This window comes from Pelmatolapia mariae, linkage group LG2 (genome assembly GCF_036321145.2).
Source record: "Pelmatolapia mariae isolate MD_Pm_ZW linkage group LG2, Pm_UMD_F_2, whole genome shotgun sequence".
NCBI classification, from domain to species: domain Eukaryota; kingdom Metazoa; phylum Chordata; class Actinopteri; order Cichliformes; family Cichlidae; genus Pelmatolapia; species Pelmatolapia mariae.
In genome coordinates this window covers 35,883,105-35,992,580 of record NC_086228.1, presented here as the reverse complement: position 1 = coordinate 35,992,580, position 109,476 = coordinate 35,883,105, and the positions used below count along the sequence as shown (strand labels likewise).

At 40.9% G+C, this 109,476-nt stretch overlaps 2 protein-coding genes and 1 long non-coding RNA gene across 10 annotated transcripts; 2 read left to right on the top strand and 1 right to left on the bottom strand.

Annotated features, from left to right (window-relative positions):
- Positions 1–815: 815 nt before the first annotated feature.
- On the bottom strand, positions 816–40,080 carry LOC134637629 (uncharacterized). 2 transcript variants are annotated; one of them, XR_010095148.1, is made up of 4 exons: positions 39,950–40,080; positions 5,229–5,343; positions 3,530–3,610; positions 816–3,395 (listed from the first exon to the last, which is right to left on the bottom strand). It is a non-coding gene; the product is annotated as an uncharacterized LOC134637629 (long non-coding RNA). The 2 variants fall into 2 exon arrangements; XR_010095147.1 differs by lacking the exon at positions 5,229–5,343.
- On the top strand, positions 6,008–21,667 carry LOC134637619 (beta-1,3-galactosyltransferase 2-like). Of its 2 annotated transcripts, XM_063488082.1 has the most exons (5): positions 6,008–6,122; positions 6,381–6,552; positions 18,502–18,679; positions 19,623–19,859; positions 20,209–21,667. In XM_063488082.1, the coding sequence occupies exons 2-5, from the start codon at positions 6,446–6,448 to the stop codon at positions 20,806–20,808; spliced, it is 1,122 nt and encodes a 373-aa protein (XP_063344152.1). In that variant the 5' UTR covers positions 6,008–6,122; positions 6,381–6,445; the 3' UTR covers positions 20,809–21,667. The 2 variants fall into 2 exon arrangements, with proteins under 2 accessions (XP_063344152.1, XP_063344160.1); XM_063488090.1 differs by lacking the exons at positions 6,008–6,122; positions 6,381–6,552 and adding an exon at positions 14,237–14,276.
- Positions 40,081–40,448: 368 nt separating the features above from the next.
- Positions 40,449–98,197, top strand: LOC134646166 (misshapen-like kinase 1). Of its 6 annotated transcripts, none has more exons than XM_063499923.1 (33): positions 40,449–40,597; positions 41,605–41,670; positions 53,301–53,357; positions 55,908–56,033; positions 56,168–56,278; positions 57,412–57,502; positions 57,689–57,819; positions 59,708–59,762; positions 59,898–59,976; positions 61,138–61,310; positions 64,351–64,423; positions 64,844–64,970; positions 65,204–65,320; positions 65,588–65,716; positions 69,915–69,980; positions 74,137–74,457; positions 75,840–75,974; positions 78,052–78,189; positions 79,658–79,728; positions 81,049–81,128; positions 83,099–83,178; positions 83,392–83,486; positions 84,081–84,165; positions 84,301–84,468; positions 85,294–85,399; positions 85,497–85,652; positions 85,767–85,910; positions 86,208–86,342; positions 86,522–86,622; positions 87,345–87,494; positions 92,688–92,847; positions 93,230–93,369; positions 93,463–98,197. In XM_063499923.1, exons 1-33 carry the CDS (start codon positions 40,541–40,543, stop codon positions 93,544–93,546), a joined length of 3,807 nt encoding a protein of 1,268 aa, XP_063355993.1. In that variant the 5' UTR covers positions 40,449–40,540; the 3' UTR covers positions 93,547–98,197. The 6 variants fall into 6 exon arrangements, with proteins under 6 accessions (XP_063355993.1, XP_063356002.1, XP_063355985.1 ...); XM_063499932.1 differs by having other exon boundaries at positions 65,585–65,716; positions 74,137–74,439; XM_063499915.1 differs by having other exon boundaries at positions 65,585–65,716.
- Positions 98,198–109,476: the final 11,279 nt, after the last annotated feature.

The window sequence follows — 109,476 nt, the reverse complement described above, 5'->3', positions numbered from 1 at the left end:
GCAGCGGGAATGAGAATCAGCACCTCCAAATCTGAGACCATGGTCCTCAGCCGGAAAAGGGTGGAGTGCCCACTCCGGGTCAGGGACGAGACCCTGACCCGGAGGGGAGGAGTTTAAGTATCTCGGGGTCTTGTTCACGAGTGATGGGAGACGGGAGCTGGAGATCGATAGACGGATTGGTGCAGCGGCTGCAGTGATGCAGACGCTGTACCGGTCTGTTGTGGTGAAGAGAGAGCTGAGTGTAAAAGCGAAGCTCTCAATTTACTGGTCGATCTATGCCCCTACCCTCACCTATGGTCACGAGCTGTGGGTAGTGACCGAACGAACGAGATTGTGAATACAAGTGGCGGAAATGAGCTTCCTCCGAAGGGTGGCTGGCCTCTCTCTTAGAGATAGGGTGAGAAGTTCGGCCATCCGGGAGGGGCTCAGAGTAGAGCCGCTGCTCCTCCACATCAAAAGGAGCCAGTTGAGGTGGTTCGGGCATCTGACAAGGATGCCTCCTGGGTGAGGTTTTCCAGACATGCCCCACCAGGAGGAGGCCCCGGGGCAGACCCAGGACACGCTGGAGAGATTATATCTCTCGACTGGCCTGGGAACGCCTTGGTGTTCCCCGGATAAGCTGGAGGAGAGGGAGGTCTGGGCTTCTCTGCTTGGGCTGCTGCCCCCGCGACCCGGCCCCGGATAAGCGGAAGAAAATGGATGGATGGATAAGCAACATTATAGCCCCTATTAAATAGTTACATCAGATACATGTGACATTTATACATTGATTTTTTTTATTTTTTTTTTACAAACAGCATTAAAAATGTTACAGGTTTTACTTGAGCTTGAATGTGAACACTTATTGCAAAACCATAAACAGCAAGGCTGAGTCATCAGCTGAGCCAGTGTGTTAGAAAATAAAAACACTTCAAATATACTGAATACATTCCCAGTTTTTAAGTGGCTTGGGAAACCTGTAAAGACAGTTTCATAAAAACTGATGACTTAGAATAGATCCCACGAGGCAAAACAAATGATAGTTTTCTAAGGCAGTTGTCAGTCTCGACTGTGGTTGACAAGTTTCCACTTCCTGTGTTATTAAATTTAGTTGAGTTTAAAGATGCAAGAACTTTTGCGTCTTTGCAATGTTCACACACTCGAATGGTAGGTTAAACACTTCTGCTAAAGACTGTGGTTACAGGGCAGACATTTAAAGAAAAAACAACTTTTAAAAAAAAAAAGTATGTGATGCTGTTAAAAATTATGTTAAAATCAATCGACCATAGGCCGTAACATTAATCTAGTGCACGCAAACTGATGTTGTAATAACAGAGCATTTTGTTTTATGTAGTTTACTTGCACTCAAGTTTCTGCAAAAATAAAAATAAAGGTAAAAGCACAGTTCAAAGTACAGTTTCTCTCCAAACAGCTGACACTACTCATCTCAAAATGCAACTGAAACCAGTAGCAGTAACAGTGAGGTCAGTATGACAGTTAAACATGACATTTTCTGGTAACATCATTAGATCTTTAGATAAAGCCCAAATGCTACAAAACAAGTTTAGTCTGCCAAGTTGGCTCTTCCCTTTAGAGGTCATCACCGCCTCTATCACACCCACCCCCAGCATATTCCCCTTCACTACATGAACATGAACCTTCTCTGTGGTCTTCCTCTGTTCCTCTTGCCTGAAATTTCAATTTTCAACATACTTTGTTAAATACATCCACTATCCCTCATCTGCACATGCCCAAACAATCTCAGCCTTGCCTCAGCTCGATCTGAACTGTCCCTCTAATATACATGTTTCTAATTCTGTCTGTTCTGGTCACTCTCAGTGAAAATCTTAGCATCTTCAGCTCAGCCTTCTGCCATTTTGCTTGTGCCACCATCTCCAAACCATGCACCACAGCACGTCTCACTACCATCTTGTACACTTTCACTTTTCATTCTATCTGTCTGTACCAAGTCACCCCTAACGCCAGCCTTCACTCATTCGCCTTGCCTGCACTCTCTTCTTTACCTCTCTTTTGCACTGTGCAAGCCTATCTCTATTCATTGCATGTTCAACTTTCTGTCTCTCTCACCCTCATTCTATCTTGCATCTACTGACTTTCATCCCTCTTCTGTTCAGTTTCAGGCGTCCATCCACCTGCTATCTGCTCTCAGTATAGATCACAGTGTTATCTGCAAACATAGTGTGTCAGCACCTCTAGCACCATCACAAACAAGAAGGGGTTCAGAGCAAATTCCTTATGTAACCCCATCATCATTTTGAACCCAGAATAAATGTATATGTATTTTACAGACCATCTACTAAAATAGCTTAAAAATGATCTCAGGATCGAGGTGGAGATATGGGAACAGCTTCATCTGTGGACAGTAAGCACCCCCAAAGACCCAGGCTTCCTCAATCTCAGAGGTTTGTTTACTGTTCACAGTAATATTGTTTACACAAAAATATATACAAACTTTAGCAGAGGGCGTTGTTAATCAGTTTCAGATGCTTTGCTGTTAATAAATTAAAAACAGTGCACTAGACAATCAGTCACTACTAGAAGCATGAGGTAATACCTGGACTCTACAGAGGTTGCACAGGAAGGCCAGCTCTTCCAGAAGATTTGTAATAAGCCCATGTAGTTGCCAGAAGGTTTGCTGTGTTTCAAGAGCATGGAGGAGATTCCAGGAGACAGGCAGTCGACGGGGCTGTAGAAGGTCCTTAAGCTATCAGCAGGACTGATATCTGCTACTTTGTGGAAGAAGAAACAGGAGGAGCACTGCCAGAGCTATAAAATGACCTTCTGCAGGACACCAGTGGGAATGTGTCTAACCAAACAATCGGTATCCAGAGGGTCCGATGTCCTGTGCTCGCCCGATTGGCATTTGCAGGTCCACCACTGGTGCCCTGTGCTTTTCACAGATGACAGCAGGCTTACCTTGAGCACATGTGACAGATGTAAAGAGGCCTGGAGAAACCTTGGAGCTGCATGCAACATCATTCATTCTGACCGAATTGGTGGTAGGTCGGTGATGGTTTTGGGAGGCATATCCATGGAAGGACCCACAGACCTCTACAGGCTAGGCAACAACACTCTGACTGCCATTAGGTGTTAGGATGAGATCCTTGAACTCATTGTCAGACCCTGTACGCTGGAGCAGTGGGTCCTCCTCAATCAAGACAATGCCTTTATAGCGAGAGTATGCAGGCAGTTCCTGGAGGATGAAAGAATTGATTCCACTGACTTGCCCCCATGCTCTGCCCTGAATCCAACAGAACACCTCTCAGGTGCTATGTTTTGCTCCATCAGTGCGACCAGGTTGCACTTCAGACTGTCCAGAAGCTCAGTGATGCACTGTTTCAGATCTGGTAGGAAATCCCCCAGGACACCATCCTTCATCTCATTAGGAGCATGCCCTGAAGTTGTCAGGCATACATACAATCACTTGGGGCCAAGAGGTATCATAATTGGAAATGAATAAAACCCGCAAATCAAAAGGAAATTTCACCACAACTCTGTTCCCCTTTGAAATGCAACAGTAAAAACGTACCAGTGTTGGAGACATTATGGAGGTCATCACTACGAAGAACAAGGAGGCCTCCCAGAACAAGGATGCACATTCCTGTCACATCTGGAACAATGCAAACAAAATAAAATGCAATATTAAGAGACAAAGACAATAAAAATACTACCTTGTTTGACATGACAACTAACAGTAAGAAGTCACAGTTATTATTTATTATCAACAGCAATAAAGTCCAACACAGAAATTGTTTCAGAAGTCAAGCACCAATAGAATCAGCGATACTAATGATATTTTGAGTCAGGATTCAAACCTTAGTTTCAAATATGATACTTTATTTATCATACTTGACTTTATTTAGATACTTTATTTACAGTTTCTGCTGGAGTGCGGAGGAGTTATATGCATGGAGTAATAGGATTCAAATGTATTGACTTTTCACTCAAAATGGCACAAACAATATGTTTCACAGCTCTCTCTGAGCATCTGTAGCTAGTCTTTACTGTCAAGCCAGACTCAAAACATTGATCTAGGTGAGCATTCGAATTTGATTCAAGTTTGAGGTGGGCTACAGTGCACGCTCACACACAAGTGGCTACTTCTTTCAGCAAACTCAGCACAATTTAGTGCACTGTTCTTCATACTGGTGACATTCCATTGTTTCCTTTGTTGTTATTCACCTGCTTTCACTCTGACAATAACTAAGCTTTTATTTTCTCCATGTAGTAACCAACAGTAAAAGCTAGCAAATGCTAGCAAACAAAGCTAGTAAAAAGTATATATTCTTAATTTCTACCTAAAGTTAACTTACTTATGTAAGTCAGAAAGCAGCACCGTAAACTGCTGGAATTCAATGTACATAAGAGCAGTAATGTATCAGCTTTATTTAGTATACGCAGGAACTTATCTGACAAATCTACATACTCTCACTTCCTTATTTTTCAAGCTGACTGAGTTACAAATCTATTTCTCAAACATGGCAGATAACCACAGACATCATCACTGTTAAAGGAAATGCATGTTGGCCAAGCTTTAGCATATCAGTAAAACTGCTTCTGAATTTTGGCTTCATTTCTGTCTGATAAATGACAGCGTATAAACTCTATGCTGTTGTTCAGCTAAGGTTCAGTTTTTAATAACTGCCAAGAAACAGGCGACATTATTATTTATATGTCCTGATACATAAAAACTTAGAACTGAAAGAGGTTGCACTTTTTTTATTATGACTGCACACATCACTGAAACTGTAATTGTCATGATCCTGGGTCATTTTGACCCAGCGTTTTGTGTTTCCTTTTGGTTTCACCTTGTGTTTTGTGTTTATTCTGATTTTGGTATTAGTTCTTAGGATTTGGTTCTTGTGTTTAGTGCTTGAGTGTTGTATCAGCCCTACCTGTGTCTGTCCTCTGTGCTCTGTTCGGGTCCTCGAGTGTTGTGTTGTAAAACAGTCTGTGTGTTTCCTGTTTTACCTTGTAGGTCTGTGTCTCGTTATGCCCATTAGTTCCAGCTGTGTGCCCTCCTGTGTGCCATTTCCTGATTGCCTGGTGTGTGTATTTATAGTGTGTGTCTGCCTGTGCTCCTCGTTGCGTCGTCTGTGTTTCTCTGTGAAGCTTCTGCGTTACTCTGCATTATTTTGGTGTTTTTCCATGTCTCTCTGCTCCTCGTCTCGTGTCCTCCCTTTGGGTTAGTTTTCCCAGTTTAGGTTTATGCTCTGTTCTGCCCTCACCTTGGTTTTCTCTCTGTAAATAAATCTCCACTTGCATCTCCACTGCCATCTGCATCTTGGGTCCTCATTCATTTCACCACACGGCTGCTGCCCCAGCCGTGACAGTAATGTGTGACTGCAGAATTAGAAAGGATGACAATTCTCTTTTAATAATGCCGCTAAAATCACAGGCAGTATTAAATATGTGACCCTCCTTCATACTCGTACTTAAAAAGAATTACAGTCTAAAACTTGAAGCTGCTATCAGCTTCTAATCAATAGAAATGTGAGCATCAGTTCTTCTCACGCATTAGTTCCTTTCATGTACTGAAGCTGAAACCCAGCTGTGGCCTTTCTGTGTGTACTTTACACTAATCGTTGTGCCTGTGTGGCTTTCTTCAGGTGTTCAGCTTCCTCCCCAGATGCACAGAATGGCACGTTAGATTAAATTGTTGTTCTAAATCAGTCATGAGCACGAGCCAATTTTATGTGCATAGAATACAGTGCTGCATGAAAGTATAGCTAAATATGGATTCTATAGTGAAGCACTTTGAGTTTTTTTATCTTTTAGTTTAATTACTGATTTAAATGGAGGGGTGGGGGTGGGGGGTGCACTTAATCTTATGAGCTAGCTAGCTTTTTCTTTTGTTTGCAATAAAGTTTTTTTCACATTAAAAGTCTCATCTAGTCTACTCAGTGGGACAAACTCTTATTGTGAAACACTGCTCTATTCACAGAAAGATGATTCTGTTCATTTGTTCAGTCTCACCAGAAAACAGAAGAAGTCACTACTACTGAAATGCAACAGCCAGATGAACAGAATCAGCTTTCTGGGATTTCCTTCCTTGGATTTATCTGATTGAACTTACTTCAATTCAGCAATTGCAGAACAAAAAAAAGTCGGAGGGTTGGGAGGTAGGTATTCCACTGATTCCACTGTTTATTTAATTAAGAGCTTTTATTTGTGACTGTTTATGAAGCAATTTTAAAGGTTTTATTTTTTTTTTCTTCACGATGTATCTGCCATATTTGCTTTAGATAGCAATGAGTCAAAATTTAAAAAAAGACAAGGTGTCTGTAAATCTATGTTAAAAAAAATGCTCCAGCTCGTATCCAGACATATCTAAGTTGATCTTTACGACTCATTAGAATGCCCCTGATATTTCTTCACAGCGGTCTGTGGCTGGTCTGAGCCTCTGGTCTCAATGAGGAAGTATGTCTGAGCCTCTACAAACGCAATGCTACAGAATAAAAAGAAATCATTCCGATCTTGTCTTGTACCAAAGCTTATACCAGAAATCATTCTTCACCTGCTGAAAATGCCGGAGAACACAGTTTCCAAAGGGTAGGTCTAATTTTTCCTTTAATTTCAAACATGCTAATGTGAAAGTATAACGCAGGCTGAAGGCTCACTGTGGTTTTTAAATGGAAAGCTTGTCTGGATGATTCACTCCATAGCAGGGCATATTACAGCCAGTTAATGGGTTGCGTAGCAGTGCACAAATATATCACCCCCTTATATAGTGACCGTAATATTTACTCGGATATGCTATGATACCTACAAACCCTTCATTTTACACCAAAGTAATAATATTAGTAAAACTACTGACTTACGTGCCTTTATTTTTGACTTCAAATAGATCTACTTCATGTTTTTTTCTTGTTGTGAATTATTTGTGTAATAACATTTCTTTTAAAAGTATTTTAATGTAATGTTTGTATGTAAATGTATGTAATACTGTGTAAGTATCTGACATTAAGTGACAACAACTTATGGACCTAAGGGTATAAATAATGTGTATCGGTTCCCATTCTGGGCTAAGTGCGAAGAGTAGTTTGGGTTTCACTTTATTGAATAAGGCCACATATTCTGTCTCATTACAGTAATGCTTATTCAGTTTGTGGTAACATTCCTAACAGAAGCTTATTTTCTTGGTAATCCTATGACTGCATTATTACAAGTACGTCCACATTATCCTGAGATAGGAAGAGGCAAAATGTTTCTCAGTTGATCCAGCAGTGGACAGCTAAGTGCTATTTAGAAGATCAATAACACTTTAACTCATTTGCAGTAAAAAAATAAATAAATAAATAAAAAGACACTCAGTCTGAGTGTCTGACAATCAGTTAAGATTTTGCATGTGACGCCATGTGCAAATCCCTCAAGAGCTGTTCGCTATATTGAACAAGATAATCAGTAACAGTCACATCCAATAAATGATACATAGTTTACATCGAAATGATCACTGCTTTTTTTCCCCCACAACACCTATGCTGTGCTGCTGGGTGCTGCAATCATCAGGACTGAAAGATCATCTTTCTTTTTATCACTTCTCTGCTGATTTGGATAGAAGAAAGTGGGGAAAAAAAGATAAGCAGTAGTATCAGTTATCAGTTATATTTTTATTTTCTCTTTCAAGTTTTTTCCTTTCTTGTGTTCTCTATTTACCTCTTCCACCACTACTCTCCCCTGCTCATCTCCACCTCGTAAGGGTTTAAAAACTGAGCTTTAAAATGAACAATGGTGATAAAAACCGAGAGAGGCCGACAGTGATCACTGACTGTTTTTAGGGGCTTGTTCAGATTAAATAGAAAAAGAAACAAAGCATTAAAACATGTTAAAAACACAACAGCCTTAATAAACACAGAGTAGTTTGGATCCAGAAGCAGCATTCATACGCATCACTTAAAGACCGGACTGTTACATGTTCAAAATGGCCGACAAGTTAACATCACGTAAAGCGCATCGGAGCACTTTTGGATTTTTTATATTTTTGAGGCTCATTTTCTGTCTTAAAGAGCACAAAGGTAAGTAATCAATTTTGTTTCTCAGTAGAGCCAACATTATTTAATGTTTGTTAAAGTTAGCTTGCTAATGCTAATTAGCATAACTTAGCTAGTTGCTACACAAATATTAATGGATACATTTTCCCAAATAAATGTTTTAAAGCTTTCTTTTTCTAGTAAAGACCAGCTATCTTGCCATTAATCACAGAGTACTCTTCTAAATCAAAACAAACCCTCACTGACTGGCCTTTTCTCAATTCTCAAGTACGGAGTCGCCGAGAACGTGAGCACGGACTCGTGATTTGTACAATTGGAACACCAGCGTACTTGATGATGTCACAGGTCCGGAGTTTTTACTGCCGTCTCCTCTTAATTTAACTGTGAGTAATATGTTATGAAGCTTAACTTTAATCACAGCCAAACCGATTTACTCAGGAACAAATAAAACACTGAAATAACCCAAGCATTAACATTTAGAAGTGATCTAAGTGACTTATATATCATGTTTAACCTCAGTAGCGAAATCTCTATTAGTAAAAATAGTGTACATGTGTGCCTTAATAAAAACAAACAGGTGAGATGTTAGAATGCTTTTATTTTTATTTTAGTGGACACTCAATACAATAGATAGCTGCTGGGGTTTGTTTTACCTGAGTAGCAAAACTCAGTGGTGCAACTATGCCATAAGTGAATGGCAATTCTGAACACAAAACACTGATAACACAACAATCAAACTAACTTGTAACCCAGTCCGTTACAAAAAGTATACAAGAAAAAAATTGTTTAGCAGGATATGCAAACAATGTTTACACTGACTGTGTTAGCTGCAGTGGAAACTGTTAGCTGATTTAAAATATCCTTTGCATAGAAACATGGCTGCTATAGGTGCCTGATATCTCTCTGTAGGTTGTTTGCTGCTATGTGGAGCTTTTTATGTCTGTGTAGATGATAGTGTATAAATTTGGATATAGATTAACTGGTCCAAATACAACATCTAATAGTTTAATAATAGTTCAATGCTAGACAGTGTAAAAAAAAAAAAAAAAAAAAAACTAACTCCTGTCAAACTTAAATTGCTATTTTAAAATGTTTTTAGCTGTACTGTCACACATAGTGTGAATTTCTGTTACATGAATTTTGATTTTTTTTTCTTTATATTGTGCTCTATTTGTACATTGTTCCGTTCTACAAGCCAGATGTGGCAGAAATGTGCATCCTTGTGCTGTGACGCCTCCTTGTTCTTCATGGTGACGAGCTTCAGAATGTCTCCAACACTGGTAAGTTTTGGTTGTTGCATCTCAAAGGAGGACACAGAATTGTGGGGAAATTTCCTTTTGACTTGCAGGTTTTATCGAAGGGTAGGTTTTTGGCAGAAGAGATTAATCCTGAATGTATACATATTAGTCCAGTACGAAGGCGGACAGTGGCTCCATGCTAACTTTTACCCTCTTTTGTTTTTTTCCACAGTTTTTTGTAAAGTGCTTCCACTAGGAGGAAAAACAGGAGAAAAACTGCCAGAGGACTTTTCCTAAAGTAAAAGCACCAAATTACAATTGACTTCATATACAACCATGATACCTGAGTTCCTGTACACAAATAGAGTATAAGACCCGAACAGGTAAAAAACAGACCTGGGTCTGTTGGCATTGTGACTCCTGTAGATGAAACTGTGCTCATCTCTCGAAATCCTCTCCACTTTGATGATGAGTCTACTGTTATCATTTTTGAAGGAGGTATTTTAATGGATGGTCTCAAGATCCTGTCACAAGCAATGAGCCTATTGTTTGGGCTATTAATGCTTTAGGTTGCACCAATTGTCAGTTGGAACGGAGACGAATAAAATGTGTCTATTACTGAGTTGTGAACTGTGTTTTATCATATTACCATCCAATAGGACAATGATGAACACCAGTAAATCGACAGCAGAATGGCTTAAAATTGAAATAATCAAGTTGTTACATGTGTTGTGTTCTTCTTCCTCTTTGGTCATTGTTAGAAAAATTCTCTTATGAAGTGAGACACACACTAGCAAGTTCAAACGCATTTATTTTACTTGCAGGGAAGCAATGGCATAAACACTGAACGTCTGCACGAGTGCTCGCCGAGGCAATACTGCCAGTTTCGCTTTTTCCAACATTATCCTGGAAACAGATATGTGTGTGATACTCTTACTGAGAAACAGTTAACTACATGATGTACTAGTACATGATTTTTACTGTGCTTTGGATAACTGATCCCATAAGGAAAAGATATATATAAATCTTATAAAGTTTGTATCTGTCTTGTGTGAAACTTGTATGAAAAGCATACAAGAGTGAAAACAGATATAAGATCCCTAGAAAAATTATATAAATGAAACCTGTATGTTTTGGATACTTACTAAAACAATATATGAAAGTGGCCACTTTCATGAGTAAATCATATAAGCCTTATATGATTCACTATATGAAGTAGGCCACATCTGATGCAAGTCTTTTATAAGTTTTTTCTATTTCTTTTCCATATGGGATAGCAGAGGAGCCACAGCAAGGTCTGAGGACAGGTTAGAGTGAGAGAGAGAGATTTCTTCAGCTTACTGAAAAGAGTGTTGAATAGCTTCAGAATGTGTTTATTAATTCTTATTAATTCTTTCTATCATTTCCCTCCTGTTTATGCTACACTACCACATAGTAGTTTACAAAATGCTTTATTTTTCTGCTAATACATCAGGCTTATCTCTTATCTGTCTGGGTATTTCAATGAAGTGTTGTTAGGTATTATTCTACCACTCTACAGCTTGGGTCAACTGCTTAAAGTCTGAGAGGGTGAATAACTTAAGAGGCGTGATCAGAAAAGTTAGTGCACCGGTTCCTTTCCATTCAGAGGGGAATCTAGTTCTCAGCTAATGACAAGCAACCACACATAAGCATTTCCAGTGGTATGGTGAACAAAGCATTCCTGTGGTAAGAGGAAGTAGTGACACACACCAACAGACGTTAGCTTGGGAGGCGCTCAAAAACACATAATCTAACAATTGATATGTGTCAGTGTAACCTGTCTATTCCTAATACCTCATCAGCATTTGTTATGTTTAGGGGCATTACTCCTGTGTGGTGTGTGTGGTGCAGTGTTAGCTTGAGGTGTAGATAAAGTAACTGGCAGTGATTTCTATCTTAAACAATGCAAATGGACTCTTGCCTGACACCCAAATGCCTAATGCCTAACTCTGTATCCCTTATTTCAACAATTTTAAAGATACTATGACCTCCTGGCCTTTCTTTACAGTGGTGAGGTGACCCTTTACTCTGTCTTGTCTCTTATATGTATATCTATATATCTATCTATCTATCTATATATGTATGTATATATATATATATATATATATATATATATATATATATATTTACCACTACATATACACATATATATATAGTGGTAAATAGTGGTATGACTATAGCCTTTGGAATGGGAGTCGTGGATTCAACTTTAGACCGGGGCGTCTGTATCCAGTAAGGCTCCCTAGGCTAGACCTGGGAATCCCACAGGCAATTCGGAAACACGAAGATGCCGCTAGAAAAGCTACAACCACTAAGTATCTGCAGCGGGTCAGCCAAGTCCTGAGGAGTCAGCTGAACAAGATCCGGGCTATCAAACACTATGCCTGTGTTCAGGTACCCTGCTGGGATAATAAACTGGCCAAAGGAGGAGATAGAACCACTGACATCAAGACAAGGAAGCTCCTGACCATGCATGCAGGGTTTCACCCTAAGTCCAGCACCCTGAGACTGTGCGGTAAGAAGAAGGAAGGAGTCCGGGGACTGGTGAGTGTCAATACAGTCCAGGATGAGGGAAGAAAAATCCATGAGTACATCAGAAAGATGTATGGCCAACCCCCTTAGGGTTGTCGAGAATGACCGAGCTAAGGTCCTGTGGGACTTCCATATACAGACGGACAAACTGATGATGGCTAACCAGCCAGACATTGTAGTGGTGGACAAGCAGAGGAAGACGGTTGTGGTGAGAGATATAGCGATACTGAATGACAGCAATATCAGGAAGAAGGAACACGGGAAGTTAGAGAAATACCAAGGGCTCAGAGAAGAGAGGGTGAAGGTAACAGTGGTCCCAGTGGTAATCGGAGCACTCGGTGCAGTGGAGCACTCGGTGCAGTGGAGCACTCGGTGCAGTGACCCCCAAGCTAGGCGAGTGGCTCCAGCAGATCCCAGGAATAACACTCGAGATCTCTGTCCAGAAGAGCGCAGTCCTGGGAACAGCACATATACTGTGCAGGACCCTCAAGCTCCCAGGCCTCTGGTAGAGGACCTGAACTTGAAGGATAAAGACCAAGAGTGCGGATGTTATTTTATAGATATTATTTTGTTATTATCCATCTCAGTGTGTTTTCCTCTGAAAGTATTGTTGTCACAAGAGGATCCGAACTTAAAGACCGCTCCCAGGGGCGAGAGGGGAATTTCTTCTATACTAGCTTCTAGTCTTGCTTGACAGTGTGTAGAATAAACCTGATGGCACAAGCTCCTAGAAAACTTAATTAACCGAATGATTTTTAGGGCAGTGAGCAAAAACAAAGCTGGCTGAGCCCAAAGTAGCTGGAAACCTGTGTGCTTATTCCAATAAACATTAGCAGTATTTTCTCAGTATGTTTTACTTCATAAATTGATTTATTGCGAGCAACAGAACTGTTATCAGGGTTAGATAACAGAGATTTACAGAAAAATACTTTTGGTGACAAATCATTTATAAATGTGTGTTGGTTTGACACACGCTCAGGGAAGCACCGCCTTATTTACTGAGGATTTCTGGGATTTCAGCAAGTACCCTCTGCCCCGGTTAGCATAACTTTAAAAGGTTGTCAGTTTTGGTTTTGCCCCGTTAAGTGTGCTGCTTTTGTTGCCAGGGTTGTACAGTTTAGCAAAGACACATATGACCCCAGCAATGGTAAACACTGTATACCAGTGCAGCCTGGGAATGGCTCCCAGTCTGTGTCACACTTAACTGCAAATTGCCCAAAGGCCCCCATTTCCTTGTGTGTGGTTTAGCCACTGAAACGTGGGGTGACCAGTCCTTGGTAAAATGGTTTATCAGGGTTGCCGAGTTTGTAGCTTGCGACAGCATGGCCTGTTTTAACCCAATAAAAATTGTTTGAGCAGCAATGTTGTCGATTTTTTGGTCAAAATTTGCCTTTCATACATTGTGTCAGGCCCCAGTGAGTTTTATAATACATGGTGCATGCATTCCTGTCTCTGTAGGTACAGGAGCAATTTGCAATTTTGCCATTTAGTCCTGCCTGAGGAGATTTATGGCACACAAGTGCAAACACACCACCTTGTTTTTATTGGGTTTTGTTTTTTTTCCTTTCAGTGCAGTCTCATGCTCAGTGTGCATCCCTGCTGCAGTTGTATCAGTTTCCACCACTATCCTTGCTTTGTCCTGACCTGCCTCTGTCTCTGATTTTCCTGTTTGACATCTAAAAAAATGGACGGGGGAGGTGAAATTGTTGGCTTGGCAGAGCAGATGGCGTGTGTGTGGCTGTGTCAACAGAGAAATAGATGCAATGGGGGAGGAGCTGTTTGTTCTTCTGTTGTTAACAGGGGTGCTGCAGCTTTTTTAACCAGTTCTTCTCCCCCCTCATGTTTCAGGTTTCATGTTTCGGCTTTCATGTTCCATGTTCCTAGTGTTTAGTGTCTAGCATTTAGTTTTGCCTAACAGTTTCAAACAAACTGTGACACTTCTATGATGTAAGAAAGACTGCAGCTGCTGAAAACCACTTTCTCCAGTGCTTTAGATAGAAATTGAAGGGTAGAGATTAGTCAGAGCTTTGAAGCATCTGTCTTACTTGTGAACGGACATGCTATTGTATGTTTAAAGTAGGCTGGCACTGTCCCTGTGAATAATTTTTGTTTTTTAAATCAACTTTCATTTGCTTGAAAAACCTATTTAAAAATATGAGATCTCATTTGTTTTGCCTTTGCAGTGGGGCAATATGTACTCAAACTGGTAAGAATGCACAGCATGTTAAGTCATGTTGTGCCTAAACACGCACAAACACTCTCTAAAGTCATATCCACAGATAATCAAGAGTTGGCAGGACATGACATCAGAGCAGAATCTGTCTAAGGGTGCTCACAGCATATCATGACCCATTTGTGCAACACATAAACCACACAGGCAGATCAACACGAAGGGCTGATTTGTCAACTTCTGCATTTACATTAAGTTACTGAAGTTGATCAAATAATCCATTCTTCACCTCCCGAAAATGTCAGAGCTCCCCATTTCCAAAGGGTAAGTCTAATTCTTTATTTTACTTCAAATATATTGACATAAAAATGTGAAACAGTTAGACTGTAGGCACACTGTGGCCCTAAAATGGAAAATGTTTTACTTATAGGAAATTATGTCCAGCTATGAAATGGATTAGTTAGACTTATTACATCTTGAGTAGCAATGTATAAATATATCATTTTTAATTAGTGACTGTAATCTTTGCTGAGGCTTTTATAGCAAACAGCAGCAAAGGCAAATGTCATTCTGTAGCTGCTGTTGCTTCAATGCCTTGAAACTCTTTTTTTATAATAATATTCTAGTAATAATGTTACTTAAAACTACTGCATTATGTTTATTTACTTTTAACATTTATCGAATTTGTCTTTTTTTCATTTTGTTACCTTTTTTATTTTTATAAAAAAATATAAAATATGTTTTTTACCTGTTTTGTAAGGGATATATTTAAACATGTTTTTAAACATTTGCTCCCCAGTTAATTTTGTCATGCACAAGCTGTCCAAAGACTGTAATACAAACACTGTAAACCAAATATTGTAAAAGAACACTGTACCATGTCGCTGGTTGTCTTTATAATATGCAGATTAATGATTCGAATGGAAAGGCTAGAACGCGTTTCCAAACGATCCCTTCAAATTGTGTTCAGCTGTTATAATTTCTCATTTAAAGGAGCCACACCACATGTAACAGAAATGCTGTATTGTCTGTTGCTGTGTAGTTATTTGTTTGTTTTTGTTGCTATAGATTTATATGAAAAGACATAAGTGATAAAGATGATAAACGATATACAGTTGTTAACCTTTTCTGGATTTTAGCAAATACGTTTTCTTTAACTGATCAGTGGTTCTATGTAGGAATTAATTCTTTGTTTTCATAAATATGTACTCGTCCAGCACTTGTCAGCAATGAGGTGTGACAGTAAGACACTGCTAAACCACGTACACTTAGTTTCAGTTATGAACTAAAAATGACTAGCCTGAAAAGTCCAAAATACATCTGCAGATGACTTTTTGTTTCTATCCACTTCTATTCAGAGCTAAATGTGAGGAGTAGTCAGGGTGTCACATTAGTCATTTTACATTGCTTTCATCCTGCTGATTAACTACTGAATAAATGCCTTTAGGGACATTAGTAGGTGGCACATACCTAGATATTTTGTGCATTTACAGTAACTTCCTCAATTTGTGGTTGTACAAATTGAGGAAGCTGCTACTGAAAGCTTGTTGATGTTCCCCATACCCTAATTAGTACACTAAACCTGGTAGTTATCAGTCAGAAACACCAGAAAAAATTGTATCTTGTCACTGAAGATTTTATAGCCTAAGACTCATAAGACTGTTTGAGCTGCTGTTGATGACTTCTTGCAAACTCCCAAATAATTTAAGTTATTCTTGAGACACACTGGGGCTTCATATAACATTAAAGAATTATATTCAGAGATAGATAACTTTCAAATGAAAATATGTCGATGAATTATCTGGTTCTACTTTACAAACAGGAAACTTCAAAATAGTTGTGGTCACAAAACGCAAGTCTACAAGGAAGTTGCAAGTGTTGTGGGTACCTGACTGCTATACACAGAAAAGACTAACAAAAGACAAAGAGGACTTCACTCAGTGCTGAAAGGATAACTTTTAGTTATATCATGCAATTAAAGGAAGCATCCTAAAATTGATGTCCCAATAAATAAGACAGTTTTTTGTTTTTTAAATGTAATTACAATATTTCTTAACTTGCACAAAAGAAATTCATCTGAATCTAGACACATTTCAGCATGACACTCACAATATGACCTGTTGTGAGTGTAGGCTGTCAATCACCTGTTTACCTCAGCTGTCAATCTGCAGGGTGTCCAAGTCTATCTACTTTAGAGGAGGCTGTAAAACTACATCAAAGTCAATGAGTCTGTGAAACTGACTTGGACTCGGACACTTTGTGAATAAACTCTCATGAAGTGAGAATACAATTAAAATGTTTGTCGGAGGGGAAGTCTCATTTTTAGGACACTCGATACTGAAATTAGCTGCATTAATGTTAGCTTATGATCAGATATTATTTAGGTGGCTTATTGTCAGCAGTCTGGAGATGGGTTGGTCACATGTCTAATCTGCTGACAAAAAGTAACTGTGAGAATGACAATGGAGTTGTGATACTGGGGTTGCTGTTTTATAGGCTATAACATCAGAGAAAGTTTTGGTTCCTGCCTTAAAAAGTTGGGTTTCTTTGCTGTTCTGCCCTCAGCAATGTAGAAACCTCTGCTTTGTCAGTATTTGTGTGAATGCCTCGCAGGCATTCACACAATTGAGTTCCTGTTTCTCTTTATTCTTTATCCTTTCTTTATTCTTGTTGCTTCCGTACGTTTTCTGGCCCTTAACTAGTCCCACAGTTTTATCCAATTTTCGCCATTCAAACTTTAAAAAATTCTGCTCTTTCTGCTTATGCCGGCTATATGTTTGGTGCTCATAACTTCTATACTTTTTGAGATATTACATTTTTTATGCAATTTTTTATTGCCCATTGAAATGAATGGACCACATTATCAGTGTGGTCACTGATTTTGCTTGCTGGGGTTAGCTGTGTTTTAGGTCAGTGAGATGAGTAGCCGTTCTCAGAGCGGGAGGCCCGGGTTCAAATCCTGCTTATGGCAACATTTTTTTCAGTTAACAGTTAAACTTCTCTCAAACTCTTTTCAACACAATTTTCAGCTTTTTCAGTTGTTTTAAGCAGAAACTTCAGCTTCGTTACCTCTTTTAAGCAGAAGTTCTGCTGATTCACCTCTTTTTTTATTGCAGAAAGTTCAACAATTTCACCTCTTTTCAGCAGAAAGTTCAGGGTTTTCACCAGTTTTCAGCTTAATGTTTTACTTTTTTCACCTCTTTTCAGCACAATTTTCAGCTTTTTCACATCTTATCAGCACAAATCTCTGGCTCTTCTGCTCATTCCAGCAAAAATTGTCAGTTTCTCCATCTCTTCTCCGTTTCCAAAGAACCAGTTTAGCTCAGTGACGTGAGTAGGCTCCTTGAGATCAGGAGGCCCGTGTTCAAATTCTGCTCATGGCAAATTTTCTTTTCAGCAGACAGTTCAACTTTTTCACCTCTTTTCATTACAAAATTCAGCTTCTTCAGCTCTTTTCAGCAGATAGTTCTCCTTCTTCTGCTGTTTTCAGATTCCACTACAAGGCATTCACACTGCATTTTCGCAGGAAATGCAACTTTTTCTAGTTATTGTTGTGTCTGGTTTTGGTTCTTCCTTTACAGGTCCTAATTAAAAGCTCCTCCCACCCAATAAAGTAAATGACTATGTATTATGTACATTTGGTACACCGATTTTCACAAACTGCATAAATACCCAAGTCAAATCTGCATGAGAAATGATTAACTTTTCTTTTTTTGTTGTTTTTTTTGTTTGTTTCTTTGTTTTTTTTAACACAAGTGAAAAATCACTAACAATATATGTATATCAATATTTTATCTCTAAATCTGAAGCTACAAAATTCAAGTAAAAAAAACAGTGTAATTAGTTTACATTGCTTGTTGTCAGCTGTGTGGTGACGGGTGGGTCACATGTGAATTGTGTACAACTGTGTCATTGTAACAATATCGGGAATAAATAAACATATATATGCATATTTTCATGTGTTAGAGCCCTGACTTAAAAACAGGAAGTGAGGTTTTTTTAAGTACCACACACTCTGTTAAATAACCTGAAAAAAAAATTAAGGTACTTTTAAGCTTTTTTCTCAATTCAGTTCAATTATTGTAATTTGTAGAATTTGATAGAATTTAGCAGAAATTCTTAGTTAACTCGTGTTAAGTCCACAATAAAGCGCACACAGCAGTGCCACAGAGTGAAAAACATTGTGACTATTAGAGTGGTGGCATGTGTCTGATGTGAAAGCAAAAGTCAAAGTGCTTTCTCATTTCAGCCCAGCAACAGTGAGCTACACCGCAGCCCTTCACTTGTTCCACATTGTGTCAGCCTTATTCCAAAATGGGTGGAATATATTTTTCACCTCAAAATTGTACAAACAGTACCCCATAATGGCAAAGGAAAAACAGGAATTCTTGCAAATTTATTAAAAAGTCTAAAACATAAATTCAATGAATTTAATCCATTTTGGAATACAGCTGTAACATGACAAAATGCAGAGCAAATGAAGTGCCCTGGATACTCTTAAGTGCTTCTGCAGTGCTGATAAATACTAATCACTTTAACTTCTTTGCAGTGAAAGGACTCTGTGGATAAAATCTAGAAGATGCTTGTGGTATGTGGCGACTTTGATCATGGTTGGGACTTTAGTGATCTACAGCTCCGTCTTCCAAGTATCATGGTCTTTAAACCCAAGGACATCCACCCCAAACTCAAGTAACTCTCACAACAGTGTACCACCTCCAGTTGACATAGTAAGTATATTCACTGGCCTCCATATAATCTGTGCAAAGGCAACACTAACAATATTATCTCTACAAATTAGTCACAAAAGTGATCAGTTGGTTGTTCGATGTCTTTCTGAACTGAAACTAGTTAACTAGTCATCATGATGTAGTCGTGTTACTGTGATGTTCTTCATCTCATTTTATCCATTTATATTTAAAATATGTAAAGAAATACATGTTCGTAATTATTATGACTGTGACGTATCAAAGATTTCTTTTTAGCTAATTAGACACATAGTATATGTTTTATTAGTGGCAGCTCAGGGTTCTCTAATTTTCTGAAATGGGGTGGTCAAACAAAATTTATAGCATGGAAGATGGAAGACCACCTGTCTGCTGGGAAAGGATCCTGCACTAGAGTTTGAGAAGTACAAGCTCTATGCTGAGGTCGGCCTCGCCTCAATCACAACTTCTTAGTTTCCTCGTCACTTCAGAAGAACTGAGGTGACAAAATTGAAGCTGAACAAGAGAACAGAGAAGAAATATGTGAGGTTTGTAATGAAGGGTTGTCATTTTATTCAGCTGTAAGATCAGAGACTTGGTTTCTGCATTTTCAACAGAGTGGGTTTTTGTTTGGTTTGTGGCTCTGGTTTGGTTTGATTTCCTGCTTTACATAACCTATTTTAACAGCTCCTCCCATCTAATAAAGAAAATGACTGTGTTATGTACATTTGCTATACTAGTTTTCACAGACGGCACAAACAGCCAAGTCAGATCTGGACAAGAGAAGATTAACTTTTCTTTTTTTCTTTCTTTTTTAAAAACATAAATATTTTATCACTCATTCTAAAGCTCATTTTAGAAAAGATACAAAATTCAAATAGAAAATATCAATCTAGTATTGTCAAGTACAATGCACAAAAATCCCCTTCTCTGCTTGCACAGATCTCAGTCTCATTATTCCTTGCAGTATACTGTGGCGTACCCACACGAGTACCATTTCATATTGGATGAACCGAACAGATGTCGGGAGGAAAGCCCATTCCTGGTTCTAATGATCCCGGTTGCACCCCACAACATAGAGGCTCGTCACATGATCCGCAGCACGTGGGGGAATGTAACAATGGTGCAGGGCAAAGTGGTCAGCCACTACTTCATACTGGGACAGTCCAAAGAGGAAAATGGAGCAGAGACCATTGAAGAACAAGTGAGTGGCTTCAGTCCATTGTAGTAAACTTTCCACACATTTCCCTTCTTGTTATTATCAGGAATACATAGTACAGGGTGAATGAGCTACACCAGATGATTTAGAAAAGTCACAAGAGAGTCGGAGCAGAGGAAGGAAAGAAGGATCAGATTCCAAGCAGCCAAAGAAAATCCAGTACAAACACAGCTTCCTTTACTTACAAGATTTCGATGTGGCTTGATCTGATTTTGGCTTTTCAGACCACTCTACCAAACATGTATCATGTTTGCTGTATCAATGAGTGAGTTAACTGAAGAATTATTACTAATTATTAATTTATTAAATGATGCTTTCAATTTCACTTTCTCAGCTGTTACGTGAAAGCCGGGACCATCGTGACATTCTCCAGAGTGACTTCTTGGACAGCTACCATAACCTCACCATCAAAACAATGCTTATGTTGGAATGGCTCAGCACCCATTGCCCCCAGACCTCCTATGCCATGAAGGTTGATACCGACACGTTCCTCAATGTGCACAACCTTGTAGGGATGCTTTTAAAGGCCCCTCAACATCTCTACATGACAGGAAACGTGATAAGGTTTGCTTCTGTTCTTCGAGATAAAAACTCTAAATGGTTTATGCCGTTTTCCACCTTCCCCGAGTCAGTCTATCCACCTTATGCCATCGGACTGGGCTACGTGTTCTCACTGGATTTAACCAGGAAAATACTGGAGGCTGCTCAGCATGTCAGAGCTCTTTACATTGAAGATGTGTATGTGGGACTGTGCATGAGACATCTGGGTATTCCAGTGACAGATCCTCCTCGTAATGATATGTTTAAGATTTGGATGCCATCAGACACGGGCAACTGTTACTGGACTTCTGTCATAACAACAATGCTGCACAGCTCTAACCAGCTTTTGGACGTATGGAGAGCTTATCAAACTCAAGCACAAAGTGGATGTTAAACACCTGCATCTTACTACACTGCGATAAGGAGTTTTTCTATTTTAATAATTTTAATGATTCGATCTGATCTTTATGTCCTCTGTTAGCTTACTGGTCCACAATGAAGAATGTAAATCTTACAAAAGCGGGGGGTGGGTTAAGATGTTTACACTGTCCCCATTCGATTACTCTGCACATTTTGAATGCATGCTGAGGTTGAATTCACCTCATAATTCTCTTTCCAAAAACGTTTACTGTGGTAGGATATACATTATTAGAACAATGCTGTTTGTGTTTCAGTGGATTAAACACCCTGAGACAATTTGTCATATGCAGGGCAACTCACACAGTATTAATAATGATAATGTTGCTGTGAGGCAGCAGCGCTAAACACCACATTAAATCTTTACAATTTGGCCTGTGCACACAACCACAGCAGACTCTAAATCAGAGAAACCTGATATGATTGAAGTACCAACTTCAACTTAAGTTAAAGCTGAAAGTTTGTGCTTCAATCTCACCTCAACTGATTTATTTAAAACGCACCGTGGTGCTGTACAGAGGCAGAATTACAAAAATACCGGACATGACTGTATCTGTGTTTCTGGAATGGGCACTTTATGGATCAAAATTACAGTCAGTCCGATTGGTACTAAACTTGGTATAGGCAGGTCCGTCCTGGTACTGAAGCCACTCCTGTAATATTTGATTGATTTTTACTCAGGTCACACATGCTAACCTCACTTTATAAAAAGAAAATGTTTTACATTGACGTGTCATCTGTTCCATGACTACGTAGTACTCAGTTGTCACCAACTGACAACTAAAGATAGAAACCTATTTAGGCGCACATCTGTAAATAAAGTCTTATTTATATAAAGCGGCAGTGACGATGATGCTGTTGCAGTTTGTTGCATTTGTATTTATTTTATTGTCGAGTTCGGGTCAAATCTGATTGATTTACAAACTAAACACTGATAAATATTGTGTTTTACATCTGATTGCCTCAAGGCCTTATGACATCCTCCACACCATGCACTTGAACATACAAAAGTGATGAGCACCTTTTTCGTTCAATTTTGAGTGTTTTAATCAGCTTTGTTACATCTGTGGTGTTCCCGGTCAAAAGTGACCCCCATAGAAAATGAATGGGATCGATCACCTGCTTCCACACTCATCCACAAACAACATCCTTTATTTCGACACATACGCACAGCACGATCACGCACAGTCATGCGCTCAACGGCAGCACATTTACATCACTCAGACAGCGCACACAGTTGTATAGGATACACACATTTAAGCCAAGCGTACTCATCTTAGTAAATATGCAAACACATAGTCAGACTCAGGGAGCATCTCGCCACACACTTTTTCTCTCTCTCCCTCTCTTTATTTATGAACAAGTGATGTATTCTCTCCACCTGTCTAAGCGACACACACAGCATACACCCCTAGTTATACACAGACATCTATGGGTGCACTGAGATTCGTTACATGGAATGTAAATGGAGCTGGCTCCAGAGAAAAGAGGTTAAAAATATTTAACCAACTCAAAAAACTACAGGCAGATGTTGTCCTTTTACAAGAGACCCACAGACCTCTTAGAGGTTCGAATGAACTTAAAACACCTGAGTTTCCTAATGTGTTCTCAGCTTGTTATAATTCTAGACAAAGGGGAGTAGCAATTTTAATACATAAAAATATTAATTTCACAGTACTCGATACAGTTATAGATCCAGAGGGCAGATTCTTAATCATTAAACTATCTATACTTGATAAAAAGCTATGTATTGTAAGTGTATATGGTCCAAATGTTGATGATCCCTCATTCTTTCACAGTTTTTTCAGTGCACTCTCTGAACACTTAGATGGCACACTTGTTCTTGGAGGCGACCTCAACCTTGGACTAAATGAAGAAATGGATAGGCTCAATACAGCAGGAACTCAGCGTAATTGGCAGTCCACAAATATAATCAAACAGTATATGAGCGACTTTGGTCTTTGCGATGCATGGCGCTCCCTTCACCCCACCAGTAAGGAATATACTTTTTTCTCACATGTTCATCACTCCTACTCTCGTCTGGATTATTTTTTGGTCAGCAGCTCACTGCTGAGTGACATTTCAGACACTGAGATTCACCCTATAGCTGTCAGCGATCATGCTCCTGTATCTTTAACACTAATGCACAAGAATAATACTACGCCAAGTAAAAACTGGAGATTTAATACATCACTGCTTAAAGATGAAGACTTTATTAAATATTTTAAAAAAGAGTGGACTTCATATTTAGACTTTAATGACACTCCCGGAACATCAGCTTCTGTTTTATGGGAAGCAGGGAAAGCCGTGATGAGAGGTAAAATAATTTCTTTCTCATCACATAAAAAGAAAAAAGAAAACAAAAATATTCAGGAATTAGAAAAAACCATCAAATCACTAGAAGAAGCCTACGCGTCCCACCAAGATCAGGAAACATTGAACAAAATACGCAAAACAAAACTAGAATTAAATGAGATAATTGATAAAAAAACAAAATTCTTAGTACAAAGACTACGCTTACAAAATTATGAACATAGTAATAAATCCGGTCAATTTCTAGCAAACCAGCTAAAAATAAATAGAGAAAAAACAACTATATGTGCTGTTCAAGATTCATCTGGGAACACAATATATGAACCGAAACAAATAAACAACATTTTCAGGGATTTCTATAAAACGTTGTATTCACCACAAATAAACCCATCCAAAAAGGAAATTGATCAGTTTTTAGACAACATAACTCTCCCAAAATTATTAGACACTCAAGCAATGGCACTGGATTCGCCACTGACGCCAGGTGAACTCCAGGAAGCCCTGATAAATATGCCCAATAATAAGGCTCCAGGCCCAGACGGCTTTCCTGCAGAATTCTACAAAGAATTCTGGACGATTCTAGCACCAGTTTTTTACAGAACGTTGTTGGAAATCAAAGAAAATGGCAGACTTCCACCAAATATGAATTCTGCAAACATTAATCTCCTGCTAAAACCAGGCAAAGACCCTGTATATCCCTCAAGCTATCGTCCAATATCCCTTATAAATGTAGACCTTAAAATAATTTGCAAAGCTCTCTCAAAGAGACTAGAGAAAATAACCCCCCTCTTAATTCATCCTGACCAAACTGGTTTCATAAAAGGTAGGCACTCATCAACAAATACACGTAGATTACTTAATTTGATAGACTACTCATACAGTAAAAACCTTGAAACTACAATATTTTCTCTAGATGCAGAAAAAGCGTTTGACAGAGTTAACTGGAAATTTCTATTTGCAACTTTACACAAATTTGGTTTTGGATCTTCTTTCATCAACTGGTTAAAAATATTATATAATTCCCCAACAGCTTGTGTCAGAACAAATGACCAGACATCCTCCAGCTTCTGTCTCCTGAGGGGCACCAGGCAGGGATGCCCACTCTCCCCTTCACTGTTTGCAATTTTTATCGAACCACTAGCAGCAGCAATTAGACAGAATTCAGTAATTAAGGGCATAAAATGCAAGAACGTGGAACATAAAATCAGCCTTTATGCGGATGATGTGTTACTCTTTCTCCAAAATTCACAAACCAATACCTCTGGGGTGATTGAACTGATAAACTCTTTTGCAAGAATATCAGATTACTCAATTAACTGGTCAAAATCTACAGTCCTTCCGATTAATTGCTCCTTCCATAATTCCTCTTCTACTCCACTGCAATCGGGAAATATAAAATATTTAGGTATTAATGTTTCTCCCAAGCTTGCAGATCTAACTAAATTAAACCATATCCCACTTTTAAAGAAAGTAGAAGGTGATCTGGCTAGGTGGAAATGTCTACCCATATCACTCATGGGAAGGGTTGCCGCTATAAAAATGATGGTATTACCAAAAATAAATTATTTATTCTCAATGATCCCAACTAAACCGCCGCAAGATTGGTTCAGATCTCTAGATTCATATATGTCCAAATTCCTTTGGAAAAATAAGCCCCCACGTATAAGCTTAAAAACACTACAAAAGACCAAGGATAAAGGAGGATTAGAACTACCTAACTTTCAGCACTACTTCTTGGCCAACAGGCTTCAGTTTATCTCAGGATGGCAAAAACATACCCTCTTAGATGAACCTTGGCTAGATGTAGAACAAGCACTTTGCAATAATCTAGAGATTTCAGATCTACCGTTTATCAGCTCAAACATCCAACGACATGAATGCTTCAAAAGCGTCAACATCAGCTCCTCTCTGACAGCGTGGTGGGAGTTTCTGAAGTTGACAGAGTCTCCATTAATCCCATGCAAACGTACACCTATCTGGAACAACCCTGACATATTACAAAACAATAATATGATAAACTTTTCAGATTGGAGTAGTAAAGGAATCAAATATTTAGAACATATACTAGAAGGAACAGAATTTATTTCATTTGACAGACTAGTTACACAATATGGGATCAACAAGAAAAGATTTTTAGAATATCAACAAATTAAATCCATAGTAAAAAAGAGATTTAAACCGGGTCAAGTTGAACTACAAACACCACCAAGTGTGGTTCAATTTCTTACTCTTAAAACCCCCAAATTACTATCCAAAATATACAGAATGCTTTCTAAAACAGATGAATCAATATCACTTCCTATTGCAAAATGGGAAGCGGATTTATCAGTTAACTTAGACCAAAACTTCTGGTCTCAGATTTGCTTAAAAACCTTTCATTTAATTAGAAATCCCAGTCTTCAATTAATTCAATACAAAATACTACATAGAGTGCACTATACAGGTCATCGGATGTTCAAGATGGGCTTTACGTCTACCAACAACTGCTCACACTGCCAAACCAATTCACCGGACAATTATATCCACGCTCTTTGGTTCTGTCCACCAGTTCAGAAGTTTTGGCGTGAGATATGTGAAGACTTATCAAAGTGTCTGAAATGTAACATTCCAACTTCTCCTTTAGTATGTTTGTTGGGCAGCTTAGATAATGTCACTACGGAAAAGAATATAGCCCATATGGTTTTCACTGCCCTATGCATAGCCAAGAAAACAGTCCTCATGAACTGGAAAAATAAAAATAATCTTAATTCTAACCAATATAGAAATTATCTATTAGATTACATTAGTCTTGATACAGCCTCTGCCACCACATCAGATCAATTGCTCTGGGCTCCTTTGATCAGCTCCATCACCTAGTGGGGGTGGGGGGCCATAGTTTGGTCCCACCTTCACTGTTGTGATTGGTGTGGGGGTAGGGACAGGCTTAGGGCGTCGGGGGGTTCCCCAGGAGCATCTTCCTTGGGGGGCTCAACCCGGGGTAGCGGTCATGGCCAATTAGGGGCTCTGTTGGCTCTTAGGTGACGGTTTCCTCGTGGCTGCGTGCAGCGGGGCTAGGGGAGGGTCTGTGCTGACGGACGTGGGTTACTGACCTGGTAGCCTGGCTGCCCCTGGGTGGGTCCGGGATGGGCGTGAGGTTCTGGGGGCGCTCCGTCTCTGGGCTGGGGCCCTGGCCGGGCCTCAGGGGCTTGGGTCCTGGTTGGTGTGTTGCCGAGGTTGTGGGCGGGTGGGTGTATGGGGGCCCGGCCCTGGCGCGGGGTGCCGCCGGTGCATCGAGCCACCTGGGGGGCTCTTCAACTGGTGGGGGAGGTTGTCACATCTTGCAGGAGCTTTCCTCTCTTCAGGAACTCTCTCTGCAGGAGGGGGAGATACAGGAGTGGTGGAGGAAGATCTCAGCCTGGGCGTCTATTGTCTTGTGTAGTCTGGAAGATGAGTGGATGATGGGGTGGGTGCAGTTTTCTCTGTGGTGGGGTCGGGTGAATTGTCCCGGGCTCTGTGGGGCCGGGGGGCGCTGCTGCACTGGGCCCCGGTCCGGATGGGCCTGGGCCCCCTTTCCCTGGCGGGTTGCACAGCATGGGGGTGCCTACTGGGGTCAGCGGGGGAGCTGGCCCCAGGGAGGGGTCACTTGCCCCTCCCTTCCTTCCCTCCCCATCTCCAGCGGCCTCCCTCTTCCCGCTCCACCACAATCACCCACACATGCAGGGCCTTGGGGTAGGGGTGTGTCACCAGGGTGCAGAGGAGACATCCCCCCCCCTCTGTCCCCTTCTGGCTGCCTCTGCCTCAATTTTATCCCACAACTTAGACATTCACATTACTCACACTCTCATTACACATACATATAGGATCTTGGAGGTGGGCACGCTACACGGATTCCAAACTACCATCAGGGTGTACACCTCACCCCTGGCGTCGTTGCCCACCTCTCAATTTTAAATACATGTAGACATTGAGGGCTAGCAGGAGGGGCTATATGCTTACCTGCTGCTCTGGCAGGTGGCTCCATGCCCTCCTGGGTTTTAAATGCACCTTAGAACACACATACATCAACAGTACATATGAGCGGGTGGAGGGAGGTTTGGAGTCTTCCTACACCCCCGTTCTCTGCGGCCTGCTGGAGCAGGGGGGCTAGGAGGAGGAGTTGGCCGTCCGACTGGGGTCTGGTGTATGGGGCCTCCCTGCTGCTGCGGAGTCGGGGCGATCTGCTTCTCCCCACCGCAGGGAAAAGGGTTACACCACCTGAGTCTGGGTGCAGTTTCCCCCTCCAGGGGCAAGGGTACCTAGACTCGGGGCTTAGAGTACGCTTGGGGAGTGTGATTGTGTGTACAGCGTCTCTCTATGTCTGTCTCCACGTTGGGTGAGTGTTGAGCAATTGTATATGAGAGCATGAGGGTGGGAATAGATGTTTGTATCTGTGTGTGCCTGTTTGTCTGTGTCTATATGTCAGGTTGGGTATCAGACGCCACCTCTCTGAGGACATCTCAGGCCCTCCAAGGTTTGGAGGCCCATCTCCCCCCACCACTTCCCCTGCCGGTGGCGGACGCCCTCAGACATCGGTGCGTTGGTGGTTCTCTGTCTCCGGGGGTGGGCGCCCAGGTACCCACCGGCTCACTCCTTGGCGGCTGCTTATTGGGGCCTATAGCCTGGGGCTCGCTCGGGCCACCTTGGGGATGGGGTGCCCTCGGCCTCACGGCCCAGGGCTCGGCCACTCAGGCACAGCTGGCTGCCGGCGGAGCTCACGGGCACGTCACTGCAACCCCCCCTGGCTTCTGCTCCGCGGCTGCTGAGTGACCCCTCATCTGGGACTCTCCTCAGCTCTTTCTGGGATAGTGGCGCGGCTGCCCCTCTGTTGGTCTTCCTTGGTCTCTTGTGTTCTGGGGGCCTCTGGATGTCTGGAGTCTTGATCTCCTCCATACCTGCTTCATGCCCTGGAGGTCGGGGCAGTGGCCCCCCACACCCTCTAGCAGATCATTACATGAAGGAACCTTTTAAAAACAAGCGCGTTCATGCTCACAGGTGTACACACGGGTGATCACACACACAAATTACACCCTTTTTGGCTCCTACCTCAAAGCACACTGTGCGCTGTCGATCTCACGTGCTGCACAATAATGTTTAATATTTAGTATTTACTGTCATATTCTCATATATCATTGTGATCTTGTTTATTACTCTCGTTTTCTTCTGCTTGCTTTCTTTTTTCTTTCTCAACAGGTGATCCAGGTGATCGATATATGTATTTTTTGTCTGCTTATTCTGTTGGTTTTTGTTTTTTGCCCTTTTTCCCCGTCCCTCTTCTCAGGTTTTTTTCTTTCCCTCTTTCTTTCTCCACATTCTCTCCTCCAGTCAAGTCTGTCCCGTATTCAGCAAGTGAAAATAAAATAAACAATAAAAAGTTGAATCAAATGGACCATTACGGCAAGGCTGGGATGGTCCATTTGGTAAAGTAAATCCGTTGGGCATCTTTCTTCGCCTTTAGACAATAATTCTGATGGCAAAAGAACCAAACGGGACAGGTTAAAAAAAAAAAAAAAAAAAAAAAAAAAAAAAAAAGAAAATGAATGGGAATCCACCCCACACCCCTCTTGGCCTCTGACCCCCTGAACAACCCACTGAATGACCACTGAACTGAATTTGGTAGTGAAAAATGTTTCTTATGTTAATTTAGGAGCTGTTAAAACTGACCAGAACACTAAAGTAAGGGGGTGGGGGTGAACACAACAGGAGGGTTATTTTCTCTTCAGTGGTCACCACAGCTGCTTCCATCTCAGTCTATCGCTAGCCTCCTCCACTGTCTCTGCATGTCCTTCTTCACTACATCCATGAACTACCTCTTGGATCTTCCTCTTTTCTTCCTGCCTGAAAGCTCCGTTTTCAGTATTCCTTGTCAGATAGGACCGCTATCCCTCCTCTGCACATGTCCAAACCATCTCAGCCTTGCCTCTCTAACTTTGTCTCCAAACATCTCAGCCTGAGCTAATCTAATCTTGCCAATAAAAAAATCTGTCTGTCGCCTGTCTTTTTGTTATTAATAATTAAATACTTATTAAAAGCTAAAAAGTATAAAAATGAAATGAAATATATCCATGGGGCAAACCCCCGAGCTACTGTCCTGGGGCCTTTGGGTTGGAGAGTGAATTTGTTTATTATTATTCATTCATTACTAACACCTACACCATCAGAGTGTCTGTTTTCTGCAGCAGGAAACATCGCGTCAAAGCTTAAAATCTGAGAAAGTTGATTCATTCAGGATTCTTGCATTTACCACATCCTCATCTAAAGGCTAACACACACACGCAGACCACTGTCACACCAAATCTAACTCATCCAGTAGATATAACGCTGTGGGAATTTGTTTAACCTCCTACTAATGTCAACTTAAGCTGCGCACTGAAAGCGATTGCTCGTCGCACGTCAGTGTCGCAGAGTAAGCGTCTGTAGGTGAGTACTGAAGTGACTACTCTGACCGACGACTGGCCGCTCCACCAGGTCACATGTCAATCACCGTTATTCCTCGCGCTCACAGTAGTCACTCACCTGGAAGCTGAAAAAAGTTTGACTCGGGTCCTTCCCACTTGCTGCTCCGACGTTATTTCGCCTGTAGTCTTTCTCTGGGCTCACTGCCGCGACCAGCGTGTACGCAGCTCTTTTTAAAGTTGTGTTTTCGACATTACATCTATTTAATAAATTCACTGAAACCGCTTATTTCTCTTAGACTAATGTATGCAGTTAAACAATTACAAATACTGCAGTCTCTAAAATAATAAACGACGAGCAGTTCATTTCAAAAGACTTGTATTTTCCCTTCTGTTGAACATTTACTGTTGCTCATGAATAAGAGCATTTAAAAAAATCCGATTATTCAATGATCTCATAGAATAATCGACAGACTACTGAAATACTAAAATAATTTAATTAGCAGATAGTTTTTGCAGGGGGCCTTATAACATATGTATTTGTAGCAGTTTACATTTCATAGTGCAACATTTCAGGAGGACAGTATTTAAATGAATCACTGACTCATGATTTAGGAAAGTCTGATTCATGCAGTGTACTCTAAATTTCCTGCAGAAAAAAAGCCTTATTATGCACCTGATGAATAGTTACCAGTAGGAGTGTTTAGTTCTTTGGAGTGACATAAAGATCTAAATTCTAAGAATGTGTAAAGTAGTGCCAAAAACGTTGTTGTTGGGTGGGGTAAAGAGTCTTTATCCCAACTGACAACATGGAGAAAAGGGTGCGTCTGGTTGAGTATTACAAGGAGCCAAGCTATGGTTATTATTATTATTTGGCAATATTACATACCATATGAGAAGTCAAAACACTGTTGTGTAAATGACTTTTAGACAAAAGTGAAGAGTGTTGCATCAGTGCCTGAATGTGACAGTAAGTCGTATTGACTTTAATAAATACATGCACCCTCACCCCATTCGATATGCAAAGCGTTTATGTGTATGTAAGTATATATGTGAAAGTTTGTTTTTAGTGAAACTTAAAGTTACCACTGAGCAACTGTGCACAAGAAAGTGAAGGACTTTCCTTCCATTCCATTAGAATTTCATTCAATCCTACGCTGGTGTGAGTGGTGAGTTTCCTCACTACAGGATTGAAATCAAGACTTTGATGTTGTCGTTCTAATACATTAATTTTATTTTTTCCTTAATCATTACAATACTTGAGTTAGTTTCAGCTTCCCCTCATATGCTTGGCAGTCTGCTGACTTCTTCATCTAGACATGTCTGTACAGGAAACCACAACCACATTCTGTCTGGTGTGTGTGTGTGTGTGTGAGAGAGAGAGAGAGAGAGAGAGAGAGAGAGAGAAAGAGAAAGAGAAAGAGAGTGTGTACACGTATCTATTTGCAAATAACACCATGACACCCAAAATGAAGACCAAAATGAATGACGGTCCAACTAAACACAAACTAGATGGGATGGTGTGTCGCTGCAGGATGCTGTGGTAGCCATGTAGGTTCAGTGTGCTTTCAATTTGGAGTAAATCTCCAACAGTGTCACCAGCAAAGCACGCCCACACCACCACACCTCCTCCTCCGTGCTTCATGGTGGCAACCATGCATGTAGAGACCATCTTCACCTTTTCTGTGTTGCACAAAGACACAGCAGGTGGAACCAAAGATCTCAAAATTTGGACTCATTGTTTATCTGGGCTCTAATCTGAGCTCATCATGGCGCCCTCGAGGCAGACGTGTTTGCTTGCTCGGCTCAATGCCAACTTCCCTAACCGGGCATTGGTGTGTGGCAGCAAAGAAAGAATTTCATTGCACAAAGAAATGCCTTTTTTTCCTTTGTGCATATGACAATAAACACTTTGAACTGAATTGAACTGAATTGAATTTTGAGTGTTTTAATCAACCTTGTTACATCTGTGGTGTTCCCGTCAAAAGGGACCGCCATTGGAAATGAATGGGAATCCATAAATTTATATTTATGTAATTATTATAAAGTATAGAACCAAATTACTTTGTAATGAACTGAAAACTTGTGTCTTGTATATTGTGTACTCAGTACAGAGTACTGGGTAGGGTTGTTTTCTTGGTTAGCCATGCTTCTTGAAGAAACAGCGCCCTCTTGTGGTAATTGAGTGAAAAAAATGTAGTTTGGAGTAAAAAATTTATTTGATTGGTTTAACTGATTAATTCCCTTTAATAAACACATGAAAACATACATTTTGAAGGGTTAAAAATGTAAACTATCCTATACACAAAGGCCTAAGATGCAAATAACATGTGTATCTGTGTGTGCTTGTATATTATTATAAGGCTGTGGTGGTCGAATGGTATATAGACTAAAAACCAGCACAGGTAGCTGCAATCAGGAAGATCCAGCAGGGAAAATAAGCATTGTTCCAAGTTAATACAGGGGCAAGCCAACCTGACTTGCAGGTCAGGAGTTACTTATCCTCACTTTCCAGGGCTACATGTCTCCACATGTCCACGTCCTCACACTCTGGCTAGAGTTCCCTCATTCCTCTCATCTTTTGACACAGCAACAACTGTTGACATTAATTTTGTGCTGGCTGACATGAAAAGCTCAAGACTTTACAGGTTAGTTCTTTTTTTACCATGAAAATGTATTTTCTTCATCCAAAGGGAAAATGGATAATGAGTAAAACAAAATAAACAAACAAAAAACTGATCTCAGTTACCAGGAAATTTGTTATTTAAAACACTTTTTAAAATAAGTATTGAACACGTTGCCAATTTTCCACGTGTTAAGATCATATTTCCATGAAATTCTCACCAGATGTCTGTAACAACCCATCCAATCATCTCAAATAGTGCACATAAATAATGAAAGGATGCCCTTAGTGGTATATAATGAGACTGAGCCTGTCTAAAGTTCCTCTCCTGGTCCTGATTCAACTGCTAAAACCTGATGTGTCAATCAAAAATGCATGTTTCCATGGGTGTTACTGTTATTTAGACCTTTATCTTCCTATTTATACTAATACACAAGTCCCTAAATCTGAGACACTGCATGTCCCAAAATCCGAGATGAACCGGTGGGTTGGTTGCGCCACAGATGGTAAACAAACCAGGTTTCATTTTTTCCCCTCACCAAATCATCCTCTGTTTGCCTGCAGCTTAACATATATCTAAGGGCTGGCAAATGGAAAGTAAGGCATTACTGTAATTGTATTGCATTTGTATCTAACAGACAACTGTAATCACATATTTTAACTGTCATGGACTGGTTTAATTAAGCATAAGCTTTAGGCATGCTTTAAAGTAGGGTATGTTTTAGGGAATGAGCCTAAAGCATATGCTCAGTATATAATTGGTAAATGAAGGAAGTGCCTTTTAAATAGCACAGATGTAGAGATAACGTCGTGTAAGTTATATTTGACAGAAATGTCGCTTCTGTAAAATGACACTTCTGTGAAAAGTTTGCACTCTTAATCTTCCTCATCCATGCTACAGTAATGATACTACACTGTACAAAGACTACTGTCTGAATGAAGTTTAATTTTTAAATGGAAAAGTTAATACACCTATTTTTGACTTTAGTGAAGAGGTAGGTTATTGCAGGTTGGTGTGCATTTGATTATGCACAGCTCTCTTATGGTCCCTCCACAGTATTTTAATAATTAGCTTTGACTGGTTCATTGCAACACATTGATTATATAATTTTTCTGCCATTCTGTTGGTGCTATGCTTGGGTTAATTGTCCTGACCCAATTTCAACCAAGCTCCAGGTTCTGGACAGACAGCCTCTTAGTTGACTCTAGAATATTTTTGTATACAGAGAAGTTCAGGGTCGACCGCAAGGCCTGCAGCTGCCGTACAAGCTCAAATTATCACAGCTCCACCATCATGTTTGACAGTTGATATGAGGTGTTAGTACTGATATGCTGTGTTTAGTTGTTGTCAGGTGGCGCTGTGCATTATGGTCAAACACCTTCACTTTGGTTCTGTCCACAGGACATTGTTCCAGATACCTTGTGTTTTGTTCAGATTCAACTTTGCAAAGCTAAGCTGTGCTGCCTGGGAAACCTTCCAAACATGTCATACTTGTTCATTCTTTGTCTAATTGTACCGTCGTGAACTTTAACATGTAACATGCTAACGGAGGTGTCTGAGATGTCACGTTTGAGTTTTCTGCAGTTTCTCTGAGCATTGCACCGTCTGTGTTATGAAAAATACCGGTGGACTCAGGGAGCAGAACTCACGGAGGCACAGAGTTGCGGTGAAACAATTTATTTACAGTGAAGGAGATGAATTTTCAAGGACCGTGTATATACAATAAAATGTGAATGGAGACGTGGAGCCGGGACATGCAGCTGAGGAGACGCACACTGGTAGCGCACTCGATCTAAGGGGAGAGGAGCAGGAGAATTAGGAGGGTCTTGCCCGAAACCGAGAAAAGCATAAAAGAGACTTTACCGAGAGTTGGAGAGCTTACTTGGTACTGTTTGCCAAAAACCTCCAGAAGGGAAACAAACCAAACAAGGCGACCCGGAGAAACCGAGAGATGAGAGTCCCGGGGAGGAAACAAAACTCAGTACAGTCACCAGCGAAAATAATCCACAGGCTCCAGTAGGCAGGCTGGCAGATTTTCAGGCACTCCAGAAAAGTCAATACTCCGACACTAGTCCTCTGTCGGGCAGCTCCTAAAGAACGCTTCAGAAGAAAGCGTTTGACAGGTAACAGGTGTGCCAGGTTCATTGAACAACTGCCCCGCCTACCTATGCCAAAAAAGGAAACACAAAACACACAAACAAAAACACCGGGCAGCCATAACCCAGCTCCTAACAGTCTGACCTTGGCGAATTTGCCGAGACATCCACTCCAGGGAAGACTGGGGAATGTCTTCATGTTTTCCACTTGCAAAATATTGCAAAATATTTGCAAAAAACAAAAACACACATTAATCACATATTTAAAGTCTGGATATTTATGTGTTAAAATTGTTCAGATTTCATATGTTCTGTTGTGTTTTTCTTTTGTTGTTGAAGTTTTCAGTGTTGTTGCTGTGTGCATAATAAATGTTCCCATTGATGAATCAGATGTTGATTAGAAAATTGTTTCTCACACACACACACATCCTTACAGATCACTCTTGGGGGTCCCTGATGATCACACAGCTCCATAATATAACTGACATAAATACAAGAATGTCATGCATTGGCCTACAATAACAAAATGGTCTGATCTGGTAGAATACAGTGAAACTGTCAAATATCACTACTTTTCTTCAAAATGAAATGCTGATATTACAAATTGCATGGTTTTATAGTGCAGTGGCAGAGAGATTAAAAAAATGTGGTCTCAATGGAAGTGAATGTGGCAATTTTGCCCACAAAGGTGTCGAGAGGCACTACACAAAAAATAATAATGCAATCAAATCAATTTTGTTGTCCAAGACTCTACCAGTGTCCCACTCCCATAGCATTTATTGTTATTGGGAAAATATTGAGGTTTTTGTGATTTATTTCAATAAATGCTTCAGATGTTTAATCTGGCATTTAAAGGGTTAAAATCCTGAAAACAATTTCAAAAATTGTTCAAAAATCTTTTTTACTCAGCCGTTTTTTTAAAAATCTAAAAATTTAAAAAATCTAAAAATTTAAAAAAGAAGATTTCCTGCAAAAATCCACACCACACATGCCTGAGGTGGGCATAAGGGTTAAAGAATCATTGTACATGTCCTGGGCAATATCAGACAAGTAGAAAAAAGCTGAGATGCATTAAAATAACATTAAGGATATTGGGCCGAGTTGCTGCTGTCCTCTCAACGCACCTTTCTGTCACCCACACTCACAGCGACTGCTCTGCCTGCTTTTGCCTGCAGATGTCACAACTGAGGCACCGAAATCTGAATTTCAATCAGGAACACTGTAACAAATGTCAGCGTCACTTAAACTCAAATTTCTGTTTTTCTTTGAAAATATTTGTTTAAAGTTTTTCTTTATATTTTAATAACACTCTTGTCTCTCGAGAGACAATCTGCTCTGCCTCAAAGGACCAGGCGACAGAAATCTCATGTCGTGTTCAGCAGTAACACATAAAGTAAAATAACAAGCAATGTAACATATTACATGCTTCAGGAAGTGCATTTAAATATTACAGCTGGTATTGTATTAAAGAAAAAGGTAAAAAATTAAATGATGTGTATCGCACTAATTTATCTGAATACATGCAAGGTAACTTATTGGCAATTGACAATGTTATCTTTTATATCATTCTCTACAGCTTCAGATCAGAATGTAATGTAAGAGAGAACATGAGCATTGATACAAAGTTAATCATATATTGCAGACTTTTGCTCCCAATGGCCAGGTCTTATAATGCCCATAAGTTCATATGATTGATTCCTTTGCTATGTTGCGTAGAGAACATTGCTCATCCAAATGTTGCAACAGAAACTAAAGAAGAAAAAAGCAATGAAACTATGTTTACTGGTTCTAAACAGAAATCCAAACATAATGCAACAGATGAGAGTTACATGTTTAAATTTGTACTTTCAGTTCTTACACTAGAGTCTTATGGAGGGGAGGAGTGGCTGTGATTTTACTGCTAGTGGAAAGAGAGAAAAATTGAATCTGGTGATTTTGGACTTCATTGATCTGTGTGTGTTCTCCGAGGGCAGGTGATGGCAGGGTGGGTGTGGTCCATGATTATACAGCTAGCTTTCCTGTGGAGTTCGTGTGTGGTCCAGGAGCGGTCAGTTGAGATGTGAACACCAAGTAACTTACAGCTCTCTACTTCCGACTATTATTTCCCAGTTTTTGTAATCTTTAAGTCCTGATCGTTGTCAAAGATCCCATCTTTGAGATGTCTGACCTCCTCCTTGCAGGCTGTTTCACCACAGTGCACGGAGCATGGAGTAGGGAATGGGACTGAGGACACAGTGGTGTGCCAGTATCTCCCATCCCGACATTCATTGATTATCCACGTGCACAGTGTACAGCCTGAACTGAACTGTCGTTTGGTTGAATAAGAAATTTTAATTTTAATCATTAACTGCATAAAATATCATTGTAATTACATGCCATTAAAAAATCTTACTTTTTTAAAGAAAACATTTTCTTACATGCAAAAATAAATAAATTATCACAAGTACAGTAATCTCAAATAAAAATAAGTCCTAGATACAGCCCAAACTAAAGCATAAAATAAACCTTTAATAAGCCTTTACTCTGTCTTCTTGGAATGTGTTCTTGCATGAGCAGGAGATAAGGAAAAAATCTGATAGTTTGTGTCTCCTAGATGATTTGATTTGTGTGTGTTTGTGTGTATGTGTTTTTGTGCATGTGTGTGTATATTTTATAATAACTAAACAGCCAGTACCCGTCTTTAGACTCACCTCTACTGCAATAGAAAGCCGCTGGTCACAGTATGTTGTGCCAGATTAAGATGCTTTTAACTTCTGTAGCTTTACTGTAGAATCTTTTCCTTTTTAAAACAAATGGCGGTGGATGGGAGCAGCTACAAAGTTTACAGCTTCTCTGCATATCTCTTATTTGAAGTTCAGCAGTTCTCCTCTGACCTCCACAGGCTCACTGGATTCACTATTCTTTGGACTGTTCTCTATAAACCCTAGAGATGATTATGTTGGAAAATCCAAGTAGATCAGCAGTAAATCTACTGGAATTTTGAACTTCAGAAGATTGTCTTGACCATGTCTACATATATGTATGTATGTAATATATCTTGCTGCCATGTGATTGTCTGATTAGATATTTTCATGAACAAGCAGGTGAACAGGTGTACTTAACAAAGTGGCCGTAATTATATGTTTGTGTGAATATTGTTTAGAAACAAAATGTTAAGAAATTAAAATGAAAAATAGCTTTGAGGTATCATTTAAAGTCACAAATGCTCTTCTCTTTGTCTCCGGGGAACTGAGAGCAACATGTGGCACGTATATCAACACAGCACACTGCTGTATCCACATATAGGTGTGTGTAGTCAAGCCAATAGGAAGTGAATGTCAACTTCCCCTTGACATATTATAGCAAATATGTTAACTGTTTTCAAATATGCAGCAACACAGACACACACAGAAGAGAGAGACAGACAATCAGCCTCTATCACTCTGGAATTTTCTTATTCAGTTGTTTCACAGAATGTCTTGTTTAAGTTGGATGCACGTCCAGAAATCTGTGTGTGTGTGTGTGTGTGTGTGTGTGTGTGTGTGTGCCCGTGCAGGCAGCTGACCCTGGCATGAAGAGGGCCACTGTGTGAAACCACAGAGAAACCATTCTTCACTGCGACACACACATTACACACTCGCAGCCATCCACTCCCTCCCCCTTCTCTAACTCCTTAATTTGTCACATTCACCAAGACACACAAGCGCACAGCACAGAGGGTGCAAGAGAGTCACTTGCCATCTCTCATTCTCTTACACAGAAGTCTAGCGTAGTCTTTCTGTTTCTGCCCAGCACATACAGTGACTGTGTCCCACCAAGTAATGACCCTTATTTCACCATCCTGACTCAATCGCTGCTTCAGTCAAGAGACTAAAATGTAAAGCACAATTCCTCCAATACATTTTACACTTAGAAAAACAATTATGTGTGCTAATTAACTAAATAAAGTTCAGGGATACATTTTTTGTGATGAATCATCCTCAGCACTCATATTTAAGCATATAGAACTGTGCACAAGTCTTGAGCCACCCCTAATTTCTTTATATTTGAAGCTAATGCTGTTTTATATTGTTACTGTTTTCTTGCCTCTTTTTTCCTCTTTGTTATGCCACTATTGTCACATTGTTACTAAGCTGTAATAAAAAGTGCAACAGCCATTTCTTTAGCTAAAGCTATGAAAAGTACCAAAGATGACACAGTTTGATATAAAGCAGTTATAGTAGTAATGTAGGCGATTCCAAAGAACTGCTGATAGCTGAGAGCTTAGCATCGTGATGTGTCATAAACTCTACCTTCACCAAAGCCTCATCAGAAAAGTAAGGTATGCCAAGTGACACAAGTAATGACTGAAAATATGTATCAACAGCTAACTAAGTGGTGGTTCCTAATTTGAAATATTTATGTAAAACTGTTGTTCTTATGTATGGAAGGAGATCAGGAGCCATCTGTAAACCACAGTGTTGGCTCTCATGGTTTGGGGTTGCATTTCAGTCAGTGGTTGTTGGGCATCTTGTCAAAACCGATGAAAACTACAAAAAATGTCGTTTTGATCCACCGTGCAACTCCATCTGGAAAGTGTCTGATTTGCAACAGCTTCATTTTTACTTTTTAAAGAAATGACAAGTTTGCATAAAGCTGAATCCACACTGGAAGCGATTCGCTCCTCACCCGTGGCTTTGAAGCTGACAGCTGCTTACCTGCACATGGTGAAGGTTTACCTGCCCACATTGCCTGGCAGCAGTTGCACGTAATTCCTTGAGGACGCTAGAGGTTTTTATTCACTGCCAGTGCTGAAGTAGCTTAAGAGAGTAATTATGGTTACTTGTTAGAGTTACTTATATCCTGTTTGTGCATTTTTTGCACACGTTTTAATAAAACACTACATTTATGGCTCATTTTCCAAAACAAAAATATAAAGAAATGAGGTTTGGGTCAAAAGGTTTGCGCGATACTGTATAATATTTTTACTGTGTAACAACAGCAGACAAATTGTTTTCACAATTTCTTTTAAGGCATATGCACCCATCACATATTTACCTCTTTTTTTTTAGTTTGTCATTAGTATTATTAAAGGGAAATTGAATCAAAAGCCCAAATTTGATTTTTGCCTTTCATACACTTATGTATGAATAGCAATGAACTAAAAAGAATATTTTATGATATATTATTTAATCCTATTTTATCTATACCAATTATGAACCTAGTTTTTTTTCACTAGAAACTTAAATTGGACAGTAGGTCTTGACATAGAAATGTGGATACATTACATTACACTACATGCTAATTTAGGCTTTATTATAACAGCATTTGTTAATCACAGGTTGAGTCTTTAGTCATGACACTGTGTGGTAAATCAGCCATTCAGGTGTATAAGGATCACCACCCTCATTCATTGAAAGCCTGCTGCATATACTTTAAAGACACATTCCTTACCAGTTTTCCCATTTCTGTAACCAACAAGTGCAATTAGCAGCATTAAGAGTGAAATTACTTGGTATTAATTAGAATTACTACTTACAAATGTGCTACTCTCATAATTACATCTTAAAGTATGTGCTATGAAAATGGTCTGTTGCTACTAGCAACAGAGCTACTGCTAGTTGTATCAAACTTTCAAGGTTCAAGGGTGAGTTAACCTACTAATACATTACATCCTAATGTATAGCAAAATGAATAATAATATGCAGCAAACTCACCGTGTCCCTTAGAGTAAAGAGTAGAGTAGTATAGAGTAGGTATGTATGTATTTATTTAAAAAGCGTGAGGGTAAGCAAAAGTTCCTTCTCACAGCCAAGGTCTTGTTGAGTGACTTTTTTACTCTGCCGTTCTTTAGATTAAAAAAAAAACAACAAAAAAACAAAAACCCTCCTCGGTAGAAAAACTAAATGGTGCTAGCAACATTGCGACAGTGTATAACCACAAAAACGTCATGGTTGTCAGAGTAAGGTTTATGCCAGATATTGAAATATAAATTGCTATAAATTTAGTATATTGTAAATAAGATATATTCATAACATATCTATGATATGTTTTATCTGTCTCAAAAAGTAACAATAAAGACTTTACACAAAGAAAAATCGCAGTCTTGAAAGACAGAATAAGAAAGACACTTATTCTGAAAGGTGCACCCGGATGTTGCGTGTTTTCGGTGACTAGCTTGGTGAAGCTAAACTTCAGAATGGACCCGACTAGAGAAAAGCCCGTTAGTGCGTAGCGTTGGGAGAGAAACTCTGACCGTCCATGTCTTGTTTACACATATCAGCACACTGACAAAGTTTCTGACAGCAATGTCGAGAGAAAACACCACCCGAAGTTTGGACAGCATAGACCTCGCTGCTTTGAGAGTAAGTAAAGAAACCGTGCTTCTTTTTTCTGTGTATACATATAAACAGTTAAACAGTGCGGGATGTGGTGGGTGTTGCTTGAAAACTTAACGGGACTTTCAAGCTGCAGCTGAGTAATCAAACAGTGATTGGTTTTTTGCGCCTCGTCTAACGGTCGGTACTCGCTACTATTCTTCACTGTTACACAAACTCAGTGTGCTTTAACTTGGCGTGTAAATATAGCGTGTCGTGTGCCACGGTGCCTCCTGTCTGCTCTGTGTCCTGTTTGGTGTTAACTTTACAAGCTGCACTGTTTACACAAGGTTTCCCCCGGTGCAGACTTGCCGAAAAGTTAGTGTGCAACAATGCAACAAGTGACCACTGAAATAAACAGAGTTTGTTCAATGTTTAAGATGCAGTCCAAGTAGCGCACGGTTTGTTTTTTCCCAACTGTAATGTTTAGTTGCTACTTTACTGTGGCTTCATGCTGCTTAGTCGTTTGCCTGTGTGACTACAAACATTTTATATCACATTAGGTGCGATGATGTTTCTGTAGCCACTCAGGCCGTGACCTAAACATAAGCCGTATTTAGCCAGTGTCACTGTTCTGTTTTTGTTCTGTATTTATTCCTCATTTTTGCGTAGGGAAACAAAGAAATGTAACTTAAGTGTTTTACAGCCTAAATCAAACTGTAAAATTAACGCACCATCCTCCACTAACAGCCAAACTGATTTTGTTCTGATACAAGTTGCTGCAGTCTCATCTTCAGCTCAAACTCTCATCTACATTTGCAGTCCCACTTCTTCAGTCCCCATCCAAGCATAACTTTGAGTTGTCCCCTCAGCTCTGTGCAATGAAACTGTTTGTCATAGTTTTGCTTGGCACACGCCTGTTGCATTTTGACTTTGCTGTAATGTCGCATTTCCTACACACTATGTTGCTTCACTCGAGAACAAACATGCTTGGATTTCTCAGCATATTGCTGTTATTTTTAATAATAATAATTTATTCATTTGTATTTTTTCAGGATCCAGCTGGGATCTTTGAGCTCGTTGAAGTAGTTGGCAATGGAACCTACGGTCAGGTGTACAAGGTGAGTACTGCCGTGATGCGTTGCTGCACTGCTGCACATTGTAACATCAACAGGCACATGAAAGTGTCATATGTAGTGCTTTAAATCTAAACATTGTTTAAATGGCAGCAATAGTAGCTTCCTGTTGTTGTCTTTACCTTACAAGCTAATGCAAAGCTAAACATGTAGCAGCTGTTGGCATATGCAGACTCATGGTGTTACGGTTGTAAAACGTCATTTCTGGTAAAAGTTGCAACAGCTACTTCCAGTTAATTAGGAGGAAAAAAAAGATACTTTTGTTTACTGAAATATCCTTTAGCACGCACACACACACACACACATGCGTGCAACTAGAGCATCTTTTAAAGGCCCTGGGTGGGGCTCACTTCCTTATCGCAGTATCTGTTTGTATATGTGTGAGTGAGTGGTTTGTGGTTGTAGAAGGTGTTTAGTCTTATTTAGGCTTCTGCAGCTGGTTGTGCCCTATTTTCACACGAGTTTGCTAAACCACTAAAGCTGATGCTTTACCAGCTGCACTGTTTGCTACACCTTTGTGGGTTAGTTTCATCTTTGAGCAACTGAGAGCTTCCTGGGTGAAAGATTATTGTGGTTGAGGCCGTTTAGGAGGGGTCAAGTCATGAATGCCTATCTACCTGCCCTATAACAAACAGAAATGTTTGCATAATTTCAGATTAGACGTAAGCAGTGTTTCCACTACTTAGACCTTGTGTGGTAGGAGCTGGGTAGATTTTTATTTTTTTGTTGTCATCAATCTAGGAGAATAACACCAGTCAGCTCACTCCAACTTCAGTCCTATGTCTTGTTTCCTCACCAGCGAGCTTAGCTGACAGATTATTGTGGAGGCTGTTCTCAGCATCATTCTGATGCTTCTCCAGAGTGATAAGATGAACTCCAGCTCCACTTACTTGCTCTAGAATAATAACTACAGTTGCCAGTTTTAAAGATCCACTGTGAGCTAGAAAACCTGTAGCAGGCGGCGACTACTACACAGAACTCACCAAGAACTAGCAGATGCCATCCAGAACCACTGGGTTGGTGTGTGGATATGGGACGAGAGACTGTGTGGACAGATGTTTGAAACAACAATTTTTTTTTATTCCACTGTGAATTATGGAAAAGGAACAATGTTGTACATGAAGGGCAGGATACATGTACAACAGGTGTAACTGTTTTGGAAGAAGCAGGCTTAAGGTTCTCCCAAAAGTTTTAAAGTAAGAGGTTTATTTAAGGAAGAGGTTAAAAGTTAAGGGCTGAAGGATGCACGTAGCCAATGATGCGTTCTCAGAGTTGTCCATGTCTGTGTGGGATTATGTGACACAGAAAGTAGGGTGTGTGTGCCATTTGATTTCCTGAAAGAGGATATGTTGCAAGCACAGGACAGTCAGGCCTTACAGGGTTCTTTCAAACAGGGGAGGAAAATCACAAATTTCATGCTTGGTAAAGATAAAAAAATTTATCAGGGCTAAAGCATTAACAAATGTGAGTAACATTTAGTAGAGCATTAACAAGGGAAGAATACCAAAAATTGATAAACTGTGAGCTGAATCACAGCAGTGACTCTAATGACTGAAGGCGGTACAATGTCTGATACCTTTTTCTTCCTGTGTACTGTATTCTCACATGATGCTTGACCCTGCTTGAAAAATTACTTGTGTAGAATAGTTTAAAAAGTTAATTGGCTGGCCCTCTGTGTTTTTAACTTTCTTAAAAAAAATGTTATTTGGGGCATTTTCCTGCCTGCATCAGTACACATAATGGAGCCGCAGTCTGCCAGCACTCTGCTGTGGTTTAAAAGCCTCGCTATGGGTAAAGTAATAATGATGGTGTGTAGGTCTAACAGGCAATCAATCAGACCTTAATGAGGCTGAGCAAATCTGGTTTCCCATGTACACTGTCTTATAATGAGAGTGAGCCTCAACCTGGGAAACCATGAATGCAGCATGGCCTGGAGAACAATAACTGGCACTGCGCACACGCTCTCCTCACCCCTTACAAAAACACTTGTGGATTAACGTGAGTGCTGACATTGCATCTGGGCTCTTCCTTTGTTTATTTCTTCATGCCTCTGCATTGAATGACAGGTGTGTAGTATTGTTGGATGAATAAGAAACCAAGCAACAGGCTGATTTTGAGCTCTTTGATTACCTAAAGGTGAGCACCACAGATAAAAATGCCACCATTATAATTTTAATTCACATCATTTAAGGTAGTATTAGAGGTATAAAACTAACAATCACACAATGCCGTATGAGCTGCACATGACAAGGGTGGGAAGGAAGGAATCCCCATTTAATAGGAAGAGACCTTCAGCACAACCAGCCTCAAGGATGAGTTGTCATCTTTGTTTTCCAATTGGTAGCATGAAAATCTGTGAGTACAATAATCATACAGCAGTTCCTGTTACCCACAGTGAACCTGCTATTGCAATACAGCGATTCTTACTTTGAAAAGACAAATGTCGTGCATTACTAATTTCACACATGAACACTGAGCAGTGGCAGGAGAATCCGCTGCAAGCATTGCCTGAAGTTGCCCTTTGTTACACGTAGCACACAGCAGGAGATGGTGCCTGCTTGCAACAGCAGATTCCCCATTTGAGGTGCTACCTGAGCATGCAGGAGGCATATTGCATCACCTCACCCAGTGTGAATATACCTCCTCAATCCTCATGTGGATTCAAGTCAAGAAATCTCATACTTACACTCACTGATTTACGTGTATTCACGTGATCTGAGAGACCATTCCTGTCTACCTGAAAGGAAACATTTTTGGGTAGACAGAAATGGAATCTGTGTTGGAACAAATGTAACTAGTGAAGCAGTTGATCTGCATAGAAGGAAAACTAAATGAGGGCATGTTAGCTGTGATAGGATGTGAAAAATCCTACAATAAGTACTGCCAAAGGGAGAGGCAGAAGAGGAAGGTGGAAAAGGATCCACCAGGATGGTGTTTTTTATGTGCAGTTTGCTGTTGCTGTCAGTCACAGTGATCCTCTGCTTGATGAAAATGTTTGTATTCCAACTTAGGTTATGTTCCCAATCAGTTCTGCTCTAAATTGAGGCCTCAGAGTTGATGTGCATCAGGAATTGATTGTGGTGATTACTAAATTTTCCCATGACTCATGTACACATTTGATTTTTGATCCAGCAATTGTCAGTTAGACATCTGATCCCGTGTCAGTCAAACCCCAGTGTCCACTGGAACAGACACCGGAGCAAAGTGTGCCCAAATTATCCTCATTTTCATCGTAATTGAGTGGAAGAGCCTCCTGGTCAGCAGATGGGATTTTCTGACATGCAAAGACAGACACAATTAGACGGCATAGAGAGCAGAGAGGCCTGGAGACAATCAGGCCTTTTCTTCCAAATTACCCCAGAAACAGAGGCCAGGAACTACTCAGGGACTCAAAGAAGCTTTAGTGCTTTTGTGTTCAACCTCATCTAAGGACATGTGACAATTAGAGAACTTAGTGATAACAGATTCAATGCATCAATATAAAAAAGTCCAGTGTGTTAACTCATAAGTGTAGATTTCGAGATGTTTGAAAATTAAAAGATGAAACCCATTTGCACGATACAAATAATAGTAAGAGTGGTTATACTATATAATTAAATCTGACACCGTGCTGCACAGTGCACCCCGACAGTTTTTGGCACATCAAAGAACAATACCTTGCAGCGACCCAAGTTCCCACAGTATAAATGCAGATACAGATTTAAACATTTTACTGTACATCTTTGATAATTTGCCCCGTCTTAAAGTATAAAAAAACAAAAGAAAATATAAAGAGACAGCAGAAGTTTATTTAGTGCTTAAAAGCAAGGAGGTGCTCGACAGAAGAAATGGGTGACACATGCATACACATAAATATATTAAAATGCTGTGTTGGACATTCCTAGTGCATGGTGCATGCTTGTCTTATTCACCATATACACATCATTCACACACACACGCACACACACAGACACACACGCACAGGGCGTTTCCCTGTTTGCAAAAGGAACTTCCCTTCTGCAAGCCACTGCTATAGAGTCATCTGTGTGTGTGTGTGGGTATGTGTGTGTGTGTGTGTGTGTGTGTGTGTGTGTGTGGGTGGGTATGTGTGTGTGTGTGTGTGTGTGTGTGTGTCACACTGTGAAAAAGCCAAACTCTACTAAAGCATAGACCTCTGAGCACTGCTGACGCAACACAATTTTCCTTAGTAACACTGACTAAAGTGACTGCTGTGTCTTAAGCTTAATATTGTAGCTTTATAATTTACAATGATTATTAGTGTGACTAACTAACAGGAGCTGGAATATTTTATTTATTTTTAACTATTTGTGTGTCACTGACCCGCATGGCTGAGTCGCAGTAATCACATGAATAACAAAAATCAAGAATATCAATGTAAAATGATCCGTAAATGAATGTGAATTACATTTGTGATGGGTCAAAGAAAGTTTCACTCGAGCATCTGTGCAAACTTTGACTCTATGTTGAAACCATAAAACAGCTGGCTGTAGTACCACTCTGACTGAATCACTTGCACTTCCTCAAATCTTTCGAGTTTCAGTTGCATTGCTTCCCTTTCTGTTATTCACATATCATCATTCCTGTGTTGCTCATGAGGAGATCTGCTGACCAAAATCATGTCCAAATGTGGACTTGGACATTCACAGACTGATCAACTGTCAGTCTGTGTTGACAGCACAGACTGACTCCTTCCCCCAGCTCAACACTTTCTGCTGCCACACAACTAAGAGCTTCCTTACATTAAAAATGTAGTCACCTAATGCTTCTTTATTAGATGTAACTGAAATGAGTAATAGCTTTCAAAGTTAAAGTTTTAGTTTCTTAGGTAAGTGTTTGTGGGGGAAGGTGTGAGCTGGAGCAGAGATGGGTAGTATTAGAAATACTGTGTTTGTTAACAGTGAAACAGAGAGAGCATAGAGAGAGAGAGCGAGACAAAGGGTAAAAATGGAGAGGAAAGTGAGTGAGGGCAAAGGAAGGAAGGCAGAGGTGAAAGCCAGAGAGACAGAGCGCAGGGGAGGAAGGAAGAGGGAGAGAGACCTATTAGAGAGAGAGAAGAGGAAAGCGGCCCCCCATGAGGGTTAGAGCTGCAGTTTGTGCTGATTACCCATGTGTCCCAGAGCTGTGAGTCCAATTGTTAGAACATTCACAAAAGTATCTGGCCTCCTTATTTTACTTTCTAAATGCCAAAACTATAATTAAAAGTACTCGAGTGATTCAGCGCTGAACTCGGTACAATGGTAGAACTTGTTAAAAAAAACCCAGAGAAATCAGTATTTGACACTCAGAGTCAGACAGTATGAAGCCAACCTCAGAGTTTCTCAATCTTAGAATTCCCATAATGCATTTGGCTTGCCTGGTCATTACCTTTCACCCACCTCCACAGTTTGTGATGCAGGCTTTGAGTATGTAATGACTATTGCTGTCAGTTAGGGCTGTTTTCTCAGACTGTAAAAAATTATTAGGATTCTTTTTCATTAGGTCTTTGTTTTTATTGTGCATTCCTTTTATTTCTTTTTGTGGTAATAAAATAAGAGTATGTGGTGAGAGCCCACAGATTGGCCAGGCTGCTATTCATCTGACTGCTTGTACATGTAACATGCATAGAAAGTAAAAAGGAACTGCTTGATTTTTCACAGTTCTCCTCTTATGACAGTGTGGTGAATTTACCTTTGTGGAGTTTACACCCATGTAATGAAACACTGCAGCTTTGAAACTGTAGTTCCAGCTAATGAAGGTTACATGTGAATGGAAAGTAAAAAAAAAAAAAGTTTTTAAAAAGCCTTAATGTGCAAAATAAACATAATTATGCAAGTCCAGCCCTCATCACTTCACAGGATATTACCTGGCCTGGTAATAGACATAGCCAAGCTCCTACCACAAACATTCCCACCAACACAGCTCATCGTTGAAACTGTGACATTTGATTGACTTTTTGACTTTGGTCAAAAACTCCCCACATCCCATTGTGATCAAACATGTGAAATGCATCTGAAGGTCCCACCCCAGCTAAAACCCAGTGGATGTGGGACTGATTTCCTCGTATGAGATACCACAACCATTTTCACTCGCAGGCCAAGCAAAGCCTTCAGATCTGAGCTGTCATATTTAATAGTTTTAGTAATTGTTCTCTGCTGCTGCTGTTTCTCATTTCTCAGTGAACGCTCACGTGTCCCGGGATTGAAACTGCCTCTCTGAATTTCATGTGGTGAACTTTAGTAATGCAGCCTCCACATGTGCAAGCACGGCTAAGCTGCTATTGATGTTGAAATAAAGTAAATCTTTTATTTGGGTGTACACTTTTTATCATGCACCTTATCAACATCACTGAATAAGAAATAACCATTCATGTAATGTTATCACTGGAGGTTCATGTTAATGATAATGTTACTTAACTGCGGCAACTTAAAATTGAATCGTATGAGGGGGAAAAAAGGACTTGGACTGTCGGTGTGGAAAGTTATCAGTGTGTGCCAGCAGTGCTCCAGACAAGTGAAAATCACAGGCCAAGTGTTCTGGTTCCTTGTGGTTCTGAGCGGTGGTTACTGATTACAGACTAACTATTAATGCTGAGACATGTTAACAAGCAAACAAAAAGCTAAATGAACTTCAAATGATAACTGATGGTTTCTAGAAACCTTTTCAGCAAGTTTGTTCTTATTCTCTCCGCCCAGAGTTTTCAGCTGCCTCAAACACGACTGGTCAGCACTGCAGTATCGTCACAAAAGACTTCAAACAAAAAACCCCACAGAGCCAGTATCAAAAATCTATTCTGCATATTCATGTGGAGATATCTGTCAATAGATATTACTCCTAGGGCAGGGCGATATGGCAAAAATATTTATCACGATATAGATTTGAAAATTTGCGATAACGATATAACTGACGATTATAATTGACGCAAAACAAAATACAACTCTACAACTTTTTTAGTGGAAAAAAACCCCATCAATTTGTTTTTGTTTAAACAAGCAGCTGTTTATTTTAACGTGCATTACAGCCACACAAAATTCAACAGTGGTTATCCTGTTATATACATGGTTATCCATAATCATGTATATCCACAAAACTTAAGAGGTGCTTTGCAACAAAAGTGCAGTGTGCAAAATCAATAAGTCAAATAATAATATTGCACAAACTCTTGAGTAAAAATAAAACAAACAAAAACAGAGATAAATTATGCTACTGCTCCTGGAAGTTTTTCTACATTTCAAGTTTTAAGATTCTTTGTCAGAAACACTATCATGTTCACAGATGCGGGCTTAAGGGAGGACCTTTGACAAGTTACAACATTTCCACCTGTGCTGAACAACCTTTCAGATGCAGAGCTAGTTGCTGGAATGCAGAGGTATTTCCTAGCTAATCTGCTGATGTGGGGAAAGTTTACTGTGTGAACTTTGCACCACGAAAGAGGATCACACTCACTGTCTGCTGGTGAACTATTCACATAACTGCTCAGTTCAGATGATAACCTCTCTGCAGTTACCTCTATCTTGCCACTAACTGGTCCCTTCAAAAAACTCCCGAGACTCTTCTTTTGCTTTTTAACAGCTCCCTGACTTGTTTGGTCACCAGTAGATGTATGAGGTGTTTCTGAAAAACCTGTGGCTGTGCTACCCTGGTGTGGAACAAGATGCTCTAGTTCACTCATGACTTGAACTTTGATGGCTTCGCTTTCGCTCTCACTGAAATATTCTGTATGAAACCGTGGATCAAGGAAAGAAGCCATGTTAACAAGCCTCTCTGTGACACTGTCTTTGTAGCTTTTGTTCATGTAGTCAAGTATTGCTGTTTTGATGTCTTTGGTCAGCTCAGTGTCACCTTCTTTTACTTTTAACATGTCATTGTTAAACATCTGAAGAACAGGCTTAACACATGAAATGGTTACATACTCTTCAGCAGAGAAAGCATCTGTAAACTCTAGGAGTGGACTCAATGCAGTGCCACCGAAGTTGCACCATTTTTACTGACCAATTCTGGTTCACCCGCTTCATTCAAAGATGCGCTTTCGTCCGTGTCATCCTCCATTGCCGCCATACTTTTTCTGCCATGTGCGTATGAGCGTATGAAAACAAAGGCACTGCGCATGCGCATTTTGCCCACATTCTATCGCGATATTTCATTTTCCTATCGTTGCCGAACTTTATACCGGTATTACCGTGAACGGTATAATATGGCCCAGCCCTAATTACTCCCATCCTAACTTCAACCATGACCCAAAGTCTTCAAAACTGAAGGTGAAGTGAAAAATGTCCTCATTAGGGCTGTGCCATATGAGGAAATGTATCGGATGATGAAATTAAAACATCTGTCGTTTCACTGTTGTTTGTTTTGTGGTGTCGCAAAATAAACAGTTTGCAGCAATATTTTTTTTCATCGTTTGGATGGTCAGAGCGAGGATGCAGGCACAGAGAATCCCAGCATGGCCAGTGAAGATGAGGCAGAACCAGGTAGCTCCAAACAGAAGGACCAGTCCAAACAAATCGAGGACCAGCATGGACATGGTTTGGTTCTGAAAAGTCTGACACTGGCCAGTTACACCTTCTGTCTAAAAATATATAGTTTCATGCATCGGTCAAAACACTCGACTCCAGGTACACGACGCCCAGCTGAAAACACTCCACACAAGTCAAGTTGCCCGAAATTCACAGAATTTACAGAAAATGTAAAATTTTGTGATGTATGTTGTTATCGGGATGAGAAATCTCTTATATGGATATGAGATTTTTTTCGTCACACCTTCCTTCATGCTCAGCCTATAAAACAATTAGAAAAGTGGCTGCTGAAGTTTCAGAGCAAGGAAGCTGAGGGCCGATTTCCCAGGCACCTGAAGCTAACCACGGGAGACGCCCCCTGCTGGCCGTGTGAAAGAATGCAGGTTAAAGGCACTTCAGCAACGGCTTCACTTTTATGTGAACTGGAAGCTACATCCATCTTTTATACTGACTAAGGTTACAACCGTATAGGCTTTAAGTGGCACAGTTTCCACACTCAGTTTCTTCAGGAGAATTAATCTTTCACATATCCACGAATGTAACCAACATATTAATCTTGAAGGGGACAGAGAGCGGGCGGCGAGACTGACACTGAAACAAGAGCAGGACAGAAAGAGACTCGCAGAGAGATGCAGTAAGAGTGTTTCTCTCGTTTGTCCCCGTGCTGTCTATGTTATAAATGTCTCGCTTGTATCTGATTAGCATATGCATGAATATATTATAGTAACCTTTTCACTGAAACGATATTTGTGGTGATCCCTTATTCTGTCACAGCGTGTGTGTGTGGTTGTCTGATGAAGGACAAGAGACACCAAAGACTGGATTTATTTGATCCCTATCACTTTACAGCATTGTAGTGTGTGCGTGCGTGCGTGCGTGCGTGCGCGGACAAGTTTATGTGTGTGATTCATGGACTTCAGGATGCAAAATAAGAGCAACATTTTTCTCCAATTAATTCTGATGGAGAGACCAGACCCCTGTTAGTGTGTGTATGCGCGTCAGTGCGGCATATTTTTAATGAGTAACTACATCAGCTGAGTGGAGAACATTTCACACTGGTTTGCTGTGGTGGCAGCAAGCAGACACCATCAAGTCTGATGGGACAGGAAGGCCATTTCCTTATTTATTATAGCCAGGCTAGTGGATGACTCCGTGCCACAATTCTTTGCAGTTATGGAGACACTGTCCTCTACGTCAGGACACAATCAAGGCCAGGATGAAGAGACAGCTTCACATCACAGCTCATACTCAGTGAAATGTGTGTGAAGAATGCCAGCTGAAAAGGGGTTTGGACTGGCTGAGGAACACTTCAACCAACTGTGAACCACGTCTGCATGCCACTGGTCAAGATGTTTAGTTTCACTGTAGTGACCAAAACACTGACATGCTTTATATCAAAGAACACATGGCGTAATAAATACAACTTTTCAAGGATTCAGGCTCCAGCTGTAGCTCACTCTCTGAGCAGTGTTCACTTTTGAGGGAAGATTATTTTATTTTTAATATCTTTTGATTTGTTTGTTCTTTTTAAGAGTTTGAAGTGCCATCAGTATCAGACCAGAGCTACATGACAGATGTTTACTTTGATGTTTTGTTGAATGATGTTTACATGAATAACTTGAGCTCATTGGATAATATTCTACTGCAGTATATTTCTAACTAACCAGGCAGCTCCTCTTCTTTCTCTTGACAACACTTTCTTTAAAGATGTCACATCTTCATGGATCTATTTCTAAAATAAATTGTCTGTGCTGAGTATCCCTGAAGCCTACAGCAGGTTTTGCCAGCACATTGTTAGTTGCTTCTCACCATCTTTCTGTTCTTGAACAGTACAGTCTATTTGCTGTGATAATAAATATTCTCCAAACTTCCCATTTGTTATTTCCCATAATCAGCCAAGAAATCCCGCCTCTTCCCATGATTGAATTCTGTTTTCTTGAGACATAATCAAAAAACATGTTGATGCAAAAGGATGGATGCTGGTTTTGTTAGCCAGTAAAAGTAAACTCGGTGCTCGTTGTAAAAAAAACACTCTTTCACATAAAAACTGCACATTTGTAAATAATCTTTAGTTCAGTTTAACTTGGTGACTTTCCATTCATACCACTGCAGTTGAATGACTTGTCTTCTATTCATAACGAGGAACAGGCTAACTATAACAGGACACGGAGCTACAAAATTTATCAATATGCCCCCCACCATTCAGCTGGATTATGACAGACGCGTTTATGCCATCAAGCTTGTTGCAAACTCCTGAAAACTCCTCAGATGTGGAAATGGTCGATTTAGACACACATGTTTCGACACTCTGCTGTCCTCCAAGTCCAAGCTGTATAGCTAAGGGACCAGTTGTTCATATCATCAATATTTCTTTGGAAATGGCCGCGAGCGTTTCTAAGAATTGGCTGCTGAGGGGGGAAAAAAGATGAATAGGCAGATATTTGTTACTTTTAAACTCGCCCCTTATTTCAGTGTCTGTGTTTGTCTGACTTTGTCTCTCTATATGAATCCTGACTGCTGACTGATTGAATAAAGGCGAGTTTGTCATGTCTGGTGGTCTGTTTCAGACACATACACTATACACTCCCACAGAACTGTCATACATCACAGCTTAAAGGCTTATAGAGTAGCTACTCTAGTATCTTGTCAGCTTTCTGAGTCATGACATGGTTTTCAATTTTCCCTTTTTCACCTGACTGCACTTTACAGCTCTGGTCCTCCATCCTGACTTAGTCTCTCGCGCTCGCTCTCTCTCTCTCGTGTCATGTCCTGTTCTTTCTCTCTGTGTCTCTCAAGAGAAAATGAAATTAGGTGGACTTGCCCGAGTCCATGAATATTGAGAATTATATCACAGTCCAAGTATTCACTCAGCAGAGTTACAGGGAGAGCGGGAACACTTTGTGAGCGTTCGTCTGTTTACAGACTCCAGCGTGGGACAGTTGTTGTAGTCTTGAGAACAAATCGTCAAACATTTAGAGGCTAATCTTTTATATTACGATCCAGTTGCTGCCTGTCTTTCCAAGATGCACAGCTGCACTTGCGATGTAAGAAATTTGAACTGGTGCAGAATATTTAACAGAATCTCTACAGTGATCGTATCTCATTCTGTGTGTTTTCCAACAGGGCCGTCATGTCAAGACAGGTCAGCTGGCAGCTATCAAAGTCATGGAGGTCACAGAGGTAAGGGTTCATTACCTCACTACTCTCAGAGTATACCTGTGTCATCATCTGTCGTGTTTGAGGCAACGCTGTCTCCTGCTCAAAAATAATCCTTATTTATCTCTATTTTATTTTGACATCCTTTTTATGCTCCACCTGTTCTTTACCTGGAATGTCAACTTCTCAAATGCATCCTTTCATGTTCAAACAGCCTGAGCAACATCATAAACACCAAACACTATTTGTGCCATCGCATGAACTACCTGACGTCAGTTTGATGGAGAAATGAGGGTAACTCTGCTAATGAGCCATTGAGAGCAGGCTGAAGCCTGACTGTTAGCTTGTACAAACATACTTACAGGAGTCTGCAGATGGATGGCAGACTGCGTTACACAGTATATAACTGACAGAACATCATAAGATGCGTAACGACCAAAGTGGAACGTTAGTGTAATTAAATTCAACACCACCGTGGATGATCATCCTGTTAACATAAATCATACATGACAGCCTTTAATATATGACTCCTGTTTGAGGGTTTTGCATCGAGATGACCTGTTTTTCTTCAGCTCCTGGATTAAATTTACACATACTGTAGTGCAAGAGTTGCTTGCAACTTATTACACGTACAGTTGTTTTCTCGGTACTAGGAATCGCTGAATATACAGCTGATAAAATAAGCATTGAACACGTCACCAATATATTTCCAGATTATCACCAGATGTTAGCAACAACCCATCCAATCCATGTGTTCGATATTTACTTTAACCGCTATGGTTGTACCCTCTAAAGAAAAACAATCCCTTGTACTATTATAGCATGATGTCCGGTAGACGTGTAATATGCAGGATTGAAAGAAAAGACGAGACAGTTTGTGGTGGTGTATTTCTCTCCAGAGACCCTGCTCTCGGCCTACATCCTAGTCCTGAGTCCCCATAGCAGTGTGTGTTGTGTGAACGTATGGCTCTGTAAAAACCTCCACACACTGACATCATAAACCATAAAAACAACCACCGGCTTCTAGATTCCTCACTTTGGAGTTTGCTCTTTAACTTCGTGGCCATCTTGATCTTAAGGTGTCAGCCGTGTAGGTTAGCCAGCTGCATTTCTAAACTGTGTGGGTATAACACACAGAGTTACCTACTTGGGGAGGCAAAGTACCAGACTAATGATCAGAATTTCACTAACCACAACTGTGAAAATGCTTCAAAGGGCACCAATATAACAAATACAGTCAAGAGGTGAAGCCTAGCGAGCAGCTAGAGCTTTTTTTGTAAACAGCTTATGTTTGCTGTTAGAATGAGTGAGTTATTATTCCTATGTTAGCATTTAGCTAGGTACAGCTCCACAGACAGGCTTGCATGGCTTTGGATTTATATTGGTGTGAAGTAAAATAAAATGTTAAAAGATCACTAAATCCAACACGCTCCGTCTTCTGTCTTGATAAGATTTGCTTTATGTGATAGGAGAGGGAATATCTTTGGGTTTTGGTTTCTTGTTCAGTAATGCAGCCAAACTGGAGAGTTTAGCACAGACTTTGTCATTTTTCTCCATTTCTTACATTTTATGTAGCAGATAATTACGTGATTAATGGAGAGAATAATCAGACAACTAGATGACATGTTAAGAACTCGTTAGAGCATCCCCCAGAAAAAGAAGTCAAATACAAATTATAGAGTGCCTGAATAAATTATATTACAGATTGTTCTGACATCTAAATGTCGTAGTTTCTTTGTGTGGATGTGACAGCAGGAAATGCTTGGCTATTATCTGCCTTCTCTCAGACACACACACGCACAGATATATATATATATATATATACACGCACACATAACCTCGTCGTAGGCAGAAGCCTTTGTGTTTCGGACGGAAGTGAAAGTTCAAACTGTGCCTTGTCATTTTTCTCCCGTCCTGTGAAGATTTAAGGGAGGGCAGCGACTGTGAGATTCTGTTGTTTCCACTTTCCTGATTAACAACCACATCCAGCTTCTCCAGCTCTCCTCTTTTCTTCTGCTCTCGTTTCCAGATCCAGAGTAGATTTAGGGGTCCAGTGAATTGGAGAAGTCACAAGTCATTTCCAGGATTTATACTAGGAAAACAAAAAGTGCCGCACGCACTTTCCTCTGCTTTCTTTTTGTCCTCTGTCACGTAAAGTCGATCAACCCCGGTGGTTTTGTTGTGGGATGGGAGTAGTTGAGTTAAGGTCCAGTAGCTGGGTGAGAGATCATCTGAGGGTTATGAAACAGAATGATTCAAGAGGCTATTTACCTGGGTGTGTTAGTTTGTGCAGATATTTTACATTTGGAGCGACACTTTAAAACTTTAAATAAACAGGTCACGTGTCTAAGGCAGAAGGGCCACTTTTGTAAAAGCCTCGAAATCTTTTTGAACCCAACACAGAAGCATCACAGCGCCGTAACACCTGCTCTTCAGACAAACACCAGGCAGCGCCATTTTCAATCACCTGTGAACGGTCACATGACCATGACTAATAATGAAATTCCAGTTAACACATGACAGTAATATTTTTGTCACTTGTTTGATTCCTTATGTTTTTGTTCTTGTGTTTAGGAGGAAGAAGAGGAGATAAAGCTGGAGATCAACATGTTAAAAAGTTATTCCCACCATAGAAACATTGCTACTTATTACGGTGCCTTTATTAAGAAAGGCCCTGCTGGACAGGACCACCAACTCTGGGTTTGTAAACTCGTCACATTTGTTTGTTCTTCAGCACAAACTGTGGATTATCTTAGTTTTTATTAAACAACTGCTGTTCTTTTGGGTTACCTGTGTCAAACACCACATGTTTCTACTATTTATTTCCCATATAGTTAGTGATGGAGTACTGTGGAGCTGGCTCTGTGACAGACTTGGTGAAGAAAACCAAAGGAAATTGTTTGAAAGAAGACTGGATTGCTTACATCTGCCGGGAGGTGCTCCGGGTAAGATCAAACACACAGCGTAAAAGGTTTTTTTTACCTTTATAAGTGACCATTTTAAATAAGTATAGAAGATGTGAGCTTTCTGGGTAATGCAACGATGCTGTTTATGTGTCAAACCCTCCATCGTCAGCTAACTCTGTGTGATCTAATAACACAGACAAACAAACACTCACCAGGGACCTCTCTCTGCCTGCGGTGCTGTTTTAGTGTTGGTTTAAAAAAACAGGTAGTAACTTGTTTGTGGATGTAAAGCGTGGTTCAGTGTCTGGTGTTGTAAAGAAACACGATGGCTGCTTTTAGTGATTCTTTGCCAAAACATCAAAGAGCAGCCAAACTGACACTGATACTTCCTCATGTTCAGGGATTTATTCTCTCTTATGTTTCCCACTGTGACTCGAGGGGATTTCTTCTTTTAGTTATATACTTAAAAGGCCAGTTTAAAGCACATCTCTGTAAAATGTTATGGTTATCATTATGAGAGATCACGAGGTCCTGAGAAAGGCTCCGGGATGTTTGCTTCGCTTTCTGTGCTGGTGTTTGTGGCTCGACTCAGAGACGTACACAGTAACATATCAGCTTATATCAGCCCCCGGTGTCCTTGATGTTGCCGTTATCTGCAACAAAAATGGAACTGAGCTGATTTTTTTTAAATTTTTTGTTTTTGTAGTTGTAAAAAAGCTTAAAAGACAAAGGGCTCTGGACTGTCGCCAGTGTTTTCTCCACTGCTGTCAGCCATGCTGTCTCCCCATTGTTTTAACATCACAACACACGCACGCACAAATACACACAGACACCATGGTGAAGTCATTGTCTGAAATAAGACTTACTTCCTCTGTTTATTTAACCCACTTTGAAGAAGCGAGAATGCAAATACACACACACACACACACACACACACGCATTAAAACTGTGCTTGAGTTACTCAGCCACTCAGTAACTGCCTAAAGTAAGGATGTCTACTGATGGACTTGAAGCTAAAAGCTAAATCCTGCTCTCCATTCAGTAATCCTTCAGAGCAGACACGTGGTCTAAATGCTCTCCGAGGGCAGCGTTTGCCCCTTCGTATTTATAGCGATGGTCATCTGACCGTGTGTGCACGGGAGTGTTTATATGTATTCATATTTGTCTTCCAGGGCCTTTCCCATCTTCACTCCCACCATGTGATTCACCGAGACATTAAGGGACAAAATGTTTTGCTCACAGAGAACGCCGAAGTCAAACTGGGTATGACACACTGACACATGCGCTGTGGTTCCTCAAGCATGCGTAAGCCCTGCGAGAACAACGGAACAATATTCATATTCAAACACATAAATCACACGACCACAAACACACTTCTGAAAGTAGCAAAGGTTGTGGCTGTTTTTCACACATGAAACCTTTTTTTTTTTTTTTTCTTTTTTTTTGCAGTTGACTTTGGCGTGTCAGCCCAGCTCGATAAGACGATCGGTCGGAGGAACACCTTCATCGGTACTCCCTATTGGATGGCCCCGGAGGTCATCGCCTGTGATGAGAACCCTGAGGCTACATATGACTACAGGGTACCTAATTTCAAAGAAACAGCCTTGTTTGTTTGTTTTTTTAAAGTGAGAATTAAGGCAGTTCCCAGCTGCTTAAGGTGGTTTATTTGTTATCTGTAGTCTAACATGGTGCAGACTATGCTGTGGACAAAGTGGAAGTGGTTATATTTTAATGTTGCAGTATTCAACCAGACTTAGATGGAAATGACCGATAAAGATGAACTACTTTACACTTTTACACTTCTACAGTTCACAGTTTCAGTCATCTCACAGCTCATGAAATCCAGATGCAGGGAAAGCAGCACTCGTGTAACTGTGGTTGTTTTATACTGTAATGCTGAGGCATTATGCTGAGTGTGGGTCACCAACCACAAGTCATATCTGTTGTGCCACACGCATGTTAGACACACAACCAAGATTCAAACATCTGCTCTTATTATTGCTTTTGCTTTGAGCTCACTGTAGTTTCACTTGGTTTCCAGAACTCATTGCAGTGTTTCACTTTAGTTTTTATTAGTTTCAGTCTTAGTTACTTTAATGCTTTTGGATTTATCCATTTATGATTGAGGAAGTTCAAAATAGGTAATACAAAATAAACACAAAGCTTCCTGTTATGTAGACACTGCAGCCATGAAAACCCTCCTGAGTTGACAAATTTGACCAACGTGACGAAGAGCAAGTCTGCAGACGTTTCCTGTGTGTTGTCTGTTTTAGTTATTTTTGAAAGTGCGCAATATTATTTTTTCTTCTTGTTTAGAAGTCTCAGAAGCCTTTAAAATTCTTATGTCAGTTACCTAAAACTAGTTTTAGATGTGAGTTTATGTTTCATTAACTCTATTTTACGTGAGGGTGTCAGTAAAGCACTTTAAGCTGTTTGTTGCTGTGTTAGGCAAAACTCACTTGGAGGTCACAGGTTTGCTTTAGTCCTGTTAGCTAAAACAACGTTGTGTTGACAGCCAGGATCAGGTTGTTGGGACAAAAAGTCCGGTTGTCATCCTCAGTTTGACTGGCTGCTGAGGAACACGTGGTTCTGGATGAAGTGCGTTTCATAATCTGATTTTATGTTATTGCTACAGTTTCTTTATCTTCAGGTGCCGTCGCGCTGCCTTCCTCATGTTTTCCAGCTGACACTGTTGAACCCTGTTAGTCTGCCATGGCTGTGTTTGGTCTTTGGTCCTGACAGCCTGACACTTTATTGTTCTGAAACACCGAAAAAATCATTCTTAGTCAGACTTTATCTTGCGTTTTCATCTGTAATGTCTGTCACTAACCAACACGTGTTGATTCACAATATAGAGCCAGTTCAACACATATCACCACATGCAAGAAGTTCATTGTCTGTAAGATGGCTTGCAAATCACGTCGACCATGATTTAATTCCATCGACGCCAACTTCTGTGACGTAAAGTCGTGTAGTGCTCGCTTCTCCTGCCTGTCAGATGTGGGCTGAGAAACAGCCCAGATCTCAAAGCAGCACTCAGAAACAAGTCTGCATAAACATTCAACCGACAGCTTCCATAAATATAAGAAATTCACCAGAGTGACAACATCTTTCAAACACAGTCCAAAATCTTTTTGCTGTGTTCTTTTTTTATGACATAAACCTCATCCAAAATCTTCACAATAAAGTTTGAGTTTACTGAGTGACTGATTAATTTTATCGTATTTCACAGAAACGTCCTGAGACTGTTTTTGAAGAAATCTTATATTGATCAGATTTCACACCCATGATTGAAAGAAATCTGCAGATCTGTTTGTGAAATTTTGGCGTGAACTCTGGAAACTGTTTCTGAGATTCCCAGACCTCTATGCACTACACCGCTTTTACTAATTACATACAGTCGTTTTAAAATGGTATCCAGAGTTATTAGCTACACTTTAACCTTTTACCCGCCTGTCTTGTTTTTAGAGTGACCTCTGGTCTTTAGGCATCACGGCCCTAGAGATGGCAGAAGGAGCCCCCCGTAAGTTAAAAACACATCTACACACAGTGTTTTACACTACATCGTATGTATTTCCCTTCTCATTTGTTCATTTATTTTTCTTTCTCTTTTTTCCACACCTGTGACTCTACTGCTCTCTCCCTGTACCCTCCATAGCTCTGTGTGACATGCATCCAATGAGAGCGCTGTTTCTGATTCCTCGAAACCCTCCACCAAAACTTAAGTCAAAGAAATGGTAAGCCCTAAACACACACACACACACACATGCAGCAGGATGCAAACAGCAGTGTTTGGGATTTCTCTTCTAAAAACAGGGCCTCTCAGGGGTCTTTGTTGTGGGTTTCATGCATCTGATAAAAGATCTTCCAGCACTCTCGTCTTGAGAAGAAAAGGTTCAAACTAATGGGCATGTCTAGATATATCAAGATAAATAAAGTTGTTTTTTTGTTTTTGTTTTTTAAAGAAGTCCAGTCGTCCAGATTAAAAACCCACTAGTGGGTGTGTGTTCTTGATTTAATCCTATTTAGGGTTTGATTATCAGCCTCTTTCCTTTCTTCCTCCATCTTTTCCGTGGATAATTGATAGGCACTTGTTGAACTCATGGTGGAACTCTCATGCTGTCTTTCATTCAGTATTAATGTCATCTGAAAAATGCTTTCTATTGGTGCTTTTAATAGCGTCAATGATTTGGGGGGAACTGCTTTCCCATTTCGCTCCAGGCCCCCTTGAGGCAGAAAAATAAAGCAGCCCCACATTTTCCTTCCCAGTTTTCTATGACTTTACACACGGCGCATGTCACTGGTTGTAGAGTGCTTCTGCAGGTAGATATCATCATAAAAGTTGGGCTCGTTATTTTGGATTTGCTTTTCCTCGGTAGAGTAGTGCTGGGAGAGGTGATTCTAGCTTTTATACTGTGGGTGAGTGGAAATACTTATTTAAGAATTATGTTGAGTGTTATGCAGTTCAGTGAATTAGATATTTATTTAATGCTGTTTATATTGGTTCACGTTGTCTTCTCTTCTGATTTGTTGAGTTTTATGGTTGGAACTACAATTTGTTGCTGTTTTTAACCCTATAATGCCATTTTTATTATATTTGCTTATTATATATTTTTTTTCTTTTTTTTTTGTCTAAAATTAACATTGTTGCTAATAAAAAGTTGCCAAAAGCGCCCAATGTATCAAATGTCAAACAAAAAATCTATCATCAACAACATGATATAGCAAAAAAAAAAGTGGATTTTGAAAAAATTAGTCTTTAAATTAGTGATTCGGTTTAGAGAATTTAGTGTATTCACAGAAATGTGGAGGAAGTTAAGTGATACTTTGTTACGTTAGTGTGTTTGTTGTTAAACCTGCTTGTAATGCTTTCACATTTGTCTGTATTTTGTCTGCAGGTCGAAGCGTTTCTTGTCGTTCGTTGATAGTTGCCTGATCAAGAACCATCTACATCGACCCACCACAGATGTCCTACTGAGACACGCCTTCATCAAAGACCTGGCTAACGAGAGACAAGTTCGCATCATGCTTAAAGATCATCTGGACCGAACCAGGAAGAAGCGAGAGAAAGGTCAGGGCAAATAAACGCAGTAAATTTAAACCATAAACAGGCTATTGGCTGTTTTCCTGCTGTCTGTATACAGGGCGGTTTACAGTGACAGAAGCTAGGGGTATTTTTCTGCTTATAGGCTGCTTCACATTTTCCAAAGTCATCCAGCGAGCCAGATCAGAGTCTTTGCTGGACCACTTGTGGCCCCTGTGCCTTGGGTTTGACACCGCTTCTCTACGGGGTTCACAGTTTAATTCCACGTAAAACAAAGGCTGTCATATCTGCACTACACTGTTAGAATCTGAAAATCCTTTCAGTTGTGTCTAAGTGTCAGGGGTTTTTCAAAGTAAAATGTCAGATTGAATTTATCACCATGTTTTAAAAATTGACTGTATCTTCTGGCTTTGAGCCCAGTCGTGGTGGATAATGCCGCACACTTGAGCTGAGAGTGGACCAGCTGCTCTCACGGCAGCAGCAGCTGTTTCGCTCAGGCTGCGCAGACAAACACAGCATTTTGCCTCATTTCTTGCCTGCTGTTTATGGAAATGTTTCATTTGGTTGCCATTTGGTACTTTTGCATATATTCTGCTTTGTTGTATCTTCATTCATTTTGTCAAAGCTTATGAAAACATATTCTGATGCTAACAGCGCCGGCGAGGCAGACGAGGAGAGCGCAGCAGCGGGAGAATGTTAGGTCAGGCCGAAGGGAAGTCTCGGGCTGACCTTTGCTTTCCTTTTTCTGCTGCATTCTTTTATAACAATGTCTCGCTCACAAAGATGGACGAATGAAGTGAGGACGAAGGGAACAAAAGGCATAGAAACAGACAAAAGAACAACAAATTAGGAATGTGTAACACGAGGAAGCAAGCTGTGAGACGTATAATGTGAATGTAATTTATCCTCCTCTTACTCTGGATGAGCTGCATGTGCTGAATCACTGATGCCAAAATGTGCAGTCAGACAGTGAGAAAAACAGTCAGGACGGAGATATTTATGACTCGTCTCTTCGCTTTGTTCTCATGTCAGTATTCAGACAGTGTAAGTAATCCTCATAATGTCTATTAGCTTTATTTTTCTTCATTTGGAAAAGTGAGAGAGAGAGAGAGAGACGCTGAGGGGAAGTAAGGAGGAAACGAATCACCATCTGGTTCTAATCTTCTGTTGGCTTATAACAACACTCTAATGACTGGTAGGCTTTCTGCTGTATGCGCTCTGTGTGTATGCAGTGTGTATAAGGCCATATTTGTGATTTAGTGTGTGTTTCTGTTCCCCTGTGCCCCTCCACAGTAATGAAATTTTGGTAGTATTACTGTGAAGAAAAAAAAACTTTGCAAGTTCTGCAAGAAAAAAAAGAAAATCAGTACGTCCGGATGTGATGCAAAAACGGATGTGTCATTCATCATACCCAAGAGTGTAGTTTGGACAAAGATGTCTGTGTTTTGGAAGATGAGTCACTCCAAAAAGAAATGATTAAAGTTCCACTTTTCAGTCAGGAAAAACTAGGCCATCCCCTCCAGTCCTTCCCGTGTCTTTCAGCTCCTTTGGCTCACAAAGTCATAAATGAGCCCTTCAAGCATGACATCACCACCATATAAAATATGCTTTTACCCTGTTGGTTAACGAAAGTCAGTTTTGTCAGTCTTCCTCCTTCTTTTCTGCTTCGAGCAAATCCACCTGTGTTGCGTTACCTTTTTGGCTTCTTAATGGCAACATATGGTGTGTCAAGTTGATGTTCAACTTACCCCAAGCTCCTATCACACCATATGGTGGCCAAATGTTGTTATAGGAAGCTGACTGGACCCATCTTCATGTACCCCCTTGGAAGAGTGATTTATTTTAGTGCAGTGGACACAGTGTTCGTGAAGGCGGTCCTGGTTAAAAATAAATTACACTGGGATAGTCGCATTTTTAAACATTTCCTACCTGTGCTAACACATGCTTGCATGCATTGTGTTGCCGTGTCTCCCTTGATAAAAGGTGTATGTGGAAACGAGCGACACCTTTTAGGTGGGGGAGCACTGCTGTCCTGAAATCTACTACAGCATAAAACTCTGCTCCTTTAGGCTTCCACAAAAGAAGGCTCTTTCATTTTTTGCTGAATAACTTTGCCCACACTAGACTTTTGTGTGGCTTTGATAATGACAAAATTGCTACTGGCAGCAGACGATGAAGGGGGAAGAGGGTAGGGCATGGAGGAAATTTTAATGAAATAGCGGCTTGCTCACAAAGCCAGAAACACAGATGAGAATTCCCACCGCGGTGCTGACACATCAGAAGCGTTCACCCAAGACGCCACCCGTGAGCGCATCGCATTTCTAACGCGTCACTTTACAGTAGAGCGTGCAGTGCAGCGTGTGGATGGTGCGAAGATGGACTCGTCAGAGAGTCTTCACTTTCTCTGCATCTGGGGCCAGATGCATGAAGGCCTGGTGACGGACGTCATACAGTGGCTGTTTGTGCATCAAGTTATTTGAAATGTCAGTGAAAGGAAAGACAAAGAAGAAGCAAAAGTGAAAGTAATGCACTCGCTCGACGTAGAGAAAAGAAACTGTTTTATTTTGGAGTTTCAGTTCTGGAATCATAAAAAGAAGAATAATCTGTAGAAAAAGAGAACGAGAGCATCGGTGCTGCAAGGCAAAAAGGAGAAATGGTGTACCACTCGCAGCACAAACGGGCAGATTATTACTACAGCAATTTATTTAAACACCCACAATTACCAAAGAGAAGAAAAAGTTTCACGAGGTTCAGTACCCATTAAATTATGTGCCAGGTGACTTAAACTGGAGATATTCATACAGATGTGCGTCTGTGCGCTTCTGTAAACAGAACAAAATGTTCTGCGAGATCAGCTGTTTGCCTAAAGGTGAGATTGTGTCTCAGCTTATTTTTCATTGCCATCATTTTGGGTTTGACTCTGAAAAAGTGTGAAGTATCAGTACCAGTGTCCATGTGGGAAAAGGAGTACGTGTATTTAAATATCACCATGTTGGGTGCTGCATAGTAACATTTTACTGTATCCACGCCTCTCTTTCTCTCTTCTCTCTCCTTTTTACTCTCTCAGAGGGCCCAGAGTATGAATACAGTGGCAGTGAGGAAGAGGATGATGAGGTCACAGAAGAGGAAGGAGAACCCAGGTAAAGCTTTGTCACGCCAGGCAAGATATTATTCACCAGAAATTAAAGTGGGACTCAGTTACTGCATGATCCTTTGTGAAGTAATAATCACGCTAAGCAACAAGCTGTCGAGCACACATCATGCGTCTGCCATATAAACATGTAAACAATGATTTTTTAAATTGTTATTAGGTCTTAAGTGATCATTATATACATTGGTACTGAATCACTACAGGTTATGCTTTATTATAAGTCCACGGACAGATGTTGCTGTCCCTGGATGTCAAATAGCAGATGGTGCCGCGCACAGAGCACTCGCTCCTAGAGTGAGATTAATGTGTGTGTTTTTGTTCCTGTGACCACTTTCCCTTCGTCCTCACGTTAACTCGAGCACGTCACTCGCACTTGACTTAATGCCGCTCACGTGTCTCTCTCCATCAGCTCCATAGTGAATGTTCCCGGCGAATGGACGCTGAGACGGGAGTTCCTTCGACTGCAGACAGAAGATCACGAAGGCGGCAGAGATGTAGGGCGCGGAGGAGGTGGTGGAGGTCAGCGGGGACAACAGGTAGTTTGTTTTGTTCCGTGCAGTTTTGTCCACATGCATGTAAATTTTAGTAAGATGCAGAGAATTACATGTGATACATTTATTATGAACAGCAGATTATTTTACTGAACTATTTCACATTTAGCAGTTAGCTCAGGGTTAGACGGCACGCCGCTCAACGGTGGATGAAGTCAAACATGAATCGGTTTTCATAGTTGTATTTAAACTGTGGTCATGTTGTATTTGACATCCAGGCGTTGCAGCAGCAGAGGCAGCAGCTGGAAGAACAGGAGCGATACAAGCAGCAGATCCTGGCTGACAGACAGAGGAGGATCCAGCAGCAGCAAGAGCAACGGCAAAAGTTAGAGGATGTAAGTGCTGTATTTACTGTGGTTTCCATAGGATTCACTCAGCATTGACACATTAATAATAAAATGTTAAGAGCGAATATGATATTTTATTGTGTGTGCTTAACTTCCTCTTTCACCTTCCTCATATCGAGTCTTTAAACTGCGACGGTTGTGACTTTATGTAGTTTTACTGCAGGGAACAATGTCAGCATAAAGTCTTAATGTTTGTTTAATACTTAGGTTTGTTAGGTTGATTAAAACAGTTCTCTTTGTTGTTGCCTGCAGCAGAGGCGACAGCTGACAGACTGTGCCTTTCAGTGGGGAGAGCTGCAGGAGGTCTTCCTTGGGGAGGAGTCTGAGCTCCACGACAGCAGGATCTTAGTGGATGAGGGAAACAAGAGGAGCGACAGGAGACAGGTGAAGATGAACTTTTGACTTGGTAGCAGTTGGAGGATCTTTTTATACATGCATACTGAGTCCACTGTAGGTGTAGTGGTGAATTTCCAAAGCTTAGGTTTTACAGCAGTGTTATGATAACCTTACAGGAGACCTGTTGCGTTTATTTGCAACTTTACCTGAAGCGAGCCCTTTTTGTCACGTCCTGAGCTCAAGATGGTTCAGTTTTTTCTCTATGCACCGATAATATTAGCAAAGCTAATATGGTTGATAACCACAGCTTAATGAAACTGTTTGATATATTTATCTTAAATGGTTAAAACAGTTAGCATTGTTGTTGGTGCTTTCCAAAAAAGCTTGTTTGGTTTGTTAATACGATGTCGCTTGAGGAGAGGACAAAAGCTGAACTGCGTGAAGGCAAACAGTGATTGGTTTGAAAACGTCAGATGTAAGCACTGATTCTTAGCTGACCAAACAGCTGTTGGATGAGCTGTAACATGTGTCCCAGGCTCTCCCACCGTGTTCATGTCTTTACCACCTTCTTCACCTGACAAGTTTTCCACCTGTGTTGGTTTCAGATGAGTTTTAAAAAAATGATCAGAAGCAGCAAGCAGACACGCAGCAACTTTGTCACTTTGTTTCTTTCATATTCACGTGCTCGGTTGTCTGATTAATTAAAAAAGCTCCTGAGGGGAAGATCGGGCTCCATAGCTGCTTAATGCTCCGCTGTGTTCGTCACCTGGCTGCTAACTTTGTCAGCTGCCTGGTGCTGGATAAGTAGTCTACAGTGCATTAAACAGAGCCTTTTTTGCCAAAAACAGCTGCCTACTGAGATGGAAATGACGCTGATGAGGACTGTCGGGATGGAACAAAAGTGAAGAAGTGCATAGTGATAAGTTACTTCTTGCTGAAATGTCTTCCCAGTAGGCTGACTGCTGCACATGTCCTTAATAACCCCTGTGTTTGAGACATAAAAGCCAACACAACAGCTGAACGTGTATATGTGAGTGATAGGAGCTCCTGAGAGTCTGACCTGGGTACCAAAACTGCTCTGACCTCCAACAGCTAATCACTAAAACACCTCATGTCTTTAGATTATAGTTTGAGCAAAGTTATAGAAAGTCTGTGAAGTAGCTGTCAGAGGAGTTACCTTGTGACAGGTGACTGCATGAAACACTGTGTGTGTGTGTGTGTGTGTGTGTGTGTGTGTGTGTGTGTGTGTGTGTGTGTGTGTGTGTGTGTGCCATCTACATTTGGTTCAAGCTTTTTTCCTCAGAAACTAAAGCTGCGATGATGATGTGCACGGCACTGATAGCAGGTGCACCTGTCAGGCTTTGTCACCTGGGTGATAAAAACACACCTTCTTCAATGTAACAGAGTGATGAAGGACCTGGTGTAGTCTTCTCGGTTTTTGAGGACTTAACCGGTGCAGGTTAAGAATTAAAAGAGGTTAAAGAAAGATAAAAGAGGAGGTCTGTATTTGGACATTTTTTCACATTTCACAGTACCGCTGAAAGTTTTCTGAATTATTTGGAGTTTGAAGAAGGTTTTTTCTCATCAAGACTGTTTTTCTCCCCCACAAAGCTACAGCGTGAATATGTTTTACTTCATTAATCTCCATTTATTGCATCACAGAAACCTGAGACCATGAGAATGACCTTTTCTGTGAGGCAGTGTTACAAAGTAACTGTAGCTATGTGTGTCTGTATGCACACATTTAACAAAGTATGCTGAGACGGTGAACTGTCTTTATCAGTTTCAATCATTTTGAGCAAAGACACAAAGACACTCTTTTTACTGTTTTAGAAATTCATTTTTTACTCATTAATTTTGACACATGCTTAATGAATCTATTCCATACACCAGTGGGTTTCAATAGGTTTATATTAATACTGCAGAGCAGGTTAGTGACTGGGGTTTCTTCTTGTTGAAGATGCTGTATTTGAATGCTATTAATATCTGTCTTATTTTACTGTGTGTGTGTGTGTGTGTGTGTGTGTGTGTGTGTGTGTGTGTGTGTGTGTGTGTGTGTGTGTGTGTGTGTGTGTGTGTGTGTGTGTCAGGGAGGTATCTGTACGTGTTAGTCTGATTACACAGATTACCTCAAAGTCATTAAGGTCAGCATGTGTAATGGATCTATCTGATGCTTCATTACCTTTCACTGTATCTGTGTTTAATTATGCGACAGGTTCAGTGAGCACATGATGTGATCTTGTATTATGTCAGATGAATAACACGTCTGCTGCAGTGCTCCCGATCATCTCACACATCGATTGATTTAGCAAGTATTGCGTGATGTAGTTCAGTTCACTGTCAGCGGCTTCAGACTGTAGATGTTGCCTCTCCAACTGGACAGGGAATACTCATTACACAACCTTACGTGTTACAAAGCCAATCTAAATGCTTTATGATTTCAAAAAGTCTGATTTCCCTTTAAAGAGTTGCAGTGTGACATTTCTTACAGTACTGGTCAGGATGGGCTCCAGTTCTCACTGGGTTAGTGGTGACGGTCACTTAAAAGGAGCTACAGCTGCAGCATGGCTCTGCTTTAATTGCGATATCAGGCTTTGAATCCACCTGTATCGTCACCAAAAAATTGGCATAGTTGTTTTTGGCTTTTTTTTTTTACTTTTATTGACAGATACAGTGAAGAAATGACAGGAAAGCAGAGGGAGAGAGAGAGACAGGAGAAGGCATACGGCAAAGGGCCGTGGGCCGAATGCTCTTAGGCGTACGGCACGTGGTCGCCTGCTCAACGCACTGAGCTAAACTGGGCCTGTGTGTTTGACTGGATCTTAAATCATCATTCTGACTGGCACACATTAAATACTATTTATTTATTTTTTTATGAAAAAGACAATTTTCATGGCTTAAACCTGAGTATAAAATGGTTTTCTGGCAAAATGTAGAACAAATCAGCACAATATGCTTTATTTCTATTGATTGGTGTGATTGGTGACTTTCATCTAATACCACCAGAAGGTCATAAACCACACACGGTCCAGATGGCACATGTGAACAATACATTGAGTCGGTCACTTGAAGCTGGTTATAAAAGTGAGTCGGTGCCCACGCAGCTCTATCTTCTATCACTTTTACAGCAGTAAGCTTGTTTGTAGGCTGCTACAAAACTGTGTTGGACATGATTTTATTGTGCAAATTACCAGTAACTTACCAGTTTAAATCGGATTAAGGTTCAAAATGTGCGTGACTGTGGTTGTGACCACTTTGAGTGACAGCTGCGAGCTCTCTCTGAGGGTTCACCTCAGCCCTTTTCAGTCACAGAACTTAACCTCGTGATCATGTTTGTGGTTTTAGTTGCTTTGGAGGACTTTTAACACATCCTTTCAATCTAAATACAAACTCATTTGTAATGTCACTGTGGCTTTGTTCATGTTGCTCTGTTGTCACGTGTATCACTGTAGAGTTCAGTGTAGCGTGATTCCTGTCTCAGGTGTAATTGTTAGTGCATAGCTGTAATTAGTTTGTAGACTCAAGGCCTCGGTTCTCACCCTGCAACATTTTTGTCCTTGTGCGGCCTCACAGTGGCACCATCGATTGCTCGCAGATGAGGTGAGCTTCACCTTGGATCACTGCTCAGAGGGCGCTTACGTTTGTCGTGCAGACATTTGATTTGTAATCAGGTTAAGCTGCCGTTTCAGCTTAAACCCTGTTGAGTGTGACCCTTCACATCAAAGCCCAGTGAACACAATTTGAACCCAATGGTGCAATCACTGAAAATATTTACATAGATTAGATTTGATTAACCAGTGTAAATGCAAAAAAAAATCCAGTTTGTGCTTCTTAGTTTTTTCTCTTTTTTCAGAGAAATTCAAATGAGGTTATAATGAAATATTTAAAGTTGAGTGTGGCGGCTAAAAGCTTCGTGCCATCTTGCACATTCTGAATATTTTAGTTCCCACCTCCTCGAAACCTCAGAACATCTTAATTAAAGTGTGTGTGCGTGTGTGTGTGTGTGTGTGTGTGTGTATGTTTACTTTTCTATTCTTATCCAGATCTACAAGAATACAATAACAGAAAGAAAATGATGTCTGAGTTATCAGAAGTTTGATTTTGAGGGTTAAACAACAAATAATAGAGAAGATGAAATATGGTGGCTGTCTGTTCATATATGTGTGTGTGTGTGTGTGTGTGTGTGTGTGTGTGTGTGTGTGTGTGTGTGTGTGCGTGTGCGTGTGCGTGCGGGTGTCCTGAACAGGATCAGGCAGGCAGACAGTGGAGTGCCGATGTGTCAGTGAGGCCTCTGGACTCTGCAGCGGAGCAGGTAACAATCCTTCGCTTCATATTTGTTCATATATTTGCTTGTTTACCTGTCACTCTCATACGAGTGACAGCAGGTGAATTTTCTCTTGAAATATTCCAAATGTGAGCCGATCCTTCATGTGGTCGATGAAAGCAAACAGCGTGGGAGTGTCCAGACTGCACCTCATGTCTCTTTTTCTCTTGCTTTCTTTCACCGTCTCTGTATTTTCTTATGAATGTGTTGCATGTTATTAGATGTGTTATAAACCCGGATTCTCTTTGATTTTTAACACTTCATGAACAGCATCAGTGTAAACTGTTAACTTCTCTTATTTCTTATAGTTACAGCTTTTGTTGTTGTTGTTGTTGTTTTTTCTTGTAGCCTGACAGTAAAATTGAAACTATTCAAAGACTTTTGTATTTATACTTGTATTTGTTTAAATCTTAAGTAGAAATTTTCTGACATTTGAGAAAAAATGTGTTGCTGACAAGAGAATAAGGTTTAACCCAAAGACTGAAATGCAGAGAGGGACAGTAGCTGGCTGTTGTTTGTGTCTCGGGTGGATGGAAGATGAAAAGATGTGCGAGCGAAGGCAGATGAGGAGTCACAGAGGTGAAGCAGGGGACAGTGGTGGTAATTGATCGTCTGCGTCTCATGTTTGAAGTGAAGTTTACGGAGGGTGACAGAGCTGTTTGTTATGGTGAAGTTTATTATTTAAAGTTCTCAGTCAGAGATTAGAGGTTTTTCATTTTCAGTGTGAAACTACTGCAGGAATTCAGAGAAGTCTCTGAGAAATCACTGACTTACACTTTACTGTACCGATAGCATCAGTTCTCAGTTTAAAGCCAAACCTTATCACAGCTTGGCATCTCTTTTTGTTTTAAAAGGCTTTCCTCTCCATCTCTCTCTCCGCTGATCCCAGCACGCCTCCCATCCTCAGCTGGGTCCTCCTTCCATCCATCCCTCTGTTCGCAGCATGGGACCTCTTTCACTTCCAGCAGCTCTCTTTTAACTTGTCTTGGGATGATACTATCTAACCTCAGTAGATGTTTCAACATAAAAATTTGCAAAACATGGTTATTTTTCTAATACTCATACTCTTAATCTCCTTCTTTAGTTCTAAAGCCGCACATCTCAGTATTGTTATGATTTTGTGGTGTGATTAGACTTCTTCTTAATTTGTACTCCACCGCCTGCACTTAGCAAGACTGTTGGCATAATTACACTATACATGATCTTTTCTGATGTGAGAAGTACACATGTATTGTGTGTTTGAATCGATCATTTTTCCCTTCTTCAACAGTTCAGTCTGGTTTGGTGTTTGGTGAGTTTTTAGACTCCACAAACAGACAAACAGACCTTACCATGGCACTGAGTCAGGAAAGACTCCGTTTCGAGTGATCGTGGAGTCGGGTGTGGGTGGGATGGTTAAGTTGGCGAGGCAAGAGTGGACGATCTGTGCTTGTGGGCAGGCAGATAGAAACGCAGACTGATGGTGGAGGCAGAGTGAGAGCAGGCAGGTGAAGGCTGCTGCAGGAGAGTGGAGGCTGAGCTGGGCACACGAGAGAAGTGAAGAGCTGACAGTCAACTGAGTATAAGAGAGACTAGAAGCACTAAGGTGACTAAAGTGGGCAGCTACTAAGTTAAGTTAATTGCAGTTTTGAGCCCCAAATGTTCATCTGAGTGAAGAAATCTGATTATTTATTTATTATTTTATTTTATTTAGAAAGAGGGGCAATACATATTAATGACAAATGTAAATATGCCAGATTACAGCCTTGGGCTAATTTCCATCTGCAGACCCTCTGGCAGGTTGGTGTTAAACACAAGTTAGTAAAAACATACAGAGACAATATTTACAGGTCATGTGACAAGGACAAAAACAGTGATCACATTATATTAGAACAAACAATGACAAGAAGAGTGGACAACAGAGGACAATATAGAGAACAATAACGGAAACACATCAATTATATTGCACTAACCCCAGTATTACACATGCCCTGACTGTCCTGATATAGACCCTGTGCACGAGAAAATGCTAACTTCCTGTTTTAAGACCGGATGTAGGGTTGCACATTTCCGGTAGCTTTATTTTGCGGTGAATCGTTACTGCAAAGATGGACTCCTAAATCATGTCCAAAACACGAAAACGGAAAGATCGCGTTAAGTTACAAAGAGCAGAGGTGGGAACACTCACCATTACTGTCATAAACAAATCAAATGATCAATTTTGAAGTTTGACGAGTGTAGATCGATTGGTTGTTTACATCACTCAACACAAGCAGAACTGCATTACTGCATGCAGAAGACACATCGTCCACACTCAGAAGCACATCTCTGTATAGTGACAGTTCTTATGATTTAAACAGGCAAATGTTCAGCATTCAAACTACAGGTGAACAATAGTCAAAGGTTTCCCCGTTATGTCGATATGCACAGCGCAGCAGCAGAGTATGGCAGTCTGTCTGAGTGTTACTCATTTCCATCACTGTAACAGAACACATGGATTTCCTCTGTTGTCTGTTTTTGTTCTATTTTCTCTGTTCAGATGTTTATCTTGATTGAGGTTTATGTTTTAGCTGGAAGAAAAAAAAGCTCTGGTTTCATGTATAAAGATTATATATAGATCTGAAAATAGTGATTCTCTATTTTGTCTCCATCTCACGTTGTTGGACAGCAGACAGTGTTTGTAATGTGTCTGTGTGTAGGCCTTGTGTTCAGGTGCAGTTTAGTTAAACAGGATTAGGAAACTATGCTGTGCATTCTGACTGCGGCTTCCATGTTGTTTCCTCATTCTCGAGAAAACTGCATTAAAGTGATTTAAAGCCGTTTTCCCTCGATGGCAGCAAATACCTGAGCTGCTGTAGTTGTTGTCTTAAACACAGAATGACTGGACGTCGTTGTTAAATTGTTCTCACAAATCCTGAAGCAATTTTTTTTTTTTAACCCAGCAGTCTGAACACTACTTACTTTCCCCGTGTTTCCGTTCTCTGCAATAAACCTCTATTCATGCTTTAATATGTCATATTTATTTTCATGTGACTAATGTGACTCTGGGCAAATCAGACCAAAAAGCAGAGCGTGCAGTTTTAACAGATCTGATACTGTGTGCTGAAGACCGATCTGCTTTAAATATTGCCAGGATACATAAATTCATCCATGTTTTTGTAAAAAAATATAATTTTAATTCATGTTCCAGACAATATAAAATTCCTGTTGGATGTGTTTAAGAAATGAATACATTTATAGTTAAATAGTGATGTGCAGACGACAGCATTGGCTGATTTATTTACAGCTTCATTCCCATCACTGTGTTTGCTGTTTAATGAATGTTTCCCCTGTTTGTTCATGCTTCACCAGTTTGTGTTGTTGAAACTAGCTTAATAGGCCAGTGTGTTATATTTCTGTGCTATATCTGTGGGCTGAGCCTGGGAGTGTCCTTTTCATTGGGGATGCACAGCTAACATTTAACACAAATGACCTTTGTTACCCTCATAGTCTGCATATAGTTAATACTGTATCAAGAGTGGACCAAACCATGTAGCACTGGTTAGTTAGCAATGTGCACGGCCAAGTTTGGTGCCATATAAAATGGGATGTCAGCACTAGATTGCTAAAATAAAGCTTAAAACTAAATTTTGTTAGCAAAGAAAATCAATAGCCACGTCTTTAGTTTTTTTTGTTTTTTTTTTTACTACAATTGATTGCTAAGCATGACCATTTAAATTGACAACTTAAAAGTGAGCATTGTACAGTTAAAACACGTATTTTAAATGTGCATATTAAGCCATTAGGCCATTTAAAAAAACATTTAAATGATCCAGTTAAAGTCCACTCTATCAAAAAAAGGGTTCTTCGACATAAACTATACGTACATTTAGCTGAAGTCCATTTGTCCCGCCATAATTGGCATTTGAGTAAAATCAGATTTTCATGTTCATGGGGCATCTGCCACTTAAATCACTTTAATACTACTACTAGTAGCTAAATGAGCAAAGATGGTGGGAAACGTTTCAGTTTTTCTTTGTTCATGTGATTGTGTTACATTTGAATCTTCTGAGTAGCTTTGTAAACTGTTTGGGTGTTACTTTGTAACACAGTATACACGCAGTTTAAGAAGGACACTTCCAGGCTTGGTCAGTTTGTATTTCTGCTCTTCATGTTTGCTACATAGAGAGCAGTGGCTCCAAACCAGCTGCTTCAGCGTAAGGCCCAGCATTCGCAGTCTCGGCTACAGCCGCAAGCCAAGTCCCAGCCCCTGGCCCAGCATCAGCAGCCCTCAGCGGGCAGGAGATCCCACCGCACCCTGCCCAAGGACCAAACCCAACTCCTGTCCCTGCAACACGACCACAGACACAGGGAGAAAGAGCAGCAGAGGAAAAGAGAAATGCCTGTGGCATCACCCCACAAGCTAACGGCTAATAGCGGGAACATGGCTGCTGCTGCTGCTGCCGCTGCCTCTCCCAGGCGCTCTCCAGTCAGTCAGAGCTCAGCGGTAAACCCTGCCCCCCTCAGCCTGCTAGCATCTTCATTTCTTCTACACCCTACCTGGTCTTTTTGTACTTTCTCTTCTTGCTCACCGGTGCAAATATCCTGCACTTTTTTTATTTGTTGTCCTAAGTGTAAACATTTCATTTTTGCAACGCTGTGATGATTTTATCAGCTTTGGCTTTGTTGCTTTTCATGTAAATGCATGATGACAGATGAAAGACTGTCTGTGGGGGGTGGAGGCTGAGGGTGCATGTGGTTTCTGGCCTCTATTCATATCATCGAAGCTAAACCACACAAGGAACACGAACATGAACCACTGGTGTTATTCACAGAAATCTGTTGAGACAGTCACATGATCGTGGTGATTGAAAAACGTTTGTTTCTGCTCCTGATGTTATGTTAGACACACTCCAAACCACAAAATGAATTTCTGAGCATGTGAAAATGTTTAAGCCTGAGCGCCTCGATAGGAGAACAGGTTGAAACATAGTCAGGTCTTCACAGAGTCCGCCTTTAGGACTTGAATATCAGGGAAGCAGAGCTGTGTCACAAATATAATATGCTTTTCTTTTTTTCAAAGCTATACTGTACAATAGTTTATATTCAACATTAGGGCAGCTCAGCTCAGTCTTCAGACTAGTCTAAATGCACAGTTTCATGGCAGCTCTGTTCCTTTATTTTAACCTTTGGTTCTGTGTAATAAGAGAAAGAGACTATCCATAATATGCTCTTCTCAGGAACACATCTCAGCCTGCCATCCCCTCTTTAAATATTTTGCTTGTGAGGGGCAGCGAATCACAGGAAAGTTTTATTAAAATAGGGTTGGCTTAAAGGGAAAGCTGTATATGTTAAACCAAAACGCCGGTATAAGATAGATGAGGATTATTTTGAACCAAGAATCTAACAAGACTACTCTAGAGTCCAAGAATGAAAATATGGTGCAAAGATCAGCATAAAAAGTTGCCTTTGAGGTTTTATATTTTCATATGTTGTTACATGCCTGTTGAGAGATTAAAGGCACGTTGTTACATAAACTAGACCCCCCCCCTGGATAGTTATGTGGACAATTTCAGTGTATATACTGTTAAAGAAAATAAACTTTGAAGTAAATCAAGACAATTTTTTCAACCACGACACTTAAGAATCTTCTTCTTCCTGCACAGGCTGTTTTTGTCTCTTTAGTCACTTCTCATTGGAAACATTTTCACAGTCTCAGAAATGGCATCTTTCAAAATGTCATACACCTCGACGATAAAATTCAAAACTCATTCCAACCTTCATTCTAACCTCATTTAGATTAGCTCCTAACCAGACGGCTGTGTCAGTTTGTTTATGTCTATTTAAAAACAGACATAAACAAACTTAATGGTTTGTTTTATATTTTAGATGGACTTCCACGAATCAAACTTAGCCAAATTGCTTTTAGCTGCTGGTCTTCCTGGCCAGATGCACTCGAGGCTGGGCTCTGGAAGCAGCTCTAGTCCTTGTACCCCAGCCATGCAGAGAGCTCACTTCAACCAGGTATACAACAGATGTGTCACATAGTTCATGCATGCAATTACGCAATTCTAACACTTTGGGTAAGGCTACAGTCCCACTAGAGAAAACGATGAATGGAGACCGCTGTGTGACCAAAATTATTGGAGTTAACTTTGAAAGGATCACTTCAACGATGGGGACCAAGTCTGGGGACCAAGTCTGGGGACAACTCAGGCAGTTGCTGTCTTCAAACTTTGGCACATTAAGTTAGTGATGAAATGGCAACAAGGCAGTCGGTCTGCTTTCAGTTTTGAGTAGGAAAGGGCATTAGTGCAGTTAATTAAGTCTGTTCCCATCAGACTTGTATTGTTGTATCTGAACCAGGGGTGGACTCACACAGCCAACGATGCACAATCTGCAGATCAAACGTGACCGTCTTAGACTGGGCCAGATCTAAATGTGGCAAATGTACAAACAAGCAGACATAGCTCGTTCATTTCCTTAATCACCTGCATTTTATTAAGAGCAGTGCAAGTTTGCTCATCAAAAATGAGGGCATGAATAATGCGTGCAGGGTTTCTGTTTTTCTCTCTGAAACATTGTGGCATTTAGAATAAATGTTTATAAGGGTGAACTCTTCTGTTACACGTTGCTGTAACAGAGTGTGTGTGGTCCTGAGAAGAGACTCGGGTGGAGCGCAGTTACAAACTATTCCTCCATGAAACCTCAAATCTGTGTCCAGCAGCTTAATGAAGATGCTGTTATTGTGCTGTGTGCGTAAATGCTTGCATCTATGTTTTTCTGCAGTACGTGAAACTGAGCTTTGCACCAGGGCCTTGCTCTCTGAAGAAATGTTATGTGCGTAGTTTGTTGGCTTTGCTACTGATGGTGCAGCTGTGATGAGCTGATAGAGAGGAACAGGAACACTCCTGAGTGATAAGATCAACCCTAACTTGACTGTCATTCATTGCGTCATTCACAGAACCTGCGGATCATGATGCTGTAAAACATGATACAGAGCCAAAGAATTTAACGTATATAAGAACTTACAGATGGAAGTTTTAAAAACAGCGTTTTGTGCTGTTGCATTTGGACATTATTTCTTATTAAATATGGCATAGCTGGTCAAATATCACAGTCCAATTAATAGCTGGATTTTAAGAAAGAAGAAGCTAAGAAATAAATATCGCTGCTCCTCTGTGTGTGCACACTGCTGAGAAACAACAGGGAGATTGTGTACCGATTTAGTAACGTGAATAAAAGCCTGAAACATTGGAAGCTGCTCTGCTCACTGGAAAGAACGAAACGACATGGACTGGACCTGGATTCTCCGTCTCCTCACTTTGACACTTCAGTTCTGCTCCGTTTCAATAAAATCAGTCTTACTGCAGAGGAGGAATATGTGGAGCAACAGGAGAAAGCCAAAGTTTTGGCACTGCACACAGCTTTGACACATCCAGCTGTGACAACTACGCACTCTTTCTGATTGCAACTCTAATTCCAAATAAATGAGCATTCCTAGCAGCGACTATCGTGCATGTTGGATGAAGATATGCTTTTTACTGTTAAATTTCAGCAGTGTTCAGTAAATAACCTGCCACAAACCTTTGTAACTTGGGTTCTGATGGTGCAGATAAGTTGCACTAGTTGCAACATGTTGTCAATCTGTCTACATTTATAAATGACATAGCAATTAATCGCAACCCTTTGCCAACCTACTAGAAAGTGACTGCCCTCAGTCCAAGTCAGACCAAGATTTGTTGCCTTATGTTGAAAAGTGGTCAACCAGAGGTTGAGGCTGCTGCACGCTCGTGCCACAACTACTTGCAATTAGCCCCAGACAGCAAAAACAAAATCACCATCCAACTATTCATTCTCCTTGTGGGGGTGCTGGAGCCTATCCCAGCTTCCACGGGGCGAGATGTGGGGTACACCCCGAACAGGTCCCCAGAATGTCACAGGCCTATTTACTCACAAACCTCTGGTGTTTCTTGGTCCCTCGGAGGTTGCCATCCTGTTTTTACTCCAGTGTGACTGAAGCCTAATATGCTCATTTCGTATAAATGCTAAATGCTCTCACGAGGTACTATTTAATAACTTTTTACATTTTTTTTCCCAGAATGAAAATCTTCGCTCAAGTCGGGATGCCCCACACAGCAGCTCTATGTCAGACATGGCCATCTCCCCTTTGTCCCCGTTTTCCCCCATGTCCCCAACTGACAGTGTCTTCTGGGACTCTATGGAGACTCCACCCAAAGTGAGTATCATCTGTTTTTAGTTTCCAGCTCCTTACTGGGTCACGGTGCCGGCAGATTTGATGATTGGCGTGAACGAGACATAAATTCAAGTGATGCATTTTGTTTTTTCTGGTTCCCACCAAAAGAGGAAGTCTTTGTTGTGTCCTGCATCACATGAGCACAGGATAGAGAGAGAGAGTGTGTGTGTGTGTTTGTTTGGCATCTTGTATTCTGATCAGTTGCCCAGCTAAGGAAGTGGTGCATTGAGCACGAGGTTGTTATGCTGCTGGCGTGTTTGTCGTCAGTCTTTTGTGTGTGCAGCAGATAGGAGGGGAGGAAGGGACTGTGTTTTACTTCGAGGTGTGTTGTGAAATGCCCCCAACTAAAATCATCTTTCTCACATTTACCTCGTCTCACCTGCTAATATCACGGCTCTCCCTGCTAAGTGATGTACAGAGAAGTACAGAGTCGGTGTATTTACCAACAGAACACCATATGGGGTTGATGAAACAACTTATAAGTACTACAGAGACAGCAGGGGGGTGCAGTAAAGCTGTCTATTTGCTGTGTTATGTTGTTGATCTAACAGGAGGCCATATGGTGCTTATAGAGAGAGTAGCTAATAAGTCAGTACACTTTCTTGCAGTGTGGTGACTTAAACAAAGGAGTGGCTGTGAAAACACTGGGTTAAACAACACTACAGTGTGAGTTATGAGGCAGACATTAATGACTTTTCCTGCTGCCTGAATTCACATAACTTACCACCTGAATAGTATTATGATTAAACTTAGAGGGCATTTTTATAAATCCCTACTAAAGGTTTAGAAATGCTCTTAAAAAATGTTTTAAAAGCCTTAAATTTGACGTGTCTAGCAGAGTAGTTGACGGGAAGCGATAGACACTGGTGCAGCTCAGTGTCTCTGTGGGTGTCTGCGCTTGTGCAGATGCAGGATGTGGGCAACTCGTGAGAAGGATGATAGGTATTTCCACAGCTCTCTTCCTGCATTCCTGGGTGTGTCTGCCTCTCTGTGACTTTGTCACTTGACCCAAGAGATGAGAGGTTAAAAGGCTGCCAGCTGCTTGACCGAAAAACACACACACACACACACACACACACACACAGATCTGAAAAGAGAAATTGCTCTGAGTCAGATAATATTTCCACACTCTATGATTTGGACGTGGCTTTGATGTGTTAAGAGGGGCAACATTGAAATGTTATGAAATAGCAAAGCCAAATGGTCTCATTAGTTTCTCAGTAATAAATGTCTCCCTGAGGGTTATTAAAGATTTTATTGCACTCTGCTCTGCAGCCTTTCAGGCATTGTAAATGTAAAGGTTTCATAACCACATAAACCTCTTTTAGAATTAGCTCTAACATACTTTGACTCAACAGATTATTTAGTTTGAAAACAAAAAGTGAAATAATCAGGCAGGAGCTTTGTGTCCACATGGTTTTATTAAATCTATTTTGCTTTGATCTTTCAGGTCCCAGAGCGCACCACCTCAAAGTATTACTGCAGGGAACCGATGATGGGACACAAGAGGGCCGCTTCAAGGTAGAGCACTAATACATGATGTCCATACAAGAACCAGCGCTTGGTTCACCAAGTCGGTGCCAAACGTGGCTGCTAATGCAAGAGGGCTAACACGCGGAGGCTACACTGAGCTAGGTTCTGTTCATAATGTTAGCAGGTTGTCGTTACAGTTCAGTCTGTGCCAACACAATGAGTCTGGTGTGTGTGCAAAATTTGATTTGTCTGAGGCATTTTTTTGGATCAATTTTTGTATTAAAGTGTGTAACGTGATTGCCATTAGTAGAGACCATCACATTTCTGGGTTTGTGACAGAGCAGAAGTGTGTTTAAATGTTACAGGTGGCTCATTTTTCACACGTAACAATATCAAAAACTCAGCAAGTGTCACTTGCAGTGACAAACCCACTAATAACTTTTAGCAGCACTTCAGTTTCCTCTTGCTTGAAGCACACTTAAGTGCTGTTTTTTGTCTTACAGAAACCCACCGCACACCACATCTGAAGTATTAGACAATAGCAACTAGCTAGTGACCGAATGGGAGCGTGAAGCATCTAAATGACTAAACTTTACCCCAGAAGAGAGCAAAAAAAGATCAAATAAAAAAACAAAGAGGGAAACTTGACTCTTACATGATGACTGTTGGTTTAACAACCATGTTACTCATTGTTTGTGGTGCAAGCAGCCATAAACCTCACCTGGGTTCTTCTTCTGCTGAGAAATGAACTCTTGAAGCAGTCAGCACAGACACAGTGTTTGTTTTTTAAAATGCACACGCCGATGCACGGAAATCAAACTCGATAATTAATGAGTTTTAATGCAGTTTCCAGAATCACAGTGAGAATAATTAGCTTCAAATGCAAAGCGTTGTTCAGCACCTCATTTGTCTACCAGCTCTTCTGCTGTGATCACATTATTTTACTGGTGTATATATCATATTTAGTATAAAATATTATTTGATATGAAGTTAAACATTTTATTTTAGTTGTAGTAAACTCTAGTAAACTGTCTTTTAAGCTGGCGAGTCATTTTTGTTTTAATGCCTCTTTACCACAGTGTTGTTGGGCCTGATTTATTGTTGGCGTTTGTGTGGCGCTCTAAGTCAGCATGTCGGCATCCACCACGGGAGAACAGCAGATCAGATTCATTTAGCCTGGATGATTATTTTTGATGAGATGAAAATAATGGTGGGAAAACTGCGTCACTGCAGTGACAGCGTGAAGGACGTTCTCAGATCAGGACAGAGAGATGTATAGTGTCGATCACAATTCAGCTCACTTCCTGTCTTTAACTGTCTTTAACTCTGCGTCTGTAATGCTGTCTGTGTGTCTCTCTCGCCATCTAGTGGCAGTCCAGTGTCTGCAGCAGATAAGAGTGGGAGGTGTGCGTCCCATGGAGGCTCCTCTATAAGCAGCAACCATCCAGGTGTGTGACGCCTAAACACAGCTCACCTCACTGAACTCAGTCCTGTGCTGTTGGAATAACAGAGCACAGTGTCCTCGCCTTAGGATTCAGTTTATATTGTGCACTAATAATCTTGGTTCTGCCATCTTTGAGCAGCTAAAAGCACTCGTGTTATTTTAGTAATGACATGTGTTTGCAGTGTGTTTGTTTTTGGCTGCTGTTCTCAGCAGCGCTTCGAATTTACACCTTATTTGCCCGTGAATGTGACACTAGTGTGAACAGCTTATGTGGGTGTGATCTCATGGGTGCCTGGCATGGGTTGGGGGAGGGGTGTACGCATGCAGAGTACACTGCAACAGAAAGCACAACAACAGAGCGATGTATTCAAAGCCTGCCCTCTCCACCCGCGTCTCCAGCGAGAAAGAAACAACCAAGTCATCCTTTTCAAAGTTTCTGCTTCGTGTGTCCTCTGTGGTCGGCAGCAAGGAAGCTGCACTTCTGCTGGGATAGACAGAGGGGAGAATATGTTTAGGATTTCAAAGTTGCCCTCTGCGTGTAGTTGGAAGGAAACACCGTTTGATGCCTCCCACTCAGTTTGGCTGCTGGCCTCAGCCTCCTTTGTTCGAAGCCACAGATCAGACATTGTTCTTGACAGTCGTGCAGCTCCTCTGTGGTTAGACGAAACTTTTATCTGCTCATTCTACAACTGAGAGAAAGCCGCTTACTGCTTTGTAAATAGTAAAAGGAGCGTTTGATGTCTCGATTTATTGAATGTGTGAGTTCACACTGATACCTAGGCTTACTTGGGTGCCCCGATGATGTTATTTCCACCAACACTTTTGATTCTAGCAGCACAGAAAGACTTTCTTCTTTCTCACGCTTGATGGAAACACAACAAACAGGAGTTGTTTCCTGTTTTGTTCCATAAAACAAACTCTTTATAAACACAGTCATTCTTTGGGTATTTAATTACCTTCTTGAACAACTTGATAACCAACCCTAATGTAACCATCCTTTAAGTCTCTACTGCATCACATGAATCTGTGGAAAATATAAAGGGAGTGTTTGAAGTGACAGCATGACAAAGGGCTCTTTAGCTTTATTTTTAGTCCATTGTTTTTGTTTTACAGGCTAAATCTTTACTGTATTGATTTAGTTTCTATTGTTAAAGTTTGAGCTGCAGTATTGTGCAGTTTTCAGGGAAATAGCTCTAAAAACCCCACCGTAAACTACCAACCAGCACCAAGAGCAGTTAGACACCAAGTGGTGAGCCGGATACTTCTGTCATGTGGAGATAAAAAATAGGAAAAAAATAAATAAAAAGAAAATAGAACCCATTTGCACAGAGCGCAGCAGAAATGCTAGTGTATAAGTTTAAGTAAACTGTTGTGGGCTAGACTTTGAAAAGGTGGATTGTAAATCAGTTTTCTTCAAATACACTATGAACAACATGCCTCTGTCTTATGGAAATTTAAATTTATTTTTATGTTAAATCACCTGGGCAGTTTAGGAGCTTACAGAGGAGCTTCTGTACTTCCACACCTGCATGTCGGTTAGGGAGTCATTATTAAACATTCCCCTGGAAGCTGCAGGTGGATGCTGGAGTTTAAACAGCACACAGTAATGCAGGGACATGAAGCTGAGATTGTGGTTCACACATTTGCCTAACGAGCTAAAGATTGTCAGTTCGATCCCAGGAGGAGATCCAAATCATTTCAGGCTTTCCCCAGAGAGGGCATCCAGCATTTTAAAAAATCTGTCAAATCAAACACACCGAGCTGCCCACTGTGGTGACCCTTTGTGAGTAAGGGAGCGTTTTTAGATTTAGAAGTGTTGCTGTAGATAATGAGGACAGTACAGCTCGAGTAACCTGCCTGAACTAGCTCACAGCCTTGGGTCCATTTACTGTCTCTAAAGCAGTCTGGCAAAAAACAGATTCCACATGTAACTCTCACACTGATTACTGCTGCTAACATATGTGTGTGTCTTAGGTTGCTTCAAGCTGGAAAGTCCTCTCCTGCAGCACCACCTGCACAGGAAGCTGGATAACATAAGCAGTGGACACACACAGGTAAGTGCTGTTGGAGCATGTGTGCAGTCTCACTGGTTTAAATTGTTTCAGTATATCATAGTATCAGTACAAAGCATGCATACACATGTCATCTAAATCCCTCTTCCTCATTGATTTGAAACTTGCACGCTTCATCACATTAACATCTATGATTTTTCTCTCTGTCCAACTCATTTTTTTGATTCACCCGGCTACTTCCTTTTCCTCTCGCAGGGAATAAAACCCGCTCTGGGTCGGCTTAACAAAGCCACAGAATACTCTTCTTCTAGCGATGAAGTCGGCAGCAGTGATGACGAGGAGCGAAGCGGGTAACGAAACACATCCTCAGTGTATTTATGATGCTGTATTGTTATTGTTAGAGTTTATTGTTTAAGAAATGTTCCCATCAAGCTCATCATGTGTTTGACCTGCTCGATAGTTTCTTTTAGCAAAAAAACAAAGTGTCCTCTGCACATGAAGGAGTGAAGCAACTCTTTCAGTTTCCAAACAGCACTGTGACGAAACCTGATGGGTTGCAAGATTTTTTTAAACTGATATTTAGAATCTAGTAAAACGGCACAAAATTAGTAATTCTGCTGCATCTACTGGGAGAAATGTGCACTGAAATATTTCTGCTAAGTATGAAGAGGAAATGAAATCAGAGTCTGTTTATTGTGATTTAAATTCCTGTGGCAGTAAACCTGGGAGAAGCTAAGTATCTCATTGGTTTAACAGTCCTGAAAGCAAATTAGTGTAACTATAGTGTTTTTTGTGCGTTAGAGTCACAGTCTGAAACAGCAGGTGTCATTAGGATCCAGTATGTTGTTTTTATTGCTGAAGGATGCATCAGTCTTGTTTCTAACTATGAAATGCGACATCTGCAGTCGGTCTCTAGTCTAAAATCTCGAGCGGTATGTTTCAAGGTCTGGCATGTCCAATGGAAAAGGGAAATACTTCAGAGGAATACCCGACGGCATCGTCCTGCAGCCTCACCACAATCTCAACCAGGTCTGAGCAAACACAACCACACGAGCACACGTGATTGTCTGCTCTGTGGTCGGTTGTGTAAAAAAGCCTTAACATTCATTCATGTGACGCCTCACAGTTACTCAAGTTACTACCTTTCCTGGTATTGCTCTACAGATTTCTCAGTTGGGTTCAGATGACACCTACTTGCTACCAGACCTTCTGCAAAAAATCTCTTCCTCCAGTCCTACCCACAATGCATTCAGCCAGCAGCAGCGAGCACGGGCACTCGGCTATTTGAGATCGCCCACATCTCCCGGGTCCCCCACACACCAGGATCTACATGTAAGTAGAAACACAGCACAGATTTCTGCTTTAGCTTTGCTGCTTTACTTCTTCTGGTCATTGTCATCATCTGCATCCCTGTTTATCATTCAGTGTACACTACAGCGGCGTTCACGTTCAGCACTGTTGTTTATAATGAAAACAGTATATCATGCTCTTTATTATATTGCTGTCATACTGTCAGTTTGTTTCAGTGGTGGATGTTCACACTGAACACTGTCAAAGTAACTGCTGTGAGCCAAAAGCTCTAAACACGCGATGTCTTTTTACTCTTGGAGATCAAATTGCTGCCGATCAATTCATCCTCTGTGTTTCTTTAAGGCCCTCATCATATAAGAACTTTTGAGTGATTGGTCGGCAGCATCAAGACCCAGTATAACATACATATGGATTATTTTGAACTATGAATGAAAGCTACTCTAGTAGCATCCAAGAACAAAAGAATTAGATTGTAAATGAGAATAATAGTTGTTTGTTTTTTGTTTCTTTGTTTGTTTTTAAGACAAAGTGCTGTTGGACTTACAGTTGTATCAGTATTAATGTCCTTGTGTTAATAAATGTCAACAGACTACTTGATATAAACCTTTGAGCATTTGGGATGATTATCATAGCCAAGGTTTAAATAAAGTGACAGACTGCATTAGTTATAAATGTCCACCAGAGGGAGGTAGTGGCACAGGTTGGGCGCTCCGTCTTCCTGGGTTTCAGTTTGGATTTCGAGTTAATGTAACTGTTGTTACTGATTTATGAAAACCATCATTGTTGTTTTTTTGTTCGCTTTTTATTAAAGTATAAAATCACTTCCCTTGTCGTTGTACTCATCAGGATATCGGCAGTCCTACTGGTAAAAGCCCGACATCATCATCTTCCTCCTTCCTGCCCTTCATTGATCCACGATTGATCCCCATCTCATCACCACCACAGAGCCCGAGTGAGTTTTCTAGCAGAGAGCCGAGCTACAGTTTGCTTTGTGAGCATAGTGTAGTTTTATTTTTTAAACTTTTATCTTGAATAATTTTTGCATTCAGCGGGTTTAAAGGGCGAGCCACTGAAGAGAGAGAACCACAGGAAGGGCTCCGTGGTTAATGTGAACCCAACCAACATTCGACCACAGAGCGACACGCCAGAGATCCGAAAGTACAAAAAGAAGTTCAACGCGGAGGTTCTGTGTGCTGGATTATGGGGTATGTAGTTTTTATGTGTTTTATGTTGTTTGTGTTTTTGAATGAAGTAGATTTTTTCAGAAAATGACTGATACAAACTGTGTCAGTGTTGATATTTTCTGTTTTGGCGTGCAGGTGTGAATCTGCTGGTGGGCACAGAAAACGGTCTGTGGCTGCTGGATCGAAGTGGTCAGGGAAAGGTGTACCCGCTCATCAGCAGGCGACGGTTTCAACAAATGGACGTACTTGAAGGACTCAATGTGTTGATTACTATATCAGGTATATGTGCTGCATGTTCAAATGTTCAGAGCTACAGAAACAGTGACACAGAGTGCAGCACTCTGCCCTGCATAATGATTAAACTCTGCTTAAAGAGTTTTGCACAGTAGTTCAAACAGACCACATTCAAACTGTAACTTTTTAGCAGGTTTCTTCAGGTAAAACTGACACTTGTGTGTGGATGACTGCTCGATATTCATGCTCTGTTCTGGTTTGCTCCGTCACCTCAGAGAAACCGATTGAAACTTTGTCACACTGAAGCAGGAGTCATTTACATCCTTCCCTCTCTGTCTGTAGGAAAAAAGAACAAGCTACGTCTCTACTACTTGTCCTGGTTAAGGAATAAAATCCTGCGTAATGACCCAGAGGTGGAGAAGAGACAGGGCTGGACGTCAGTGGGTGATTTAGAGGGCTGTGTCCACTATAAAGTGGGTAGGTACACTCTGTAAATGAAAACAGAATGATCTTTTACAGAGCTTCAAACTTACTAATAATGTAGGTTACAGGTGTTATTTATGTAGTGATCTTTAGGAGCTACGTGTAGAATATGTGGTATCAGATTTTTCATGCTCCTTACTGCTGGTTTTTGTTTCTGTTTTTCTGTTTTCTAGTGCGTTATGAGAAGATAAAGTTCTTGGTGATTGCCTTGAAGAATGCTGTGGAGGTGTACGCTTGGGCCCCAAAACCCTACCACAAATTCATGGCCTTTAAGGTTGGTAACAAATGAATGAAATGCAATATAAAATAAGAGATACGGAAGATATAAGCTCATCAGTCTGTGGAGCTGTGAAATACTAATATCATGGAAAGTACCACTTATCAGAAGATTTTTTAGATGTATATTGTATATATATTAGATATATATTAGATATATATTCTATATTGTAGTAATCGTAATGGCCACAGTAGTTTATCTCAGACTTTTCTTCTAGCTGAAAAGTTGAAGCACATGCCTTTTTACAGTGGGTGTAGTCATGTAAACAGGCTGGTTTTAGCATGCTAACTAACAGCACTACAGACAAAGTGAAGCTAAGTTTCATATGCCTGCTCAGCTTTCCTTCCCATTGATCGATTCATTGATTACGCACTGGTGGGTTATTGCTGTGTTATTTCCACAGCCGAACACTTACATGTACACAGACAGGACACATCAGGGTTCTGGGTCTCATAACCACAGACTCTCAGCAGAGATGTGTCCCATTTCTGTTTGTCCTCTGAGGCCTGAACTACTTTCTCTTCCATACTGTGTCACATTTTTTTCTCATTTTAAAAGGCCAAAAATATACCGTATGGAAGAATTAGGTGGACTATCTTAGGATGGCAGTTTTTGTGACACTGCATTATTATTAATGGAGCAGTTCCACTTTAGATTATGTAATTAGGCTAATGTGCAAACTTATCTAACTTAATCATCGTGTCTGTGTGTCTGCCCAGTCCTTCAGAACTCTGCCTCAAAAGCCCCTTTCTGTTGACCTGACAGTGGAGGAAGGTCAAAGGTTAAAGGTCATCTACGGCTCCGTGTCTGGTTTCCACGCCATTGACGTCGACTCTGGAACACCGTATGACCTCTACTTGCCGACACATGTAAGCATCTGCTCTGTTCTTCGTACTCTTTGAGGATCGCGTCATCACTTCGACTCAGGAGGTTTGCGTGTCTGTTTGTGTTGGTTTGCATGTTTTGTTAGCAGGATTATTCAAAAAGCCCATTTTAGACATGATTATCTTTTGGAGTTGATTTTGATCTGAATACAGATTTCTTACCATCGGAGTTGCAGCAATCACAGATGTCACATTGAAATAGGAAAAACGAGGTTGAACGAGGTCGCTAGTGCCAGTCATCACTGTTTTTGCCATAAAGGTGCGCGTCGAGTCTGTGATGTGGGATCGTTTGAGGGTTTCCCTGCTCTGCTCCATCACTGTGGCTCATATGGTGACCTGTAGTTGTCATCGGGAGAGTTTTACATATTTAAAGACTAAACCGATGTCTGATCTCTGTACCTGCAGCTTTCTGTTAAAGCAGCTTATTAAGTCCTTTTCTTTCATTTATCAGCTCTCCAGTCGACCATATCACCTCACTCTTCATCTCTTAGTATACATCTCAGTATAGCCCTCCTCCCACTCAGTCTACACATGTCAGTCATTACTTTCCTGCATTTCTGCTGTGTTCCCTCCACTCTCCTCCCACACAGTCGATGGCTGTCAGAAACTATTCTTTCATCCGCTTCCTTTTCTCCCTCCCACTGTCACTCTATCATTCAATGTACCACTGTTCATTTTCTCTTAATTTTATCGTCTCTCTTTCTGCATTTACCAAAATATCATTGCTCGCCCTCACTCTCTGTCTGTGGGAACTAATATCAAACTGTTGTGACTCACGTTCACATGTGGTGTTTGAACTTTCATTAAATCTGCAGACACTGACTGAGTGAAGCTGCTGTCACACATCTTTTATGCGTGTACGCTGAATTTTCAGCTGATATTGAAATGTGGATGTTTTGACGAGGCACTGGAGCGTTTGATCATTTCCTGTGTGGCTGTGGAGGAGTTTGATTTGTGATGTTCTCTAGAATTAGCACAGCTTGACCCAACAGATTCATCACAGACTCGACACCGCCTCCTGAAAATGAGACAGACACGAGCAATGACACTAAAGGAGTCACATGCTTTAGTGTCATTGATGCAGGTGGCTGTAGCTCAGGTGGGAGAGTAGGTCACCTACTAACAGTGGCTGGTGGTTCGATCCCAGTCTGCTCCAGTCTGCATGCCAAATATCCTTGGGCAAGATACTAACCCCACGTTGAAGCCGTCCGTTTACCATTTACATGTAGAACCAAAGTGCTGTTCTCAAACTGTAACGAACCACAGCAGACCCGGTGACATTTTCAAGCTTTTCAGCATGTTTTGTTTACACCCCCACAACAACAGCCAATACAGGACCCGGTGGTCCGGTATAAGCTGGCGAGGCGTGATTGTAGATGCCACTCAGATGCATCCATCTCACCTGCAGTGGCATCGCAAGCCACGTCCTGCCACATAAACCTAATAAACTGAGACTCACAGTCCAGTCAAGTCACCACCCTCCTTAGAGGGACTTTAAATTAGGCAATAACACATTGTACACCATGTCAAACTAAGCACACCCTTACTACACACTACTGCTGCATTAAGGCTTAATCATTTTTAATGAATTATTTCCTGATATGTAAAACCTTAGAATTGAAAGAGGTACCATGACTGTATATGCTACAGCCTCAGTATCTGCATCAGATTCATTTCAGTTTATAGGTCACATACAAAGCGATTTAATCTCAGGTGGGTTGTCCCAGTTAAACTTTGCATAATAGCCTCACTTTCACTTTAAAGTACACACTGAAAACATGCACGGCTAGTGACACAGTCACAGCACTGATGAACTGGAGCATCTTAGGTGTGTTTTCAACACCTGTGGCTACAAAGAAACTCTGCATGATCTCTTTGGTGAAAGTAAACGATGCACATGCTAACTGCATTTGGTGGCTGGATTCAGCACAGCCAGTCTTTCTTTGTTTGGTCCTTGTTGGGAACATGTAAATCTGACTTGTTTAGTGTTTAATGTTTAGAAAGGTTGTGCTGTAAATGTATTTGTCTCTTTAACTGTGAACAATCGCCCACTGCTGGTACAGTTGGAGCAGTTGTTTATTATTCTTCCTCTGCTGTATGTGGGCATGTAAAGCTCGCTGTAGCTTGAGTGAGTCATATTCACATTCTGACACATCCTGTTAAATATGTTCTTAGCAACAACTGGAGAGGCTCGAGGCTCAGTTTATATTAAAGTTGTTCAACTTTACGCTGGAAACATTTTGGCTTGAGCCTTTATTTAATCAGTCTTTCCAGAATCTGAAGGTAATCTGATTCCATCGGTTGATTTACTGTGCAAACTATACAGCACTACATGTGGTGTGGAGTGTGAGTGGGTGGCTGGTTGTTCTAGTTTAATGGTTTATTTAAAGATGTTCTTTATATTTGTCCGCCTAGCATCCATACGAGGAACGTTGAATCATTTTGTGAGTCATTCTGAAAGGACTCGTGTCACATTTCGATTTTTCGGTCACAAATTGCTGCGTGGAGTTAAAGCGATTATAAACTTTCTTTCTGTGAGGTTGGTTTTTTTTTACACCCAAACACACACAGCGCCCCTGCCACCGCTAACCTGTGCTACTTTCTGTAAGCAAGGAGGAGTTGGAGACACATGAAGAGAGAAATAAGCTCTAAAAATACACCCCTTCTGTCCTCCTTCTCTTACCATCATTAACTCTGTGTGTGTGTGTGTGTGAGTGTGTGTGTGTGTGTGTGTGTGTGTGTGTGTGTGTGTGTGTGTGTGTGTGAGATAGAGAGAGAAAGTGAGTGTGTGTGTCCTGACCTGCTCCCCCCCCCCTCCCTCCCTCCTGTGTATATTAAGCAAGCCTGCTCACAGCTGTCTACTACACCGGTGCCTTATACTGCTGCTGCTTCGATATCATTTCTGCTCTCCTTCCCGTGTTTTCCTCTTCTCTTGTCTCTCTTACACTCACACTGGAGCTTTCTGCCAGACACACTCAGCTGTAGCTGCAGCACTCCTTTAAACCCACTCACTTTCTCTTTCTTCGTGCACACTGGAGGAACCTTCACACTCCTGGGGCTTTTCCCAGTAGCTGTTATCTGATACACACTCATTCTTGTCTTAGGTGCACACACACACACACAATCAGTTAAAGACGTCAAAACAGTGATTTCTGTTACTGTTAAAATCAGTTCACCTGTAAGCGAAGCCTAACCCTCAAACGTTTTCTCTCTCACACACACACACAATGTGCCCACCCACTTAAAGAAGTATACACACACGCGCACACACACGCGCGCACAGCCATCTCCTGTTCTTGCCTGCAAACTATGTAACAATGCTGATTCCGAGGCAGAGGATTAAGATTGCGTTGCGGCTGTGGATGCCTGTTCTCATGCTCAGGATTGTGGTGGCTCACACTCTGGTAAGGTGTTCGGTGTGAAGCGCAGTGTTTGTGTCGGGCACAGAGCTCAGCACAACATTTTCTTCTTTTATTGTAGGAATCTGTTAAAGGATTCATTGACGTTGCAGTGTTTGTCCTAATATTTGTAGTTTGTCTGATATTCATGTTTAGAAAGTTGCAATGATTTATTTTTATAGTTAAATCTTGTCAGACCTGCTGCAGTGAACGCTTCTGGCTGGTTGGAATATTTCATAACTAGTTTGCTAAAAGTGTCTGAACAGATATTTCTGAGTTTCTAGATTAAATGAGGCTGGCAACAAACAAACACCTCTCCTTCAAGTTTATGGACTTTAACCCTGGAGAAACCATGGGGTCAAATTTGACCCCATGGTTTCTCCAGGGTTAAGGTTGGGCGATATGTAAAAATGTTCCAACCGACAGTCCAATAACCGATGATAGGAGATAAAGTCGTGCAGCTGCAGACTTTTTGATGGGCGGAGCAATGCAATCGTGCACGGACTGATTTGCGCATTTTAAATTTCTAAGTTTTGTTTGGAGGGAATATTTTAGCTTCTTTTCTTGTTTGTTTCAGTATTATTATAGATACTTTTTGGATTATTCATTTATTTATTTGAGATGCGCCAAATCCAACATAAGACTTAACTTTACATCAGAGAGTTTTATGTTCGCTGGAAGAGACATTTTGATTTTTAACTTACTTTTTGTTTAATTTTGTATTTGTTGTTCGGTCAAGTGTGTCTGACAGATAAACACTGGAACAGCCTGTAAACACGTTACAGTGGGAAAAAGAAGCTCGTTTCTCTTTGTTTCCAACATTGTGGGTTTTTAAAATTGAAATAAAATGCTTTTGTTCGTTAAAGCAGCGCTGTTATTTTTGACTGCTTCTCTTAGCTTCAACCAACATTATTACCAAATGTACTCACGGGCAAAAAAAATAAAAAAGATCAGCGAAAGGCTCCGCCTATCGTCGATATATTTGTCCAATCACCAAAGCTTGATGGACCCTTTGATTTATTAGAAACCTGTTTCTGAAGCGTTGGGTTCATCCTTCTGCTGGATAAGTAAATGGATCTTAGTTGAGATGTTTTTCATCTGGTTAGATAAACATCCTGAGCTGTTGTGAACATGTGTCTGAACTGTTAAATATATTTTTAGGTAACTACTATGAAGATATTCTCAGTGAAATAATGTAATAACACTTTTCTGAACTGTTTAAGTGCTGAACCGAAGATGTGGAAATAATCTTTTCTGAATGGATTTAAATAAAGTTCAAGTTAGATAAACTTAGATTAACTGAGCAGTGAAATGTGTCTTCGCATAAAATCGAATCTCTAACTTGTTTTTTTACTTCCTCCTGGGATTTGATCTTAAATAAAGGCTGCTGTGTTCAGTCTCTGTTAAACTGTTTTCCAGATATTAAATTAAGAATGTGAGAATCTGAGTATCTGGTCAGTTCTGATACAATGCCGCCATATTTAGTCAAGGACTTTAGTTTCATCATGAAATCTAGTCTTTGAAATAAAGTTGTAACTATGAATTTGTTACATTTGATTGTTGCAATGGTTGTGCATTTAGAACTGAACCTTAGTCTTTGGATCATTGCACCAGTGACTGTAAGATAACATTTAAATAGCATGAAGGAACAGCCTTCATGTTTTCTGCAATCCACATAGATTATAGTATTTTCTGGGGTTTTTAATTTGGGTTTTTCTTTCCAAACAATAATTTAAAAAAAGAGTGTTCATGTTGTGTTTGTGTGTGCGTTACTCTGCAGATCCCGGGTCCCATCCGTCCCCATGCAATCATCATTTTGCCAAACAAAGCTGGAACAGAGGTCCTGGTTTGCTATGAAGACGAGGGCGTCTACATTGACACCTATGGCCGTATCACCAAGGATACAGTGCTGCAGTGGGGGGAAATGCCTACATCTGTCGGTAATGTTGGAGCACACATCTTTATGCAAATGCTATATACACCCATAAAGGTCTATTTTTGTACACAGTGCGTCTTTGTGCAGGTGCCACTAACAACAACACAATTGCAACGATTAGTCAGGCACTGCTTAACATCACTGTAGATTTTTCCAGTTCGACTCACTAGATCTGGATGAGCAGCTGTCCTGCCACTGAGAACTTAACCTGAACCACATTCAGTGGAGACAGATCGGGGACAGGGTGGGCTAAAAATAAGATGGTAGTCAATCTGTGGGTGTGTGTTTTTGGGGCATGGAGATGAGGCGGTATTCAAATGTAAGGAGTAAAAATGTAGGAGACATATTGTAGGAGACTCATACTCGTCTGTTTCTCTCCAATCCAGCCTACCTTCAGTCCAACCAGGTGATGGGTTGGGGAGAAAAGGCCATAGAGCTGAGGTCAGCGAACACGGGGAACCTGGAGGGAGTGTTCATGCATAAAAAGGCTCAAAAGCTGAAGTTCCTGTGTGAAAGGAATGACAAGGTAGGAGGAACTTACGACAAAAAACAATCTCACTCCCTTTATTTATGCACTGTTTGTTTTATTTCAGTTCCTAAAAGCGCTGTCTTGTTGCAGGTTTTCTTTGCGTCGGTGCAGTCGGGCGGCAGCAGTCAGATTTACTTCATGACTCTCGGACAGAACTCGCTGTTCAACTGGTAACAACCAGACCAGTTACCTCTGGGATCAACTGGTGGGCGTCTGCCTTCATTGTTCTGGGTTATCCTGGTGATGCCTTGTTGTGTTTTTTTGGCTTTGTGCTGACCTGCGTTGACCTCCGTGAAGTGGTGGATACCATTGCAAGAGTCTGCTCGATTCCTCCATCCGTCCCTCAGCCTTGTGCAGTCGCCATGTTAAACCATTATGATCAACGATTGAGCTGGTCAAAAATACGCCTGCAGGAAAAAAGCTTGAATTCATCGCTCCATCCTCGACTACTGACGCGTGGGTCACAGCACTGACGCCTGGACATGATTTTCAGCACAAACACACATCCACAGAAATGTTCAAAGGTACAAGCAGCTGTGCCAGCATCTTTTTTCCTTTACTTTACGTGACGTTTCACCAAAACCGAGGGCTTCACGTGGACGATTGTTCTGGGATTTCACATGAACACCTGGCTGTTTGTTCAGCGCCTGGATTTTTTTTTTTCTTTTTTTCAAGAATCAATTATGACTTAATTATGTGCATAACAAGTATTCGATTGTGTGCGTTTTAAAATGCCCAGCTCTGATGCATTTCTGGATCATCGGCATCCTCACACCTGGATCACAGTTGTTGCTGCACACACCAGAGAGTAATCATCACTTAACTAGTGTTTGTCTGTCAGTAGCTTTGTTCACTCTGTACATCACCTGGGCATTTAATGAAATGTGGGCTGCTTTATGTCGTTCCATCTTTGTTGCTCGTGCCATGATTACGTCCTTGGAGCAGTTTTAGATCCACAGTGTTCGCTGCCTGTCTGTAATACCTCAAAACTGTTCCAGTATTTATGAAGTCCTTGAATTGATAGAACTGCTTTTATCAGAGTGGTAGAACCCAAACAAACTATCATATTACTGTACTGACTCATGTTCTAGTTTATTAAATACATATCACTATTTTATTTAATATATAGCACTATCAAATGTTAGATAGGAATTATTTTCTCACGCAACTAGTCTGCAAATTCGTTATCAAGTGTGGAAAAAAAAAAAAATACTGATGGGTATATTTGCTGCGTTGCTTAGTTTGAATTAGTTTGAATATATGTTGCTAGCACAGCCCCTCCCCTCAGCTCTAAGTGTGAGAGGTCAGTCTACCACAGAACTGGACCACGTCATTTAAATCGCATTTCTTTTTGCAAAGGACCTTAAAAGCCATTTAACATAAAAGGAGCAATTTAAATGTGCAGCATAAATAGTGTAGATAAATAGAGATATAAAGCAAGTATAATTCGCTCTTTTTTGTATAGCTTCTGATGTATATAATCCTGTAAGATGCACTGTTTTCTAAATATTTTATTACACGCCATCTTTACATATATGTACAGAATTGCAGGCTTACGAATGTGAAATTCAACCTTAAAACAGAGTCGTGCATGCCCCCCACGGTCTTTGATTGTGAATGTGAGCTGCTCACAGGTCTCACAAACTTGGCTGAATCATCTAAAATCAAATGTGAATTCTGTTTGTTTGATTTTCTTGTTGCGTGTATAAGAGAGGCGTTTTGCACAGTTGCCCTCTTGCACGCTTCAAAAGCCATCCTGTCGTCAGTATTGAAGAGATCACTGCTAACCTTTGGATCAGTATTTGTTACACTACCCACTGTGGGACCAGTTTTTGATGGGGCAACATGATGAAGATATAAAATATAGGATATGTAGTGAGTTGGGCCTGAATCAGAATATTCTCTTTGTCTTTTATTCAGTGAGCTTCAAAGCAAGAAACCAAAGATGAAAGCTTTGATGTATTTGCTTCCTTGATTCTAACAGTAGATTCACAAGTGACAACTGATCTCATTTATGAATCACGTTATTAATTTGATAAACTCTTAGATCACCTTGGAAACTCACCCAGGCCCAAAGTGTTGCAACAAAATACATACAAGTCAATGTTACGAGTGTTTGTATTAAATAGTACAGATGTATGCATTAAGTATTATTTGGTTTGGTAAAGGTAAAGAAATCATTGCAGGTTTTTTTTTTACCTTCAAATGTGAATCTGCGTATTTATCCATTTTATTATTCTGTTTCTCCTCTACGAGATTTTGCTTAAACGGCTAACTTTATGTTTTTTACGTTATCCTGCACACTCTTGAATTTTGTCGTTATCATTGTGCCAAATGTTTTTATATACATTGACACTTTCATTTTACTTTTATTATAGACTTATGACTTGTGAGAAATATTACAGCTGGTTCTGTGAGAATATTTTGAACTGGAAAATGAAGTTTTTGTCTTATTGCTAAGTTTTAATCACGTCTTACAACGATTCTTTCGGGGACAGAAGGTGTTTGATTGTCTGACGTACTTAACAAATAGCTTAACGTGGCTATTGTGCATTAACATAGTGGATTGTGACCTAATATTACCAGGCTTAGAGGTGCTCGCTAACAGGGCCTAAATATGCCGTAACGATTAGCTAACTTGCAGTTCCTAGCTAATACTGTTAGCCGTTAGCTGTTAGCTGTTATATGAAAACAAAGCTTGGCTAGCAGTACCGAAATGAGTCACTTTTCTCATAAAAGAAAGGAGTAACTTGTACACACGTAGCATACTTTGCGCTAATATTTACATAGATTCAGATTGTAAGGCACCTTAAAACTGTTATCCTTGTTTGAAGTGGATAACAACTGAAATTAAATTTGGTTAAATTAAATCCTGGCAAGCATGTCACGAGTAAATACACCTTACCTAGCTTGCTTTTTTTAATTAACTTTTTCACCAATAATGTTAACATTTTTAAAATACCTGTAGGCTACTGTATATGTGGGTTTTTTGTTTTAAGTATGGAATAGGACAAGTACATAGAGACTGTTGCTGTGCTAGCTTGTGGTCAGGCCTACAGGGAAAGGTGAAAGTGTAGAACTGACAGCTTTGGTCAGGTTCCTGAGCAGGACCGTGGCCAGACCTACACTGGAGAGCAGACCAAAACCTAGTGCTCCACAGTTTTTATAGTTTTTGTTCAGCTCTAACTTTCAGTTATCGAACAGCCTGTATCTGCTCATCCTGCTTCCACACTCTGTCATACACCGTTAGGGTATATGCTGGGAAATAAACCAGCTCTTAAATGAGTTCTGACTCCATAACTCTCATTTGTCTTCAAAACTGATTAAATTGCAGAGTTCATAATGAAATTCTATTACAATAACCACTTTTCTTTTACATGGTTTAACATTGGAACGATTGAGAGTATCTGTCTTGCTCTCTGGACTGCTTTAAGTAACAGCATATGAAATCAGCTCATCTGCAAGCTGACCAGTTTGACACCTAATAACAGTTTCCTTTTTTTATCAGGGTTTATCCATTTATGATCTAAAGCTACTCTTTTAGAGAATGGGGATATTTCTCTGGTTTATTTGAAGCAAAGCGTCTGCCTGCTGCCACTCTTTGCTCCCTGTTGCTTAGCACTGGACGATCGCTGTATCGCTAATGAGAGAGCGAGGGAACAGCACACTTCCTCCTACACCTTCCACTGGTTAAAAACGTGATAGATTCTGTATCAGGTCTGTGGTGACTCACATCCTTAACTCTCCCACAAACTCTTTTTCTCTCACTTTTCACAACACGTTTCCTCTTGCTGCCACTTTTCATCCCCTCGGCATCTTTTGCCCATCTTCAGCTTCTTGCTCCCACCCCTGGCTGTCTCTTTAGCTTCCCACGCCCGCTTCCTTTTATTTCTGTTTGGTTCACGGAGACCTGTCGCATCAGATTGCACATCTTTATTGCACCAAGTAGATTTGCACAGCTTTTCTGATTAAAAGTAAGATTTAATTGATGGAGATGGACCCAAACAATTAGCCCAACCTTGTTATTTCTCCAGATTGTGTTGCAAAGTGGGATGAAGCGTGATACAGGACGAGAAAAAATGAATACAAAGCAGCTTGCGTTTTTGCAGTATTCACTTAAGTGTCAGCTGTTGTTTTCCACCCTGTGGATGTGATGTGTGGGAGAGTGTGATGAAAACTGGTGTTTAAAAAGGCAGAATTCAGTCTTCAAGGAAAGGAAGGACAGAGTTGGAGGAGGTAGTTAGGAGGTTTTAGTCAAGTGTCAATAGGATTAATGAGGAAGAGGCTTCAAGAAGCTTAATTTCTTTAAATAATACCTAGAACATATGTTTAGATATCTAGATAGCTTTGGTTGTGATGAAGAGAAGGAGGAAGAGGATGTGAAAGGGATGGTGACTGTATACATTAGCCTTTTAAGATTAAATATTGACATCTATTGCGTCACTCATCAATAAGCAAAATGATTTTCCTGGTGAATTTGGGGGGGGTGATATTTTCCAAAATCCAACTAATTACATGTTACATACATGGTAGTCTGACTTTATTCTTTAGTTGGAAGTTTTTGGTGTTATTTGACCAACAGAACCGTTGTTTTGAGATTATATAAGACCAAATATTATATGGCTAAATATCTGAAAATATATCTGTCTGCTCCTGTATCATTTATAAGATAATTCTTTTGATACTTTGGTATATTTTTGCACTGGACCTTTCTTTTATGCATTGTACACTGTACCCCTCATGCTTTGATACGAACGCACACTAACTCGTGTTTCCATGTAAAATGGTAAAAAACGGTGAGGCCACAATAAATATGTTGAATCAAGTATCGTCTCGGTGCTTTCTTTCTAGTTTTCACTGATAGGACGACTTTATCTAATCCACTGATGGGTTGATTTGCACGCAGATATTTCTGATCACGCTGCATCTGTCAAAGTGACAAAAGCGTTTGTCCTTGTTGGCATCAACAGAAACATTTTGTCACTCATTTTCTAATGATGACTCTAATATACTGAAAAGAAAAAGAATATCACATATATGTTTTTAATGCATTTCCCGTTTAGAAAGGATCATTTTATTAGACTCAGATTTCTGTTGGCCAAAACTGAAGTGGGGATAGAAGCCACTAACATCAAGACATGCAAGCTCCTTACCATGCATGGAGGGTTTCACCCCAAATCCAGCACTTTGACACTGTGCGCCTGGTTGAATGAACAAGGCCAAGGACCAGTGAGAGTCAGAACAACTGTCTAGGATGAGACGACGAACATCCATGAGTTCATCAGGCCACAACTGACCTTGTGCTTGGAGCTTATCTCAAGCAGCAGAAACCTGAGAAAGAAGAGGAGCAAGGAGAAGAACCACCATGGAAGGACAGGGCCCTGCACGGTATGTACCAGTGGCAGATAGAGGAAGTTGCTGACATCCAGAAGTCCTACCAGTGGCTGGACAAAGCTGGACTGACAACACAGAGGCACTAATCATGGCAGCACAGGAACAAGCTCTGAGCACATGATCCATAGAGGCTGGGGTCTATCACAGCAGGCAAGCCCCCAGGCTGTATAAAGATGCCCCTGAGACAATCAAGCATATTACAGCAGGGTGCAAGATGCTAGCAGGCAGGGCATACATGGAACGCCATAACCAAGTGGCCGGCATAGTGTACAGGAACATCTGTGCTGCGTATAACCTGGAAGTCCCGAGGTCAAAATGGAAGACGCCACCTAGGGTGGTGGAGAATAACCGAGCTACGATCCTGTGGAACTTCGTAATTCAGACGGGCAAAGTGGTCATGGCTAACCAACAGGACATAGTGGTGGTGGACAAGCAGAGGAAGTGATACCGAATGACCGCAACAGCAGGAAGAAGGAACACAAGAAGCTGGAGAAGTACCAAGGGCTCAGAGAAGAGCTCGAGAAGATGTGGAGGGTGAAGGTAGCAGTGGTCCAAGCGGAATACTAGTTGTAGTGACAGGGGCTCGAGCAGATCCCAGGATACAACATTGAAAATCTCTGTCCAGAAGAGCAAGAGCGCAGTCGTAGAAACAGAAAAGATGCTGTACAGACGTGTAGGGATCCTGTCATACTAGTACTGATCTGATACCAGTACCAGCACTGGTATCGATGCTGCCTACCTCTGCCGTTCACCAATAACTATCAAAACACTTACTTTTAGAAAGAGGGGACTTGTGAGTTTTAAGTGGTTGATAGTTGGTAGCATAACAAGAGCAGCGATTCCAAACATGCTCGCAATTATGGGACGTGTTTGACTATTGTATGGACACATGTGCTCTGCGACAGACCAGCAACCTGTTCAGTGTGAACCCTGCCAAGCTAGGATAGGCTCCAGGCCTCCCACGACCCTGATGAGGACAAGCCGAAGAGAACGGATGGATGGACACTGATGAGCACTCATGAACAATGTAGGTTTTGCATATTCAGGCATGCATCTTAAACTATCCCAGAAGCTTCTATGTCCATTACTTTAATAAGTATAGCCTTTTGGTATGCGATGATTCTGTTTGATGTACTCAGTATATTGCATCAGTTAGATCTATGTGAAATATGATGAATAAAGCCCTGATGAGCTGAGCTTGAGTGTGATCTGTTTTCCAAGGTTGTGTATTCACGTCTCCCTCTGTCTGTCCGACTCTCTCTGGTTCTCAGGTTTCTACCCAAAGACTCACTGGCACCAGTTGCAGGTTTTCTGGCCCCTGTCTCTCACACTTGGATGAAGTTTGGTCTGGTCATGATGCCTCCGCCACTTTTTGTAATTTCAGATGGAACCTGGAACTCTTTCTCCAGGAAAGAGTTCCAGGTTTCCAAGCAGGTGAACAACTGAAGGCAGGCGGGGTGAGAGGGGGTCAGGCAGGTCATAATTGTTAAGTCTAATTGTTGAATATTGCCATTGTGGTTCTTAAATTTGAAAAGTCTTAGTTCAATCTATAGGATCAAGACATTCCTTTGTCTCTGACCACCTCTCCAGCCACTCTGTGCTGGGGGAGGTTTTATCACAGACACATCGGCTGTGTCCCAATTAAGAGACCGCACGCTTGAAGTACGCATTTTGAGTGCGATTACGTCACCGCCACGCGACGACGGCTGTCCCAATTCAAAGTGTACTTCAAATGCATACTCCAAATGCGCCGTTGATTTCCCCAAATATCAAGCGTGGTCCGGTCCACGCTTCGTGGTCCCATATATCCCACAATTCATAGCGTGGTGGTGGGTGTGGGTAATTTTGCCGCAAAATACGGCAGATGGCAGAAGGGAGCGGCCGAAGAGTGAACTGTCAAAAGTAAGTACTGAATATGATGTCACTTATTTATGTGCGAATGTTTAATAATGAAGAACATTACTGTTGGCCACATGTCGGCAAAGTTATGTGACATTAGTGATGTTTGTACTTTCAGCGTTAACTTGGTTTTAAAGCCTTTACTTCTAAATATATATATAGCTGACCTTAATCTTACAGAGAATGTGATGATTTTATGGATAATTAAAGTCAGTCATATATCCACAAACACAACAAGCTGAAAGTCAGTGATGCTGCTCGGTTTGCAGTCCTGAATATCACGGCACAAGCAGGATTCACTGCACTGTTAATGTTAGCTATGTTATATTGCTGCCTCTGTTCGGTGGTGTCGAGCCAAACGGACTTTAACGTGTGTTTGAACGAGCTGACGGTTCACTCGTTAAGCTGAAAGAAAGATGCTTTAATCACAGGAGTCACACATGTGTCCACTGGACCATCTGGGAACTCTTCTTGTTTAGCACTCGTAATAACACAAACACTAAATCCTCCTTCTCTTGTGCTGTTTTGTAGCAGTGTATACACCTGAGACTGTCACCTGTCTGTCTGTCCTGCACTCTCTCTCTGTTTCTTTCTCTCTGATTGTGGAATAAAAGTATCAACATGTATTTATAAGTTACACTTGTGTTTGAATCCTGCAGCTTATCACACATTTGATTTCCATGTGTGACGACTGCAAGTGTCCAGAGTGAGGACAGACTGAGGGACCCACTGCTGCACATCATCTGTGAGGCTTTGCACCCCTGATGATCCACCAGGACAAACTCAGCAGTGTGTGAGGAAGAGGAGGAGGAAGAGCCAGCAGCAGCTGACAGATGGAGAGAATAGACAGACTGTTCCCTGTTTGTGAAGGACTGCTAGAAAAGTATTAAATAACTAATTGTCTGTCCTGAATCAGTCTTATTAGGTAATGTTCAAATAATGTTATCATTCCAGTGTTTTCAGTGTGGGAGAAAGTACTCAGGGCCTTCAAGTTACACACTATGAAAGGCAGCAACAAGTTTAATATTCAGAAACCTAAAGTATGTATCAGCAGCAGAATGGAGCTAAAAATAAATGTTTGTTTCAGTTCTATGAAGCTTTGAGTATTTTGGATTAGTAGCACTGCTGTGTTTGTTGCATCATATTGCTGTAATTGTTTATATGCTTTACATATTCTGAGCTAAGTTGATCTATAGTGTTACATCATATTCTATAAGGATGTTATGTGTTTGTATACTTTCTGCCCAGTTTGACCCATTTAGCAGAAGTCAGCCTGTTTAAGGCTCTGATATCTATTCTGTATGACTTAAAGCAGTTATGACATGGTCTGATTTTCTCACCCAATAAAGGAATATTTCATATATCAGTCTACTCTTCATTGTATCAGCAACAGTTTTCACAGCTCATACATTTGCTTTTTACACATATATGTAAGCATTGAGCCAAATGTAACAACATATTAAACAAACAATATTTGTCTCTTATGTATAACACATCTGTATATACACTGTCAAAGATACTTGTCTTTGAGTGGAGATTTAAGTTGATAGGAAATATAAATAACTGCAACTTGAATCTTTGACCCAGAGTTCAAGCTCACTGCTGTAATACATATATATATATATATATATAAACTTCTTTTTTTAACACCCATCTCGCCCCTGCGGGCGGTTTATCCTTCAAGCTCGGGTCCTCTACCAGAGGCCTGGGAGCTTGAGGGTCCTGCGCAGTATCTTAGCTGTTCCCAGGACTGCGCTCTTCTGGACAGAGATCTCCGATGTTGTTCCCGGGATCTGCTGGAGCCACTCGCCTAGCTTGGGAGTCACCGCACCTAGTGCTCCGATTACCACGGGGACCACTGTTACCTTCACCCTCCACATCCTCTCGAGCTCTTCTCTGAGCCCTTGGTATTTCTCCAGCTTCTCGTGTTCCTTCTTTCTGATGTTGCTGTCATTCGGAACCGCTACATCGATCACTACGGCCGTCTTCTTCTGTTTGTCTACCACCACTATGTCCAGTTGGTTAGCCATCACCATTTTGTCCGTCTGTATCTGGAAGTCCCACAGGATCTTAGCTCGGTCATTCTCCACCACCCTTGGGGGCGTCTCCCATTTTGACCTTGGAACTTCCAGGTTATACTCAGCACACATGTTCCTGTACACTATGCAGACCACTTGGTTATGGCGTTCCATGTATGCCCTGCCTGCTAGCATCTTGCACCCTGCTGTTATGTGCTGGATTGTCTCTGGGGCATCTTTACACAGCCTGCACCTGGGGTCTTGCCTGGTGTGATAGACCCCAGCCTCTATGGATCTTGTACTCAGAGCTTGTTCTTGTGCTGCCATGATTAGTGCCTCTGTGCTGTCTTTCAGTCCAGCTTTGTCCAGCCACTGGTAGAATTTCTGGATATCAGCCACCTCCTCCATCTGCCGGTGGTACATACCGTGCAGGGGCCTGTCCTTCCTTGATGGTTCCTTGCCTTCCTCCTCTTTCTTGGGTTTCTGCTGCCTGAGGTATTCACTGAGCACGCTGTCAGTTGGGGCCATCTTCATGATTTATTTGTGGATGTTTCTTGTCTCATCCTGGACTGTGGTGCTGACACTCACCAGTCCCCGGCCTCCTTCCTTCCGCTTAGCGTACAGCCTCAGGGTGCTGGACTTGGGATGAAACCCTCCATGCATCGCAAGGAGCTTTCTTGTCTTTATGTCAGTGGCTTCTATCTCCTCCTTTGGCCAACTTATTACCCCAGCAGGGTACCTGATCACGGGCAGGGCGTAGGTGTTGATAGCCCGGATCTTGTTCTTACCGTTCAGCTGACTCCTCAGGACTTGCCTGACCCTCTGCAGGTACTTGGTGGTTGCAGCTTTCCTAGCGGCCTCTTCATGGTTCCCATTTGCCTGTGGGATCCCCAGGTACTTGTAACTGTCCTCTATGTCTGCAATGTTGCCTTCTGGTAGTTCAATCCCCGCAGTTCTGACTACCTTCCCTCTCTTTGTTATCATCCAACTACACTTCTCCAGCCTGAATGACATCCCGATGTCATTGCTGTATATCCTGGTAGTGTGGATCAGTGAATCGATGTCTCGTTCACTCTTGGCATACAGCTTGATGTCATCCATGTACAGGCGGTGGCTGACAACTGCTCCGTTCTGTAGTCGGTATCCATAGCCAGTCTTGTTAATGATCTCACTGAGGGGGTTCAGGCCTGTTCAGAACAGCAGTGGGGACAGAGCATCTTCTTGGTAGATCCCACACTAGTGGTTAGGGTTAGGGGAAACAAGGTGGAAGCTCAGTCACCGAAGGCGGCAGGGCTTCAATGCACAGGCCTTCCTTAGTCTCACCTCAGGGGCCCACATGGTCCCAATACAAACCTGTAAGAGGGCTTTATTCCTTTTTCACAAGTGGGGATATCAGCGGTTTTTCAATTAAAATAGAGGAGGAGGGAAATGTGCGGGGTGAGAGAGGGGGAGAGAGAGAGGGGGGAGGGAGGGAGAGAGTGGGGAGAAGGAAGGGAGAAGGTGAGAGGAAAAAGAGAGAGGGGGGGGTGGGGGGGTTAGGTTTAGGGCTCAAATAAATACCGGCATGGGGTTTAGTGAGGTTAGGTTTAGGATAAGTTTCAGGGGTGGGATGTTAGGATAGTGTGCGTTGAATGGGAATAAGTAATAAACATAACCATCATAATAGCACTACAGACACACATAGAACAATAACTATATACATCACACCAAACTTGTGTTTTTCAGAATCCCTTTTCATTCAGTCCCCTGGGATACATCGTGTTTAATTTGGCAATCCAAACCTTTTCAGCCCCCCTCCTCTGCTGGACTGACCATCTAGGATTTGCTTGTATCACAGTCACCTTAACAGATTCCCAGCCATGAGATAAAGTGTCTTACCAGGTACGTATGGGTGTTCTTTCTCTTTGAGATATTGTACTTGTGCTGTGTGAATCTGGTTAACAGAGTATTACCTGTCTCCCCAACATACTGTAAACCACATTTTTTACAGGTGACCAAGTATACACAGTTTTTGGATCTGGGAGTGCCTTTACATTGTGACAAGAAGACCTCCTTATTGGAGAAGCTCCGCACCCACTTCTGGTGTTGAAAAAATTGTCCATGGTCTCTGGACTTGGGCTCCGAGAGGAGTGGCACCTTTGCCTTAATAAGGACATCTCCCAGGTTCCTGTTCCTCCTAAAGGCTGCGATTATCTTATGATCAGTCAAAATTTGGTTTTTTTGAAGAAGATTTTGAAAATGGTTCCTGATCACCCCAACCAATTTGCAAGTCGCAGGGGTATATGTCACCACCACTGGGAGAATAGGGGACACATCAATTGGTTTGGTTTGTAGAAATGATTTCAGGCATGTTCTTAAGAAAGAGCGACAGTACCCTCTAGTGGCGAGTGCCGCAAATAGGATTTTGGTGGCCTGTTTAAAATCACTCTGCTGTGTGCAGATTCTGTGAAATCTGAGTAATCATGACTTGATTAGCCCAGCAAAGGTGTGTTTTGGGTGGAAACTCGTTTTAAACAGTAGGGCATGCGTGTCAGTGGGTATAAAAAACACTTTTACATCCAATTTGTGATCAATTAGAAAATATGGGCCCTTGAATGTGGTTGTGTCCAGAAAATCAATTGTGGGTTTATGAATCGTGGATTTAAGTTTTATTGAGGCATTGTGGCCATTTAGGTTATTCAGGAACCCTTCAAAATCCTGCTCAGAGTGATGCCATATTCCCCAGATGTCATTCAGAAATCTGAAATAATATAGTGGCTTTTTCACACACTTGCTTAAGGCCTCAGTCTCCCATTCAGCCATGAAAATATTGGCATAAGCTGGAGCAAATTTTTCCCCATGGCTGTACCTTTTATCTGTAAATAGAAATCCCCGTTAAATTCAAAGTCATTTCTTGTGAGGTTAATTTCTAACAATTGTATTAATTCTTTGTCCGGTCTCTTTTTGTCTGGATATTTTTGGAAGATTCTTCTAATTGAGTTAATTCCTTCTTGGATGTCAATGTTTGTGTAGAGGCTGTCGATATCAATAGAGAACAAGAAGGCTTCTTCAGGGATTTCTATTTGTCTCACCTTGTCCACAAAATCATAAGTGTCTTTAATATAGCTGGCATGTTTTGTGGACAAGGGAGTCAAAAAATGATCTTCAGACTCTGCCGTGTAGTAGGTTTCACTTTCACAGTCTGAAACTATGGGACGTCCCGGAGGCACCTGGAAGGGAACACTCCACTTGGCCGGATCTTTGTGGATTTTTGGTAACATATAAAACAACCTTCCCCTGGGCTCAGAAGAGCCTAACAGATAGCTCTTTTGTTTTGTGTTGATAAATTTCTTTTGGTGTAGATTATTTATTATCTTCTCCACAACAGGTAGGGTCTCAAGGTAAATTGGTTTATTTAATTTGGCATAATATGTTACATCATCTGTAGCCTTCCTGTAGGTATTGTTCCCTGTCCAGGATGACAACAGCACTTCCTTTATCTGCTGGCTTTAAAATGATGTGTTTGTTTTCTTTTAGTTCCTTAAGGGCTTTTGTTTCTTCTTTCAGTAAGTTGGGGTTAATGCGGTCTATGTGAAATTGATTATGAAAGAATTCATAGTCTGCTCTCACCAAAGTGGTTACCTGGGGTGGAAGCTGACTCAGGGGGGGAGACCAGTCAGATTTGGGGGTAAAAGGTCGGGGTTCTGACTCATTTTTATCCCCATAATGTATTGCCAATTTGACCCTTCTGTGATATTGTTGCATGTCATGTTTGCATTGTAAAAGTAAATGTTTATTATAGCCTATCGTGGGAATAAAATTAAGGCCTCTGTTCAACAGGGTCAGCTGAGCAGTGGAAGGTCGAACTTAGTAGACAAATTAATGACACCATTACTCACCCCCTCCCGTCCAATCGGGTTTATGGGGAGTCCTCATTTACACACTCACTCCAATGTTGTAGCATACATTCAGCAGTTTCATCTGTCCAGTGAATGTCATCTCTCTCTGTGGTGAAGTCCTCATCAGGGAGTGCGGGTTAGGGGTTAGGGTTATAACTAACCCTTAGTTATCCCGCACTTCCAGACGCAGTCTAGGCCCACCTAGGGCCAAGACTGCCAAAATGAAATAACTGAATAACAAATAACATACGTATTTATTCAACGTATAGAGAAGGAAAACAAACAGAAATCAGAGAGTAAAATTTAATAACTTTTATTGATATTAATTTTTTTTTTAAAGTTATTGAAAAGAAAACCCCAACAGACAAACCCCTCTGAGCAAGCACAAGGCGACAGCGGGGAGGAAAAACTCCCTTTCAGCAGGAAGAAACCTCCGACAGAACCGGGCTCTGTGAGGGGACAGCCATCTGCCGCGACTGGTCACGGGGTTCTCAAAAGTATACAATTTTCAAATTTGCCAAGTTAAAGTCACAATTTTCTAGAAATGTTTTTTAGTCGATATCACGATTTTTTTCTACAGTACATCAACCTTGTTTTGTCTCCTGGTGAAACAAAACCATCGGCCTATAGATGAGAAAAACCGACATATGCGACTTGGTTTCTTCAATAGTTTGGCTGCTTCCTCTGTGAAAATTCTAACAATCGCGTCATCAACTGTTGGGTCATTTAATTCCATGTACATCAGAACTACTTCTGGCTCTTTCCACTCTCCACACAGGGCTTTGAAAATCACCTTGTGGAAGTTTTTGAACTTCCTTAAGGGGATTTTATCAATTTCATCCCTGATTTTAGCCCAGACTTTTTTGCTAAGCCTGTTACAGATGGCCCAAACTCTTTCCAGACTGATGACTTTACCTGATTTTTTTACAACCTTATTAACTAGTTCTTCCATACATGTCTCCACACAAAATCTGTATTTTTCTTTGTTTTGAGACAATTCATCCTTTGCTGCCAAAGGGCGTTCTTTGGATTGATTTTGCATGCTGGCTTTATGTTGAGCAGAGGATTCCTTTGGGGTTACATCATTTTCCAAAGAGGTTCCTGCTTCATCTACAGCGTGAGTGTCGTCACGGTCTTTTTTGTCTATTGGAGTTCCTGGCTCCTCATTGACTCTCGGGTTTTTATGGAGGTGAACTTGAATAATTGTGACATTCTTGCTATTATCGACATTAATTTTTGTGGGACCAGAGGAATGGCTTACTGTGTTTTTTACACTGTCTGTTGTTTTCTGTGAAATAACAGCTGGCACTTCCGTGTTGGGATCAACTGTGTTAGAGGTCTGTGTAAGTTCAGGAGATGTCTCTGTCTCCTTTATTTCATTGAAGAGGTGAACTTTATCAACCTTAAAATTCTTGGAACAATCAACATTAATATTTGTGAGACCGGTGGAATTTTCTACTGTGTTCTTTACGTTGTCTGTTGTTTCCTGTGAAATAACAGCTCGCATTTCCTGTCTGGGATCAACTGGGTTAGAGGTCCGTGTAACTTCAGGAGATGTCTCTGTCTCCTTTATTTCATTGAAGAGGTGAATTTTATCAACCTCGACATTCTTGGAATGATCAACATTAATATTTGTGGGACCGGAGGAATTTTTTACCGTGTTGTTCACGTTGTCTATTATTTCCTGTAAAATCAGCGCCTGAATGAGATTTCCCAGCCATGCATTATCCTCGGTCTGTGTCTCCGTTGAGGGCACTGTTTTTGTGTTAGTGACAGCGGTGTCCTGGCAAAACCTCAGTTCTTCACCAGCTGATCGCGAGCACAGGGCGATGACGCCCTCTACAAAATTACACAGCCTTTCTGTGGTGACATTTTCGGCGTGCCCAGACCGAAACTGTTGCCACTGCTCATGTGTAACATTATTTAGCAGTTCGTCTAGCAGTGGCCTCACTTCATTTGCAGGAGTGGAATCACTCCTGACATTTTCTGGACCTATTCTCGTTGATGGTTTATTGCCCATTTTAATATCTATTTGTTTGCTGATAAATTGTCGACTCTTTCTTAAAGCCAGTGTTTGGAAATCTTCTGTTACAGAGGGGTATTTAAGGGCTCGGCTGGAACTTAAATCCTTTCAAGTCTGTGACGTCTTCTATGTCTTTGATCTTAGCACCGCCCCCTTCGAATGGGGCTTTGGAGTTGACGTAACGCCGCAATGCATTGTGGGAGCGCGGCACCATATTGGCAGGCCACGAATCAAAACAAACGCATGATATAATCTCGAGAGTAAGATTTGGTCACACAGGATTGCATGGCACACTTAAAAAGATGGGTAAACATGACACAGGGAATTGTGACTTCTGTGGACAAGAGGAGACATTTGAGCGTGTAATGTTGGAGTGCCATAAGTACAAGCGAGAAAGGGAAATATTGAAGTCTGAATTGCAAGAAAATATTATTCAACTAAGGGTAAGGGACACATTTCAAAGGAATGCAGTGGATGTGATTTATAGGGCAGTGTTTGGCTTTTTAAGATCGACGGGTGTGTATCCGAGACTGTAGATTGTAAAACTCCAATCCAGAGGGTTGCGGTAAATGCACCTAAAAGTTGTTTGCCAACCGCCATTAAATGTAGGAGAAGAAGAAGAAGAACACAAACACATTGTGTTGGAAGGAAGATTGCTACGAACCATACTTAAAAGCAGCTGAAAAGAAAAAGGACAGTGTAGACACAGATTGCGTCCGGATGCAAAAAGACGGTACTTGAATCAAAATAGCCTGCTTTGGGAAATGTGGACTTGTATGAATTGCGGTAGAAGACCAACCGCTATTGACTTACCATGATATATTCTCGTACCTTGTCTGTGGAGTCAGCGCATACATGGCGAACCAGTTTCGCAATTATAAATCTCTGGAGG

Coding starts and splice junctions, on each gene's coding strand:
- LOC134637619 (XM_063488082.1), top strand. CDS start 6,446: ATGCTACAGAATAAAAAGAAATCATTCCGATCTTGTCTTGTACCAAAG. Junction 6,553..18,501: donor GAGAACACAGTTTCCAAAGG/GTAGGTCTAATT, acceptor ACTTCTTTGCAG/TGAAAGGACTCTGTGGATAA. Junction 19,860..20,208: donor CAGAGACCATTGAAGAACAA/GTGAGTGGCTTC, acceptor TCACTTTCTCAG/CTGTTACGTGAAAGCCGGGA.
- LOC134646166 (XM_063499915.1), top strand. CDS start 40,541: ATGTCGAGAGAAAACACCACCCGAAGTTTGGACAGCATAGACCTCGCT. Junction 57,503..57,688: donor GAACGCCGAAGTCAAACTGG/GTATGACACACT, acceptor TTTTTTTTGCAG/TTGACTTTGGCGTGTCAGCC. Junction 85,911..86,207: donor TGTGTTGATTACTATATCAG/GTATATGTGCTG, acceptor CTCTGTCTGTAG/GAAAAAAGAACAAGCTACGT.